Source organism: Aethalodelphis obliquidens, unplaced genomic scaffold, assembly GCF_003676395.1.
Source record: "Aethalodelphis obliquidens isolate GAN/ISIS:26980383/991018 unplaced genomic scaffold, ASM367639v1 scaffold43, whole genome shotgun sequence".
Classification (NCBI taxonomy): Eukaryota; Metazoa; Chordata; class Mammalia; order Artiodactyla; family Delphinidae; genus Aethalodelphis; species Aethalodelphis obliquidens.
In genome coordinates this window covers 6,657,282-6,801,460 of record NW_020837987.1, presented here as the reverse complement: position 1 = coordinate 6,801,460, position 144,179 = coordinate 6,657,282, and the positions used below count along the sequence as shown (strand labels likewise).

The 144,179-nt window shown below is 39.8% G+C and overlaps 4 protein-coding genes and 1 long non-coding RNA gene across 15 annotated transcripts; 1 reads left to right on the top strand and 4 right to left on the bottom strand.

Moving 5' to 3' along the window:
• Positions 1-241: 241 nt before the first annotated feature.
• On the bottom strand, positions 242-7,870 carry LOC113605623 (uncharacterized). The gene is made up of 4 exons (XR_003427287.1): positions 7,860-7,870; positions 6,770-6,866; positions 932-1,057; positions 242-426 (listed from the first exon to the last, which is right to left on the bottom strand). It is a non-coding gene; the product is annotated as an uncharacterized LOC113605623 (long non-coding RNA).
• A 12,848-nt stretch (positions 7,871-20,718) lies between these two features.
• Positions 20,719-45,707, bottom strand: ZNF875 (zinc finger protein 875). Of its 5 annotated transcripts, none has more exons than XM_027078918.1 (5): positions 40,299-43,590; positions 39,858-39,946; positions 31,647-31,773; positions 31,117-31,212; positions 20,719-23,942 (listed from the first exon to the last, which is right to left on the bottom strand). In XM_027078918.1, exons 2-5 carry the CDS (start codon positions 39,888-39,890, stop codon positions 22,258-22,260), a joined length of 1,941 nt encoding a protein of 646 aa, XP_026934719.1. In that variant the 5' UTR covers positions 39,891-39,946; positions 40,299-43,590; the 3' UTR covers positions 20,719-22,257. The 5 variants fall into 5 exon arrangements, with proteins under 5 accessions (XP_026934719.1, XP_026934720.1, XP_026934722.1 ...); XM_027078919.1 differs by having other exon boundaries at positions 20,719-23,939; XM_027078921.1 differs by lacking the exons at positions 39,858-39,946; positions 40,299-43,590 and adding an exon at positions 44,904-45,707.
• Positions 45,708-73,190: 27,483 nt separating this feature from the next.
• Positions 73,191-111,988, bottom strand: ZNF383 (zinc finger protein 383). 5 transcript variants are annotated; one of them, XM_027079003.1, is made up of 6 exons: positions 107,616-107,664; positions 106,331-106,419; positions 104,006-104,132; positions 103,602-103,697; positions 97,600-98,784; positions 73,191-74,393 (listed from the first exon to the last, which is right to left on the bottom strand). In XM_027079003.1, exons 2-6 carry the CDS (start codon positions 106,337-106,339, stop codon positions 73,531-73,533), a joined length of 2,280 nt encoding a protein of 759 aa, XP_026934804.1. In that variant the 5' UTR covers positions 106,340-106,419; positions 107,616-107,664; the 3' UTR covers positions 73,191-73,530. The 5 variants fall into 5 exon arrangements, with proteins under 5 accessions (XP_026934804.1, XP_026934800.1, XP_026934802.1 ...); XM_027078999.1 differs by lacking the exons at positions 73,191-74,393; positions 107,616-107,664 and adding an exon at positions 111,740-111,988 and having other exon boundaries at positions 96,477-98,784; XM_027079001.1 differs by lacking the exons at positions 73,191-74,393; positions 107,616-107,664 and adding an exon at positions 111,740-111,988 and having other exon boundaries at positions 96,477-98,784; positions 106,331-106,387.
• LOC113605586 (zinc finger protein 568-like) lies at positions 83,469-90,225 on the bottom strand. The gene is made up of 4 exons (XM_027079081.1): positions 90,067-90,225; positions 86,914-87,128; positions 86,493-86,551; positions 83,469-84,064 (listed from the first exon to the last, which is right to left on the bottom strand). The coding sequence occupies exons 2-4, from the start codon at positions 87,020-87,022 to the stop codon at positions 83,807-83,809; spliced, it is 426 nt and encodes a 141-aa protein (XP_026934882.1). The 5' UTR covers positions 87,023-87,128; positions 90,067-90,225; the 3' UTR covers positions 83,469-83,806.
• Positions 111,989-126,439: 14,451 nt separating the features above from the next.
• Positions 126,440-143,035, top strand: LOC113605498 (zinc finger protein 585A). 3 transcript variants are annotated; one of them, XM_027078867.1, is made up of 4 exons: positions 126,440-126,959; positions 138,781-138,873; positions 140,458-140,603; positions 140,774-143,035. In XM_027078867.1, exons 1-4 carry the CDS (start codon positions 126,882-126,884, stop codon positions 142,473-142,475), a joined length of 2,019 nt encoding a protein of 672 aa, XP_026934668.1. In that variant the 5' UTR covers positions 126,440-126,881; the 3' UTR covers positions 142,476-143,035. The 3 variants fall into 3 exon arrangements, with proteins under 3 accessions (XP_026934668.1, XP_026934667.1, XP_026934666.1); XM_027078866.1 differs by adding an exon at positions 134,685-134,811 and having other exon boundaries at positions 140,458-143,035; XM_027078865.1 differs by adding an exon at positions 134,685-134,811 and having other exon boundaries at positions 140,143-143,035.
• Positions 143,036-144,179: the final 1,144 nt, after the last annotated feature.

Below are 144,179 nucleotides of genomic sequence, written 5' to 3'. Positions count from 1 at the left end.
ATTTTTAAAAAATTCACCTCTTCTACTACATAGTTTTCTGTGGAGCATTTTTTTAAAAACTTTTTAAATTTAGCTACTGGAATAGTACACAGTAATGCCTTTGTGAGACACCAAAAATAAAGAATATTGCTTTACATAGCAAAGAGATTACCATAAAAGGAATATGAAGACTGTAATTTGGAGATAAGAACCACCTAAGAGAAGAATTTCTCCAAAGATGTTAACAGTAAGATTCCTTTAGATGGTCAAAAAATATAAGCTGACACTTCACCTCAGGTCTCCTCTCTGATCAGCTGATGTGTTACTCCTGCCTCACTCCTTTTCACTTACCTAAGCTTGTGGTTCCTGTCACCATTCTCTCTTCCAGCCATGGCTCTTTCCCATTCTCAAGTAAGGAGATTACAGATGGTTTAGGCCTTCTGGTTCCTGCTTGAGAGAAGAAAAAGAACTTATCAATGCCATGAACTTCCCAGAATTGGGAAGCAATGCTTTGATAACCCAGAATAAGGAGAGTTATAGCTACCCTAGAATTCTTTTTCACACAATACTATCCCCAGCCAACTCTATCAGAATGCAGATTCCAGGGACCCATGTCCAACGTTCTCAAAATGAATCACCATGGGATGGATGTTCAAAATCAGAATTTTTACCATGCTTAAGGAGACTTAATATAAATCAAAAATTTAAAACTAATGGCCAAATAAGGATAAGAAAATCATCTGAAGAATAGGTAAGATCAAGGTCCCAGCATTCTGAACATTATGAAACAGGCAACATGAACCTGCCCATTTCTAATTCCACAAAGCACCTAAAGCTTCAGAGTATAGGAAACATACTGGCATACAAATCATAATTTCCCCCCGAGTCATAACGTAGCAAACAAAGGAATATGGAACTCTTATTTTGAGTTTAGAAAGAATGATATACTTACCCAGTGAAACCAGGTTGCTTTAGTTCTCCAACATCACACCTTTGTACAAGTCCCTCTGAGCAGGGTCCAGGAATTCCCACTCCTCCTGAGAGAAGTCAATGGAAACATCCCGAAATTCACCAACCTCTAAAATGAGAAACCCTTTATGAGTATGATTGTGTATGCCACTTTTATCACAGAGAAAACTTTTTATTAAGGGCATTAATAAAAAGTCTTAATTTAAGGATTGTCTATAGTAGTGTTTCTGGTGTAGCTCCAAGAAAGGTAATTTTGAGTGTCTGCAATAATCCTAGTTTTTTAAACTCTACCTTAGCTACTTCAGATTTTACTATATTTTAAAGAACATAGAGTTTTTACGCATAAGAAAAAATAGCAAACAACAAACAAAACTGAAGATTCAATCAAAAACAAAAATGTATATGATACACACTGAATGCTTTAAAATCCTTACACATGAGAGATGAGGGTGGGCTATAGTACAGACCTGCATGCAGTCTTCTATAAATTGCAGGGTCAAATCCCATCATTCCTCAAAGAAAATAGTTCCTGGCTCACTGTCATTTACTCTGACTCAACTCTTGTCTTAATTCATGGGGATTTCATATAGGTTAAAGACCTATATGCTGAAAACTATAAAACACTGATAAGGAAAATGGAATATGATTCAAAGAATGATATCCCATGCTCTTGGATTGGAAGAATTAATATTTTTTAAATGACCATACTACCCAAAACAATCTACAGATTTAATGTGATCCCTATCAAAATACCCATGACATTTTTCACAGAACTAGAACAAATACTCCTAAAGTTTACATGGAACCACAAAAGACCCAGAATTCCCAAAGCAATCCTGAGGAAAAAGAACAAAGCTGGAGGCATAACCCTTCCATACTTCAGACTATATTACTAAGCTACAGTAATCAAAACTGTAGTACTGGCACAAAAACAGATATGTAGATCAATGGAAAAGAATAGACAGCCCAGAAATAAACCCACACACCTTATCAGTTAATCTGTGACAAAGGAGGCAAGAATATACAATGGAGAAAAGACAGTCTCTTCAAGAAGTGGTGTTGGGAAAGGTGGAGAGCTACATCTAAATCAATGAAATTAAAACACTCTAACACCATATACAAACATACACTCAAAATCATTTAAAGACCTAAATATAAGACATGATACCATAAAACCCCTAGAAGAGAACACAGGCAAAACATTCTGTGACATCATAAATCATAGCAATATTTTCTTAGATCAGTCTTCCAAGGCAAAAGAAATAAAAGCAAAAATACAGACGAGATCCAGCACATTCAGGGTGGTATGGCTGTAGACGGGAACAAAGACACAGATCTACTAGAGAATGGACTTGAGGATACGGGGAGGTGGAAGGGTAAGCTGGGACAAAGTGAGAGAGTGTCATGGACGTATATACACTACCAAACTTAAAATAGATAGCTAGTAGGAAGCAGTCGCATAGCACAGGGAGATCAGCTCTGTGCTTTGTAACCACCTAGAGGGGTGGGAGAGGGAGGGTGGGAGGGAGGGAGATGCAGGAGGGAAGAAATATGGGGACATATGTATATGTATAACTGACTCACTTTGTTATAAAGCAGAAACTAACACACCATTGTAAAGCAATTATACTCCAATAAAGATGTTTAAAAAGAAAAAAAAGCAAAACTACACAAATGGAACCTCATCAAACTTAAAAGCTTTTGCACAGCAAAGAAAACCATCAACAAAATGAAAAGACAGCCTACAACATGGGAAAAAATATCTGCAAATGATGTGACAGACAAGGGCTTAATATCCAAAATATACAAACAGCTCACACAGCTCATTATCAAAAAACAAACCACCGAATAAAAAAATGGGCAAAAGACATAAACAGACATTTCTCCAAAGAAGACATACAGATGGCAACAGGCACATGAAAAGATTTTCAACATCGCTAATCATTAGAGAAATGTAAATCAAAATTACAATGAGGTATCACCTCACATGGGTCAGAATGGCCATCATTCAAAAGTCTACAAATAATAAATGCTGGAGAGGGTGTGGAGAAAAGGGAACCCTCCTACACTGTTGGTGGGAAAGTAAATTGGTGCAGCCACTATGGAAAACAGTATGGAGGTTCCTTAAAAAAACTAAAAGTGGAGCTATCATATGATCCAGCAATCCCACTCCTGGGTAAATATCTGGAAAAGATGAAAACTCTAACTTGAAAACATACATGCACCCCAATGTTCATTGCAGCACTATTTACAATAGCCAGGTCATGGAAACAACCTAAATGCCCATCGACAGACAAATGGATAAAGAAGATGTGGTACATATATACAATGGAATATTACTCAGCCATAAAAAGGAACAAAATTGGGTCATTTGTAGAGATGTGGATGAATCTAGAGACTGTCATACAGAATGAAGTAAGTCAGAAAGAGAAAAACAAATATCGCATATTAACGCATATATTTGGAACCTAGAAAAGTGCTATAGATGAACCGGTTTGCAGGGCAGAAATTGAGACACAGATGTAGAGAACAAATGTATGGACACCAAGGGGGGAAAGTGGCGGGGTGGTTGTGGTGGTGGTGGTGTGATGAATTGCGAGATTGGGATTGACATGTATACAATGATGTGTATAAAATGGATGACTAATAAGAACCTGCTGTATAAAAAAATAAATAAAATAAAATTCAAAAAAAGGGGAGTGTTTCCTTAATAACTCTTCCAGATTTTTCATCGTTAGTGTATAGGAATGCAAGAGATTTCTGTGCATTAATTTTGTATCCTGCTACTTTACCAAACTCATTGATTAGCTCTAGTAGTTTTCTGGTAGCATCTTTGGGATTCTCTATGTATAGTATCATGTTGTCTGCAAACAGTGACAGTTTTACTTCTTCTTTTCCGATTTGGATTCCTTTTATTTCTTTTTCTTCTCTGATTGCCATGGCTAAAAGGATTAATCTCCAAAATATACAAGCAGCTCATGCAGTTCAATACCAAAAAAAAAACCAAATAACCCAATCCAAAAATGGGCAGAATATCTAAATAGACATTTCTCCAAAGAAGATATACAGATTGACAACAAACACATGAAAGGATGCTCAACATCACCAATCATTAGAGAAATGCAAATCAAAACCACAGTGAGGTGTCATCTCACACCAGTCAGAATGGCCATCATCAGAAAATCTACAAACAATAAATGCTGGAGAGAGTGTGGAGAAAAGGGAACCCTCTTGCACTGTTGGTGGGAATGTAAGTTGGTACAGCCACTATGGAGAACAGTACGGAGGTTTCTTAAAAAACTAAAAATAGAACTACCATATGACCCAGCAATCCCACTACTGGGCATATACCCTGAGAAAACCATAGTTCAAAAAGAGTCATGTGCCACAATGTTCATTGCAGCTCTATTTACAATAGTCAGAACACGGAAGCAACCTAAGTGTCCATCGACAGATGAATGGATAAAGGAGATGTGGCACATATATACAATGGAATATTACTCAGCCATAAAAAAATGAAACTGAGTTATTTGTAGTGAGGTGGATGGACCTAGAGTCTGTCATACAGAGTGAAGTAAGTCAAAAAGAGAAAAACAAATACTGTATGGTAACACATATATATGGAATCTAAAAAAAAAAAAAGCTTCTGAAGAAGCTAGGGGCAGGACAGGAATAAAGACGCAGACGTAGATGTGGAGAATGGACTTGAGGACCCGGGGAGGGGGAAGGATAAGCTGGAAGAAGTGAGAGAGTGGCATGGACATATATACACTACCAAATGTAAAATAGATAGCTAGCGGGAAGCAGCTGCATAGCACAGGGAGGTCAGCTTGGTGCTTTGTGACCACCTAGAGGGGTGGGATAGGGAGGGAGGGAGGGAGGCACAAAAGGGAGGGGATATGGGGATATATGTATACATATAGCTGATTCACTTTGTTATACAGCAGGAACTAACACAACATTTTAAAGCAATTATACTCCAATAAAGATGTTAAAAAAAAGAAAACAAATGTATGGTTACCAAAGGGGAGAGGGAGCGGGGAGGCATAAATTAGGATCATGGGATTAACAGATACAAACTACTATACATAAAATAGATAAGAAACAATCACAGGGACTTATATTCAATATCTTATAATAACCTATAATAAAAAATAATATGAAAAATGTATATAGAGAGATATACAGATATATAAAAAACTGAATCACTTTGCTGTACACCTGAAACTAACACAATATTGTACATCAACTATACTTCAATTAAAAAAGAAGAATGAAATATCATACAAATGAGGAACTCTGAGCTATAAGTGTTGGCTGACATCTAAACTGATTCGTTTTAACCTGTCTAAAAACATGTAAATCTCCACCACAGAAAGGAAATTAGAATCAAGTGAAGAGCGCTTTCTCTGCAAAATATCTGAACATAGTATAATCAAGGGAGATATGAGTAGTAAACCACTCTACATCAAAACCACAGTGCATCTTTTCTGGAGATAATCAGTACAAAAGTGCTTAGCATGCTATCTACGTACTTGTTCAGTAAATGTTAAATGCATCCAGGTAAGTTAATTTCATCAAACCAATTCCAAGGGTAAGACAGTTTGTCCTTTGGCCCCTTTAGTATCTTTACCCAAATCATGGATTTAAGCATATCAAAGCCTTTATCACAAACCTTCAAAACACAGCTTACTCTAAGGTACAGTCCCCACTCCAGCCTGGCATTCAGACTCTGGCTGACCTGTGCCCACCTAAGCTAAGAGGTGGTGAATCCAAAAAGAACTTCCCAGGCCAGGCAGGGGAAAGTCAAGGAGTGAGGCAAGGAGGGAGGGATTTGGTCAGTGGTTTCCACCTCAGTGTCCAGCGGAGCAAAGGGAAAGGTAGGAAGTGGAACTTGCTACCACTTGTGGACTTGGCAGGCCACGTCTAATTGGAAACTTCGCCAACCCAGAATGTGGACCAAGCACGGTAAGAATGACCTGTTGACAGAGAAACAGATTATCCAGATTTTTAGGTGAAAATTCCCTATTATTAATGCTGAAAACTCATTCTAACTTAATAACTGTTTTCATCAAACCAAGTCCCTCCCTGGTGGACATGTGTACAGCTATTGTATCTTCAGCTGGTCTGCTTAAAAAAAAAAAAAATCAACCTTAAATAAGCCCACAGGCCATGACACTCTCCAAAACTTTGGCAAGGGCAGTGTATTTCCTGCCTTCCTCTTTCCCCCTGGCATGTCTTCTCTAGTCTACCAAATCCTGGAAGGCAGTCTGCCCGTTCCCCCTGCAAGTCCTCCCACACTTCTCCAGCCCAAGGGAGTCTCTGATACCTCTGCCCTCCTCCTACATCAACCGCCACTGGCATTTAAGCACTGACATCCCTATTTTTTTGTTTGTGTGTTTGTTTATCATTTAACTTAGATTTATTATACTTTAAAAGAAATTTTATTGGAGTATAGTTGATTTATAATATTATGTTAGTTTCAGGTATACAGTAAAGTGAATCAGTTATACATATACGTATATCCACTCCTTTTTTAGATTCTTTTCCCATATAAACCATTATAGAGTACTGAGTAGAGTTCCCTGTGCTATGTAGTAGGTCCTTATTAGTTACCTACCTATTTTTTCTTTAAATGCTCCATCTGTGCTGTTCAAAGGAAACCACTTTGTGAAATGCCACACGGATGGAGCAGAGAGAGCTGCCCCAGCAGGCTCCAAGATCAGAGCAGTTCAGACTGACCACAAGGCAGTGTCCAGGGCAGGAGAAGGAAATGGATGTACCAAAGGACAGTGAGGGTGAAATTTCAGTAAATACCCACCTTTCTTCTAATTCTCCTGAGCCTATCAGCCATTTTCACGTTTCCCTGAGAGCTTTCCCAGAGATGAGCATAGCCTCCAAAACGCAGATCTGAGGAACTGAAAAGAAATGAGAGGTGCTGGGAGAAAGGCCTTCTGTACCAGCTGAAGAGGGGCCTGTCCAAGGCCGCAAAATGAAGCCGAGGATTGCAGAAGACGCTGGCACTTCCCAGACCTCAGCTGATGGAAAAACGAGAGTCGAGAGGGGCCACAAGGCCAGTGGCACTAACTTCCAGTACTCCAGTCAGAGGAAGAGCCTCCAGCACCCACATGAGTTTAAAATGCCTCTGAGGGCTTCCCTGGTAGTGCAGTGGTTAAGAATCCACCTGCCAATGCAGGGGACACGGGTTTGATCCCTGGTCGGGGAAGATCCCACATGTCGCAGAGCAACTAAGCCCATGCCCCACAACTGCTGAGCCTGCGCTCTAGAGCCCGCGAGCCACAACTACTGAGCCCACGTGCCACAACTATTGAAGCCCGCGTGCCTAGAGCCTGTGCTCCACAACAAGAGAAGCCACCACAATGAGAGGCCCGCGCACCGCAACGAAGAGTAGCCCCTGCTCGCCACAACTAGAGAAAGCCCACGCACAGCAACGAAGACCCAATGCAGCCAAAAATAAAAATAAATAAAATAAAATAAAATAAATAATAAGCTGCCTCTGAGCCCCCCAGCTGCAGGAAAGGCCGGTTTCGAAACCCCTTTCCGGCAGCTAGTTCCAAGTACGCGAGGCGCATGCGCAAGCGCATCACGTGGGCTGCTGTGCTTCAAGCTGGTTGGTGGGTTGATGGAGGGCGGGTGGACTGCAGGCTCCCCGGAAGCGAAAGTGGGGAGCTAGGACCTTGACGGGAGGTAGGCCTTTGAGGCAGAGAGGTATGAATATGTTTTTCTTTCGTATGCCTCATATTAGGGTCCCGATATCTGGGGTTCACTTAGAATTCAGGATTAGGTCACACAGAAACTGTCTTAGTTTGCAGCAAGTCCGTTTCACGAAGAAATTTGTTAAATGGTGAGGTCAGAACAGTGCTAAATCAAAAAGAAGAGACAATTCATACCTGAAATACCATGTGTGGGCTTTAACTGGGTTCTGGTTTGCACAAGTCACCTGCAAAAGACATTTTGAGAAACATTATGTATATTTTAACCTAAACTGAAAATTAGATTTTGTTGGGGCATTATTGTTAGTTTTGTTAGGTAACCAGGGAAGCGGCCAAGGAGGAAAAATAATTCTAATTTTCAGAGACACATGCTGAAGTATTAACCGTCTAATGATGTCTGGAATTTGTTTCAGAATATTTAAACTTTTGCTAAACCAAGGATATGGAGTAAAATGGAAGGAGAAGAACTGTTATGGAAGAAACAAACCCAAAATACTTAGGACCATGTGAACTGAATGCAATAGATGGACCTTGCTTGGATCAGTATTTTTCTCTGTGAGAAAGCAGTTATCACAATCGGAGAAATTTGAACATTGACTTTTTATTATACAACATTAAAAACAATCTTATTATTAGGTGTATTAGGCTGCTTAGCTAGGTATTTTTAAGTTTTTACATATTAGATAGATACATGGGAGAATTTATCATTAAAAATGTTATCTGGGATTTGCTTTAAACTCTTCCAGGAAAAATGTTGGTGGAGAAATAGATAAAACAAGATTGGAAGTATTTATAATTGCTAAAACTGAGAAATAGGTACATGGGCAGGCTTATTATAGTATTCTCAAATATTTTCATATGTTTGAAATTTTCATAATGAATGTTTGAAGTGTACAATTTTCAATAGTGTAGTTTAGATAAAAAACAAACACTGTAAAGAGAACACTGTTTTAGTACCTGAAGCTGTTCATGCAAATAATCAATACATAATCTATAATAAGAATAGAAGAGAGTTTTGATTGCACCAAACTGAGGACTGTAGCCCAGGAATGCTGCCTCCACCAAGGAAGAAATTTCTCCAGAGAAGCATGGTTTTCAGCCCAGCTTCATATCTTATCAGAACAAATATCAAAAGGACAGGGTTACACTCCTTCAAGTTTTCCAAAGAGACAGATTAGCACATACATAATGAGTCAGCATGACCTTGGTGTCTGGGAAGGGAGCCTTATCTTCAAAGGAGTACTAGCATTGACATCATGGAGGGGGGTGGGCATTTATCCCTATCTTCAAAGTGGACCTTCTAAGCAATCTGGTAAATGTATTCTTTTCTTTAATGGTTAAAGGAGATGTACAAAATGCATGTTTGACAGGCCATGAGACAGGCTGTTCTCGTTAACATAAAGTTCAAGCCATATCGTGTATAAGCCAGAATGACTTCCCCATACCTTAACATGTAAAAATTTCTTCCATCAAAGCAATAACTGTGAAAATTATTACTGTGGCTATCATGTGGAAATTGGAGGACAAAAGTTAGCCCAGGATACAAATTATTAATTTTGAAATATTGAAGTCCAACTTTTTAAGTTAAACCAGGGTTCAGCAAACGACAGCCTCTGAGCCAAATTCAGTCCACTGCTTGATTTTGTAAATAAAGTGTTACTGGAACAAAGCTGTGCACATTTGTTTATGTATTTTCTATGGTTGCTTTCCTGCAAGAAGAGAGTTGTATGGTAGAGATTGTATGGCCAACAGAGCCTAAAATTTTATTAAAAGGCCCTTTATAGAAAAAAATTTCCAACACCAGGGTTAAATGAAAGAATATAGTTGGTAAGGGAAGTGATTACAGAGGAAAAAGAATGAAATTGAAAACTGTATCAATTATCCTTTGCTGTGTAACAAACCTGTCCAAAACTTAGAGGCTTGAAACAACAGTGATTGATTAGCTATCACCTGAATGGTTTTCCTGCTGGTCTCACCTGGACTCAACCTTAAAATTCAGTTAGGGCCAGGTGGTTTGGGATGGCCTAGGAATGCATTACTTACATGACACCTGATAAGCTGGTTGGTGAAGGGAGCCTCAGTTGGGAAGGCTCATCTCTACTTCATATCCAAAGAATGTGTGCCCATTTGCAATTTACCACAAACATCTTCCATAAGGACAGCAAAAGGCATTTTTGTTTTTAATGGGTTTTTCCCCAACATATTTGACATACAATTACCTGCACATATTTAAAGTATATAATTTTGATATTACCTGGCTTGTGTAAATATAGAATAATAGAAAAATATATTCAATATAATTCAAAATATATATTATATAGTATATATAATCACTAGTAGCAAGGTAGTGAATATATATTCTGTCACTGTAGATTAGTTTTCATTTTCTAGAGCTTTCTATAAATGGAATCATATAGCATATACTCCTTTTTTGTCTGTCGTCTTACACTCAGCATAATTATTTTGAGATGCATCTGTTGGTGGATATTTGGGTTGTTTCCACTTTGGGGGTATTACAAATAAAGCTCCTAGGAGCATACCTGTAAAACTCTTTTTCTAGATGTATGTTTTAATTACTCTCAGGTGAATATCTATGAGTAAAATGGCTGGATCATTTGGTTAGTGTATGTTTAATTTTTTTTATTTTTTGAGGTACGCGGGCCTCTCACTGTGGTGGCCTCTCCCGTTGCGGAGCACAGGCTCCAGACGCGCAGGCTCAGCGGCCATGGCTAACGGGCCCAGCCGCTCCGCAGCATGTGGGATCTTCCCGGACCGGGGCACGAACCCGTGTCCCCTGCATCGGCAGGCGGACTCTCAACCACTGCGCCACCAGGGAAGCCCTGTATGTTTAATTTTTAAAGAAACTGCCAAACTATTCCCCAAATTAGTTGTACCATTTTACATTCTCACCAGCAGTGTGTGAGAGTTCCAAATCCTCCAGATCCTTGCTAACCCTTGGTATGGGCAGGCTGTCTAATTTTAGTTACTATAATTAATTAATATTTTATGGCTGGGTAGAATCCAGAGGATGCAAAAGAGTATAAAGTCAAAAGTCAGATTTCCCTCAGTACTCCTTACCAAGTCAATCTCTTCCCCAAGGGTAATCTCTGCTAACTATTTAGTGAGCATCTTCAATTCTGTGCATTTGTACACACACACACACACACACACACACACACACACACACACACACACATACACTTGCATAGGTAGTTTATTTCCATAAGTGGGAAACATGAGCAATGCTCTAACGTTCACTTTCTTAATTTACTCTCTTGGTAATATTCCACACACAGAGCTGAACTATAAGTGTGGGTATACTTTATTTGGGAGTATCATATCTTTTTAAAGAATTCCCGGGCTTCCCTGGTGGCGCAGTGGTTGAGAGTCCGCCTGCCGATGCAGGGGACACGGGTTCGTGCCCCGGTCCGGGAAGATCCCACATGCCGCGAAGCGGCTGTGCCCGTGAGCCATGGCCGCTGAGCCTGCGCGTCCGGAGCCTGTGCTCCGCAACGGGAGAGGCCACAGCAGTGAGACGCCCGCGTATCGCAAAAAAAAAAAAAAAAAAAAAAAATTCCCTGATACTTGAGTATGAGGATATTTCCAGGAATTCTCTATTATAGACAATGCTCCAATCAGCAGTCACACGTATTATACTTGTACATATGAGCAAGAGTTTCCTTATGAGAGATAAGGAAAAAGATTCTCTGAATACATTTTAAATACTTTAGATCTTGCCAAATTGCCCTTCAGAAAGACTATACTAACTTAATTGCACCAACAAAGCTTGACAATGCCTCTTGCTCAGGATTGCCATATACTCCGAGTTTCAATACTTGGGATATACTGACAAATTAGTCACTGTTTATCACAAATTCAAATTAAACTGAGCATCCTGCATTTTTATTTGCTAAATCTGGCAATGCTTCTTTTTCCTGACATCTTACTGATACTCAATATTTTACATTTGTAAAAATCTGAAGGGAAAAATATTACACTACTGTTTTGATTTGTGTTCAGATCATATAAGTAGGAGAACATAATGAAACTAATGAAAAAGTAATATATAAAAGAACAGAAATAAATGAAATTTAAAACTGTAGCATAAATATATCAATCCAAAATCTGGCGTTAGAAAATAAAATAAAATAGATAAATCACCTACTAATATTATCAAAAAGAATAGAAGAAGCACAAACACAAAAATAAAAAAAAGGGGGGGGGAATAACCAGAAATACAAAAGGTGTTACAAGAGTTATTACTCATATATAAATCTGTATAAGTGTATAAAAATAAATATGAATATCTGCTAGAAATAGATGTTATGCTTGTATTATAAAAGTTGACTCTAAAGGTATAAACAAACTAAAAGGCTAATAACTATGGAAGAAATCAAAGAAGTATCAAAATGCTTAACTCCCAGAAGCTACCAGGTTTGGAGAGTTCACTGGTGAACTCGTTTCAAATTTTCAAGGAAAAAAATTACCAGTATAATTTTAAATTTCTAATGCTTTAAAGACAGAACTTTTCATGATTTAAAAAAATGGACTAATTTTTGGAACAGTTTTAGGTTCACAGCAAAACTGAGCGCCAAGTACAAGAGAGTTCCCATATACTCCCTGTTCCAAAACGTGTACAACCACCCCCACTACCACATTCCAAATCTCAGTGGTACCTTTGTTACAATTGGTGAACCTACATTGACACATCATTATCACCCAAAGTCCGTAATTTACATTACAATTCACTTTTAGTGTTGTACAGTCTATGGGTTTTGACAAATATATAATGATATGTATCCACAATTGTAGTATCATGCAGAATGGTTTGACTACCCTAAAAATCCTCTGCGTCCTGTCTATTCAGCCCTCCTCCCTAACCCCTAGCAACCACTCATCTTTTTGCTGTCTCCATAGTTTTGCCTCTTCTGAAATGTCATGTGGTTGGAAGTACATGGCCTTTTCAGATTTTCATTTAGTAATATACATTTAAATTTCTCCATGCCTTTTTGTGACTTGGTAACTCATTTCTTTTTAATGCTGAAAAATACTCCACTGTCTGGATGTACTAGAGTTTATCTAGCCATTCATCTACTGAAGGACATCTTGGTTGCTTCCAAATTTTGGCAATTTTGAATAAAGTTGCTATAAACATAACTATGCAGGTTTTTGTGTGGACCTAAGTTTTCAACTCCTTTGGGTAAATATGAAGAAGCATGATTGCTAGATCATATGGTAAGAGTATTAGTTTTATAAGAAACTGTCAAACTGTCTTTCAATGTAGCTATACCATTTGGATGGGTGTGGCTCCCATCAGGTCCCTGGAAGGGCTGCTACTTAGTCACTGGATGGGCCCCTGGGTGGTAAGGACGGGCTCTGGACTGTGGCTGAGAGGGGCTACAACCAAGCCCCAGGGCTGTTTCAGTTTCCACAGCTAAAATTGAGGTCTACAAACCTGGCTGTGGAGGTACAGATGGGTGTTTCTCCTGCCAGGTCCCTGGATTAGCTGGACTGCTCCCTGACTGTGGCTAGAGAGGCTGGAGCCAAGCATAGGGCCATTTCAGGATCTCCTGAGATGCAGATGTGTCTCCCATAGGGTCCCTGTGCCAGCAGGGCTGCTCATGGACTGTGGCTGGAAGGAGCTGGAGCCAAGTATAGGGCCTTTTCAGGATCTCTGGGGATGGAAATGAAGTGTCTCCTACTGGGAACCTGGACCCTCAGGACAGTTGACAGACTGTAGCTGCTGAGGGCCCTTTCAGGATCTACAGGGTCAGAGATGGGAATGTCTCCTGCAAAGTCCCTGTGCCAACAAGACTTCATGGACTGTGGCTGTGACGGCCTGGAGCCCAGTTATAAGTCTTTCAGAATCTACAATCTGACTGAGCTCAGATTGCTTTGGTGGGCTTACCTCCAGGGACTCCTGAACCCTGGCTGAAAAGGAATAGAACTTGTTCACACACCAATTCAGGGTCTACAGCTGGGACTGAGGTCTATTACCCAATGCATAGGTGCACGTTCATCCTTCCAGGTTCCTTAGTGTATGGTACTGGTGACAGAACCAAAGTCAAATGGGACTTTAGCTGAATTCTTGGGGGTACAGAGCCGTTTCTTGGTCTGTAGCCAGGACCATGGTTGGTGGGTCAGTTGCCTGTGTATGAACAAACCTTATCAAAATGGCTCCTCAGCCTTGGACTCCACTGGGGTTTCACTGGATCACAAAGACCCCACAAAGTCACTTTTGTTCATGGGTGGATGCCAAATTATTGCTGAAGGGGGCATACAAGTGAGGGACATCTTATTTGGCCCTTGTTGGTGTCACTTCGTAGATTCAATTTCTTTAATACTTATAGGAATATTCATATTATGTTCATCTCATGAGTTTTGGTAAGAGAGTTTTTGTTTTTGTTTTTGTTTTTTTAAAGAATTGGCCCATTTTATGTAAGTTATTGAATTTATGGGTGGAGAGTGGTTCATAGTATTTATGTATCCTGTTAATGTTTGCAAGGTCCCCTTTATCATTTCCAAGTGGTTTGAGAGTTTTCTATATTTGTTACTAATTTCTAGTTTGATTCCACTGTGGTTGGAGAGGAAACTCTGTATGATTTCAAGTATTTAAACAATTTTGAGGTTTATCATATAGCCGAGGATATGGTTGATTTTGTTATAGATTCTGTTGGTACTTGAAAAGTACATGTATTCTGCTGTGGTTGAGTGGAGTGTTCTATGTCAATTGGATCCTGTTGACTGCTATTTATTCTAAATCTTTGATAATTTTCTGTATAGTCATTATTTCAAGTACTCAAAGAGGGGGATTAAAGCCCCCAAGTATAATTTTGGATTTGTCTATTTCTCAGTTGTTAGGTTTTACTTCATGTATTTTGAAGCTCTATTATTTGGTGCATACATATTTAGGTTTGGTATCGTCTTTCTGGTTTTTCTTTTATCAGTATGTAGTGTATCTCTCTGTCTCTGGAAAATCTCTTTGCTCTGAAGTCTACTTTATTCTGATATATCTTTTTCCATCCATTTACTTTTTGTTTTCAGGTGAAATTCAAAATTAACATAAAATTAGGGCTTCCCTGGTGGCGCAGTGGTTGAGAGTCCGCCTGCCGATGCAGGGGATGTGGGTTCGTGCCCCGGTCTGGGAAGATCCCACATGCCGCGGAGCGGCTGGACCCGTGAGCCATGGCCGCTGAGTCTGCACGTCCGGAGCCTGTGCTCCGCAACGGGAGAGGCCACAACAGTGAGAGGCCCGCGTACCGAAAAAAAAGAAAAAAAAAAATTAACATAAAATTAGCCATTTTAAAAAGTACAATTTGGTGGCATTTAATGGATTCACGTTATGAAACGATCTTAGTTTCAAATTTTTCATCACCTCAGAATACCCCATACCCACTAAGTAATCACTATCCATTCCCCCTCTCCCATTCCCAGGTAGACTTTAATCTGCTTTCTGTCTATGGATTTCCTTATTTTGGATATTTCATATAAAAGGAATCATACAATATGTAACCTTTTCTTTTGGCTTCTTTCACTTAGCAAAATGTTTTTGAAATTCATTTAAGTTGTAGCACGTATCAGTACAGTACTTCACTCCACTTTGTGGCTGAATAATATTCCATTGTATGTATCTAGTATAACTTGTTTATCCATTCATCTGTTGATGGACATTTGGGCTCTCTCCACCTTTTGGCTACTGTGTATAGTGCTCCTATGAATATTCATGAACAAGTATTTTTTGAGTACTTTTTTCCATTCTTTTGGGTATGTACCTAGGAATGGATTTGCTGGGTAATATAGTTATATGTTTCATTTTTGAGGAATTGCCGAACTGTTTTCCATAGTAGCCACACGATTTTACATTGTGCCACCAACAATGTATGAAGGTTCCCAATTTTCCACATCCTTGCCAACATCTTTTGTTTATTACAGCTATCCTAATAAGTGTGAAGCGGTATCTTACTGTGGTTTTGATTTGCCTTTCCTGAATGACCAATGATGATGAATGTTTTTAAATGCTTTTTGGCCATTGGTATATATTCTTTGGAGAAGTGTCTTCCCAAGACCTTTGCCCATTTTTAAATTGTGGGGTTTTGTTGTTGTTGTTGTTGTTCTGAGCTGTAAGAATTCTTTGTATACTCTGGATACTAAATCCTTATCAGATATATGATTTGCAGATATTTTCTACCATTCTGTAGGTTGTCCTTTCACTTTCTTAATATCCTCTGATGCAAAAAGTTTTAATTTTTATGAAGTCCAATTTATCTTTTTTTTTTTTGCTCATGTTTGGTGTCAAATCCAAGAATCTACTGCCAAATAGAAGGTCATAAAGATTTATTCTTGTTTTCTTCTAATAATTTTACAACTTAGCTCTTATATTTAAGTTGTTGATTTATTTTGAATTAATTTTTGTATGTAGACTAAGGTAGGGGTTCAACTTCATTTTTCTGCATTAGGTTATCCATTTGTCCCATCATGTGTGTAACAGACTGTTCTTTCCCCATTAAATGGTCTTGGCACATTTATCAAAATTCTATTGGCCATGGCAGTTTAGGTTTATTAATGGGGCTCTCAATCCTATTCTGTTTGTCTATATGTTTATATTTATGCCAGTACCGCACTCTTGATTACTGTACCTTTGTAATTAGTTTTGATATCAGGAAGCGGGAGTCCTACAACTTTGCTTTTCTTTTCCAGTATTGTTTTGGCTACTTCAGTCCCCTTTCAATTCCATAAATATGGGGACTAGCTTTTCTATTTTAGTCAAAAAGGCCATCAGAATTTTGACAGGAATTGAAGTGAATATGTAGATCTCTTTGGGTAGTACTGACATCTTACCAGTTTTAAGTCTTCCAATCCATGGACATGGCATATGTTTACATTTATTGAGGTCTTCTCAAATTATATAGTTTTATAGGTTTTTTTCTTTTATGTTTTATAGTTTTCAGTGTACAAGTCTTTTCACATCTTTCATTATATTTATTCTTAGGTATTTTATTCTTTTTGATTCTGTTGTAAATGGGATGTTTTTCTCAATTTCCTTTTCTGATGGTTCATTGGTGGCGTATGAAAATACTTTTTTAAGTATAGTTGGTTTACAATGTTGTGTTAGTTTCTCGTATACAGCAAAGTTGTTCATTTATATATATATGTAAAATACAACTGATTTTTGTGTGTTCATCTTGTATTCTGTAGCTTTGCTGAACTTATTAGGCTTAGTAGTTTCTTTGTGGATTCACCTGGATTTTCTGTGTATAGAATGATGTTTGCAAACAGAGGTAGTTTTACTTCTTCCTTTCCAATTTAGATGCCTTTTATTTCTCTTTTGTACCTAATTGTTTCTGACTATGGCTTCCAGCACTATGTTGAATAGGACACTCTATTCACAAAATAAGAGTATCAAGATGAAAACAAAGAATTGAGAAAAGTAAATACTACCAAAAAAGGCAAGTGCAACAATATTGAGAGCAGACTAATTAGAAGCACTGAATGGGTTTTTAAAGGGAAAAATTCATCAGGAAGAAATGTTATTAATTTCTACAGGTCTAAATAAAACAGCTTTGAAATATGTTAAGCAAAATTTGATTGAAATACATGAAGAAATGCTTCCTAACATGATCATAAATTTATTTATTATATCACAGAAATGGAAGTACTAAGTTTTTAAAAATAATTAAGGCTTATTTCTTCTGCTGGGGTGAACACAATGGCATTTGTTCTATTAATAATCTTTATACCTACATTTATATCACAGATTTAATTTTACATGAGTTAAACATATAATATAAATTAATAAATAAAAATACAGATCATTAATATAAAACAACAGGAGAATAAAATAACTAGAAAAATATCAAATTTTATAACCGTTTGTATTAATTTTGGCATATTACTAAAATAGATATACACACACTCACACATTAAATACTTGCTTTACGTTACAGAGCTTGATCACATTCAAAACTGAACTTTATGAATTAAAATGGAAGAAATCACAAAATACACTGATTACAATGCTACAAAATAAAAGGCTAAATACTAGGATATTGTAAAAATGAATATGTCCATCTAGCCATTTGTAAGCACTCTTTGAAACAGTAATTCTTGTCTAAAAGAGAAAATAAAAATGAAAATTATACGCCACTTAGAAATGAAATAAATTTCAGAACAGTAAAAAGATAAATAAATCAAATTATGATTAAATAAGCTTGAAAAATCAATACAATAAAAAGAAATTAGCTTGAGATTAGTAAACAGTAACAGAAATTAACAAAATATAAAAGACACACTGAAGAAATGATTAAAAGCATAAAGCTGCTTCTTTGATTTAAAAAATAGAAAAAAATAATTGCCAAGTATAATCAGAAAGAGACATAGCCAAAAGCATGAAGGAGATTAATTATATCATTTAGTTCTAGAAGTGAAAATGCCCCAAGTTTGTGTTCTGTCTAGATAGATCAGCATACATCAGATTGTAGGTTTATATCTGTCAGTAGGTGTTAAGTATTTTCTTTGTATTTGTTTCTTCTATGCTTAGTTTAAATTATATAAAGCATAGATGTTAATAGTATGTTAGGTATTATAACATGTAACTTTTTTTCTGATGTGTGTGTGTGTGTGTAGTATTTTCAGTGTGGGTTACAGACCATAAACATCTAGAAACAACACACATAAAGGGGAAAAGTAAAGTGTTTCACTTTCACTTGGGTGTGAACATTTTCCACCATAAAAAAAAAAAAGTGAGAAGAGTGGCATTGTTTTGTATTTTTGCAAATCTCCTTAATGTCCAGTGTAATAGAATATAGCTGGTATTTTATATGTGCCCCTGTACTTAACCTGTTGACATAAATAAAATCTGGCCTGACACAGATATAGTTAGAAAATAGAGGAGTGTTTTAATAGCCTTTTCAGGTAATTGTCAACATTATCCTTTGATAATACACCAAAAATCAACAAGTAGTAATTTCTTAAAGGTTACTTATAATGTGGAATCTGGCTTTTATCTCTTGAAATCCATTTGTCTGTCTTATACTTTAATATACCCACAGATGATTTTGCAGCATTATGTACTAATTGGAAAATATTGGTTCAGTGAATTAGGCAGATCTTCCATCAACATATTTCATTATATGGTATTATAAAATCACATTCATTAAAATCATCACCAATCTCATCATAAAGGAGTAAGTATTGGGAAACTGTCAAGTTCTTGGTGGCAGATAACTTGTTTTTCAATATTCTAATTTTTTTGCTTGAAAGTCAAATTAACAAAATTACTGTCAGCTTTCTTTACTGTTTTAAAAAATCACTTCATTTTTTTTTACAAATGTCTACCAAATATCCAAGTCTGAGTCACCTTATTCAAAATTCGTCAGCTAATCTTTCAAATAAAATTGGTGTCCATAAAAACGTAGCTGGTTCAGCTCGCAAATCAATCATTGAAGTGCACTTCTTTGAAACAACTTCATACATGAAAGATTTTATGTGCATTTCTCTTTTCATCACGTATAGTTTTTAAAAGATGTGTACATATCAATTTTAGTATCGTGGTTGTGATATTATAGTATCATTTTGTAAGACATTACCATTGAAGTAAAGTGAGTAAAGAGTACATGGAATCTCCCTATATAATTTCCTGCAACCCTGTGTGAATCTACAGTTATCTCAAAATTAACAGTATAATTTTATTATTATTTTTTATTTTATTTTTTTGCGGTACGCAGGCCTCTCACAGTTGTGGCCTCTCCCGTTGCGGAGCACAGGCTCCGGACGCGCAGGCTCATTGGCCATGGCTCACGGGTCCAGCCGCTCTGCGGCATGTGGGATCTACCCGGACCGGGGCACGAACCCGTGTCCTCTGCATCGGCAGGCGGACTCTCAACCATTGCACCACCAGGGAAGCCCTAACAGTATAATTTTAAAATGTTGTACCCAAAGGTCAAGATTTAACAAAATTAATTTTTCCTTTTCTATGTAGAAAATTCTTAAGTGGAACTTGCATGGTTTTTTTTACCACAGTAGGGGGTGGTAAAAAATACAATAATACTAGTAGTACAGTTTGGTGACACTGCCTTGATTCATGCTAGAAGCCCAGCAGTTTTATCCATGATTGTTTCTGCACCATCAATGCAAATTTCAGCACAACAGAAAAACGTAAGTAATGTCTTAGTGTTATAACGAAACTTGTTTTGACCATGCAGATCACTTGAAAGGGCCCCCAAACATCCTCTGACCATACTTAGGGAACCACTGATCCATAATAATAAATTAGAATTAAATGAAACAATTACATTAAAATTTACTGCTACTCCTTTTAAAATGGAACATCTCAATGGTGACCATAACAGGCTTAACGGATTTGAAGCAATATTCATTGTTTCATACTGTTCATCATCTTTTCTTCAAAATTTTCTGCAGTATAGTCTACTACTTACCATAGGATTGGTAGGATGGGCAGTGGTTGCTCTGGGGCACATTTTCTGTCTGTTTTAAACATCTAGAGCTGTCACCTCAGGTTATGAAATATGGGGCAATAGTGGATGGATAGTCCAGACACAGATTGAAAGACAAAACCAAAAAAACCCTCCAAGACTGAGAGCATTCACATATCTGAATACCACGTGGTGTTTGCCTCCTAATCAGTTTCCAAATTTGCACACAGATTTTAATGCTAGGCCCAGGCAGACAACTCAGGTTACCTGTCCTAATTCTGTCTCTTCTGAGAGGTTCTAAGCAGAAGGCCTGATGTGGGTTTAAGAATCAGCAGAGGTGGGCTTGGGCAGGGTCAAAGGATGGGACTTCTTTCTACCTATTTCTCAGAACATTTCCAGATCTTTCTGTTTGGTTGCTGCTCCATAGAAATGTTTCCCAGAGTTTAAATCTCTTTGAATCTATTTAAATCTTCATATACCAGCAGTGCTCTATTTTTTCCTGTTGAGAGTTTTAAATAATTTAAGGCAAAATCTTTTATTTTTATGAGGCAATTACACTGAAAACTGAAATATTCCTTCTGAAAGCTAAAAAACTGGTGAAAGGTACATGTTTAATTTTGGAATCTTTATTTTTGTGACACGATTTTATGGAAAAGAGTAATTAAGTTCTAAGGCTTAAAGAGATTAAAACTCAAAAGGTATTTTTCTGTTGAGAAAATGTAAGAGCATGAGGCCAGGATTTACCATGTGGAGGGCTAAGAAGGGCAGGTCATGCCAGCTGCTCCATTTAAGATAGTATTTCATAATTTTTCACCAGGTTCTGCTCACTCCACTCAAACTTAGATTTTGAACAAAAATTATGACTCTTACACCTCATATTATTTGAGATAGTGATTCCCTAACTCTAACTCCTTTGGATATCGAAACTTTGGGACCTATGCTTATTTTTTCCCTAACTGAAAGCCAATGACCCAACCACTGAGTATTGTACTTTAAATCCTACATCACCACTTTCTAAATACTCATACACTTTCTCTTATGTTTTCAAATTTATTCTAAATACCTGTACAGAGATAAAAAGATAAGTTATTATACAATTTCTACATTTTCCTGCCTGTTGTTAGAAAATTTATTTTCCAAAGAAAATTCACAGTCATTTAGTCAAGTTTCATGAAAAAAAACTGGGCCTTGGGACACGACTCTAAATGAATTTGTGGGATACTGCCATTTTCAAAAAGAGTATTCTCAACCAAAAAAGTAGTATATTTTACAATGGTTGGGAAAATTTAAACCAAATAATTACTAATGGGATGCTGTATGGTAACTCAAAGAAGAATAGAAAGTAATTTCATTTTGTATTTCTGTATATGTGTGTATATATTTTCTTCATAACAGTACATAGTACATTTCTAGTCTAAAAACACTAGTCAATAAAAACATTTTCAGTATGGATTCAACCTGAAAACCAGAGACAGCCCCAGGAAGCAAGCAAAGATATGATATTTCCAAAAATGGACACCTCTTCCCAAACTCAGAGCTAGGATACCTACAATCTTTCTTACCTGTCAGCCTTTTGTATAATAAAACCTTCTACCCAAGCACTATCTCTGTCCCCATGAGTTGACCATTTTCCAGACTCTCCCTGAAGCTGACTCTGCTGGGTCATGCTCTGTGGAACCAAGATTAAATCAGCCATGGTTTCTGTCTCTTGTTCTCAGAAGGTAAGACAGACATCAAGAGATGGACTCTAGAATTGCTGTTTTTGTAACATCCAGGTTACTGTGGAAGGAGTGTTCAAGTATACTTGGGAAATGATATTGGAATAGTATCAATTCTCTAATTTCAACCTACTTAATAAGTACTCTCTCCATCAAGTTACCTGAGAGACCTTCCACAACCTACCATCCCCACTAGGGAAAGCCAGAGCCCCTGAAAATGGGCCAGCAATTCTGCTTCAGGTGGATTGGAGATGTTGACCCTTACCATTAGTCTCGTGAACACTCCCATCACACATAAGATGTTTCTACTTTAGAGTCTGGCAATGGCTGACTTATTACTAAAGCTACAGCCCTGGGTGGGACTTCTGGTGTTTCATGCCGTGTGACTATTGGCTAAAGGTTTCACTACTTGTCCACACAAGGTTTCTATCCTGAGTGTGTCCTCTGATGTCTGATGAGGTTTGATTTCCGACTAAAGCCTTGCCCACACTTCCTACAAATATAAGGTTTCTCTCCTGAATGGATCCTCTGATGTCTAATAAGGTGCGACTGCCGGCTAAAGCCTTGCCCACACTCCCTGCATACATGAGGCTTCCCCCCCGAGTGTGCCCTCTGGTGTGTAATGAGAGTTAACTTATCACAAAAGCCTTGTCCACACTCCCTGCACACAAAGGGTATACTCCCTGAATGTGCCCTCTTGTGCCTAAACAGGTTTGGCTTCTGGCTAAACTTTCTACCACACTCCCTGCATACGAAAGGCTTTTCCCCTGAATGTGTCCTCTGGTGTGAGATGAGGGTTGACTTATCATTAAAGCCTCGCCCACACTCTGTGCATACAAATGGCTTCTCTCCTGAGTGTGTCCTCTGGTGTGTGATGAGGGTTGATTTCCGGGTAAAGGCTCTCCCACACTCCCTGCATACAAATGGCTTCTCCCCTGTGTGTGACCTCTGGTGTTTGTTGAGGTTTGACTTCAGGCTAAAGCACTGCCCACATTCCAGGCACACATAAGGTTTAACCCCTGAGTGCGTCCTCTGGTGTGTCTTGAGGTTTGATTTCCAGCTAAAGTGACGTCCACATTCTGTGCACACATAAGGTTTCTCTCCTGTGTGTGTCCTTAAGTGTCTAATGAGGTGTGACTTCTGGCTAAAGCCTTGCTCACACTCCCTGCAAACATAAGGCTTCTCTCCTGAATGTGTCCTCTTATGTCTGATGAGGTGTGAATGCTGGCGAAAGCCATGTCCACATTCCTTGCAAATGTAAGGCTTCTCCCCAGAGTGTGCCCTCTGGTGTGTGACGAGGTTTGACTTCAGGCTAAAGCTCTGCCCACATTCCTTGCACACATAAGGCTTGACCCCTGAGTGTGTCCTCTGATGTGTGAAGAGGTTTGATTTCCAAGTAAAGCCTCGTCCACACTCCTTGCACACATACGGTTTCTCCCCTGAGTGTGTCCTCTGGTGTGTGACGAGGTTTGACTTCCAAGTAAAGCCTCGTCCACATTCCCTGCACACAAAAGGCTTTTCCCCAGAGTGTGCCCTCTGGTTTTTGATGAGGACTGACATACTGCTAAAGCTTTCTCCCCACTCAGTGTACATGTAAGGGGTTTCCCCTGTGTGTGTCTTCTGGAGGCTGAGCTGGTTTGACTCCTTGATAAAGCCTAGCCCAAACTCTCCATATTTGATTGCTCCAAATCCTGAGACTTCTAAACCATGTAATGTTTTGTCTGTTTCCTCAAGGTTTGTCCTCTGGGCAGGGCTGGGCACTATGTCCACAACTGTGTTGTCTTCCTTGGACCTTACTGGCTGTTCTTCCAGGGTTCTGGAGAATGCCTTTGAAGTGCTGCTTTTACTTACTCTCCCAAACAAAAGCTTGGAATCTTCTTCTCTCTCTTGAATTTCTGCTTTGTTGCTTGAGCAGGTTTGATCAAAGACTTGCTCCTGCTGCTGTTTCTGATCTTCTGAATATTGTTTCCCTGAATGGAGATGATTTCCTGCACGTAAACTTGAGAAAAACTGAGGGAGATGACTGAGCCATACATGTTGGCTGAGGGCTTGCTGACTAGAGAATGCCAGAGGACAGGAGGGACAAGGTTGAATTTCTAGCTTTGATCCTGCTGAATAAAGAATGTTTTCAGTCAAAGCAGTCATAGGTAGGGCTGCCTAGGCCATTTTGCTTTGCCTACTGGTCATTCATATGTTCACATCACAAGCTGTCTCCCATTCAGCCATACTTCCCAAAATCTATTTTTTATTTCACATTTTATGCTTTACATTTTTATTGTAGGAAACAGTAAACCTGCTCAGTGGGCCAAATCCAGCCTGCAACCTGTTTATTGTATGGCTACAATATAATATCTAAAATATCCAGTTTTCAAAGAAACAGGAAAGAGTGAGTGACACATACCTAGGGAAAAAATTGCAGCCAATAGAAACTGTTGATGAGTGGGCCCAGATGCTGATACAGGGGAAAAAAAAAAGACTTCAAAGCAGATACTATGAATATATTCAAAGAACTAAAGAAAACAATGTGTGAAAAATTAAAGGTAAGTATGGTAACAACTTAAAATGGAGAATCTCAACAAAGAATAAAAACTATTAATAAGAAACAAAAGGAAATTGTGAAATTAAAAAGTAAAATAACTAAAATTACAAAGTTACTAGAGAGATACCACAACATATTTGACTCTGTAACAGAACCAGTGAACGTGAAGATAAATCAATAGAAATTACCTAAAACAGAAGAACAGAGTTAAAGGAAGACTGAAGAAAAACAAAGAGCCCAGAAACCCATAAGACACCATCAGGTAAACCAAACCTATGTGTAATGGTAACTCAGGAAGGAGAAGACAGAGAGAAAAGAGCAGAAAAAAAATCTGAAGAAATTATGGCTTAAAAAGTTCCAAATTAAAAAAAAAAACAAAAAACTTCCAAATTAGATGAAAAACAATCTACAGATCCAAGAAGCTCAACAAACCCCAAAATAAACACAAAGAGATCCTAGCTAGACACATCATAGCCAAAATGTTGACTATCAGAAAAAAAAAGACAAAAAGGAAATCTTGAAAACAGCAAAGGAAAAATGACTCAACATGTACAAGGGGAAAAACCATATGACTAGTGCTAACTTCTCATCAGAGACAATGGAGACCAGAAGGCAGTGGAATAATGTATTTAAGGTGCTGGAATAAAAGAGAAAAGACTTCTATCTATAAAGAATTCTATTCTCACAAAACTATGCTTCAAAAGTGAAATTGAGGGAATTCCCTGGAGGTCCAGTGATTAGGACTCCAAGCTCTCACTGCTGAGGGCCCAGGTTCAATCCCTGGTCAGGGAACTAAAATCTCACAATCCCACAAGCCACATGATTCAGCCAAAAAAAAAGAGAAATCGATATAAAGATATTCTCAGATTAACAAGTACTCAGAGTATCTGCTGATAGCAAACATGCCTTATAAGAAATACTCAGTAAGTCCTTCAGGTTGAAAAGAAATGACACGAGACACTAACTCAAATCCACAAGAAGAAATGAGGGCCACCGAGGGATGTCCCTGGCAGTGCAGTGGTTAAGACTCCGTGCTTCCACTGTGGGGGGGGGGGGCGCAGGACTGATCCCTGGTCAGGGAACTAAGATCCCGCATGCCACGCAACAGGATCAAAAGAAAAGAAAAGAAAGAAATGAAGACCACTGAAACTGGCAAATATGTGGGTAAATATAAGTTAACATATGTATATTTTCCTCTAAATTTCTCTGAAATACAAAAAACTATTATAAAAGGCAGTAAATATAACACAATATTGTGGGCTTTATATGTATAAATATTTTACTGGAACTAAATTAGTATTAATTAGAGGTAGACTGTGATAAATTAAGGTGCATATTTTATTTCCTAGAGCAGCATTAAGAAATAACTCCAAAGCAAATTTAAAATCAAGAGTGATATGAAAATAGTACACTTAAATAAAAAAAACCCAACAATATGCCATAAAAGAGGCTAGAGAAATAAAGACATGAGACATATTAAAAATAAATAGCAAAATGGCAGATTTAAACCATATCAATAATTATATTAAATATGAACAAACTGAACACTCCAAACAAAAGGCAGAGATTATCCCACTAGATTAAAAAAGCAATATCAAACAATGTGATATTTACAAGGGACACATTCTGGATCCAAAAACACAAGTAGGTTAAAAGTTAAAAGGATGAAAAAAGATATACCATGCAAACAGTAATCACATAATCACAAGGGAATTGGAATGGCTACTATATTAATAGTAGACAAAATAGATTTCAAGACAAGGATTATTGCTAGACAAAAAGAGAGGTATTTCATAAAGACAAAAGGGCAATAAATCAGAAAAGTAAAACAATTATAAAGGTATCCACAACTAAAAACAGAGCCCCAAAATACATGAGACAAAAACTTACAGAACTAAAAGAAGAATTAGATAATTCAACAATAATTGGAAATTTCACTATTCTATTCTCAATAATAGAAACAACTAGACAGAAAATCTCCAGGGATACAGAAAACTTAATAAACCAACTTGACCAAACTGATATGTATGGAACATTCCATCCAATGACTGAAGAATGCATATTCTTTTTAAGTGCACATAGACCATTCTTCAGAACAGATCATATGCTAGGCCAAAAAACAAATAACCGTTAAAGCTATATAAAGCATGTTTTTCTACCACAAAGGAGTGAAATTAGAAATCAACAAATGAAAGAAAGATGGAAAATCCACAAATATGTAGAAATTAAACAAGATACCTCTAAGTAACTCAGGGACAGAGAAGAAATCAGAAGAGAAATTGAAACATATTTTGAACAGAATGAAAACAAAACCCAGCATAATAAAATTTATGGGATGAAAAAAAAATTTATGGGATGTAGCTAAAGAAGTGATTAGAGAGAGATTTATAGGTTTAAATGCCTGCATTAAGGAAGAAGAATGGTTTCAAATCAACTGTCTAAGCTTCTATCTTAAGAAATTACAAAAAGAGCAAATTAATAAATAAGCAGAAGGAAAGAAATAATACATTTATAAAAAATTAATCAAATAGAAAACCAGAATGAGTAGAGAAAATCAATGAAATTAAAAGTTGATTTTTGAAGAGATCAACAAAATTGAACAATCTTTAGCTAGAATGAACAAGAAAAAATAGAGAAGACAGAAATTACCAAATCAAGAAAGAAAAAGGGAACATCATTACTGACCTCACAGAAATTAGAAGGATTAAAAGTAGTATAAACAACTTTATGCCGACAACTGGACAACAAAGGCAAAACAGAAAAATTCCAGAAAAACACAAACTACCAAAACTAACTCAATAAAAACTAGAGTATCTGAATAGACCTGTAATAAGTAACAAGATTGAATTAGTAATTAAAAGTCTTCACACAAAGACAAGCCCTTGTTCAAATGTCTTCACTGGGGGATTCTAACCAATACTTAAAGAAGAAATGATACAAATTCTTCACAAGTTCTTACAGAAAATAGAGGAGAGAAAATTTCACCACTCATTATATGTAGTCATTACCCTGATACCAGAGCAGACAAAGATATCAAAAAGAAAGTAAAATACAGATAAATACCCTTCATGAACAGAGGTGAAAAAATCCTTAACAAAATATTAGCAAACTAAATCCAGCAGCAAGTCAAAAAGAATTATACATTATAATAAAGTAGGATTTATTCCAGGAATGCAAAGCTCATTTAACATCTGCAAATCAATTAATGAAATACACCAAACTAACAAAATAAAGACAAAAACTACATGAACATCTCAACAGATGCAGAAACATCTAACAAAATCCAATACCCATTCTTAAAAAATACTCCACAAACTAGGAATTTAATGGAACTTCCTCAACCTGATAAAGGGCATCTATATAAAACCTACAGCTAACATCATATTTAATGATAAAAGACTGAATATTTTCCTCTAAGTTCAGAAACCAGACAAGAATGTCTGTTATCAACAACTCCATTCTACACTGCACTGGAAGTTCTAGCCAAAAGGCTAAAGGAGGGGAATAGCAGAACAAGGAAGAGGAGAAGTTAAAGATATCTAAATTGGAAAGGAAGAAGTAAACCTCTCTTTTTTTGTTCACAGATTATATGAGCCAGGATGTACAAAATTCCAAGGAATCCTCAATAAAGAGACAATAAGTAATCATTGTATTTAATAAGGTAATATGATAAAAGCTCAAAATACAAAAATCAATTGTATTTCTACATACTAGCAATGAACATTCCACAAATAAAATTAAGAAAACAATACCATTCACAATAACATAGATAATAATAAAATATCAAGGAATAAATTTGACACAAGTATTACAAGACATGTAAGGTGAACATTTTAAAACATTGCTGAGAAAAATTAAAGTCCTAAATAGACAACCATAAATTAGAAGACTCAATATTATTAAAACAGTGATTCTCCCTAAATTGATTGATAAATTCAATGCAAACCCTATCAAAACGAGAGTAAGCTTGTTTTGTTTTGTAGAAATTGACAATCTGACCCCCAAATTTATGTGCCAATTCAAAAAACATAGAATAGCCAAAATAATTTTGAAAAAGTTAGAGTATTTACACTCCTCAACCTCAAAACTTAATATAAGACCCCAGTAATGAAGATAGTGTGCTATTGTCATATGAAGAAACACAGAGATCGATGGAACAAAATTAGGAGTCCAGAAATGAATCATTTACAGTCAACTGATTTTCCACAAAGGAGCCACGGCAATTGAATGAGGGAAAGCATACTATTTTTTTTTCTTAACACCCTCATTGGAGCACAATTGTCCCACAATGGTGTGTTAGTTTCTGCTCTATAACAAAGTGAATCAGCCACACATATACACACATCCCCACATCTCCTCCCTCTTGCATCTCCCTCCTTCCCTCCCTATCCCACCCCTCCAGGTGGTCACAAAGCACTGAGGTGATTCCCTGTGCTATGTGGCCGCTTCCCACTAGCTATTTATTTTACATTTGGTAGTGTATATATGTCCATGCTACTCTCTCACTTCATCCCAGCTTACCCTTCGCCCTCCTCGTGTCCTCAAGTCCATTCTCTATGTCAAGCATACTATTTTTAACAAATACTGCCAGGACAATTGAATATTCATATGCAAGAAAATGAATTTAGACTTTCACCACACATGACACATAAAAATTAACTAAAAATGGATCACAGCCTTAAGTGTAAAAGCTAAAAATATAAAACTTCTAGAAGAAACCAAAGAAGAAAATCTATGTGGCCTCGAGTTAAGCAAACTTCATAGTTACACCACAAAAAGCACAATCCATTAGAAAACTGTTAAATTGAACATCATCGAAATTTAAAACATTTATGCTTGAAAAGACACCATTAAGAGAATGAAAAGACAATCCACAGACTTGTCTTTTTTCTGAAACTTCATTTCATAGTTGAAAATAATTGAAAATCCTGTATGTGATATAGGACTTGTGTCTTGAATATATGAAAAATTCTTACAACTCAAAAAGAAGACAAACAATCCAACTTAAAAATGGGCAAAAGAACTGAGTAGCTATTTCACCGAAGAAGATATGCAAATGGTTAATAAGCACATGAAAAGATTAACATTATCAGTCATTAGGGAAATGTAAATTAAACCACAATGCAATACCACTACACACCCACTAGAATGTCTGTAATCAAAATTAGAGACAATTCCAGGTGCTGGCAAGGATGTAGAGAAACTGACACTCTAAAACACTGCTACTAGAAAATGCAAAAATAGAAAATATAAACATAATAGAAACGTAAAACATAAATGCTAATAGAAATGTACAGCCACTTGGGAAAATAATTATGCAGTTTCTTAAAAGGTTAAACATAAACATACCATACAATCCAGAAATTCTAGTCTTAGTTATCTACCCAAGAGAAATGAAAACATATGTCCACATCAAGACTGGTACATGACTATTCCTAGCAGCACTATTCAAAATAACCAAAAAGTGGACAATCCAATTCACATCAACCTGTGAATAGCTAGACAAAATGTGGTATATCAATACAATGGAATATTATATGGCAATAAAAAGGAATGAATTACCAGTACATGCTGCAACATGGATGAACCTCAAAAACATTATGCTGAACCTCAAACATTATGTATTGAAGCCAGATACAAAGACAAATATATATTTTATGATACCATTTATATAAAATGTCCAGAAACAGCAAATCTATAGAGACAGCATATCATTGGTTTCCTGGAGCTCAAATGGGAGGAGAAATAGATGCAAATGGGCACAAGGTAACTTTTTAGAGTGATGGAATGTTTACTCAAAATAATTGAACTGTACACTTACAGTAAGTAGATTATGGTATTTAAGTTATAACTCAATGAAGCTGTTAAAAAAGGAGCTGTGGAACTGTATACTTCTAAAGAGAGGTTATTGAAATGGTCTATATTAAGAGAGACTAAATAGATATGCCACGTAAATGCACTACTGGGTCATGTTCTGGAGAGGAAAAAATATTACTGTGTCTACTGATGATTATGAGAGGTAGATGATAGGTATTAGATAAAATTATTGTGTTGAAGTTAAGTTTACTGAAGTTGATAACTGTACTGTGGTTATATGAGAATATCACCATTCTTAGAAAATCTTTTAACATACATCCACATATGAATCTACATATATAGGTACACACAAATATATATACATAAACATATACATAAATACATACACATACGTATGGTGGAGGGAGAAGGGAGAGCATGCACACAAGAGACACACAAGCCAATGATAAAGCAAACTGGGTGAAATATTAGTAGGTGATTTTATGATACCATTTTATAAAAATATATATGCCATATATATTTATACATATTTGTGTATGTGTAGAGGACATAAGAATGTTCTTTGTACTATTTTTATTTTTGCAAATTTTCTGTAATTTTGAAGTAATTTCCAAATATCAAGTCAAAAATAAATAGGATGAAGCCCACTTCTGAAAATGGCAGCAGACTGAACTGGTCACAAGTATCCTCCGCAGAAAACAATGCGAAGTAAGAGGAAGGGGGGCTTCCTGGTGGAAGGAAGCGACAAAGAAACCAGGAAAGTCCCTCCCTTAACTGAAGATGATATTCTGGAAAAGAGGTCATGCCAGGCAGCCTTACCAGGGAACTAGGGGCCTAGAAAAGAGCTTCCTCCCAGTACCTGAGACATGCCTCATCCTTCCCTACCTGCCATGCTGCAGACGGTTCCAACTACCCTGTGTCACACTCACCTGGACAGAGACTCAGCGGACGTTGCCTCTCCTCTATCCAGGGCTCTTCCCCTCGCTCCAGCTGAGAAATGAGTTTTGGTTTGCAAAATGGAATTTCTGCTCATAAGGAAAGAAAAAAAGGAGACTCTTGGTTATGAGCTCAAGGGGCCATTCCAGAACTCAGAGACAAAATGGAGAGGGAAACCCAGAGGGTGATACAGAGGACCTATGAATAGTGAACTCTCTGCAGTAGAAGGGTTGAGTAAGAAAAGGTGACTCCAATCAGAAAAACAGCATATTAACACGGTGAATGAAAATCTCCTGGGTTTGGGGCAAGATAAAGTAAGGGAAAAAATGCAGAGTGGCATACACAATATGAATAAATCTACCTGCTTTCAACTCTACTGAATCCAGATCCACCTGAGGAAAAAGGTAAATTTTTGTTTTGAAGCCCAACCCTAAGACAAAGCTGCTTTGTGAGTAGCCTTTCTTTGTGACATATAGAAAATACTGTGAGCCAGACTTTAAGTGCTATGGGAAGCCATTCTTACCTAGTGAGACCAAGTGGTTATAAGTCTCCAGCATCACCTCCCTGTGCAAGGTCCTCTGAGCGGGGCTCAACAGCCTCCATTCCTCCTGGGTGAAGTCCACAGCCACATCCCCGAACGCCATGAATGCCTTTTAACACAAAACATACCTCTGCTCATCCAGGAGTCTGCCTTGTCCACACCTCAGGATGAGAGATCAAAAGGCATCCCTGAGGAGGTAGAGAAGATTTCTAGACCTTACTATGGATGATGAATAAAGGGTAACAGAATATACCACTCTAAAATATGCCACTTTGGCATAAGGATTATTTTGAGCTGAAGGCAATTAATAAGCAGACACAAGAAAAGCTCTCTGCCCTCTCCCATTTGCCTAAAAGCAGAACATAAATTTGCAAAGGTGTCCCCCTTCCCCTCTCTACCAGGAGGACAGAAATTAATCACCAGATACAACTCTAGACCCTTATCAGCCCAGGGATAGGCACCAGAGAAATCTACATAGCAAACCTTTACTAACTAGCCCTTATCTTCCATTAGTTCCCCCATATATTATTAACCTTCCCACAATTTGCTGCCTAGAAACTCAAAGTCCTTTTCCTTTGTCTTGTCACTTCTCTATAGTTATTGCTATTTTGTTAAGATGCTATATAAGCTCAAGTTCTAACCACCCCTTCTGAGTTACCCATCACTGAGTACTCCCATGTGTATGCATGATGCACATGTTAATAAATTTCCGATTGTTTTTCTCTTGTGAATATGTCTTGTGTCTAATTTACAGCCAATGAAAAAAAGAACTTTTCTCCTCCCATACATGACCTTCGTGCCAATAGTTCAAAGACCATTACTCTCCCATCTCTATCCAGCCAGCATCATTGTGCATCTATCACTGCCGACATGCTAGGCTCACTGCTATGGGGGATAAAAGCAAAAGTTCTTTCCCATTGGGAGCTTTAAATCTAAGCAGGAAGACATCATGCACACTACATTAAAAGAATAATTCTCTTGCTGAGTTCGAAGAATTTCAGAGACTACTTGGTCTAAGCATTTATGTTCTACATGAAGCAGCTCAGCCTCGGGCAGGGGATGAATAACCCACCACTATGTATACTTCAGGCAGGGCTCACTCCTTCCCCTCCCTCACACTGCCACTTGCACTGCTCAGGCCTGAGGAATGGAAGTGGATGGTGGTGAAGAGCCTGGATTCAAAACACTCTGCCTGGATTTGGAACCTATCTGTCCCCAACTAGTGTACCCTTAGGCAAATTAGTTAACCTCTCAGCACCTCAGTTTCTTCTTCTCTGAACTAAGAATAACAGTGTTTATCTCCCAGGTTGTGCTGAGGATCACATGAGTTGATAAATGTAAGGACTCAGACAACTGACTGCTCCACACAGTGAGTGTGTGGTGAGGGGTTTTTTTTGGTTTGTTTTTTGGGTTTTTGTTTTGTTTTTGTCCGTGCCGCGCAGCTTGCAGGATCTTAGTTCCCCAACCAGGGGCTGAACCCACACCCTCGGCAGTGAAAATGCCAAGTCCTAACCACTGGACTGCCAGGGAATTCTCTGTGTGGTGTTTTTTTGTGTTTTTTTTTTTTTTGCGGTACGCGGGCCTCTCACTGTTGTGGCCTCTCCCGTCGCGGAGCACAGGCTCCGGACGCACAAGCTCAGCGGCCATGGCTCACGGGCACAGCCGATCCGCGGCATGTGGGATCTTCCCAGACAGGGGCACGAACCCGCGTCCCCCGCATCGGCAGGCGGACTCTCAACCACTGACTGCACCACCAGGGAAGCCCTCTGTGTGGTGTTTTAAATTACAGATTCTTGGGTCCCACCACAAATCAATAAAATCAGACTCTTCAGGGATAAGGCTTTTATACTTTTAAGGGCTCCTGTGTATAGTCATCGTTGCAAATCACTGGGTCAGAGGAATCTGGAGAGGGAGAGGTCACTGTAGGATACAGAGATCAGAAATGGTTTCATGAGAGGGCAGTATGATCTTGGTCTTAAAGGCTAGGCAGGATTCAAAGAATGAAGGAGCATGGAAGGCTAGGTACTCCAGACAAGGCATGTGAGATGGGAGGGAATAAAGAATGAAAAGTGGATAGTTGGGAAAGAGAGCAGGCAGGTTGTAGCAGCCTACAGAAAGTCTGAAAGGTCAAAGGAATATAAAACTCTGTCCTCTATTGTGCATTTAAGGCAATATTTGAATACTACCCTTGAACTGATGGTAGAGGACTACACATGTGAACAGACAGGTGGTAAAGCACATGTTGCAAAATACTCATCATTGAATCTAGGTGGTGGGTATGTGAATGTCAATGTACAAGTCTTTGTATTTTTTTCTTTATGTTTGAAGCTGTTCAAAATTAAATGTTAGAGAGAAAAAGACTATTCACTCATTCAAGTTCCTGCCCAGTCCCTGTAGTGATATGATCTTATAGATCCTCCTCAGAATAAACACACACACACATCCCTTGAAAATCTCTGACAAAGGAGCTACATTACAGACCAACGTACATCATTTCAACAAGTTTAATACAACTGGTATTCCTGCAGCTCTAGAAAGATTCATGGTTTCTTTGTCTGAGACCCATGCATGTAGGGAGGGTATGGTAAACACTAACTGGATGATCCATTTCAAAGCTCTCCCACTGAGTAGCAACATAGCTAGCAGTCTGGGGGACTAATTTAGAATAAAGAAAAAATACCTAATGAATTTTCACATCTGACTAAACAGATCTCCTGAAAGCCTGATAAAAGCTTCAGTTGGATGCTTCTACCTAGCTTCTATACGTGATAATGTATAGAAAGAGAAGAGTTAAAGAAACAACTAAGCAGTTCACAAGCATAATTTAGAGGAAATATAGACAAGCCAGACTTGCTGGGTTGGAAAATAAAACTGTTTTACATCTCCAGTCTCTCCAGCCAACAAGAGTCTCAAAATAAGAAATGGCCTCAGGGTAAAGATCAAGAGTTTGGCTAAAAGACCCAAATGTTATGACCTCTGAAATTGTTAAGGTGATACCTAGTAGACAAAAGGGCTTCTGAGATTCTTACAGGTATTGTCCCATAGCACTGACACCCTGCCCAAAGATTAGAGGCGTATCTGGAAAGGAAATGTGATTGTAGCTTTTTGTTTAATAGAGTAATATAATCTGATACATGGGAAACCCAAAGAGTTTTTAAAGAAGTTATATCAGGGCTTTCCTGGTGGCACAGTGGTTAAGACTCTGACTGCCAATGCAGGGGACATGGGTTCAAGCCCTGGTCCGGGAAGATCCCACATGCCACGGAGCAACTAAGCCCGAAAGCCACAACTACTGAGGGTGTGCTCTAGAGCCCATGAGCCACAACTACTGAGCCTGTGCCCCACAACTACTGAAGACCACGTGCCTTCACGTGCAACAAGAGAAGACACTGCAATGAGAAGCCTGTGCACTGCAACAAAGAGCAGCCTCTGCTCACTGCAACTAGGGAAAGTCCACGCACAGCAACAAAGACCCAACGCAGCCAAAAATATATAAATAAAAAATAAATAAATTAAAAAATATATATATATACTCTAAAGAAGTCATATCAGCTTTACTAAAAGGGATGGAGACAGTTCAAAATGAAGAGGCCTCCTATGTGCCTCCAACTCCTTCCCTTTTTGAATGGGAGTGTATATTGCAGTTTTCCTGTCCATGTCTCACCACTGTGTGCTAGGCGGGTAGTTGGGGGTAGAGGGAAACAAATAAATTGTCTTTTTAGTATACATCTCTGACTCAAAAAGAGTTTCACTGAAGAAGCCTTAGCCACATCCAGACTGATATGCATATGATACTGGACTTTGAGGATGAAACTTCTGGGGATCCTGGGAGGGGGTGAGTTTATCTTGCACAAGGGAAGGACACGGATCACTGGGACCAGAGGGTAGTTACAGTAATGAACCCCACTGTATAACATCTCCCTATATCTACACCCTTGTGTTAGTCCCTTCCACAACTCTGCACTTTGATCAAAGGGACATTAGCAAACATAACACAAGCTGAGGCTTAAAACGTGCTTGTCCATTGGGGTTGTCCTCTCTCTTGCTGTGTAGGGAAACCCAAGACCATCGTTTGATCAAGCCTAAGCAGAGTCTCTAGAACAAACCCAAGCCTACGTGGAAAAGAACCAAGAAAAACCAACACACCTGAGACAACCAGCTTGGTAACTGTCATGCATGGATAGTCACCCAGCCCCAGTCAAACCACCAGCTGACTGCAGCAACAAGAGCACAAGTGAAACCTGCAAAACATCCGTCTGTGCCCAGCTCAAAATGCTGACCTATCAAATTGTGTGCTAATAAATTATTTTGTTTTTCTTTTTAAATATTTATTTAGTTTTTGGCTATACAGGGTCTTAGTCGCAGCACTCGGGATCTTCGTTGCCACGTGTGAGATCTTCATTGCAGCATGTGGGATCTTTTAGTTGCGATATGCGGGAACTTTTATTGCAGCATGCGGGATCTAGTTCCCTGACCAGGAATGGAACCCAGGCCCCCTGCATTGGGAGCACGGAGTCTTAACCACTGGACCACCAGGTAAGTCCCTAAATTATTTTGTTTTAAGTCACTAAGTTTTGGGTAGTTTTTTATGAAGCAAAGCTAACCTATACATTGATAAAGGAATCATGTTATATGAAAAATACTTTGCAAGTAATATTAACCTTGAGATCAAGGTTAATTGATTGCCAAGATGCTCATGCTGTCACAAACGCCTAAGAGAGATTCACACAGCAACAGATTCAGTCCTCCCATTTCTCACTGCCTCCCAGACATGAAGTCATTAGGTGATAGAGGAGATTTATTTGAATGACTTGAATAGTTATTTTTCTCTCTTTTTCCAGCCAAGTGCCTAAAAAGTGAATTTAATCTAAATTAAAGAGATTACTCCACTGTGCTGGCAATAAACACATTTTCAGAATGAATAGTCAGAACATGATGTCATAAACAGAACACATTTGAATTGAAGACTGCCCTGAATATCTAAGACACTGTTGTTGAGACACTGAAGGAAGACTTCTGAACAGAAAAGTGATGTTACTGTAATGTTTGGGGGACGTGAGGATTACAGATGCAATGGGTAGCAAAGGAACATATCAACATGGGGAAACAAATCAGGACATTATTGTGAACATTCACATGAGAGAAGAAGATCTGCACTGGTAGGTCTACCCTGGGAATGTAACACTGCACAGTGTAACAAAAACAAAAAAACTGCACAATGTAAAGTGAAACATGGTGATGGAAGAAAGGAATCTCAAAAAAGGAAGAAATAATTGATAGGATCACATGTTTTAGAACAAGCAGGGTTCCAAAGCTCCAACTGGTGTGAGTGCTCATTGCTTCAAAATATTTATTTCTACTCACTTTGTCATATTTTAGTTTTGAGAATAAATACAAATCTATAAAAGAATTTCATGCACAAAGTTGACCACAGAAGCATTATTTGCAACAGTTAAATATTGGGAACAAGTTAAATGTTCCCCCAAATTGAGAATTAGTGGATTGGATCATTCACTCAAAGCACTATTATAGAAATCGCTTTCAGTTGGATAAATGTTGGTTGTTCCTTCATCTATTAAAAAATGGGTCTGAGTAGATATAATGTCACTAGCTTTAATACAATACGATCTTATCATTAAGGTCTATCAAAATGTATGTATGTAGGGGTGTGTGTGTGTATGTATATAAAATTGACCAAATCCCAATGATAGAGAAATCTAAAAATAAAATGCAAGACTCATAAGTGTGCAGGCTGTGCTTTACACATCACTGAATGTAGTCTATCAAGAGTTCTGCAAACAGTAAACATTCAGCAAATTTGTTCAATGGAATCAAGGAGAAAATACTAAGAATTAGTAACATCATGTTCCTGCCAGCCCAACTCATTTGTTACAAATTCTACTTTACCCTCTCAGGCAGTGATAGCTAATATCCTACTGTATATTTGCTTAAATTGTTGCATGTAATTCAGAGGTCATGCATATTAGAGTACCTGGAAATCCTCCTCAAACCCCCTGAAATATGTGGTTAATTACATGCCCCAAATAACATATCAAAACAAACAGAAACTCCCTTGTTACTTATTAGTTCCTTCAAATTAATTTCTTTAAGGTGTGGTTCCTCCATGCACCAAACATATCATGTGTGCCAGGTACTCCTCTAGGCACACAGGTTTCATCTTAAACAACTTACACAATTCAAATGCTTGTGCACTTTCGTCAAGTTTTCATAATGCTTTTTCTTCTTTTTTCTTTTTTAAAGTATTAAGAGCAGGAAAAGTCAGCTCACACAAATTTCTGGCTTTTCCCAGAAAATCAGAATGCTTCCCTAGTAACATTATAAGTGGGGAAGAAAGTACACACAAAAGATTCAATGTTACCTTAGGAAATGCCCCAGATTTCCCATGCATTCTTGGTACTAACACTTTTCAGATGAATATAATATTTTACAAATAAGAAATGCAGAACTCTCAAAGTTGTTCTGATAATGCCTAGGAAATTGTAAATCTCTAACATGGAGACCAGGATTAAGAATAAACCAAGAAGGCTTCCCTGGTGGTGCAGTGGTTAAGAATCCGCCTGCCAATGAAGGGGACACGGGTTCGATCCCTGGTCCGGGAGGATCCCACGTGCCGCCGAGCAACTAAGCCCATGCACCACAACTACTGAGCCTGCACTCTAGAGCCCATGCTCCGCAACAAGAGAAGCCACCACAGTGAGGGGCCCGTGCACCATGGGGAGGAGCAGCCCCCGCTCACCGCAACTAGAGAGGGCCCGTGCACAGCAATGAGGACCCAACTCAGCCAAAAATAAATAATTAAAATAAATAAATTTATTTTAAAAAAACAAGAAATCAAGACAACGAAGGCAGATCTGAAATAACAAAGTTAGTGCATATCAAAAATGATAGTAAACAAGCCTGGCAACTGTGTTGGTGCTCAATAAATATCAGTCCTATTCAATTAAGTCAAACTCATCATAGTCACCATTCTCAGGGGTTAGAAAATTTCCCCTTAAGTTCCTATGTGCCTATAGCTCTGATTTCCTATGTCAAATCCCTTCTCAACATCCTTCAAAATCCATCTTACTTGGCTTCCCTGGTGGCGCGGTGGTTGAGAGTCCGCCTGCCAATGCAGGGGACACAGGTTCGTGCCCCGGTCCGGGAAGATCCCACACGCCGCGGAGCGGTTGGGCCCGTGAGCCATGGCCGCTGAGCCTGCGCGTCCGGAGCCTGTGCTCCGTAACGGGAGAGGCCACAACAGTGAGAGGCCCGCGTACCGCAAAAAAAAAAAAAAAAAAATCCATCTTACTCAAAGACAAAGTCTACACTCCTCAGCCTGGCACTTGACCTGGCCACCCAGACTCAGAGAGGTGGAAAATAAAAATCCTTCTGGGGCCAGGCAGGTAATAAAAATTACAGAGACAGGCAAAACGTTAGATTTCAATGGTTTCAACCTCAGTATGGAGGATACTATGGAAACTACAGCAAATAGACTCTGCAGGACCTGTCCAAATGATGCAGACACTGTTCAGCTCAAATTCCCTGACACCAAAGTAGAGTGCAGTTTATTTTCTGAGAGGCAAGCAATCCAGAATTTTTGGTGAAATCTCCCCATTGCCAGATGCTGAAAATGCTCTCAAATGTAAAATTCAGGTTAGACTATATCATGTACTGGTGAAGATAGTCTGTATCTTCACCGGTACATTATTTAAAAATCAACCTAAAATACGATCTTCCCACACTGTGTTAAGGGCAGTGTGCCCAGTGGCCCAGCCTCAGACTAACCATTCTTCCTGCCCTCCCACTGGTATGTCTTCACCAATTCTCCAATGTACCAGACTCGCAGGGGTAGTTCAAACAGCCCTACTTCTCCTGGAAGTCCTCCCTAGCCACTTCAGGCCACAGTCTACTCTGCTGTCCCTGCCTTTCATCCTTATCACTGGACAATTAAGCCTGGATGTCCCTGTATTTTTATTTAAATTGCTCCATGTGTGTTGTTCACAATTAACTACTTCGAGGATGACTGAAGTATGGATGGAGCAGAAAGAAATGTTGAGGGAAACTCCATGTAAGCCACTCCTCCAGGACCAGGAAAGAGCTTTGCCCAATACCAACAAGGCAGCCTCCAGAGCAAGAAAGGGGAATGGATTCATCCTCTTGACAGCCAAGATGGAATTTTACGGAAATTCTCACCTCTTTTTTGGCTTTCAGGAGCCCCGTGGCCATTTTCCTGATCTCCTGAGTGCTCTCCCTGAAGAAGGGCAAAGTCTCAGAAGGCAGATCTGAGGATGTGAAGAGAAAAAAGAGCATGCCTAGTTGGAAAAACCCTCCCATGTGCAGGCGGGGTGTGCTCCAGAGCCCCACTACTGGGGATTGGGAGTGTCACAGAATTCACCACCACAAGCCAATTCCCATCTAGCCTCCTGGAGAAAGGGTCCAGGGTGACGGAACACCCTCAAGCTCAGCCCCAAGCTCTGGCCAGAGAGTGAAGCCCATATCCTCCAGCAGTGGAGTAAGGGTTTGTCCCTAAGGCAGACTGTGCCCTCGTGAGTAAAACCGGGACAAGCATGGGGACATGCTGAGTGGACGAGGCAGTGACTGTTGGGCACTCACGGAACGCGGGGTGCACGTTACCGATTCTGAGGCTGAAGCTCGGGAACCAAGAGCAGAGGTGTGAGAAGGACCCGAATACAGTTGTCTACACCGTTGCCAACCAGCCTAATGGGCGGACTCCACCGGCCGGAAGTGTTCCTGTTACGCCAACTCCTCACGCTAAGGGGCGAGCGGAAGAGAGGGCGGAAGTGGCCGCAGAGGCCTCTGGAGAGTGTAGTCTTGGGGTGGAGAGGAGGAGGGCGTGGGCTTCTCCATGGCAGGGTGACTCTCACATCTGCACCTCTTTTACAGCTAAATTTAGGAGCCCGTTGTTAAGGTGCCCAGACCGCGAGGTTCACCAGTTTCTCCGTCGAGGGCCAATGAGATCTGCAGGCCACGAGAGCGTCGCGGACACCGCCGAGAAGTCTAGGAAATGTGGTCCTGGAGCCCGGTGTTGCAGCGGCGGGTGACCAGACTGTGCGCACTGACCTTCAGCGGCGCGGGGGAGCTAAGCTTCCCCACCCAAGTCTCCACTGGTGTCCCCTTCCCGGAGCTGAAACCAGGGTGGGCACGGGCTGGACCAGAGGCGGGCCGATGTGGGCGCGGCTCAGAGTAAAGCACTTGGAGGGTGGGGAAGGGGGGTGATGCTCTGTTGGGACGCCCAGATAGGAGCGACACCGGCTTTACGTCCCCGAGGTTGGGAGGGGGCGCCACTATAGACAGGGAACACCAAGGCTGTTTTCGGAGAGAGCGGGATTGGCTTGGGCCAACTTGGAATGGCGGTGGGAGTGGCTTTCGTCTTGTGTGCCCGGGATTTTGAGGAGTGGAGAGGCTGGACTTGGGTAAAGAGCAAAAGGTTCCCTGGTGGTAGCAGTATAATGAAGCCCCACGGCTCGAGCCAGCAAACCCTGGTACAGGTATCGCTTGGAGGAAACTTTCCGAGCTTGTGGTGGTGGTGGTGGTGGTGGTGGTGGTGGTGATGGTGAGGGAGACAGGGGTGAAGAGGAGGCATAATTTGACAGTTTTGTTCATCATGGATTGGGGGGAGGGGGAGATTTGGTTCATCATTTTTATTTTTAAGATAATACATTAAAATATTTATCTTGATTAATGAGTGTTTTTGGTGCTTCCTTAAATTCTGACCCCAAATCCCCACATTAAGGAAAAGCATAGATAGATCTGATGCTACATGAACCTCATTGGCGCCTAGTGGCCTATAGCTTTGATAAGAGGTGAGGGGTTGGCTTCTGGGCATTAAGTAGCCAGAAAGAGTCCTTTAGGAGCTTACCCTGAATTGTTGAATTGTCAGTGATGTCTTCTTTCCTGACTTCCTTAAAATCCACAATTTCCTGATAACTACTCCACTCAAAGCACCACCCTCAAGGCACCTCCAAGGCCCATCATGGTGCAAATATTCAAAGAATACTCTTAAATCTTAACACTCTACTCCAGAATCTTTCCCAATATCCCTTTGCCTGGAGAAGTAAAAAAGAAAAAGGTTTGCATGTTAGCATCAGCCTCCCCGACTGCACAGGGGTTCAGGAAGGAGGATCAGCCCAGCACCCTATTCCAATCCTTGACAGACCTCACCAAGGATTTCATATCCCTGAATGTGGAGTGTTTCTAAAAGAACTCAGTGGGCACCAAAGTCAGGCATGGGGCTGAGAGGAGCACAAATGAAATGGAGGGACTGAAAAGTGTCAGAGAAGGGATGGAGGGTTGGGGGGGTGGGAGCAGAGGAGGTGGGATCCTGAGATAATCCAGATCCTTATGTGTAGACATGTGTACACAGTCTGTGAAGAGAGATCCAGGCTGACAGGTTATCTATAATAAATCAAACATAACAGCAGATTGGGTGATGATGGGGCCCTGGGAACTTTCTCCCCTTTCTCCCTTCCAGGGAGGGGAAAGGGACTGGAGATTGAATCAATCACCAAAGACCAATGATTTAATCCATCACACCTATGTAATGAAGCCTCCATAAAACCCCAAAAGGTTGGGGTTTGGAGAGCTTCCAGGTTGGTAGAGATTCAGGGAGACTAGCGTGTTCAGAGAGCATGAGAGCTCTGCACCCCTCCCCGATACCTTGCCCTATGCATCTCTTCCATCTGGCTGTTCCTGAGTTATAATCTTTTATGATAAACTGGTAATCTAGTAAGTAAAATGATTCTCTGGATTCTGTGAGCCACTCCAGCAAATTAAATGAGGAGGGGGTTGTTGGCACCTCCAGTCTATAGCCAGTTGGTCAGAAGCCCAGGTGACAACCTGGACTTATGACTGGTACCTTGGGTGGGTGGAGTGGGGAACAGTCTTGCAGGACTGAGCCCCTCACCTGTGGAATCTGATGCTATCTCTGGGTAAACAGTGTCAGAATTGAGTTGAATTGTAGGACACTCATTTGGTGTCCCAGAATTGCTTGGATGTGTGGAGGAAAAAAACCCCACACATTGGAATTGGGGGTACAGAACCCTTTTACCCTGGACCTGAGTTTGCTTAATAAATCTAAGAGCTTTGAGATTTAATCTCTGTCCTTTGAGGAGTCCTATTTCCCACACTCCTATCTGGGCTCTGAGGCTCAAAGATGTGAAAATCCATTTAAATTATAAACACAATGGAAAAAAATCTAGTCATGCCTATCTAGGGAACATATCTGGTTACAATTAACATCAGATAAAAATCAGTTAAAAAGAAAAAAAGTGAAAAAATATTCTTTGAAATTAAAAGCCATACAAACTACGGTGTCACTGGTAAGTTGAATAAGAAATTGACCTGCAATCTACAAAATCATTAGAAGAAACAATAGTGAAAATAACTTCAGATGGAAATCTGTGGAATGAGGTTACCTGAGTACCCAGAGATACCACCTTAAACACAGTGCCCAAAAAAACAGGGCAAAAACTTCAGCTCTATATACATTTTTGGACGGAAGTTCTAGTTTCAGTAAGGTCAAAAGTTTAAATAAAAATGACCACAAAAGGGAAAAACAAAACTACAGAACTGGGGAAGAAGGGCTAGTCTAAATCACTGATGAGTCAAATTATTAAAAATTGATTTAATTTCCAATGAATGATGAGGAATAAAACAGTGGTTAGAAGGAAACTTTTAGCCTGAAAGTAATCTATGACTTAGAAATTAAGGCAGAAAACTAAGAAGCTAGCAGTCAACTTTCAGGGCAGAAAACTAACAGAACAATAGGATATGAGAGAGGGAAGAAATAATTAGATGGGGGCAGAGAGAGGTGCTCATGGGGATACAGGAGGCAGGAAGAACATATGGAGTTTTTGCATAAAATCACTATAAAGAAACAGTCCTTGGGACTTCCCTGGTGGCGCAGTGGTTAAGAATCTGCCTGCCAATGCAGGGAGCACAGGTTCGAGCCCTGGTCTGGGAAGATCCCACATGCCACGGAGCAACTAAGCCCGTGCGCCACAACTACTGAGCCTGTGCTCTAGAGCCTGCGAGCCACAACTACTAAGCCCGTGTGCCACAACTACTGAAGCCCGCGTGCCGAGAGCCCGTGCTCCACAACAAGAGAAGCCACCACAATGAGAAGCCCGCGCACCACAACGAAGAGTAGCCCCCTCTCGCTGCAACTACAGAAAGCCTGCGCGCAGAAACGAAGACACACGCAGCCATAAATAAATAAATTTTTTTAAAATATATATTAAAAAAAAGAAACAGTCCTTAGGGAGGTGGATACACAAGGATTGTGCTAGATGTGGAACGAAGAAGACAGATACCCCTGGAGGGTATATTCAGGGAGTAACATTGGATGAAAAACAAGAGACAGTCAAGTGTGGAGGCTTTCCCATCTTACACAGAGATAGAGGGCAGCATGGATAACATTAGCAAGTGATGGGCACAAACGAGGAGTCAATAAACACGGGAAACAGCCCCTCAAGAGGAGATGAGGAAAATGAGCACAATTCCTTCCTCAGAAAGACAGTGCTTAAATCCATGCATGTGGGAACTCAGGTTCAGAGGCGAGACTAGGAATCAGTCAAGAGACAGCTGCCCACACCTCTGCTGTGTCACCTGCGGCCATAGGGTGGCAGGCAAGACCTTCTGTTCCAGCAGAGCTGGCCGGAGAGAGCAGTTAGGAGAGGTGAGAGAGGATTCAGGAGAAGCCAGGACCTCCCAAAGGACCTTGAATCCTGCGGGTCTCACAGTGAAGCCCCAGCAGAGGGAAGGCTCCACCATGAAAGAGAAAACACAAAGGAAACATAATATTTGTCTATTTTCAAAATAAAATATTTACTACATGTTCAGGTAGAGATGGGTACAGAGACAGAAGTAAGGTAGAGGAATCAGCTAGACACCACAGGTGTGTAATGATGGATAAATAAATGATATGTATGGGGAGATTACCCACATATGCAGACTTTATATGTTCACATAAATACTTATATTTATGCATCTCCCAGTAGAGATGTTTACATAAACTGCATTTATTACACTGTGAAGTTGACAAGGAGATAAAATAAAAATAAAACAGCTATAGAGAGTGTCAGTCTCTCTGTTTAGTGGGAAACACATGAGCACAGCTTCTCCCTTCCCTTCTGAACACCACTAATGCCTGCAGCAGTAGGTGGTAAATCACAGCCTGGGCCACCCCTCCCAGAATGTCACAAACATGGACATACATACCACAGAACTCACTAGAAACCAAAGCCAGGAAGCGTAGGGGCTGTGGAAGACAGCCTTCAAGTAGCAGGGACTAGAAAATTCCAGGATGGGGCACTGGGGAGTAGAGATTCCAAGAGGATCCAGATGCCTGTGCAAGGGCCAGGTAGAGAGCAGATGTGTGTCAGTAACTCAAATTTGGTACAGCAGACCCACCCAAAGGGCTTCTTAAAGACAGATTGCTGGGCCCCACCTCCAGAGTTTCTGATTCAGCAGGGCCTGAGAATCTGCTTTTCTAACACGTTTCCAGGAGACACTGATGCTACTGGTCCAAGGATCACACTATTAATTAATCTAACACTAGGTCTAGGGGAGGTAGTGAAGAGCAAAGAAGCAGAAGGGACCTGAAGCCTTTGCTAGGGGTTTCTCTGTAAACTTCTCAAATATAAAAACTTTCAAGACGCTGAAAGAGCATTTTCAGCATCATGTCTACAAATAAAAGGTACCAGTCAGGGAGTGTTCCATCAGGTAGTGATGGGCCCAACCAGGGTCCCCATGTAAACCTTTCAGAAAAATCTGTGACCCTGGCACTCTGAGAACCCCTACTTTCCACCTTCCCTCCTGGGGGAGTGGCGGGGTGGGGGGGGGTCTGACACCTTGTTTCCTGAAAACACTCCATTATAGCACAGGAAAGAACTTCTTCAAGACATCCATTTTTATGTACTTTCCTAGGTAAAAGTCACTCCCATTCAAGTAGGAATTTTTTAAAATAAGTTATTCTGATATAATTCTATATCAGTTTAATTCTACATCAGTTTAATGGAAACCCTAAAATATATAGAAAAGATATAAAAATAATTATCAAAAATATTCAGTGAGGTAAAGCAATACTTAGAGTGAGATATTATAATCCTAAAATACATATACCTATATGGGCTATTTTTAAAATCAAGGCAGAAACATAAGGGACTCTATACAAACCTCTAAATTTATGATTTCTAGTTTAACTCTAAAATTAATTTAGAGATCTGTCAAGAAAGATACATTTTTTTTAAATAAGAAACATATCTAAGTCAACTAATGGGTCAAAGAAAATAATCATTAGGAGGTAATTGCAAGCAAATGCCCAACCAAGACAAAAGGGTGTGTCACCCCCTGAAATGGGGATTAGAGGAATGTAAGACAGAAGAAATCAGGCCAGAATTTTAAGAAAGGAAATGATTTTCCATGTTAAAAAAAGATCATGACAAATGGAAAGAAAGGAGAGAGGGAGGCAATAGTCACAGGCTCTGGGGGGTGTTGGGGCAATGAGAATAAAGGAGGCAGGAAGAGAGATGGAGAGTGTACATAAAATCATTCTCTAGAGCTGTACTGTCCAATAAGGTAGCCGTCTCCTGTGGCCATGGAGCACTTGAAATACATCTAGTCCAAACTGAGAACACCTACGTGTAAAATACACTCCAGATTTTGAAGACACAGTGTGAAAAAAAAAGAATGCAAATTAACTCATTAATAAGTTTTAGACTGATTGAAGGTTGAAATCATGATATTTTGGATATACTGGGTTAACTAAGTATATTATTAAAATTAATTTCACTTGTTTCTTTTTAATTTCTCTAAAGCAGGTGCTAGAAAACTTTAAATTACAGGGCTTCCCTGGTGGCGCAGTGGTTGAGAGTCCGCCTGCCGATGCAAAGGACACGGGTTCGTGCCCCGGTCCGGGAAGATCCCACATGCCGTGGAGCAGCTGGGCCCGTGAGCCATGGTCGCTGAGCCTGTGCATCCGGAGCCTGTGCTCCGCAACAGGAGAGGCCACAGTGGTGAGAAGCCCATGTACCGCAAAAAAAAAAAAAAAAAAAAATTAAAATTACGTATGTGGCTTGCATTATATTTCTCTTGAAAACCGCTGCTCTGGAAAGAAATGGTCTCTAGGGAGGCAGGAACATGGGGACCACAGTAGAGGTGAACAGAAGGGGATGGCAGACTCCCCTGGTGAGTACATTTGGCTGTTGACAGTGGGGGACACAGGAGAGATTCAGGTGCGGACATGCCGCCATCTGCACATAGCAGAAGGGTAGCATGGGTGACACTAGTGGATACTGGGCTGACACACAAAACTACTTAGTTTTATAAAAAGTTTTAAAAGATGCTGTTAAATCACTGACAGCTCCCAAAACAAATTGTAATAGAAATGAGAAGAGACTTAGGAAGAAATGATACATAAATACCCAATATCAAAATGGCTGGCTGAAGAGTGTCTCCTTCCCCCTGACTCCCATCCAAGTACAAACTGTAAGAGAACTGAAGCTCCAAATCAGTAAGCTGAGATTGTGAGGATGTTTCTTTTTGGAATAGGAACTTCATTTCCATGCTGGGGTTGAAGGTGCCCTCTTGTCATCTCTATGCTATGCCCTTTTTGATTTAAAGTTACCTCTAATTTCTTTTGTTTTTTTAAATAAATTTATTTATTTTATTTTTGGCTGTATTGGGTCTTTGTTGCTGTGCGCGGGCTCTCTAGTTGCAGAGAGCGGGGGCTACTCTTCATCGCGGTGTGCGGGCTTCTCATTGCAGTGGCTTTTCTTGTTGCCGAGCACGGGCTCTAGAGCGCAGGCTCTAGAGCGCAGGCTCAGTAGTTGTGGCGCAGGGGCTTAGTTGCTCCACGGCATGTGGGATCTTCCCAGACCAGGGATTGAACCCATGTCCCCTGCAATGGCAGGCGGATTCTTAACCACTGCGCCACCAGGGAAGCCCACCTCTAAGGTTAAGTTAGACATCAATAACAAAGAAAACTAAAGGAAAACCTAATTTGGATGTTTAAGAAAACAAAGTTCAAAATTCACTGCTAAGGACAATGAATCTTCATGGGAAATAAAAAATACCTCTTCATGAACATTAAAGAAAATTCTAACAGCCAAAATTTTTAAAATTAGGGTAACCCAAATGAGAGTTGAATCCTCTTAGAGGAATTTTAATTTCCCACCAAAAGTGCTTTACAGCTAAGGGTAGAAAATTATCTTTACAGCTTTTCACAAAGGATTGAAACTAAATATCCAAGATCACGTCTTCCCACTCTGACAGGAACTATTTCTGAGAACAAAAGAGGGATATAGGACCTGGACCTGGAAACTACTCAGGGAATCTGGAATATTCTCTGAGGGGATATCTACCTTCGAAACCTGGCGGTAATAATAAAACAATTACACAAACAAAACCAGACAACTCTTGTGATACGGTTGGAGCCTGAGGTCTTCAGATGGGTCATTTTCTATCCTGGGGTCTGAATAAGCCAATTACAACCCCGTAAAATGATGTGAACATAATGAAAGAGAAGGATTTGGGTTCTTTTGTAAGTCACTTACAAAAAATTCAGCTGATCCCATATTCTACCACAGCAAACACAGGGAAAAATGAAGGAATATCAGTACAATGTGAAGGGGGAGTTCTGTGACCCAAGAATTTTTTGCCTAGCCCAGATGCTGTTCATGTGCCAAGGAAAGGAAAGATAACGTGCGATATGTAATGCCACCTATCTGTTACTGATACACCTCTCCTGAAAACCTTAACCAAAGCTACAATACCTAAACCTAGCAGACGAAACAAAATTAAGGTCTCAAGGTTTGAAAAGTTATAAAATGAAGCACCGCCACCATTAACCAGAGATTGTCTAAATAATTGACATAAATATAAGTAAATGAATGTCCAAGTCTAAAGGGATTCCTGGAAAACAGGTTATAAATTGTAAACAATGTCAACATTAATAAACATGTGTCCCACAATGTACCCCAGATGATATTGGCACGGCCTAGAAAGTTGAGCAGGGAAAGTTAAAATACATCGTGAATTCCTCATTTTAAAATGAGAAGTCCAAAGTTCTTGTATTATTTTTGAATTGAATAATTATAGAAAATGTGCCAGGAAAGATGTTTTTGAAAAGTATAAAATTACCCAGTTATTAAAACTAAATATTGGCTGTATGCTATCAACTATCACAAGAGAAAATAAAAGCAAAGAAAACATGGTCCAGGGGACTTCCCTGGTGGTCCCATGGTAAAGAATCTGCCTTCCAGTGCAGGTGGCACGGGTTCGATCCCTGTTCGGGGAACTAAGACCCCACATGCTGCGGCACAACTACTGAGCACGGGCGCCTCAACTAGAGAGCCTGCATGCCACAAACTATAGAGTCCATGCACTCTGGAGCCTGCACCACAACTAGAGAAGAGAAAACCCTCAGGCCACAACTAGAGAAGCCCCGCGCCACACAAAGAGCGCAGCGATGAAAGATCCCATGTGCTGCAACGGAGACCCAACACAGCCAAATAAGTAAATAAATATATTTTTAAATGGTCCATAAGACAAAATAATGTAATGTGAATGAGTGAATGTATGAAACAGTATGATAAAAATAAAACTGAACATATTAGTTACAGTAATAAGCAAAAATGGCCTAAGGGACTTCCCTGGTGATCCAGTGGGTAAGACTCCTTGCTCCCAATGCAGGGGGCCGGGGTTCAATCCCTGGTTGGAGAACTAGATCCCACATGCATGCCGCAACTAAGAGTTTGCATGCCGCAACTAAGAAGTCCGCATGCCACAACTAGGAAGTCTGCATGTCACAATTAAGAAGTCTGCATGCCGCAGCAAAGATCCCATGTGCTGCAACTAAGACCTGGCACAGCAAAAATAATAAATAAATAAATATATATATATATATATTTTTAAATGTGCTAAATTCACCAATGAAAACAGTACAAATCCAGTTTAATTACCACCATGCTAAAAGTCCCCAAGTACTTAAGAATATGTGCATTAAAAAATAAATAAACAAGAAGAAGAAAGAGAAGAAATGGGGAGAAGAAAAAACAGATGAGAGATTTAAAGGGATGTACTTGCCTTTTTACTCTGGCCTTCAGGGCTCCTTGCTGCTGGGATGTCCAGTCCTAACTCTAGACCAAGAAACAGGAGGATTTTAGAGTGATTAGTAGTTTCTCTATTATCTATAATTATTAAACCATTCTCAACAGTGTATGTGAAAAATTAAAAAACCATCACAGGTGACTAAGACAGAGACTACAATACTTACACTATCTATCTCCCAGTTACCTACCCACAGGCTGAAGGGTCATTAAACTCTTAGGGTTACTGTCTCTATTATCACTATTATACTATGATATCACTATGATATCACTATGATACCAACTATTATCACTATGATATCACTATGATATCACTATGGTCACAACCAAACCATCAGGTACTACACAGACTGCATGTCTCAGCTGAAATATGCTGGGCCTGGAGAAGCACTTATCCAGTGGGGGGACACCAGGAGGTGACACACATGTATCTGGGTGTGAGTTTGAATGAGTGATCAAATTCTCACGCCCACAGCTCCTCTGTCCCTCACTAGCACTGCAGTGTGTGGCCTCATGTCTTTTTGGGGGTGGAACAGGGAAGGGAATACACATTCCAGCTATACCATGGGGAAAGAGGGAGACACTTTGGGATTTTTTTCCCTGATTTCTGAGGGCCTTTTCTCGTTTCCCTCTGGGTTATGTTTAGACTTTCCTACTATCCACAGTTTTGCCGCCCCAAACTGTGGCCCAAGTCACCTCCTGGGCCTTTCTCAGTGTGAATGTTGAAAGCTTAGCCTTACCTCTTCAACCTCTAGCAAGATATGTTCAAAATTCAGACCTAAAAGAATAAAAAACAAGATTTGCCTGAGAAGGTTCAGTCTTTCCCTTCTGAGGGGAAGCCCTTAAGTAATATCAGCCCCGTCTCTCCCCTGTTCAACGACAACTCATGAGCCTTCTTCAGGAGCAGAAGGCAAATTCTTACCCAGGCCCACCTGCTTCCATGAAGTGTAGCACAGCACAGATACACAGAGAACAATAACCCAATATAATTTAATATAATACAATGTTAGGAAGAAATGCCCACCATGAAATGTTTAAGCAATAAAGTTGCAGTTGGCAGGTGGCAGGTGGGTAGGAGACTCTAAGGATGGGCTGGGGAGTAGGTCCTGAGAAACTCCGTATACTGGTAGAGGTCAGGAGTGGGCAATCAGGCTTTGAAGAGACATATAAGCCAAAAATTACATCTGTGCAAACACACACAATTAAGATCACACCAGGTTGAGTGAGGTGGTTTAGGAATGACAGAAAGCAGAGGAAGAGGCTGAAAATGTGAAGGAGCTTTTCTGTAAACTGTTTCAAGAATAAATGCCAGCCACACCTCCAGGAAGTGTTCATAGCAACATTTCTTCAATTAACGGGCAAAGGTTCGAGGAGCAAGGACCAGATGAAGACCAGGCACTTCTGGGTCATTAATGTGAACCTGGCAACTCTGGATACCACCACTTTTCTCATGATGAATCAAAGGCACAGAGAGGTTCATTGCTGGGTTCAAGGTCAGATAGCTAACAAAGACTGGATCTGGGATTTAAATGAGGCCTTTGGCCTCCCAGGCCTGTGCCTAATGCTCAATTACTAAAAATCAACCTATTTGGTGATAAGTGAAATGAAAGTTATCTCTCCACATCCCTCAAGTTATTCTTTTTGGTTGGTATTTGCTCTGGGAGCTAGACATGACAGAAGAAAAATAAGAAAATGAAAACTCAGGAAAGCAAACACACTTCTAAACTGATGAATGGTCATAAAAGAAAATGCAATATACACGAGGATGAAAATGCCATTTGGCAAAACCAGTAAGATGAGTTTAAAGACTGGCTTCAAATGCATCTGAGACAGAACAGGGCTGCAAAAGAATCTCCTAATCTCTATTGAGGTGAGAAAAACAGAAAAAAATTAAACCAGAAAAAAAGAAAGGTCACAGACTGATTTCTAAATCACCGCTGAGTCCAAGACAAATGAGAAAGTCCGGCCCTGACCAATAAACCAGGGCTGAAACTGTGCACTTCAAATCATGGGAAGGAGCCTGAGCCGTTCTATGTCCTAGACACTTCTTACATCTGAGAAAGTCCTTGAATCCTTCTCAGAATAATGCTGTAAAATGCATGCCATAAAATTCATAGGATTTCAAACAACTACATAGAAATGCAGCTATCACAATATTTAATTTTTTTTGATATATTAATAGATGTGTCAGTATAAAAGTTTTTCTTTAAATGGCTACACATTGCTTGACACTCCTTCCATTGAGAGGTGGGGTCCACCATCTGTCTCCTTGATTCTGAGTGGACTTGTTTGAAACTAACAGAGCACAGAAGTAATTCTCTGTAACTTACAAAGCTGTCATAAAAGACCATGCAGCTTCCACCTTGATCACTGCAACACCCGCCTTTGGAGCCCTGTGCCTTGTAGTAAGTCTGACTACCACGAGACTGCCAGGCTCTGAGGAAGCCAAGGCCATATGGAGAAGTCATGTGCAGGCACTCCACTGGATAGTCACAGCTGAGCCCAGGCTTCCAAACATCCCAGCCCAGGCACCAGACACAAGGGAATGAGCCTTCAGATGGTTCCAGCCCCTAGTTGTTGTGTCTTCCCTGCTGAGGCCACAGACATTGTAGAATAGAGAAAAGCTGGCCATGCTTGTGTCCTGTCTTAATTCTTGATCCCTACAGAACCCATGAGCATAATATTTGTTTGAGCCACTAAATTTGGGTGTAACTTCTTATGCAACATAGTCCCTGGACCAACCATTTTAACACAGGAGTAACAACAGTGAGTGGCAGGTTGTCATTAGGAACCATCATTGGGAAGCAGTGATAACCATAAAGGCTACTTGGAGATGCTGTATTATGACATAAAAACTGCTATGGACTCTACTGCTAACAAAGCGCCATACCCAGGGAGCCTACATTTAGGACAGAAGGAAACACTCCATTTCAGTTAGATGGGGCTACCAAAATTTAGATGGGACTTTCTCATGGTCCTCTAAAATTTGGTTCATGGAACTGGGAGTAAGGACTCCTGAGTTAGAGGGAGCTAAAGGCCTCAAAATGCTAGTCATAAAGGAGCTGAGAGTCACAAACTCAAGTTTGGACAAGAAAAGAGAGAGGAGAGAAAAGAATGATAACTCAGCAGGGAGGTCAGAGGCTATACAATCATAGTTTCCAGGCATCCAAGAAAAGGGACACCCATTTGAGTAATGGATTCAGTACAAAGATGTGGAGAAATATCAGGGGGAGACAGTGGTTAGTGCTGGATATTTCTTCAACTCTCACATAACAACAAAAACTCAATTTAGTTTTAGGTACAGTGTCAGGAGCAGAGGGATGCTGAGGATTAAGGACAAGGCCTATAAAGAGTGTAAGGGCTGCTTTATAAAAAGCCCACATCAGGTCTCTCATCCAAACATATGAAATAAGTCCTATAAAAATAAGGGATCTACCAAGTAATGTTGTAAAAGAGCTGGGAAGGTGGTGTTATTACCATTATTAAGAGTCAAAACCAGGATTACATTTTTTTTATTGAAATATAGTTGATTTACAATGTTGTGTTGCTTTCTGCTGTACAGCAAAGTGGTTAAGTCACATATATACATACATATATATTCTTTTTTATATTATTTTCCATTATGGTTTATCTCAGGATATTGAATATAGTCCCCTATGCTATACAGTAGGACCTTGTTATTTACAGGGTTACATTCTTTAAACAAAACAAAATCCCCAAACCTCCTTAGCTGGCTGTACCTTTCACAAAAGCCATTCTCTATATATCTGGCAAAAAATAAGATTTTAAAGAAACTGGGAATCATTACTAACGATAAAATACCCAAATCGGAAATTTATTTTCCTTTAAAAGAAAAAAATTCCAAAGTAACTTGCTGTGATTTTCACAGCCATTTCTCAAATTAAGATTTTATGAACCCTGAGAAGTTGCCGTTAGGACAGCCAAAACTAAAATTTTGTTTCAGTGACGACAACAGCAGCAACAAAATCCCAAAGCCACTGTAATCCGCTGTCCTTATCACAAGACAATCCCACTAAATAATACAGCTAGAAAAAATGGAATTTTTTAAAGGTTGGGGCGCTACAGTATTAACACACTCTAAACCAGGAATTAATTTTATTTAATAAACCTGAACCCGTCGGCCAACCACCGCCCCCCCGCCCCCCCGCCCCCGCAGGGCGTTCTGAAACAACCTTTAACAAACCAACCAATCCTGCGAAAAAATAAAAGGGCGTTTTACCCGGGTGGGCTTTAAAAAAAAATCCCCGTGTTTACTTTTAATCCCGAGACCCTGAGAGTCGGAGGTTGGGAAACCAAGTAGATTAATCCAAGCGGCTAGGCCGCCCACCAAGTTCTGTCGGAAAGGGGAAGGGCCCGGCCGCAGCTCGGAGTTTACCACTCAGATTCCGAGCTGGAGTCCCAGTTCCCCCCTTGAGAGCCGACTTCCCAGGCGCGCTGCATGGACGCGGAAGACTTCCGCCGCGCGGCACCTCCCGCCCAGCCGGGCCCTTTGTCCAGCAGTCCCCTGCCAGGACAACCACAGCTTCGCTACCACGTTTAGTACAGTCCGCCAGGACTGCTTTTATTGGCCCGGCGCTCGTTGGGGCTTCTTGTGAGGGCGGGCTTCCGAAGGAAACGGTAGCCAATGGGAAACACGATCAACTGTTAATAGACAGAACACCGTTTCCAGGCAACGCAAAGGAGGAAGGCAAGAATGCAGGTATTCTCAAATATGTATAAACAGAGCTCTTAGTCAATGGATGTGCAAAGGAGGGGAGGTTTCGCTCACGCTGGCCAATAAGAAGCGTTTGCGGGCTTCTCCGCAAATGGGTCCACTTATATGCAGTATGTTTTTTTCCAGCAGTAACAAGTAACACTACAGTACTAATAAAAATTTTAAAAATAAATAAATAAAATAAATATAATAACTGGGAAGACTTTACCGTTGCTATTTAACCTTTATGGATTGCATATCTCTCTAAACATGTCAAGATATATTCCTGTTTCTCTAAAGTACACACTTGGTTAATTTAAGAATTCCATGCTTACGCTAACATTAAATTTAAAGAGATTATTTTACTTCTCTGGAAATAAATAAAAATTGTACATAAGGGGCTTCCCTGGTGGCGCAGTGGCTGGGGGTCCGCCTGCCGATGCAGGGGAACCGGGTTCGTGACCCGGTCCGGGAGGGTCCCGAATGCCGCGGAGCGGCTGGGCCCGTGGGCCATGGCCGCTGGGCCTGCGCGTAAAAAAGAAGTGTTTGCGGCCGACCCGCCTACAAACATTAACAAAAGGTGTCCTGGGAGTCTCAGCTTCAGAATTCCTGCGCTGGGCACCCCACCCGGACTTTACAATCAACCCTTCGCGCTGTTTGCTCCTTCTCTGAGATTTATACCCGGCGCTGGAGACCCTCCGGCCTCGTCCAGGTGCTACGACCCCGTTAACTCCGAGACCTGACTTTGCACACAGCCGGTCTCATCACTGGGCTAATAAATCATAAGTAATAAAATTAAGGAAATGGACAAGGGGAGACATTAATGCAAGAAATCAAACAGACGCTTTCTGTGAAGCTGCCCTATGCAAAATCGAGCCCAGGGGCAGGTTGCACGTTTCTAACCAGCAATCAATACAGAGTGGGCAGGCAGCAGACATTGCATTTAATTCAAATTACAGCCATTTCAGTGTTCTACAGCTTACCTCAGGTTCTGAGCGGAACGCTGCGCTTATAAGCAACAACCGACTGGTTTAATTTCAGCAAATTCCTTTTCGTGTGCGTATTTAACATTTTTCCATTTCAAAGGGGTCGTTGGCCTTGCTGCATTTTTTTTCTTGGTCGCCTCAGAGACCCACGGTGCTCCTCGACTTTAATCTCCACCCACAGAGTCCAGGGCCCCATTCTTCCACTTGGAGACTGTTCCCAAAATAGTATTATTATAGTATATATAGTTTAGTATTATGCAGAAAATATGCATAAAAACCTTGCCATTCTTCGATATAGAACCCTACATTACAAGCTGGTGAAAACTGAGAATTTTAACCAGAATATATTTTTCTTCTACTTGAATCCAAACATTTCTATCTCCTTTACAATTGTTGGGTAGAGTTTCAAAATCAAGCAATAAACTCCCTTAAGTTTATCCTTATGTACAGTGCCCCCTCCACATATGTAGGATCAAATGCAGGCCACATCCTTCGTAGCACCGAGGATTGGGGGACTCACATCCCAGATTATCCACCTCAGTGCCTTCCAAGGTGTTAAAATCAAACTGCTCACGACAGAAAATGGATGCCTCAAGAAGTGACAGTGACCCAGCAATTCCACTTTTAGGTATATACTCAAGAGAAATGAAAACATACGTCCACACAAAATCTTGTACCTGAATGTTGTTAGCATTCATAATAGCCCCAAAGTGGAAACAACCCAATATCCATCAACCAATGAATATATAAATAAAGTGTGGTATGTCCAGACAAATGAATAATACTCAGCAATAAAAAGGAATGAAGTACTGATACATGCTACTGTGAAACAGAATAAAGGAAATCTCATTTAAAATGGAGGCGGAAGGGGGAGACCTCACACACTACCATTTGATTTCAATTACACACCCCAAGAGGAAGTGGTACAGACCTGAAGGGGAAGAATTCTCCTTGCCCAGCAACAAGCCCAGCCAATGAGAAACGCTGCACCATGAACTCTTTTATCCAATGGTTTAGTTCAAAACAGCCCCTCCCAGCCTCCTCCTTTTTCTGTTCCTCTCATTTGCCAGTTGTACTTGCCTATAGTTTTTCCTATAACATGCTTGTCCTGAAATGCAGTTCTTCACTTCTCCTGAATAAGCCCATTTTGCTCATAAAATAACTGGCCATTTTATTTTTAAGGTCGACACTACACCATGGATGAACTTAGAAAACACTGTGCTAAGTAAAAGAAGCCAGTCACAAAGACCACATATCACGTGATTCCACTTACATGAAATGTCCAGACTAGACCAATGTATAGAGACAGAAAGTAGATTAGTGGTTGTCCAGGAGTAGGGGAGTTGGGAGGAAATAGAAGAGTGGATTTGGGATTTCTCTGGGGGTAATGAAAATGTTCTAAAATTGTGGTGATGTTTGCATGACTTTGTGAATATACTAAAAGCCATTTAATTTTTTTTGTAACCTACTTGTTTTTTATTTGAGATATAGTTCATATTCCACAAAACTTACCATTCACCAATTTTAAAGTGTACAACTCAGTGGTTTTTAATATATTCACAGGGTTGTGGAAATACCATCACTTACTCCTGGGCATTTTCATGACCCCATAAAGAAACTCCATGCCATTAGTAGCCACTCCCCATTCCCTTTTTCCTAGCCCTGGAGACCAGTGATCTACCTTCTGTCTCTATGGATTTGCCTATTCTGAACACTGCATATAAATGCATATATGCAGTATCTGGATATTACATATATGCATGCATATGATTTGCATACATATGCAGCCTTGTGTTTTGGCTTCTGAGCAATAATGTTTTCAAGGTTCATCCATGTTGTAGTGTGTCGTCAGTGCTCATTCCTCTCTATGGCCAAGAAAGATTCCACTGTATGGAGAGACACATATTGTTTATCCATTCATCAGTTGATGGATATTTGTTCTCTTTTTTGTCTGTTAGGAATCATGCTGCTCTTAATATTCAGGTACACATTTTTGTGAACATATGTTTTCAGCTCTCTTGGGTATAAACCTGGCTGGTCATACAGTAACTCTACGTTTACTTTTTTGAGGAACTGCCAAACTATTTTCCAAAGCTGCTGCATCATTTTACATTCCCACCGGCAGTGTATGAGAGTTCTGATTTCTTGATATCCTGGACAATGCTTGTTATTGCCCATTTTTCTTTTCCTGTACTCATCCTAGTGGGTGTGAAGTGGTTTCTCATTGTGGGTTAGATTTGCATTTTCCTAGTGACTAATGAAATTGTGTATATTTTCATGTGCTTATTGAACTTTTGTATACCCTCTCTGGAGAAACATCCGTTCAAATCCTTTGTCCATTTTTCAATTGGGTTGTCTTCTTATTATTGAGTTGTAAGTGTTTTTTTATATATTCTGGGTAATACATACTTAGCAGATATATGACTTGCAAATATTTCCTTCCATTCTGTGGATTTTTTCACTTTCTTGACAGTGTTCTTTGACACATGAAAGTTTTAAAATTTGATGAAGTCCCATTAATTTTTTTCCTTGGTTGCTTGTGGTTTAGATGTCATAGCTAAGAAATCACTGTGTACTCTAAGGTCATAAATATTTACATCTATGTTTTCTTCTTTGTTTTGTTTTGTTGGCTGTGCAGCTTGCAGGATCCCAGCTCCCCGACCAGGGACTGAACCCCAGGCCCTCAGCAGTGAAAGCGTGGAGTCCCAACCACTGGACTGCCAGGGAATTCTCACATTTTCTTCTAAAAGTTTTACAGGTTACATTTGGGTCTTTGATCAATTTGAATTAACTTTTGTATATGGTATTGTTAGGGATCCAACTTCATTCTTTTGCAGTGGTCCAGTACCATTTGTTGAAAAGAATATTCTGATCCCATTAAATGAGCTTGTCACCCTAATTGAAATCAATTGCCTATAGGTGTATGGGTTTATTTCTGGACTCTCTAATCTGTTCCATGAATCCACATGTCTATCCTGATGCCAGTACCACATTGCCTGGATTACTGTTACTTTGCAGTAAGTTCTGAAATTGGGGAGTGTGAGGTCCTCCAACTTTGTCCTTATTCCAAGGTTGTTTTGATTATTCTGGGTCCCTTGCATTTCCTAGTGAATATTAGGATCAGCTTGTCAGTGTGTTTTTCCTCACTTTGCTTTCTTTCACTCAGTGTCTCCTGGGGGTGGGTCCACATTACTGTAGGAACCGTCCTGCGGTTTCTAGCGATGGCAGTTCACTCCTCTGAAAGGAGGGACTAACTCATGTCACGTGGTTATTCTTGGTTTCGTGGTCAAGACAAGAAGGTCTACCTTCGTGTCCACGAGAGGCAGCTGAGGGTACCGGCGCCCCTCCCTAAATGGCAGAGGGAAGCCCTAACTTGGCCGCGGGGCATTGTCAGCCCAAAGCCGAGTCCGGGAAGGGCCGGGTGCCCCACAGGCCGCCCCACGGAGCACCGCAACCGAGCAAGAGCGCCCTAAAAGCCATTTAATTTTACACTTTCAGTGGCTGATTTGTACGGTATGTGAATTATATCTCAATAAAACAGTGTCTATCTTTTTATATAGTATTTCCTCCAAAGTCCACAATTTTTTTTGTAATTGACAAAGAAATGAAGAATTAGTTCGTGTCATTTCAGATGCCCTAGGACCATTTTATTCTACCATTATTTCTAAAACATCTCCGTGGAGTTTTCCCACTAGTTCCTAAAGAATTTTACTGTTTTTAAGGTTTCATCAGAATTTTTTTAAGGAAACAAAGTATATATTTAGTGATCTGAGACAAGTGAATGAACTTATGATCTGCAGAAGCCAAAAGCAGATAATATTTTTAAAACCCTCATTCTTTTTTTTTTTGGCGGTACGCGGGCCTCTCACTGTTGTGGCCTCTCCCGTTGCGGAGCACAGGCTCCGGACGCGCAGGCTCAGCGGCCATGGCTCACGGGCCCAGCCGCTCCACGGCATGCGGGATCCTCCCGGACCAGGGCACGAACCCGTGTCCCCTGCATCGGCAGGCGGACCCTCAACCACTGCGCCACCAGGGAAGCCCAAAACCCTCATTCTTATATCTGCATCTTTAGTGTCCTTGAATTATATACAAGAATTGTGACTTCTATGATTAAAAGTAAATGCGTATGGGCTTCCCTGGTGGCGCAGTGGTTGAGAGTCCGCCTGCTGATGCAGGGGACGCGGGTTCGTGCCCCGGTCTGGAAGGATCCCGCATGCCGTGGAGCGGCTGGGCCCGTGAGCCATGGCCGCTGAGCCTGCGCGACCGGAGCCTGTGTTCCGCAACGGGAGAGGCCACAACAGTGAGAGGCCCGTGTACCGCCAAAAATAAATAAATAAATAAATGCGTATGACAAGGATTCAATAAAGGATAGGCACTAATAAACTGTATTCCATACTTACTGGGGTGAGGTCTTTAAAGATGCTACTACAGTAAGAAAAAAGAAAAAGAAAAGGCAGAGAAACTGCATTGGCCAACAAGATGCTAAAATCTACCTAAGTCAGTTATTCAGCACACACACACTAAATGGATGTATAAAATGGTCAACACAGTCTCCTTGAATATAACCCCTTATTAATAGGTCCGTGGAGTAAGAGATGGTGTTCTACGGAGTCAGGGATGGGAGAATATGCATTAACAGTGATGGGGTGTCTGTGAAATCAGTGAAGGGGCTACGTGAAGGCCAGACCTGTGGGGTTATTGATCAGGATCTGTGTGTCAGTGGTGGGGATTGTGTAAGGTCAGTGAGTCAGTATGTGTTCGGGGTCCGGCCAAGTGCACCGATACCACCCACCACTGGGTGCGGTCTGGAAGGACAGTGACACCTCGGAGTGAAGGGCGGGGTTGGTGGTGGTTTTTTAGAGACGGCAGACATCCGAACACCGGAGGCTTTTAGGAAGCAGTTTTTGTCTGGGTCGCATCAGGGTCCAATGGGAGACCTGGTGGGAGGTACTGCCGGGCTGTAAATAACTGGTGAAGGCGAGGCCTCTCAACAACAAAGGAGCCAATTGGAGGCCTGGGATGCTAGGCCATTGCTGTGAGTGACCGGCAGGGACAAGCCCTCCCCAAAACAAAGGGCCCCTGGGAAAGAAATCTGTGAACCAGCGGACACTGAGACATTGCTATGGGAACAAAGGGCCTTTCAGGTCCAGGATCAGATCCTCTCTGACGATTTCTTTGTCTAACTGGCGAACTTTCGTCCAGCGCTTACCCATGAGGGTCCAGTGTGCCGTCTCCCGCCGTTTTCTCTAATCTGGGGGCTATGTGTTTTCCTACGTCACTGCGCGAGTCTCACTCGTCTCCTAGCCCAGGCATTTGCCGCGTGTTGCTAGACATGCCCTCTCTCGCTCTACCCAAGAGAGCAGTTGGGATTTCGGGGAAGGGTGCAGGTGCGGGGTAGCTATGGCGGGGTGGGGTTGGGGGAGGGGAAGAGAACAGAGTCCTTTACCACAACGTAGCCCACTTAGATTCCCCTGTCTGTGACAGGGGAATCATCTTTTCGCAGGGTTTTAAATCTGAGGCACTTGGGGAGAGGGCAGAGTTGCAGCATGGCAAAGTTGGGGATTGGAACGGTGGGAGATGTGTCAATGTGAGTCGGTATCATTATTCCTGGCACCCTGTATTTGCCTGCTCAGGTTTCCCAGTCTGTACCAGGTGCACCGCTGACCCGCAGGGGTCTGAGGGGAAGTCAGTCCCAAGTCTCTGCTCCCCTGGGCTGGACTGGAGTTTGGTCCCAGAGGCTTCAATCTCAACGTACACATCCTGGGTGGAGGGGATAGTGTCTTTCGACTTTTAAATATTCAGTTTTTGCATAGTTACATTTATCAGTCTCTTCCTTTATGGATCCTGGGTTCTGTTTCTTATATGCAAAGATATCCTCGTGCTTAGATTTTTTTAAAAAAACTTTATGTTCACCTAATTCTGTTATAGTTTTGATTTTTTAATTTCCCTTGGAATTTATTTTGGGGTACGGTGTAAGGTAGAGATGTAACTTTTTTTCCCCAGATGGATAAACAATTGTCCAAACACCATTTACTGAAGAGTCATCTTTTCCCCCTCTCTTCCATGTTTGTTACTGTCCCAATAACACAATGAAGTTCTGCAGACTATCTGACTTCTGATAGGGCAAGTCCTTCCATTATGTAATTATCTTCCAAAACTTTTCTGGCTCTTCTGGCCCATTTTGTCTTGCAAATGAGTATCAGGATGGGCTACTGAAATTCTACTAAAGAAACGATGCTGGGATTCTGATTGAAATGGCCTAGAATTTACAGAATATTTTAGAAAGAACTGACATTTTAACATTAAATCTACCTATTGGGAATTATGGTATCTGTTTCCTTTTATTCAAGTCTTCTATGCCTTTCAGTAAAATCTTATACTTTTATTCAAGTAGATCTTCCATAATTCTTTTTAGACCTATTCTGAGGCTTTATTCTAAGACCTATTCTTAGAACTATCCTAAGTTTTTATTTAGTTTTATAATGATATATACTGTGATTATTACATTTTCTAAGTAATTGTTACCTGTGTGTATTTTTTTAGTGTTGATCTTTTTTAAAATTAATTTTTATTTATTTATTTGGCTGTGCCGGGTCTCGGCTGCAGCATGCGGGATCTTCGTTGCGGCATGCAGGATCCTTAGTTGCGCGTGCGGGATCTTTAGTTGCGGCATGCATGTGGACTCTCAGTTGTGGCATGCTAACTCTTAGTTGTGGCATGTGGGGTCTAGTTCCCTGACCAGGGATTGAACTGGACCCCCTGCTTTGGGAGCTCATAGTCTTAGCTGCTGGACCACCAGAGAAGTCCCTAGTGTTGATCTTATTTGTTTTAAGAATATAAAACATATATAGAAATAGTTTCGTTTTGTGTATATAAATTATACGTATATTGTTTTATATCTGGTTTGATTAGTTAACATTATCTCTTGGGAATTTTTCCATCTTGGTACATATAGATATTATATTTCTGGTTTCTTTTAAGCTGCATATTGTTTCATAGTAAAAATGAGCCATGGGATTGGCTGGGCCTCTGCCGTGGTAGGTGGCTCCGAGAGGTAGGGAGGTAGGTGGGCCGCATCGCGCCACCTCCACCTCCAGTCGGTAGCTTTGCCTCCCTCTCCTGTTCTGCCGCGGGCCCACGATGCCGCAGTACCAGACCTGGGAGGAGTTCAGTCGCGCAGCGGAGAAACTCTACCTCGCAGACCCTACGAAGGCACGTGTGGTTCTCCAATATAGGCATTCTGATGGGAGTTTGTATATTAAAGTAACAGATGATTTAGTTTGGTGTATAGAACAGGCCAAGCTCAAGATGTAAAGAAGATTGAGAAATTCCAGTCAACTAATACAACTTATGGTGGCCAAGGAATCCACAGTGTTGCCATGGAAACGGACTGAATGGTTTGAAATGAAGACTGTCATGTTCTTAGGAAGTAGATATCTTTTGAATTTGAGAAAGTGTTGGGACAGAAAATACTTCATGTAACTAAGTGGGCTATTCAGAAGCTAAGAGATCATTTTTTGTACTTTGTTTTTAATGTTTACTTTAGAGAGCTAGGAATGTAAATGCTTTCAGTTAGAAAACCTTTATTTTTGGAAATGGAACAAGGAATGCCTCTATCTTGGAAACTTTTTGCAGATCGTTTGATGTTAGGCAAAATAAATTACTCTCTGGTAAGTTTGTATCAGTAATTTGAAAATGAGCTATCAAGAAAAGCCAATTCTTCCTTAAATTTAATTAATCTGTCTTTAAAATAAAATTAAATGTAACCATTTTGCTGGATTGATATATTTCTTTTGGAGCATGAATTGTGTGCTGTTGATGATCAGCAAATATAAAATACGGTAACTGGAATTAACTGTGCACAGCAGTATAGCTGATTATATATGGTAGTGTAGTCTTGATTATATCTAAAAATAACTATGAAAACAAGTATGCTTTACCTTAAACTTTACAAATTTAAACTACATATTTTGTTGTTGTTGTTTTTTAACATCTTTATTGGAGTGTAGTTGCTTTGCAATGGTGTGTTGGTTTCTGCTGTATGGCAAGGTGAATCATCTATACATAAACATGTGGCCCCGTAACTCCTCCCTCTTGCATCTCCCTCCCACCCTCCCTATCCCACCCCTCTGGGTGGACACAGAGCACCAAGCTGATCTCCCTGTGCTATGTGGCTGCTTCCCACTAACTATCTATTTTACGTTTGGTAGTGTATGTGTGTCCATGCCACTCTCTCACTTTGTCCTAGCTTGCCCTTCCCCCTCCCCGTGTCCTCAGGTCCATTCTCTACGTCTGTGTCTTTGTTCCTGTCCTGCCCCTGGGTTCTTCAGAACCTTTTTTTTTTTTTTTTAAGATTCCATAAACTATATTTTTAAATACAAGGGATTCATAGTATCATTAACTTGTTGAGCAAAGACTTAACTTTGAATCTAATTTTCAGTGCTCAGAAACATCTGCCATTACTTTAAATGCATGAACAGAACACTCACTAATGGACTGAAACCACCATATTACAGAAATATCTGCCACCTGTATTTTCTCAGAAGGGCTAAGGATCATTTGAACTGTTAAATTTTTGCATACCTCTATGACACCCCAACCCATTTCTCTCATTACTTAACCAAGGTGTTAAGCATGACTGTCACAACTGTTCTCCATTAAACCAGAAGTATGATATTATTTGATATTTATCTTATATTTGTAACCTGAATTTTATCACCTAAATATAATGTTCACATGTTGATTCCTATATTAAAATATTTTTTGTTAGGAAAAAAAACATGAGCCATGGTTATTTACCCATTCCTGTACTGGTGGATATTTAAATTATTTTCAATGCTTTGTTTTCACTGAAAACACTGTACTGAGCATTTGTTCTAGGTGGAATTGCTCACTGAAGAGTCTGTGAATTTCAGCTTTTAATGGGCACTGAGACTGTCTCGATAAATGTTCTTTCCCAGAAGCCACCCATGAGGGTGCCTTTTTCTACCACAGCTGCCAACACATGACCACTCAGAACCATTTGTGGCCCCTTGGACCATTAGTCTGCAGCTTCAGGGTATAGACTATGTTTTCCTCCCCTTCTTCTTGGCTGCTCTTTCCTTTTAGAATTTCTATGAGATGAGAATACAATAGACCTTCAGATTCCTCCATGACCTTCAGCTGTTGCTTCATACTTGCCATTTGCACTGCATCCTGGCAAATTCCTCAGATCTATCTTCCTGTTTAACATGTCCAACTTAAACTGTATTTATTCTTCCATCCAGCCCACTTACTATACTGTTTTTATTTCAGTGATTTCACTTTTTATTTCCAAGTTATTTTGCTGATCAGTTTCAAAGAAGTAATAACCTCTCACATCTCTCTGAGTAATTAGACTCATTCTAACATTCTGCCCTATTTGCTTTATTAGCCCTATCCCCTGGTTCTATAATTGTTTAACTTTTTAACTACAAGCTACCCTGAATGTTGCAAAAATAGTACAGAGAGTTTCTGTGTGTTAACATCTTCCCCCAAATGTTAATAATTATAGCACAATTATCAAAACCAAAAAATTAACATTATACAATACGAAGTGGTTTTCTCCTAATAGGATATTTATACTTAACATATCTGTGTGCTTATGATTCAAACTCACTACTCCCTTCATTTTCAAGGATCCTATCTATTTTGTTTTCCTCTTCTTTTCTTTCCTGCCTTTGGTTCTACTCATTTGTTTAGTTTTTTTCTCCTCTAGTGGTATAGAATTTTAATCTCCTTTTGCCCTATTTATTTATTTATTTATTAACATCTTTCTTGGAGGATAATTGCATTACGGTGATCTGTTAGTTTCTGCTTTATAACAAAGTGAATCACCTATGCCATAGTTAATATTATTCCTTGCTTTCTATTTGTTTGATATTTTAATATTGCTATACCTGAATCTTTTAACATTTTCCTGTGATATCTTTTTAAAAAATCCCTGTATTTGCAACCTGTACAAGTCTGTTTTAGTTGTTCCTTAAAAACAGCATGTAGCTCAAAATTTCTTTTCCAATCTTAGAATCTTTGTCTTTCCATCCAATAACTCAACACATTATTTTATTGAATTAATAATAATAGTAACATTAATTTGAACAATTATGATGTGCCAGGCCTATGTGTAGTATTTTACATTGGTTATAACAATGGATTATACCATTTCATCCTATGAAATGTACAATTATTCATATTTTTTAGATGTGAAAAGTAAGACCAAAAAAGGTACTAGAAAGCTTTGCCCAATGTTACACAGAAAGTGGAAAGCAAAAATTTGTACCCACAAAGACTGGCTTCCAAGTCCACAAGCTTAGTCACTGTGATATATTGCTACTTTTGGACTCATTTTTTAAAAATTCTGCTTTTCTTTTTCCCTATGCCTTCAAGCATTTTTGATCAGTTTTCTTCCTCCATTTATTTAATTCTATATGGAAAAGTCAGTATTCCCCCTCAAGCTACATCCTCCGACCCAGTTCAAATATTGAATATTGGGCTTCCCTGGTGGCACAGTGGTTAAGAATGTGCCTGCCAATGCAGGGGACAGGGGTTTGAGCCTTGGTCCGGGAAGATCCCACATGCCAAGGAGCAACTAAGCCCATGCATGTGCCACAACTACTGAGCCTGCGCTCTAGAGCCCGTGAGCCACAACTACTGAGCCCGAGTGCCACGACTACCGAAGCTCGCGTGCCTAAAGCCCGTGCTCCGCAACAAGAGAAGCCACCACAATGAGAAGCCCATGCACAATAAAGAGTAGTCCCCGCTCACCACAACTAGAGAAAAACCCATGCGCAGCAACAAAGACCCAACACAGCCATAAATAAATAAATAAATAAATAAATAAATAAATAAATAAAATGAATAAAAAGAAAGTACAGTTCATCCACCGGGGAAGGTGGGAAGGAAATTAATAGAAACTGTCCCTGGAAAAGCTCAGACAGACAAAGACTTTCTAGACAAAGACCTAATACGCAAAGACTTTAAATCAATTATTTTATATATGTTCAAAGAGTGAAAGGAAACCACCAGAACAATGTTTCACCAAATAGAAAATATCAATAAAGAAAAAGAATTTACAAAAATGAACTACATAGAAATTCTGGAGCAGAAAAGTACAATAATTGGTATGAAAAATTCACTAGAAGATTCAATAGCAGATTTGAACAGGCAGAAGAAACAATTGACAAACTTGAAGATAAATCAAATGAAATTATCCAGTCTGAGGAGCAAAAAGAAAAAGAAAAAGAAAAATGAATAAGAGACCTGTGGGACGTTTTCAAGCATACAAACATACATAAAATGGTAGTCTCAAACTGGGTAGGGGAGAGGAAGAAAGAATATTTGAAAGTAATGGCCAAAAACTTTCCAAATTTGATGAAAAACATGGATCTATACATCTAAGAAGCTCAAGAAACTCGAAATAGGACAAATTGAAAAAGATTCACAGGCAGACACGTTATAATCAAATTGTTGAAAGCCAATGATAAAGAGAGAATACTTAAAGCAGTAAGAGAGAAGCCATTCATCATGTATACGGAATCATTAACAAAATTAACAGCTGATTTCTCATTAGAAACCATGAAGGCCAGAGGCAATAAGATGACATATTCAAACTGCTGAAAAAGAAAAACCAAAATTGTCAGTCAAGATTTCTATAACCAGTTAAACTATCCATCAGAAATAAAGAAGAAATTAAGATGGTCCCAGATGAAAGTTCATCAGTATTGACCTGCCCTTCAGGGAATGCTAAAGAGAGCCCCTCAGGCTGAAACAAAATGACACTAGACAATAACCCAAATCCACATGAAGAAATAAAGAATGCCAGTAAAATAACTACATAGGTAAATACAGAAGTCAGTATTAGTGTATATTTGGTCTATAACTCATTTTGACCCCTATATGAATTAAAAGACAACTGCGTGGGGACTTCCCTGGTGGTTCAGTGGTTAAGACTCCATGCTCCCAACACAGGGGGCCTGGGTTCAATCCCTGGTCAGGGAACTAGATCCTGCATGCTGTAACTAAGAGCTCACATGCTGCAACTAAAGATCCCACATGCTGCAACAAAGGTCCCACACGCAGCAACAAGGATCCCGTGTGCCACAACTAAGACCTGGCACAGCCAAATAAATAAATAAATAGCTTTTTAAAAAGCCAACTGCATGAAAAAATAATTATAAATCTATATTGATGGGCACACCTGTAAAAAGATGTAATTTGTGACAATAATAAAAAGAGGGCATAGAGCTGTAAAGGAGCAGAGTTTTTGTATACTACCAAGGCAAAGTTGGTATTAATTCAAACTAGATTGTTATAAGTTTAAAATGTCAATTGTAGGGAATTCCCTGGTGGTCCAGTGGTTAGGACTCAGCACTTTCACTGCTGGGGCCCAGGTTCAACCATAGCTGGGGAACTAAGAGCCTGCAAGCCACACTGCATGGCCAAAAAATAATAATAATAAATAAAATAAAATGTCAATTGTAATCCCAAGAAATCACTAAGAAAAAATATATATATATACAGAAAGAGAAATGAAGAGGGAATCAGAATGGTACACTACAAAAAAACTCGATTAAAAATAAAAAATGGCAATAATGAAGGAATTTGAGGAACAAAACATGTATAACATATGAAACAAATAGCAAACTGGCAGAAGTCCTGTCTTATCAGTAATTATTTAAATGAAAACAGATTAAACTCTCCAATTAAAAGGCAGAGATTGGCAGACAAGATTTTTTAAAAGATCTAATTATATGCTGTCTACAAAAGACTCACTTTAGATGCAAAGACACAGTTTCAAAGTGAAAAGATGGAAAAAGACATTTTATGCAATTAATAATTCAAAGAGATTTGGAATTGTTATAATATTAGACAAAATAGACTTTAAACCAGAAAACATTACAAAAGACAAGGACATTATATATTAATTAAAGTGTCAACCTATCAAAAGATATAACAATTGCAAACATACATGCAACTAACAACAGAGCCCCAAAATATATGAAGTAAAACTGACAAGATTGAAAGGAGAAATAGTTCAATAATAATGGCTGAAAACTTCAATACCCCACATCCTTTAATGGACACACGAGATAGAAGATCAACAAGGAAATAGAAGAATTGAATAACACTATAAACCAACTAGACTGAACAGACATATATAAAACACTCCATCCAACATCAGAATAAACAGTTTTCTCAAGTGTACATGAAATATTCTTCAGGACAGACAATACATTATATCACAAAACAAGCTTCAATAAATATATAAACTCTGAAACCATACATAGCATCTTCTCTGACCAAAATGGAATGAAATTAGAAATCAACAGCAGAAGGAAATATGAATATTCACAATACATGGAAATTAATTCACATTCTTAATCAAAGAAAAAAATCACAACAAATTTAGAAAATACTTTGAGATAAATGAAGACAAAAACACAACACACTAAAATTTATGGGCTACAGCTAATGCAGTACTCAGAGGGAAATTCATACCTATAAACTGCTACATTAAAAGGAAGAAAAATTTCGAATCAATAACCTAACCTTCCACCTTAAGGAACTAGAAAAAGAAGAGCAAAGAAATGTAAAGTAAGCAGAAGGAAGGCAATGATAAATATTAGAAAGGATATAAACAAAAAATAGAAAAACAGTAGAGAATCAACAAAATCAAAAGTTAGTTCCTTGAAAATATCAACAAAATTGGTAATCATAGACTAAGAAAAAAAGGGAGAAGATTCAAGTTACTAATATCATGAATGAAAGAGGAGACATTACTACTGACCTTACAGAAATAAAAAGGATTATAAAATAATATTATGAACAATTTTATGGTAACAAATTAGATGACCTAGATGAAATGGGAAAATTCCTAGAAACACACAAACTATCAAAACCTATTCAAGAGAAGTATGCCTTTCTATGACAAGAGATTGAATCAGTAAACAAATAACTTCTGTTATGGACTAAACGTTTGTGTCTCCCACAAAATTAATATTGAAGCCCTAACCTCCAACATGATGATATATTTGGATGTGGAGTCTTTGGGAGATAATTAGGTTTAGATGAAGTCATGATGGCAGGGTGCCCACGATTGGACTAGTTAGAAGAAGAAGCCAGAGAGTGCACCCTGTCTCTCCCTCTCTCTCTCTCTCTCTGTCTCTCTTCTCTGCCATGTGAGGATACAGCAAGAACAGACACCATATCTGCTGGCCCCTTGATCTTGGACTCCCCAGCTTCCAGAACTGTGAGAAGTAAATGTTTTTTGTTTAAGCCACCCAGTTTATGGTATTTTGTTATAGCACCTTGAATTGACTGAGACAACTTCTAACAAAGAGAAGTTAAGAATCAGATGGCTTCGCCAGTGAATTCTACCAAATATTTAAAGAAAAATTAACAATACTTCTCAAATTTTCCCCTCAAAAAGATAAGGAGGGAACACTTCCCAACTCATTCTATGAGGCCAATATTACCCTCATATCAAAGCCACTTATATACATCACAGAAGAGAAAAACTACAGACCAATATTGTTTATGAATATAGATGCAAAAATCCTCAACAAAATGCTAGCAAATTGAATCAAGCAGCTTATTAAAAGAATTACTGTATGCACCATGACTAAATGGAATGTATCCCAGAAATGCAAGGCTGGTTCAATACTGGAAAATCCATTAATGGAATACATTATATTAACAGAATGAAGGAAAAAGGGCATGTATGGAAATACCTATAACTAATATCACACTTAATGGTGAAAGCTTTCCCTTCTAAGACAAGAAACAATACAAGAATATCTGCTCTCAACAGGTCTCTTAAACATTGTCCTGGAAGTTCTAGCCAGGGCAACTGGGCAAGAAAAAGAAATAAATGGTATCCAAATTGAAAAGGAAAAAATAAAACTATCTATTCACAGATAATATGATCTTATAGAAAACTCTAAAGAATCCACTAAAAAACCATTAAGAGCTAATAAACGAGTTCAGCAAAATTGCAGGATACAAAATTGATATACAAAACTGAGTTGTATTTCCATACACCAGCAATGAACCCAAAAATGAAATTAAGAAAACAATTCCATTTACAATAACATTAATAAGGTACTTAAGAATAAGTTGAACTAATGAGGTATAAGACTTGTACACTGAAAACTACAAAACATATTGTTGAAAGAAATTAAAGAAAACCAAATAAACAGAAAAGCATCCTGTGTTCATGGACTGGAAGACTTAATGTTGGTAAGATGGCAATACTCCCCAAAGTTACTGCAGAGTCAGTGCAATCCATATCATAATCCCAATAGCCTTTTTTGCAGAAATGGACAAGCTGACTCTAAAAGTCATATTGTTATTGCAAAGGAATGGCCAAAAATATCTTTTTTCTTGAAGAACAAAATTGGAGGACTCACATTTCTTGTTTTCAAAACTTACTACAATGCTACAGTAATCAAACCAGTATGGTACTGGCACAAAGACAGACATATAGATCAATGGAATTGATGTTGATTTTTTTTTTTTTGGCCATGGTGTATGGCAGGCAGGATCCTAGTTCCCTGACCAGGGATTGAACCCGGCCCCTGCTGTGGAAGTGCAGAGTCCCAACCACTGGACTGCCAGGGAAGTCCCAGCTTAGTGGAATTGACTTTAGAGTCCAGAAATAAACCCATACATATGGTCAACTGATTTTCAGGAAGGGTTCAAGACTAGTCAATGGGGAAAGAATAGTCTTTTCAACAAATGGTGCTGGGACAATTGGGTATCAACATGCAAAAGAACTAATATGGACTTCTACCTCATACTATATACAAAAATTGATTCAAAATGGATCAAACTTAAATGTAGGAGCTAAAACTATAAAACTCTTCAAAGGAAAAATAGGTATAACTTTTTGTGACTTTGCATTATGTAACTATTTCTTAAATATGACAGCAAAAGCACAAGCATCAAGAGAAAAGAATAAATTGGACTTCATCAAAATTAAAAACTTTTACACATCAAAGGACACCAACAAGAAAACGAAAACACAATCCAAAGAATGGGACAAAATCTTTGCAAATAACATATTCATAAGGGCCTGGGATTATATAAATAACTATTGCAACTCAAACGCAAGAAGATAAACAATCCAATTTAAAAATGGGCAAAGCACTTGAATAGACATTTCTCTAAAGAAGATATACAAATGGCCAGTAAACACATAAAGAGAAGTTCAACATCATTAGTAATTAGGGAAACGTAAATCAAAATCACAGGAAGATACCACTTCACAGCCACTAGCATGGCTATGATTAAAAACAAAATAAACAAACAAACAAAATATGGGAAATGACAAGTGTTGCTGAGGATGTGGAGCAAGTGGGACCCAAATACATTGCTGATGGCAAGATTAAATGGATCTGTGGAAAACAATTCAGCAGTTGCTCAAACAGTAAAACAGAATGATCATATGACCCACTAATTCCACTCCTCCATATATACCCAAAAGAATTAAAAGCATATGCTCAATGAAAAACTCGTATATGAATGTTTATGGTAGCATTATTCATAAAACCCCAAAACTGGAAAAAATCCGAATGTCCGTCAACTTAAAAATGGGTTTTAAAATGTTGTATATCCATACAATGAAATATTGTTTGGCCATAAAAAGAATGAAGTACTAATATATGCTACAACATAAATGAACCTTGAAAACATTATGCTAAGTGAAAGAAGCCAGACATAAAAGGGCACATATTATCTGACTCCTTTTATATGAAGTGTCCAGAGTAGGCAAATCTATAGCAACAGAAAGTACATTAGTGGTTGCCAGAGGCTGGGGGAGGGGGGAATGAAAAGTGACTGCTTAATAGTAATGGGGTTTCTTTCTGGCCTGATGAAAATATTCTAGAATCAGACAGTGGTGATGATTGTACAACATTGTGAATATATTAAAAACTATTGAATACTATACTCTGAAATGGTTAAAATGGTGAATTTTGTTTTCTGAATTTTACCTTAATAAAAAAAATTTTTAAACAGAGTGATTCTTTGGAAAAACATTTTAAACAAATCTTTATTTTTTGAAGGTATAAAGATGACACAATATCCTAGTCTAGGATTTACTTTAAAATACTTCAGGACTGTGTGTGAGGGAGCAGGGTGGAATAGAATAAACAAAATTCATCATGAATTGATTACTGAAGCTAGATGATGGGGACATGAGTGTTTGTTACACTGTTCCATTTCTGTATTTGTTTGAAATTTTCCAAGTACATGTAAAAATCCAATGTACAAGACAATTAAGCCCAGTTTTTTACAAGTTTTAAAATACCCATCAAGGGACTTTCCTGGTGTTCCAGTGGTTAAAACTTTGCCTTCCAGTGCAGGGGGTGCAGGTTCAATCCCTGGTTGGGGAACTAAGATCCCACATGTCTCGTGGCCAAAAAACCAAAACATAAAACAGAAGCAATATTGTAATAAATTCAATAAAGACTTTTAAAAAAATGGTCCACATCGAAAAAAATCTTAAAAAATAAATAATTAAAAAAATACCCATCAATTCTACTCCAAAGTATATACCCAAGAGAAATTAAAGTATATGTCCACACAAAGATGTGTACCCAAATGCTCACAGCAGCTTTATTCATAACGAACAAAACCTGGAAAACCTGGAAATAACCCAAATGTAAACGTCCATCAACAGGTGAATGGACAAACTGTGGTTCATTCAAATAATGGAATACTACTCAGTAATAAAATGAATGAACCTCTGAATACATGCAACAACATGAATACAGACACTGAGTGAATAAAGTTCTATATGAAAGATTACATATTGTGTAATCCCACTTATATGATATTCTATAACTTGCAAAATCAATCTATGGTTTTAGAAGTCAGGATAGCAACTCCCTTTGTGGGGTAGTGAGTGGAAAGAAGCATGCAGAGGTCTTTTGGGAGGGCTGAAAATGTTCTATTTCTCCATCTAAGTGCTGTTGATCTGTCCTCTTTTCTGTATAAATACTAATAAATGCCATACATCATTAAGCCTGATCCATGTTGGGCACCTCAGCACACATGCCCTGGCACTCTCCCTGGCTGTGGAAGGCACCTGCATGTGCAGAGCCCAATCCTGGAAGCCTCTCCCTACGGTGCACTTTCTGGTGCGTCTGCAGGTGGACTCTCTGACTGAAGCCCTTCCCACACACAGCACAGGGGTAGGGCTTCTCCCCTGTGTGCACCCTCTGGTGCCTCTTGAGGGCCGAGCGATGCCTGAAGTCCCTCCCACAAGCCTCACACCTGTAGGGCCGCTCTCCCGTGTGGACCCTCTGGTGGATACCCAGGTCCTTGCTCCAGCTGAAGCACTTCCCACAGGCCTCGCACCGGAATGGCCTCTCCCCAGTGTGAACACGCTGGTGCAGGTAGAGGCTGGCTCTCTGGCTGAAGCCCCGGCCACATGTGTCACATACATAGGCCTTGTCTCCTGCGTGGTCCTGCTGGTGTCGTGCCAGCGTAGAGCGTGAGGTGAAGCCCCGGTCACATACCTTACAGGCATGGGGCTTCCTTCCTGTGTGGACACTCTGGTGGATCTGCAGGGCTGCCCTGCGGCTGAAGTCCTTGCCACAATCAGAGCACCTGAAGGGTTTCTCACCTGTGTGGATGCGCTGGTGGATAGAGAGGTTGGAGCTGCGGCTGAAGTCCTTCCCGCACACACCACATCTGTAGGGCTTCTCGCCTGTGTGTATTCGCCGATGGATGGACAGGTTGGAGCTACGGCTGAAGTCCTTCCCACATTCCTCACATGTGTGAGGTTTCTTTCCCATGTGGTCCTTCCTGTGCCTTCTCAGAGCAAATTCTGAGTTGAAGACTCTGGAACACTCCATGCAGCGGCAGGGCTTGCCTCCTGGAAGGAGCACAGGAAGGTTAAGGTCTGTTGTCCTTTCACTGAAGGCTCTTCCACCCCTGTCATATGGAGAGGGCTTCTCTCCCTTACGGGTTCATGGGTGAATTAGAAGGTTTCTGAGCTGGCTGAAGTCTTGGCCACACTGGGGATAGCTATAGGATTTTTCTCCTGGAGATACTGGCCAAGAGAGAATCCCATCATTCTCATCCCTGACTCCTGGGACAAAGAAAATTAGATGACGAAAGTGAGCAGAGGTTTTGTCTGAGCCTGCACGGTACTCCTGGACATACTTCGGCAGTACTGGTAAAGCAAAGAAGCTTCACTGAGTGAAGAAGTGTTGCTGCTGGTCTCTGTCCTCCTGACATTAGGTTTTTCATTTTTGCTTCAAGGGGAATGGGACGATACTGGGGACCTTTTCCTTAGTCAAGGAAACTAAATGTTACTAGAAACACCAAGTCAAATTCTATGAGCTACAAATGGGTTAATGTCAAAGTATGATTATCAAAAAGTTAAAAATATAACTTTCATACAATTATGGAGTGAACAACTGTCAAAATTTTAATGAGGAACTAAGAAAATGGTAATGCTGGTTGCAAGTGAATTTGAGGAGCTTGGGCATTTAATGCTTTCATAAAAAAAGATATGTGGGGGGACCTTCAAGATGGCAGAGGAGTAAGACGTGGAGATCACCTTCCTCTCCACAAATACATCAAAAATACATCTACATGTGGAACAACTCCTACAAAACACCTACCGAACACTGGCAGAAGACCTCAGGCTTCCCAAAAGGCAAGAAAATCCTCATGTACCCGGGCAGGCCAAAAGAAAAAAAGCAAAACCAGAGACAAAAGAATAGGGATGGGACCTGCACCTCTGGAAGGGAGCTGTGAAGGAGGAAAAGTTTCCACACACTAGGAAGCCCCTTCACTGGTGGAGATGGGGGGTGGGCATGGGGGGGAACCTTCGGAGCCACAGAGGAGAGTGCACCAACAGGGGTGTAGAAGGCAAAGCAGAGAGATTCCCGCACAGAGGATTGGTTCCGAAAAGCACTCATCAGCCCAAGAGGCTTGTCTGCTCACCCACTGGGGCAGGTGGGGGCTGGGAACTGAGGCTCAGGCTTCAGAGGTCAGACCCCAGGGAGAGGACTGGGGTTGGCTGCGTGAACACAGCCTGAAGGGGGCTAGTGCGCCACAGGTAGCCGGGAGGGGGTCCGGGAAAAACTCTGGACCTGGCTAAGAGGAAAGAAACCATTGTTTCAGGGTGTGCATGGAGAGGAGATTCCTTCCTTGTCTGCCCACAGAAGGCAGAAAACCGCCTAAACAAGCTCCAGAGATGGGTGCGAGCTGTGGCTAACAGCTCGGACACCAAAGGTGGGCATGAAATGCTAACGCTGCTACTGTAGCCACCAAGAATCCTGTGTGCAAGCACAGGTCACTATCCACAACCCCCTGGGAGCCTGTGCAGCCTGCCACTGCCAGGCTGCTGCACTGTCAATTCCAATTATAACTACCGTACCCCTCCCTCCCCACCCGTTGCCCCCTGCCCTCCCCCTCCCCAGCATGAGTGAGCCAGAGCCCCCTAATCAGCTGTTGCTTTAACCACATGCATCCTGTCTGGGCAGGAACAGATGCCTGAGGGCAACCTACACACAGAGGTGGGGCCAAAACCAAAGCTGAACCCCAGGAGCTGTGCAAACAAAGAAGAGAAAGGGAAATTTCTCTGTGCAGCCTCAGAAGCAGTGGATTAAATCCCCACAGTCAACCTGAGGTACCCTGCATCTGTGGAATACCTGAATAGACAGCAAATCAACCCAAACTTGAGGCGGCAGACTTTGGGAGCAACTGTAGGCTTGGGGTTTGCGGTCTGCGACGGACTTGTTTCTGATTTTCACGTTTATCTTAGTATAGTTTTTAGCACTTTTTATAATCGGTGGATTTGTTTACCGGTTTGGCTGCTCTCTCTTTTTTTTATTACTCTTTTTATTTTTTAATTTTAATAATTAAAAAAAATTGAATATTTTATTTAATTGTCTTTCTTTTTTTCTCCCTTTTCTTCTGAGCCGTGTGGCCGACAGGGTCTTGATGTCCCAGCCGGGTGTCAGGCCTGAGCCTCTGAGGTGGGAGACCCGAGTTCAGAACACTGGACCACCAGAGACCTCCTGGCCCCACATAATATCAATCAGCGAGAGCTCTCCTAGAGATTTCCGTCTCAATGCTAAGACCCAGCTCCACCCAATGGCCAGCAAGCTCCAGTGCTGGACGCCCCATACCAAACAACTATCAAGACAGGAACACAACCCCACCCATTAGCAGAGAGGCTGCCTAAACTCATACTAAGTTCACAGACACCCCAAAACACACCAGCGGACGCAGCCCCACCCACCAGAACACAGGCACCAGTCCCCTCCACCAGGAAGCCTACACAAGCCACTGAACCAACCTTACCCACAGGGGACAGACACCAAAAACAACAGGAACTACGAACATGCAGCCTGTGAAAAGGAGACCCCAAACACAGAAAGTTACGCAAAATGAGAAGACAGAGAAATATGCAGCAGATGAAAAAGCAAGGTAAAAACTCACCAGACTGAACAAATGAAGAGGAAATAGGCAGTCTACCTGAAAATGAATTCAGAGTAATGATAGTAAAGATGATCCAAAATCTTGGAAAAAGAATGGAGAAAATATAAGAAACGTTTAACAAGGACCTAGAATAACTAAAGAGCAAACAAACAATGATGAACAACACAATAAATGAAATTTAAAATTCTCTAGAAGGAATCAATAGCAAAATAACTGAGGCAGAAGAACGGATGAGTGACCTGGAAGATAAAATAGTGGAAATAACTACCGCACATCAGAATAAAGAAAAAAGAATGAAAAGAATTGAGGATAGTCTCAGAGAAGTCTGAGACAACATTAAATGCACCAATATTCGAATTATAGGGGTCCCAGAAGAAGAAGAGAAAAAGAAAGGGTCCGAGAAAATATTTGAAGAGATTATAGTTGAAAACTTCCCTAACATGGGAAAGGAAATAGTCAATCAAGTCCAGGAAGTGCAGAGACTCCCAAACAGGATAAATCCAAGGAGAAACATGCCAAGACACATATTAATCCAACTGCCAAAAATTAAATACAAAGAAATAATATTAAAAGTAGCAAGGGAAAAGCAACAAATAACATACAAGGGAATCCCCATAAGGTTAACAGCTGATCTATCAGCAGAAACTCTGCAAGCCAGAAGGGAGTGGCAGGACATATTTAAAGTGATGAAAGGGAAAAACCTACAACCAAGATTACTCTACCCAGCACGGATCTCATTTAAATTCGAAGGAGAAATTAAAACCTTTACAGACAAGCAAAAATTAAGAGAATTCAACACTACCAAACCAGCTTTACAACAAATGCTAAAGGAATTTCTCTAGGCAGGAAACACAAGAGAAGGAAAAGACCTACAAAAACAAACCCAAAACAACTAAGAAAATGGTAATAGGAACATACATATCAATAATTGCCTTAGGGGCTTCCCTGGTGGCGCAGTGGTTGAGAGTCCACCTGCTGATGCAGGGGACACAGGTTTGTGCCCCGGTCTGGGAGGATCCCGCATGCCGCAGAGCGGCTGGGCCTGTGAGCCATGGCCGCTGGGCCTGCGCGTCCGGGGCCTGTGCTCCGCAGCGGGAGAGGCCACAACAATGAGAGGCCCGCATACCACAAAAAAAAAAAAAAAAAAATTGCCTTAAATGTGAATGGATTAAATGCTCCAACTGAAAGACTGGCTGAATGCATACAAAAACAAGACCCATACATATGCCGTCTACAAGAGACCCACTTCAGATCTAGGGACACATACAGACTGACAGCGAGGGGATGGAAGAAGATATTCCATGCAAATGGAAATCAAAAGAAAGCTGGAGTAGCAATTCTCATATCAGACAAAATAGACTTTAAAATAAAGACTACTATAAGAGACAAGTACACTACATAATGATCAAAGGATCAATCCAAGAAGAAGATATAACAATTGCAAATATTTATGCACCCAACATAGGAGCACCTCAATACAAAAGGCAAATGCTGACAGCCATAAAAGGGGAAATTGACAGTAATTAATAGTAGTGGACTTTAACACCCTGCTTTCACCAATGGACACATCAGCCAAAATGAACATTAATAAGGAAACACAAGCTTTAAATGACACATTAAACAAGATGGAGTTAACTGATATTTATAGGACATTCCATCCCAAAACAACAGAATACACTTTCTTCTCAAGTGCTGATGGAACACTCTCCAGGATAGACCATATCTTGGGTCACAAATCAAGCCTTAGTAAATTTAAGAAAACTGAAATCATATCAAGTGTCTTTTCCGACCACAACGCTATGAGACTAGATATCAATTACAGGAAAAAAACTGTAAAAAATACAAACATGTGGAGGCTAAACAATATGCTGCTAAATAACCAAGATATCACTGAAGAAATCAAAGAGGAAATCAAAAAATACCTAGAAACAAATGACAATGAAAACACGATGACCCAAAACCTATGGGATGCAGCAAAAGCAGTTCTAAGAGGGAAGTTTATAGCAATACAATCCTACCTCAAGAAACAAGAAACATCTCAAATAAACAACCTAAACTTACACCTAAAGCAATTAGAGAAAGATGAACAAAAAAACCCCAAAGTTAGCAGAAAGAAGGAAATCATAAAGATCAGATCAGAAATAAATGAAAAAGAAATGAAGGAAACAAGGGCAAAGATCAATAAAACTAAAAGCTGGTTGTTTGAGAAGATAAACAAAATTGATAAACCACTAGCCAGACTCACCAAGAAAAAAAGGGAGAAGACTCAAATCAACAGAATTAGAAATAAAAAAGGAGAAGTAACAACTGACACCGCAGAAATACAAAGGATCATGAGAGATTGCTACAAGCAACTCTATGCCAATAAAATGGACAACCTGGAAGAAATGGACAAATTCTTAGAAAAGCACAACCTCCAAGACTGAACCAGGAAGAAATGGAAAATATAAACAGACCAATCACAAGCACTGAAATTGAAACTGTGATTAAAAATCTTCCAAAAAACAAAAGCCCAGGACCAGATGGCTGCACAGGCGAATTCTATCAAACATTTAGAGAAGACCTAACACCTATCCTTCTCAAATTCTTCTAAAGTATAGCAGAAGGAGGAACACTCCCAAACTCATTCTGCGAGGCCACCATCACCCTGATACCAAAACCAGACAAAGACATCACAAAAAAAGAAAACTACAGACCATTATCACTGAAGAACACAGATGCAAAAATCCTCAACAAAATACTAGCAAACAGAATCCAAGAGCACATTAAAAGGATCATACGCCATGATCAAGTGGGGTTTATCACAGGAATACAAGGATTCTTCAATATACACAAATCAGTCAATCAGTTTGTTAATACACCATATTAACAAACGGAAGGATAAAAAACATATGATAATCTCAACAGATGCAGAAAAAGCTTTCAACAAAATTCAACAACCATTTATGATAAAAACTCTCCAGAAAGTAGGCATAGAGGGAACTTACCTCAACGTAATAAAGACCATATATGACAAACCCACAGTCAACATCGTTCTCAATGGTGAAAAACTGAAACCATTTATTCTAACATCAGGAAAAAGACAAGGATCCCCACTCTCACTACTATTATTCAACATAGTTTTGGAAGTTTTAGCCACAGCAATCAGAGAAGAAAAAAAAATAAAAGGAATCTAAATCGGAAAAGAAGTACAACTGTCACTGTTTGCAGATGACATGACACCATATATAGAGAATCCTAAAGATGCCACCAGAAAACTAGAGCTAATCAATGAATTTGGTAAAGTAGAAGGATACAAAATTAATGCACAGAAATCTTTTGCATTCCTATACACTAATGATGAAAAATCTGAAAGAGAAATTAAGGAAACACTCCCATTTACCACTGCAACAAAAAGAATAAAATATATAGGAATAAACCTACCCAAGGAGACAAAAGACCTTTATGCAGAAAACTATAAGACACTGATGAAAGAAATTAAAGATGATGCAAAGAGATGGAGAGACATACTATGTTCTTGGATTGGAAGAATCAACATTGTGAAAATGACTATACTACCCAAAGCAATCTACAGATTCAATGCAATCCCTATCAAACTACCAATGGCACTTTTCACAGAACTAGAACAAAAAATTTCACAATTTGTATGGAAACACAAAAGACCCTGAATAGCCAAAGCAATCTTGAGAAAGAAAAATGGAGCTGGAGGAATCAGGCTCCCTGACTTCAAACTATACTACAAAGCTACAGTAATCAAGACAGCATGGTACTGGCACAAAAACAGAAATATAGATCAATGGAACAGGATAGAAAGCCCAGAGATAAACCCACACATATATGGCCACCTTATCTTTGATAAAGGATGCAAGAATATACAATGGAGAAAAGACAGCCTCTTCAATAATTGGTTCTGGGAAAACTGGACAGCTACATGTAAAGGAATGAAATTAGGACACTCCCTAACAGCATATATAAAAATAAACTCAAAATGGATTAAAGACTTAAATGTAAGGCCAGACACTATAAAACTCTTAGAGGAAAACAAAGGAAGAACACTCTTTGACATAAATCACAGCAAGATCCTTTTTGACCCACCTCCTAGAGAAATGGAAATAAAAACAAAAATAAACAAATGGGACCTAATGAAACTTAAAAGCTTTTGCACAGCAAAGGAAACCATAAACAAGATGAAAAGAGAACCCCCAGAATGGGAGAAAATATTTGCAAATGAAGAAACTGACAAAGATTAATCTCCAAAATATACAAGCAGCTCATGCAGCTCAATATCAAAAAAACAAACAACTCAATCCAAAAATGGGGAGAAGACCTAAATAGACATTTCTCCAAAGAAGATATACAGACTGCCAACAAACACATGAAAGGATGCTCAACATCACTAACCATTAGAGAAATGCAAATCAAAACTACAATGAGGTACCACCTCATACCGGTCAGAATGGCTATCATCAAAAAATCTACAAACAATAACTGCTGGAGAGAGTGTGGAGAAAAGGGAACCCTTTTGCACTGTTGGTGGGAATGTAAATTGATACAGCCACTATGGAGAACAGTATGGATGTTCCTTAAAAAACTAAAAATAGAACTACCATATGACCCAAAAATCCCATTACTGGCATATACCCTGAGAAAACCATAATTCAAAAAGAGTCATGGGGCTTCCCTGGTGGCACAGTGGTTAAGAATCTGCCTGCTAATGCAGGGGACACAGATCCGGGAAGATCCCATGTGCCGCAGAGCAACTAAGCCCATGCGCCACAACTACAAAGCCTGCCTTCTAGAGCCCACAAGCCACAACTACTGAACCCACGTACCACAACTACTGAAGCCTGCTCACCTAGAGCCCGTGCTCCACAACAAGAGAAGCCACCACAATGAGAAGCCTGTGCACGTCAACGAAGAGTAGCCCCCCCTCACTGCAACTAGAGAAAGCCCACACGCAGCAACAAAGACCCAACACAGCCAAAAGTAAAGAAATAAAATAAATTAAAAAAAAAAAGAATCATGTACCACAATGTTCATTGCAGCACTGTTTACAATAGCCATGACATGGAAGCAACCTAAGTGTCCACTGACAGATGAATGGATAAAGAAGATGTGGCACACGTATACAGTGGAATACTACTCAGCCATAAAAAGAAACAAAACTGAGTTATTTGTAGTTAGGTGGATGGACCTAGAGTCTGTCATACAGAGTGAAAGAGAAAAACAGTCAGAAAGAGAAAAACAAATACTGTATGCTAACACATATATATGGAATCTAAAAAAAAAAAAAAATGGTTCTCATGAACCTAGGGGCAGGACAGGAATAAAGACACAGACACAGAGAATGGACCTGAGGACACAGGGAGAGGGAAGGGTAAGCTGGGACAAAGTGAGAGAGCAGCATTGACATATATACACTACCAAATGTAAAATAGCTAGCTAGTGGGAAGCAGCTGCATCACACAGGGAGATCAGCTCAGTGCTTTGTGACCACCTAGAGGGGTGGGATGGGGAGGGTGGGAGGGAGACACAAGAGGGAGGGAATATGGGGATATATGTATACATACAGCTGATTCACTTTGTGATATGGCAGAAACTAACACAACATTGTAATGCAATTACACTCCAATGAAGATGTTAAAAAAAAAGAAAAAAAGATATTTGCCTCCAATCAAATAAACATTTTCAATTAAATTATCAGCATAAAAAGTCAAATAATATATATTTTTGAAGTTGCTACCCATCCCTTCATGGATTCATAGGGTTATTAATGGCATTTTCTCCTGGCTGACTGGTTCTCACCTGAATAGGAGCTTCTTGGTATTTTTTTCTCCATCCACACATCATCTTCTTGTTCAAAATGGGAAATCATTTCTGGTTTGGACAGCAGATGTCCTGTTTGAGGGGAAAGACTGGTGGATTAGGGCAATATGATGTGGACAAGGACCCTGCCACAAGTCAATCTTATCACTTGGTATTCGTGAAGGTCCTATGAAGACTGGGAAAGGTGAATAAAACCACTGCGCATCAAAATCACATTTTATATTTATATATATGTAGACACACACACACACACACACACACACACACACACACACACATAAATAAAAAAACAAACAAATATTTTCTTCCCCAGAGAAAAAAATGGTTCCAGGAATTCCAGGAATTTCAGTGAAGAGGCCAATTTGCAATATACAACAGTAATAATTCTCAGTGGGGTGAACAGGCAGTAATGATTGTGTGTCCACCAGAGAAGCACTGCCCAAAGTGTGGTTTGAAGAGACTTATCAAAAATGCAGACTCCATCCCAAATCCACTGAATCAGCAGCCCTGGTGATAGAACCTAGGGACGTAGGTTTTTCGGATAACATTTTATTTTAGAGAAAGACAGCAAGAGTGATACACAGAACAGAATGCCTATAGAACCCTAACCCATAGTCACCAATTGTTAATATTTGGCCCATTTACTTTATTATTCTCTCTCACACAATTCTTTTTTAAACCACTTAAGAGAAAGTTACAGGCCCCATGGCTCTCTATGACTAAATTCTTTCAGTACACATTTCCTAAGAACAGGGACATTTTTTTCCATAACCACAGTACAGCCATCAAAATCAGGAAACTTAACATTGATGCAGTATTAGTATCTAGTTCACAGTTAATTTGTAAATGATGCCAATTGTCTCAAATATGTTCCGTTTAGCACTATTTTCCTAGATATTTTCTATCTAGAATAAGACACTGCATTTAGTTGTCTTATCTCTTTAGTCTCCTTTAATTTGGACAGGAACTGGCATTTCTTGCCTTCACCTCAGGTATTTCTATGCACTCTCAAATCTGATACCCACTACCATTAAGGGATCTGGAATATGTGGACCCCCAAATGCAAATCCCCTCAGGATTTACTCTATACAACTGAACCCGAGAGAAAGCAGATGGGTTCAGGAAGATGCTGTTCTCACCCAAGGAGATGAGATTCCCATAGTTCTCCAACATCACTTCTCTGTACAGGTGCCTCTGAGAGGGATCCAGATGCTCCCACTCCTCCTGGGTAAAGTCCACAGCCACATCCTGGAACGTCACCAGCTCCTAAAACAACAAACAAAGTCACCCTCACACATACCCATTCCCACAGAGGAATGCAGCTGACAAGCAACAGTGACATCCATAAGTGGTTCTGAGAGTTTCCAGGGTCCTGAGTTAGACTAACTTAGGCACACATCCATGCACTTGATTGTGTTATATCATGTAGAAGATTGAAAAGATGCATGAGGTACATTTTTTTTTAACGCTTCAGCCCTTAAAGTCTCTTTGGGTGATAAGACTCAAACTTCAACCACAGTACACCAAAAGCTACACAATTTCAGAGGTGTCATCCACACAACATTCTATGAATCAGAATAAGCTTGAGATTTACTTGGGGAAGGGTCCAGAGAAGGAGTCCAAGGTGGGTTGGTGCCATGAGGGCAGGTACCATGGAGAAAGCCAGGTACCAGCCTTGTGGGATGGTTAAAATGTGAATAGAGGGAAGGGAGGTGGGGAATTCCAGTTGGCAAGAAAAGTGAGTGGATAGTTGTGTGGGAAGGAACAAGACATAGATCAACAATAAGGACTCTTTGGTTAATAAGAAATGCTATATAGGAAACATCCCTCTGATAATTATATATTAACAATGTTTATTATGGGCCCCAAATCCCCACTCACACATTCACAATAGAAAGGATATATGAACACTGGCAGAGTCACATGAAGGACTAATATTCAGTACCAATTCCCAAACTGTGGTTCAGGGACCCATGAGGTTCCCCAAGACCCTGTCAGAGGGGTCTGTAAAGTCAATATCATTTTCATAATAATTCTCAAGGCTTATACACTCTCATTCTCTTACAACAATATGGAGGCTACATGTCATGTGATCTTGCAACTGAGAAAATGTTGAAGCAGATGTGAGATTCCAGCTGTTTTCTATTAGGCCAGACATTAAAGAGATTAGCAAAAATATAAAACATTTCCATTCTTCTTTTTTATCTTTTTTTTGTTTTGGAAAATTAAGTATTTTTCATAAAATGTGACATTAACTGTAATGGATTAATTTTTGAATGGATTAATAAATATTTTAAATTTTTGTTAGCTTGAACCGCCAATCTGGTAATATTGATAACACACATAATAAAAGCCATTTTTTAAAGTGTAAAGGGGTCCTGAAACAAAAAGTTTTAGAAACTACTGCTATACTGAAATGAAAGTGAACAAACTACGTATACATGAAACAATATACATCAATCTCACAACATAATATTGAAAAAAAACAAGCACAAAAGAGTACTGTATGTACTCTTGATTCTATTTAAAAAGTTCAAAATCAGACTAAACTAATCTACAGTACTAGAAGTCAGAATAGTGGCTACCATTGTGGGGAAGATGGGGTTCTCTACTAGGAGGGGTTTGTTCAGAGCTGAAGCGAGAGGAGAAGGCACAGAACAGCTATAGATTAATTTAGCCTGTTCTAGAGCTTCATATTAATGGAATTGATACCAACTGGGATTCTTCCCCAATCAATAGAAATTGACTAGAGGCCAGATAAGAAATTCAGGCTAGGCTTTATTGGGGCCCCTGCTGCAGCAAGGAGGAGCAAAAACAAACAACAGTTTCCCTTGCTCCCAGAGCGGGGGAAGGCGAGCTGGTTCCTTATATGGGGTGAGGGTAAGGGTGTGTCCAGGGGTCGGGCCAGAGGGGTGGCTTAGGTGTTTTGCCCAACCCTTTCGTGGTGCTGAGTGCAGGGCGCATGTGCAGTACCCAGCTTTTGCTCCCAGCTCTTCAGAAGTGGCAGCTGAGTTTTTTTGGTCTTTTTGTATCTTTGGTCCAGAATTTGCCCCAACTGCACATGCATGCAGTTATTTTTAGTCCCTTATAGTTCTTTGTATTTTGTTGCTCAAGGAGACGTTTGTCCAGGTGCAAGCACTGCAGCAAAAGGTCGAGGGCCCAGCCTGTCTCAGAGTCACACAGTATGTACTCTTTTGTGTCTGGCTTATTTTTTCTCAGCATAATGCTTTTGAGATTCATTCATGTTGTTCTATGTATCAGCAGTTGTTTCCTTTTTTTTTTTTAATGAGTAGTTCTTAATTATATGGATTAACACATTTTATCCATTTATCAGTTGATGGACATTTGGGTTGTTTTTAGTTCAGGGCTATTATAAACAAAGCTGCTAATAGTCACATACAGATTTTTGTGTGGACATCTATTTTCATTTCTTCTGGGTAAATACAGTGGGATTTCTGGGTCAATGGTAAGTGTGTGCTTAATTATATAAGAAACTCTAAAACTGTTTTCCAAAGTATATTGCACCATTTTGTCACTCCTACCAGCAATGTTCAGACTTTGTTGAGAAACTGGAGTAACATATGTCTAGCCCAGGGCCAGCACAGTATACATGTTATATTGCTCTCCTTCCCCAATCCCCAAAATGAGCTATGTGGGTGATATTTTGAGGGAGAGAAGGTGGACTCTAATTTACCTGTAATTTGGGCATTTCCTCCTCTTCCTGAAGAAGGGCAGAAACCTCAGAAGGCAGTGCTGGGTAAGAAGAAAGAAGCAGTGAAAAATGAACTTGGCTCACTGAAGCAGACCAGTATCTTAGTTACCAAGAAGGGAGAAGGGGCACATTGTATTCAGCTGGTAACACTGGTCCTTGCTTACCATTATCTGACTTTTCTAGGCCCTCCCCTAGAAAGTCTTTTCCTCTCTTTCTACTTTTACAGATGGCCCTTCGACCCAGACACTTTCTCCCTCCCTCCTTGCAAAAACCTACTGAATACCTACTGTGTGCCTTGGTAATGATTTAACTCTCACCTTTCTCCTTACTCTTTGAGGTCACACCAGCTTCTACATGGTCCCACATCTTGCCCTCCCTGTTAGGAGGGGAATCCCCTCAGTACCAGCAGCTCTGCTGAGGGAATCTCTCTTCAGCCTCTCCAAACTCCACCTGGAACATCCAGAGGGAGTTTTAGGAGATGTTGTCTCCACCAAAGATGGAACTCCTGCCATGTGGGGGACCTCCTGCAGCCTTCATGCTCAGGTAGCTATTTTGTTCCTGTAGGCAGGAGAGGAGATGTCCCAGCAGCCCGGACTTCAGGCTGGGTCCTGGACTTCTCTATTTAAGTGAGAGCACAGTTAATAAACTAAAGCACAGTTAAGGTGATAAACGTTTACTAAGCATCCACTGTGTACAAGGCATAACCCTACTTCCTAGGGGTACCCAGCTCTGACTTTCTCAGGACTGTAGCTTCACAGGTTGATCAAGTCACAGGGCAGCAAATTCTGCCTCCTCTGTGAAGATTTCCTGGAAACCTCCCACTTTGGGGATACAAATCCACAGTTCTCAAAAGGTGAACTGGTGAAATACTTGAATTTCTCTTTTTAGCTATCAGATCAGTAAATGTTTTAAAATCTGAAAACCTTATCACTAGTGAGGCTGTAGGAGAATGATCAGTCTCATATGCTGTTAGAACATAAATAGGTACAGTCTTCTGGGGGGGAGCAATTTGATTGTATCCTTCAAATTGAGGGGGCAGGGAGGGTCAGGAAGCAGGGGTTACAAAAGTGAACCAGGAAACTTTGGGAGGTGATAAGATACATTGATTATCTTGATTGAGATGATGGTTTCATGAGTGTATAAAAATGTCAAAATTGAATATATTCATATATATTCATGAATATATATATATGAATATAAAATTGAACACTTTATGTGCAGTTTATCATGTGTCAATTAATCCTCAATACAAAAAATTCAGTTCACTAAAAAAAAGTTTTTTAATGTACAGAACACCTTTGGTCCCACACTTGCAATTCTAAATGTCAGACTTGCACAAGAGCATGAAGATATGAGTGCAGAGATATTTATTGTAGTTACATTTGTAATATTGAAGAACTTTCAGTTATCTGAAAGTACACCCACACTGGACCACACAATACTGAATATCTGCTAAAGAATGAGGCAGCTCTGTATATACTGACAAAGAAAGGCAACTTTAGTGTAACTTTACAGAGAAAGCAGCCAAACTGTGTTAAGATTTACTTTTGTAAATTTTTTTTTTAAAGTATGAGTATTTTACATAGATGTAAATGATTCTCAATGCATTGGATGGGAAATTGGACACAGGATAATTCCACGTTCAACTCTATATCCAATGGTACTCTTCTATTTACAACAAGCAATATGTTTAACGAGCAAAATATTAAGCTATTTTCTTTTTAAACAAATATAAACTACGGAATAAGAAGTGACATAACAAAATGTTAAGGTGACAGCTGGATGAATTTCAGAGATATTACACTGAGTGAAGGGAGTACAAACTGTATTTATGCAGTTATAGAACAGGCAAAACTAATCAGAAATAGTGATTGCCTATGGGGGAAACTGGGAGGGAGCACAAAGGGAACTTTATAAGGTGACAGACATATTCTGTATATTTACTTGGGTGGTGATTTCACTGCTGTGTATATATATGTAAAAATTCACCAAGATGTACTTAAGATTTGTGCAATTTATTGCATGTAATTTACATCTCACTTTTTAAAGTTTTTGCAAAAATTTAATAAGGTATGGTGATTCTAAAAAACTCTAATTAGCAAAGTCATGCAATAACACCCAGTTTTTTGTTGTTTTTTTTTGTTTATTGTGGTACGCGGGACTCTCACTGTTGTGGCCTCTCCCGTTGCGGAGCACAGGCTCCAGACGCACAGGCTCAGCGGCCATGGCTCACGGGCCTAGCCGCTCTGCGGCATGTGGGATCTTCCAGGACCGGGGCACGAACCCGTGTCCCCTGCATCGGCAGGCAGACTCTCAACCACTACACCACCAGGGAAGCCCTTGAATATTTTTGTTTCATTCCATCTTCACTGTGATCACCCTGATCCAGGACACAATCAGCTCTTATCTGGACCCCTGTGGCCATCTTCTATATAAGATTCTATTCCCTCCCTGTCCCCATTTTGATATGCCTTCCACATGATAGTGACATCCAGCTTAAGAGATCTGTTCCCTTCCTCTCCAATCCTCAAATAGAAAAGTTACAGTGGAGAAACCTGGCAGACTCAACATTAATTAAGTGATCAAAGTTAGTATCATAATGAAACAAATCAATATTCTGTGCCAACTGATATGACAAATTGAGGACACATCACTTCTGTGTTACTCCTGCCAGAAGTGTGTAATCTTAATCTAATCATGAAGAACCAAAAGACAAATCCAATTTGAGGAACATTTAAAATAACAAGCCTGTACTTTTCAAAAATGTCAAGATCAATAAAGACAGAAATGTTAAGAAAGTATTCCAGATTAAAGAAGACTAAAGACATGTAAGGGCAGGGGGTGTGGGGCATAAAGAAACTTATTAGGACAACTGGCAAATGTTTATTATTATAAATTGGAGATTAGACAATGGTACTGTATCAATGTTAAATTCCCTGAATTATACTATGGCTATTTAAGGGACTGTCTTTGTTTTTAGGAGATGCATGCTGAAATAATTAGGGGTAAAAGACGATGTCTGCAACTTACTCTCAAATGATTCAGAAAATGACAAATACACATATAGAGATGGAATGATAAAGTAACTGGCAAAAAGTTGACAATTGATGAATGTGAATGAAGGGTATACAGGTGTAATTTGTACTATTCTTGCAATTCTTGTTAATTTAATACCACTTAAATTTTAAAATCCATTGCAGTAAGGAAAACAAACAAACAAACCACCTCAACAAGGCCTACAAGTCAAGAAAAGACAATACTTCCCAATGTACACAGTGCACACCAGGGCATGTGGAAGAGAGGGTGAACCATTTGTGGACTAAATTAATGGAAAGTAGGGGCAAAGGTTAAGGTGTGCCAAGAGCTCTGATACCGATGGGGTCAAAGGGGGAGGTAAATTGAGGAGAGAGAGTGGGCTTTCCTCTGGAGTTTCCCAAAGCTGTGCCACGTTTCATGTTTGTCTTAGAGCCTTGGTGGGCACTTCGAGGCAGTGAACAAACATGTCATCTAACTGGGGACAGGGATTACTGCATGAAAGAGGTTAAAAATCACTCACTGAAGGTCTTGCTGCCAGGAATCCTGGGGCCATTTTCTCCTCTTTTCACAGATCTCTCAGGGCCAGCAGATTCCAAAGAGGGCAGAATGGGGAGCCAGGAGCAATGAGGACTGAGTCACATGCCAGAAATCGTCATACTCAGTCTCTGCAGATCCACCCTTACCTAAAGGAAAATAAAAGAGCCATGAGCCAACCTTGACCTGAAAGACCAAGGAAAATGTAGAGCATGTTCATCCCACAACCTCTGCACTCAGAGAGGCTTTGCAGAGTTACAGCCAGGCCTGTGACGTACGAGTCACCTGTGATACCAAATTCACAACTGGGACACCTCCACCTTTAAAACCTGGAACTATAACTTCCAATGAGACAACAAAGGAAATACAACTCCCCTACAGCCCTCACTGGCCATCAGTGTGGAGAATTCTCTTTTGCAGATAACTGTGGAGGTGATTATAGGTGTGATATTCCTGGCTTTGCTACCCCAGAGGCAAGTACCCAGGGGGAGGTCATTTAACTCCACAGCACCTGGGAAGCTTACAGAAGCTGCTGAGGTTTCTCAGATGCAAAGTGGCAGCAGGCCTTTGGCAATTCATAGAGGGCCTGGCTGGGGGAAGAGCCCACCCTGGTGGCTAGCACAATCTGTCCATCCCTCTGATAACACACCCTTTGGCTCACTTATAGAAAAAGCCCTCTGAGTCAGAGGTGACGGTGGCCTCACAGGAGCATCTACAACAAAAGGGGGGATCCAAGACTCTGGCCCCCCTCCTCAAAGTCCAAGTCACCTCCAAACTAAGGGATGTCAGAACATATTGTCACCATAAAGACCAAGACTCGTGACCCTCACTATATCCCAAACCCAGGGGCACCCACTTCCTAATTCCTCCCCACATCTCCCAAACCCAAGCATGCACAGATCTAGTTGCCCAGACAAACACCTCAGAACATACAGCCCCAATATGCTCCCCCAGTGGACTAAGAATGCCGCCTGCCATATCAGTAAACAAAGGATGTTGTGGCCAGCAAGCCAGTACCCACTGCAGCCACCCCCAACTGTGAACCCTGAAGGGATTCAGGATGGAGAAAAGCAGGATACTGGCCCTAGATAGCTAAGGTGCATATCAAAGGAATGATTTCAATGAGCCCAGACTCTCGCATCTTCCCATACATAGAAAAGCGCTAAATTCATTAACTTGAGATGTCTGGTTTTTTCCTAATTAACAGTAATCTTTTGATGTTCCGACTGCCTGGTTTTTGTTGCAAACCTCCCCCCCCTTACCTCTTCAGAGCAGTCCATCAGAGCAGCGGTCCCCAACCTTTTTGGCACCAGGGACCACTTTCGTGGAAGACAATTTTTCCACGGGGTGGTGGGGGGGTACGGACATGGTTCGGGCGGTAATGCGAGTGATGGGGAGCGGTGGGGAGCGGCATACAAAGCTTCTCTCCCTCGCCGGCTGTTCACCTCCTGCTGTGCGGCCTGGTTCCTAACAGGCTGCGGACCGGTACCCGGTGGTGGCCGGGGGGTTGGGGACCCCTGCCTTAGAGATAAGAGGCTGGGTCCTGGTCTTAAGTCCTCAGAAAGCTCACCAAATAAAACATAATTCTCAACTTTTAGGCTGTGCTTTTTTTTTTCAGTCGACACCCCCAAATCCCTGGACCCTGCCTCACTGTCCTGTCCCCACCAACCTGGGGTTGCAATGCACCAGAGGAGCCTCCCAAACCAAAATGCCCGTCATGGGCCGTCGGACCCCGCGACTCCCGGACCTTCGGTTTTCACCTTCCCCCTTCGCAGGACCCGGGGACCCCTGGCTATTCCTGCTGTCCTCAGCCAGCGAGGGGACTCAACTCTCTAGGCCCGGAGGTCTTGGGCATGGAGGTCGCCACGGGGTCTTCACGAGCCGCTGTTTCACGGAAGCAGCGCGACCTACCCGCGCCGTGCACCCAGAAGGCCCAGCCGGTGCTGCCCGTGCGCAAGCAGAAGACGCGGCCAGGCGGCGGAACCACAACTCCCAGAAGACCTTGCGCAGGTTGGGGCGCTCTCCAAGCCCTCCCCAAGGCGCGATGGGGGCGTGGCGAGGCCGTCACAGGTGAACTGGAGGTCTCACGTGGGATCATCCACCTTGCTAGGACTGGACATGCAAAACCACACGGGTGCCTTCGCCCACCGTCTATAACCAAGAATGAATAAATAAATAAAGAAGCAAACAGTAATTTCTGTATTTAGGCATAGCTATATTTAAACTAATATCCTTTCACATAAATATTTGTATTTTCTTAACCCACTTTTTAAATCAGATGTATATTGAACATTAAGGGGTTTTCCAGAATATTCTGTAAATTCTACATGCCACTTATGTAATTAATGTTTCTCTTTATCGTTAGGTTGTTTCCAATGACTGGTATTACAGGCCACAGTCACTTGTGTTTGGCAGAGACTCAAAGGCAGGCAGGGGAGTGGCAAAACTTCATAGTGAAAAAAGAGAAGGCTTCAGGTATATTCTGAATGGAGGTTATTGGCATAGAGAAGCTGGAGGTGGGCCAACTACAAGCAGTGCAACTTATGTGATTGGTTTGGGGGTAATGGTTTGGCTTTCTCTGGTTGGTTCTGAGTTGGAAGCAGAGGCAAAAAATAGGGAAGCTGCTATTGACCAAGTTCTGACTGTTCTGGGCTGATTGCTGCCAAAGTTGTAGTTTGGTTTTCTGGTTGGAAACCAGTTGTTTACTGCAGAGTTTGTGGGTCAGAGTTCTGTTGTCGTATGCAATCTGGTATTGTTTTTGTATAACCAGTCTCTCAAGTTTAGTGGTTTCAAACAACAGCAACCATTTATTATCTTTCATGGTTTCTCTGGGTCAGGAATTCAGAAACAGCCTATCTGGACAGCTCTGGCTCCACTGAACGTGGAACAGTGTGAAGTTCCAGGAGCAACTGGGAGCTGGCTGGACATCTCTTGTTTCATGTAATCTCAGGGTTTCTCCAGGTGGTATTTCTGTGTAGGCTAGTTTAAGCTTCTTAATAGCATGGTAGCCTCAGACATCTTACATTGCAGCTCAAGGTTCTCAAGGCAAGAGTCCCAAGAAAGATCCAGATGGAAGTTGTAACACCTTTTATGTCTAGCCTCAGAATCACATAACATCATTTCCACTTACTCACAGTTTTAAAAGCCCATCCAGATTCAAAGGGAGGGGACATGGACTCCACTTCCTGATGGGAAAGTGGCAAGGTTCTGGAAGACCATGTGGAAACAAAAATATAGTCAGCCATTTTTGGAAAATACGATTTGCCATAAACTGCAAGCAGATCAAAGCAGAAGAAGAAGTTTCAATTTTCAATCTGCCATGAAGACCGCATATTTATATTACTGAGCTGAAGCCATTTGTAGTAAGTAGGAGTGATCAGAAAAATGATCTCTCATGATTAAATTTTAAGAGGATCAAAGAAGATCTAGCTCCACTGAGCATGTTTAAAGAGACAATGAGAGACAAAAATGAAGCTGTTTTCTTTTTAGCCTCTTGAGTATTGGGTCCAAAGTGATAATAATTGATAAAGATTATTCTGCACAATTAGGGTATTATGGCTAACTGGGGTCAATCAAAAAAGCCACAAAGAACTTCCTTATGTTCTCCATGAAAAAGAGATCTGGGACTTCCCTGGTGGTCCAGTGGTTAAGACTCTGCACTCCCAATGCAGGGGGCCTGGATTCCATCCCTGGTCAGGGAACTAGATCCCTCATGCCGCAACTAAAGATACCACATGCTACAACTAAAGATCCCGCATGTGTAAATGAAGATCCCGCGTACCGCAAATAAGACCAAGCACAGCCAAACAATAAATTAATTAATTAAAAAAAAAGAAATGTGAGAAAGTTGGTTTAAAACAACAAGCATTTATAGTCATTCACACATCTGCAGGTTGACTGGGGGTTAGCTTTTCCTCGCTGGGTTAAGCTGAGGTGATTTGACTGGGGCAGCTCTCATTGTCTCTGGACAGTAAGGTAGCCAGGGCACATATTTCTCATGGCAGTGACTAAAAATGAAGAGGGAAAGTGGAAATATACAAAACCTCTTAAGGCCTAGGCTCAGAATGTGCACATTGTCCAAAGCAACTCACATGGCCCAATCCGAAATAAAGGGCAGGGAAACTATATCTCGCATATAGTGCACTCAAGGCAAGAGTGTTGCGACTGATTGGTTTTTTTTTTTGTTTCAAATAGTCGCAATAAGATCTCCCTATCTCACATATTCTTTCAATATGACTTTGAGAAGAAGGGAAATTCAGTGGTCCCTCTCCTTGAACTAGTTGAGCCTGTGGTTGGAAATGATAGTATATGACTTCCAAGGGTAGGTCACAAAAGGCAATATAGGTGGGCACCCACTCTGGAGCCCCTGAAGTGATATGGCCACTCTGCTGTGCCCAGGGCAGGTGGATGGGGATTCAACATGAGAGACCAGTGCCAGACCCCAGGCCCATGTGCCTGGGCTGTGGCTGCGACCTAGAGACACTGCCAGTTCATGGGACCCTCCAGTTTTTGAAGCTGCTACTCTGCTTGAGTTAGATCTCACCCAGCACTCTATCTTTCTCTATGTACTTTGTGCGAATATGTTTTGGAGCATCAGTTAGGAGTCTATGGGTGAAATCTAGCTTTCATTCATTGATGAGGATTTATTCTTGACACAAGTATTTTAAAAGAAAAATCTTTACATTCTTGACACAAGTATTTTAAAAGAAAAGTATTTTACAATAGCCTCGGTGGTAGTTAGTTCTGTTCCCACTACTGCTTCTTTTGGCGGTACGCGGGCCTCTCACTGCTGTGGTCTCTCCCGGTGCGCAGCACAGGCTCCGGACGCGCAGGCCCAGCGGCCATGGCTCACGCACCCAGCCGCTCCGCGGCATGTGGGATCCTCCCGGACCGGGGCACGAACCCGTGTCCCCGGCATCGGCAGGCAGACTCTCAACCGCTGCACCACCAGGGAAGGTCCTCCACTACTGCTTCTTGTTTTGCCCTGTTACAAGTAGAGAGTGACAGTGCTTCTAATTCTGAGGCTGGAAAAGGTAAAGATTGGAATACTAGAAAGGATCACCTCAATGTGGCAGGGAGAGCTCATGTATGGGTTGATCTGACCATGAGCTCTGTAAGTCCTGCACCGCATCTTGGGGGGCTTTGTTCACCTGGATATGCTCAATGACCAGAGAATCTACATCTAAGCCCTTAAGTTCAGCATTACTCTCTGCATTTTTGAGCATGTGCAGTAAAAATTCAGCACTCTCTTTGGGCCACCGACCCTGCATTCAGCCCCAGTGTTGGGCCTGGGCACACCTACCACCTCCACCTTTGTAACGATGGAATAGCACACATTGCTTCTTTAAAGTGACATCCTTCAGATACTTGGTGGCTTTTCAGATATGCATACCCTTAATGGCCTGGGCAGTTTCACGAGTGTTCTTAAAGTGAACACAAGATTTGAACCTCTTGACTTGCATGATTTTGTGGCGTTTTCTGGGCCAAGTGAATAGTGAGCCATTTTTAGAGGTCAGGTCATCTCAGGCCACTTCCCGGAAAAGTCTAGTATTTTAATGTATGCATGCACACTGGGTTATAAAACTTCCAATACAACTTTGGCTGCCACTCACAGGTTTGTTTTTTTTTAATATTTATTTATTTTGGCTGGGCCAGGTCTTAGCTGTGGCACACAGGATCTTCATTGCGGCATGCGAGATCTTTAGTTGCGGCACACAGACTCTTAGTTGTGGCATGTGGACTCTTAGTTGCAGCATGCATGTGGGATCTAGTTCCCTGACCAGGAATTGAACCCTGGGCCCCTGCATTGGGAGCACGGAGTCTTACCCACTGGACACCAGGGAAGTCCCACAGGTTTTTCAATTGTGTTCTCATATTCATTCACATTTAAATAATGTGTATATTAAGGTTTTAGTTCCTTAACCCATGTTAACCAAGAGGGGACACTAAATTAATATTCAGATATTTGCTGGCCTTCCTTTTGTTACTGTCTCCCCCATTCTGGTCAAATAATGTGCCCTGTATATTTTCTTTTTTGGAAACTAATTATTAGGAAAAATATTCTTATCTCTTCCTGCTTATTTGACTGTGCTTTCAACTACCCATCATTGTATCAACAGGGTATTAGTCTTTGTGCAGCACAGAAAATAAAGTCTGAATGTAGATTACCCACGCAAACTTTTTTTTTCCCCTTTTGAAATTTCATGCAGAATGAGTGATGGGGAAAGCTTTCCTATGTTCATTACACTTATTTCTCTTTTTTCATTATTAATTCTTGGATTTAGACAAAAGTAAACAACATGGTTAAAATCCTTTCCACAAATAATAATGACGATAATTATGAAAATGGGTGTATCAATGATAATAGTGGACTTTTACTAAACATTTACTACATGATAGGAAAAGTTCTAAATACTTTATTAACTCATTGAATCCTCACAACAAACCAATACATAGAACGTGATTATATTTACTAATACATAAAAAATAAAATGTCACTAACATATATAAGTAAAAAGTTTAAAAAACCTGGAAGCCTAAATAATACTGGTAACAGTAGTTAATTACCTTTCTAGTATGAGCTTAGGGTTAGGGTTGATGAAAAGGAACAAAACAGTTTATAAAGGAGAAAATATGGATAATTTCAGCAACTAAAATAGATGCTTTAAAAGGAAAAAAACAAGCATCCAAAGATAAATTTTGGGTCATATTAGTCAGGGAAGATTTTATAACTGAAAACAATTAGATGCAACCATAACATGAATAATAAATAAGGTCATTTTAAAAAGTCATTAAGTACATCGATAAAGATAAAAATATTTACTGAAATGGCAATCATATTTTATAGCATTATAAAAGCCAACACATGTGTATCAGGTGAAGGTGCAACATGTGTACCATGACTACATTTTCTTTAAAAACAAAGTCTGGTAGGATTTGCTCTACCAACTTGAGAGTCATCATCTATAGTTCGTATAATTACAATTAATCTTGGCTTTTTTAATTTCTAGTTTTCTGATATTCTGTTTTATAATAAAAAATATAAATTTGTGAAATGAAACAAAAAGACTAACAGTGACTTCAAAGAAAGGTTATATTGTAATTAATTCTACAAGGAATTACAAAATACAAGGTCACACAATTTAAACAGTGTGATGTTGTTATAAGCACAAATATATATATCAGAGAAGAAAGCATAGACTTAAGACTCAAGCAAATATAAACAGGAATATAATCTATCTCCAAGAAGGTAGAACAAAATAATAGGAAAGGAAAAAATTGTTGAACTGCTATTAGTACAAGATGGGGTTGGGGAAGTAAGGGGGAGAGACAGGCAAATGTCAATTTAGAACCCAAATTCATAACTTAGAGTAAAATATATTTGGATTAAAAAGAAATATAAAATAAAATTAAGAAACAAAAAATAGTGAAAGAGGGTAACTATCACACATGAATTTTTGTTGTTGTTGTTTAAAATATCAGGAAGGTGACAAGAGCTTTAGTCTTTATTATTCATCAGTATGAATTCCCTGATGACGTATGAGATCTGAGCCACTACTAAATGCCTTTCCACATTCCTTACAGTTATAGGGCTTTTCACCAGTATGAATTCTGAGGTGTCGAGTAAGGTTTGAGCATTTATTAAAGGCCTTTCCACATTCATTACATTCATATGGTTTTTCATCTGTATGAATTCTCTGGTGTTGAAAAAGCTGTGAGTTCTGAGTAAAGGCCTTCCCACATTCAAGACATTCAAAAGGTTTCTCACCAGCATGAATTCTCTGATGCTGACGAAGTTGTGAGCTCTGAGTAAAAGCCTTCCCACATTCCTTACAATCATAGGGTTTCTCCCCAGTGTGAATTCTCTGATGATTAGTAAGTGCTGAGCCACTACTAAAGGCTTTGCCACATTCTTTGCACTCATAGGGTTTCTCACCTGTATGAATTCTCTGATGCTGTACAAGCTTTGAGCTCTGAGTAAAAGCTTTGCCACATTCCTTACATTCATAGGGTTTCTCACCTGTATGAATTCTCACATGTTGAAAAAGTTGTGAGCTCTTAGTAAAGGCTTTCCCACATACTTTACATTCATACGGTTTTTCACCAGTGTGAATTCTCTGATGGTCAATAAGATTTGAGCAATAACTAAAAGCCTTCCCGCATTCCTTACATTCATAGGGTTTCTTACCGGTATGAATTCTCTGATGTTGAGAAAGGTATGAGCTACAGCTGAAGGCCTTTCCACATTCTTTACATTCAAAGGGTTTTTCACCGGTATGAATTTTCAGATGTCGAGTAACATGTGAGCCACAACTAAAGAATTTCCCACACTCCTTACATTCATAAGATTTTTCGCCAATATGAATTCTCTGATGTTGAAGAAATTGTGAATTCTGACTAAAGATCTTTCCACATTTCTTACATTCATATGGTTTCTCTTCACTGTTAATTATTTGATGTAGAGTAAAGAATGTCTGCTGAATAGATGTGGGCATGTATTCATGAGTGAATATTTCTTGGCTGAAATGCCCATTTTGATATCCCACTTGTCTTTCAAAGTGGTTTCTATATTCCAAAACATCTCTAAAACTGGAGTATTCAAGGCCATGCTTTGTAAGTCCCATCATCTCCCTCTGGCATGATTCTATTTCATAAACTTCCTTCTTTAGTGATAATAACTTGGTTTCACACATTGATTCCAGATCTGAAAGAAAATAAAATGGTAAATATTCTTCCCCCACCTCATTTGTGAAAAGTTAAACTTTTATAATAGAAATGGAAAAACTAAAGTGAAAATAATATCTGGTAGTGAATGACATAGAGTTCTCAAGTATATCTGTTTAATCTGAAAAATGGACAAGAAATGCACAAAATTAAGGAGATATAATGCAGGAAACAGCAGGAGGAGACTATGGAAATAGGAAACCACAATGATTCTCAAATAGTGATGTGGATCAGAATCATCTGAAAAGTTGATAAATATACAATGCTTGGGCATATTAAAAGATGACTAGTTTTACATACATTTCTATAAGCTTGTATGTATGTGTATGTAAGAAACAGAGTACATCATCATACTATATATATTACAAAAAGTGGACAATGTTACCTCCATTAAAGGTCTACTGAGAGAAATAAACGCATATAGGGGGAGATTCTTGGGCTCTGTAGTATAATAAAGTATGAATTTGGTCTTTGTCCCCAGTTCCTAACACAGAGCTTGAAAAACCCTTTGAATTTCCTGAGTGATAGCAGTGTTTTCATTATGCTAATGAGGTGACTCATGGTGGACCCCTAGATAGCTTTAGGATGGGGAATGGTCACTAGAAAGACCCAGCATATGATTAGAGGATAGGGACTTTCAGCTTCTTGACCTCTGGGGTGGAGAGAGAGGCTAGAGATTGAGTGGCCAATGCCTTAATCAATCATGCCAAGGTAATTAAGCCCTGATAAAAACTCTGGACACCGAAGCTCAATGGAGATTTTTGGTTGGTGAACACACTGAGGCGCTTCACCAGGCGGGTGACACACTTTGACTTCACAGGGAGAGGTTATGGAACCTCTGCCTCCAGAAGCCTACCCTAACTCATCTGATATGTATCCTTTACAGTAAAACTGCAATTGTAAGTACAGAGCTTTCCTAAGTTCTGTGAGTCATTCTAGCAAAGCCTGCAGGGGCCATGGAAATCCCAAATTTATAGCCAGTTGGTCAGAAGTGTGGGTGGTCTAAGGAACCCCTGAGACTTGCAGCTGGTGTCAGAAGTGAGGGCAGTCTTGTGTAAGACTGGCTGTTAACCTATGGGGTCTAAGCTAACTCTGGGTAGTTAGTGTCAGCATTAAACTGCAGTACAGCCAGTTGGGGATAAAACAGAATAGGGTCCATAATAAAGGGCATACTAGAGGCAACTTAAAAGCGATTACAGAGGGTCAGCCAGATGGGGGAACAGCCTAAGATAAGTCAATGAACTGACTTGATGTGAGTGGCAGATAGGGAAGACTCAGAGCATGCTATGTTCTGGGGATTCAGTGAAAATACTGTTTGCCTTGGAATTCTGTGATGCTCATCTTAGGACAAGGGAGAGACTTGTTCATGTACCACTGCAGTGACTGAGAGGGGAGACTCCTGAAGTTTAAGGCAGACAGAGAGAAAAAAGACACAGTGCAACAGCAAAGGAAACAATAAACAAAATGAAAAGACAACCTATGGAATGGGTGAAAATATTTGCAAACAATGCCACCAACAAGAGCTTAATTTCCAAAATATACAAATAGCTCATACAGCTCAATATCAAAAAATCAACCCAATCGGGACTTCCCTCGTTGTCCAGTGGATAAGACTCTGTGCTCCCAATGCAGGGGGCTCGAGTTTGATCCCTGGTCAGGGAACTAGATCCCACATGCTGCAACTAAGAGTTCTCATGCAGCAATGAAGATCCCACATGCTGCAACTAAGACCCTGTGCAACCAAATAAATAGATAAATATTTTTTAAAAAAATCAACCCAATCAAAAAATGGGCAGAAGATCTAAATAGACATTTCTCCAAAGAAGACATTCAGGGGACTTCCCTGGTGGCGCAGTGGTTAAGAATCCGCCTGCCAATGCAGGGGACACATGTTCGATTCCTGGTCCAGGAAGATCTCACATGCCGTGGAGCAACTAAGCCTGTGCTCCACAACTACTGAGCCTGTGCTCTAGAGCTTGCAAGCCACAACTACTAAGCCTGTGCACCACAACTACTGAAGCCCGCACACCCTAGAGTCCGCATGCCACAACTACTGAGCCCATTAGCTGCAACTACTGAAGCCCACACGCCCCAGAGCCCATGTGCTGCAATAAACTGAGCCCGCATGCTACAACTGCTGAAACCATGCACCTAGAGCTCTTACTCTGCAACAAGAGAAGCCACTGCAATGAGAAGCCCGTGCACCTCAATGAAGAGTAGCCCCCACTCGCCATAACTAGAGAGAAAGCCCATACAGAGCAATGAAGACCCAACACAGCCAGAAAAAAAACAAAGAAGACATTCAGATGGCCAACAGGCACATGAAAATATGCTCAACATTGCTAATCATCAGGGAAATGCAAATCAAAACCACAATAAGATATTACCTCACAACTGTCAGAATGGCCATGATCCAAAAGTCTACAAATAATAAATACTAGAGAGGGTGTGGAGAAAGGGAGCCCTTATACACTATTGGTGGGAATGTAAATTGGTGCAGCCACTAGGGAGAATAGTATGGTGGTTCCTTAAAAAACTAAAAATAGAGTTACCATATGATCCAGCAATCCCACTCCAGGCATATATCCAGAAAAGATGAAAACTATAATTTGAAAAGATACATGCCCCCCAATGTTCATAACAGCACTATTTATAATAGCCAAGACATAGAAGCAAGCTAAATGTCCACTGACAGATGAATGGATAAAGAAGATGTGGTATATATATATACATACACACATACATACATACACACACAATGGAATATTACTCAGCCACAAAAAAGAATGAAACAATGCCATTTGCAGCAACATGGATGGACCTAGAGATGATCATACTAAGTGAAGTAAGTTAGACAAATACTGTATGATATCACTTATATGTGGAATTTAAAAAAATGATACAAATGAACTTATTTACAAAACAGAAACAGACTCACAGACCTAGAAAACAAACTTATGGTTACCAAAGAGGAAATATGGGGGAGGGAATAAATGAGAAGTTTGGGATTAGCAGATACAAACTACTATACATAAAATAAACAACTAGGTCCTACCGTATGGCACAGGGAACTATATTCAATATCTTACAATAAACTATAATGAAAAAGAATCTGAAAAAATATATATATATGTATAACTGAATCACTTTGCTGTATACCAGAAACTAACACAACACTGTAAATCAACTATACTTCAATTTAAAAAAAGAACAATATAAGGGAAAAATAATTCTCAGGAGTTTCATACAAGGATTGTAAAAAATAATAATAATAAGACACAGTGCAAGATACTACCATGGAAAGATGACAGGAGTCAGAAGCAGATTGATGAGAGCTGAGTCCCATCACTAAGAGTTACTTACTATAGGTTCCTAGGCAATTATTTAACCTTTCTAGTCCCCATTTCACCTGTAAAAGGGAGATAATCCTTAATTCATGATTACTAAGAGTGTGAGGAAAAGTGTAAGTGAATGTCTTTGAGTAAAGTGTTCAGTATTTGATAACTATTATTATAAAGCAATTTCTTACCCAAAATGGAGATTTTAGGCAAATTAAACAGTGTGAAGATATCAAAATGGAGCCTATTAGAACATCTCAAGCCAGAAACGGAATTCATTTCAGCATGTTCTTCTTCCTCCTACCTCCATAGGATCTTGCAGCAACTTTCATCTAGTTAAGCTCTTCAGTAGCTTTTCTATCTCCCCTGCCAATACCCTATTCCAAACCAGAATCATCTGTTACTCAGACCAGTCAAGTAGCCTCCTAACCCAGATCCCCACCAAGTTTTCACAGTCTTTAATCTCTTCAGGCACAAAAATGACATTTGGCCTGGCCTTCCACTGCTCAAAATCCAAACTCCTCATAACCACTGGCAAAGGCTGAATAATGTGGTTCCTACTTGTCTCTCCAATCTCGACTCACACTCCACTCATGCTTGCTCTTGGGCCCCAACAACGCTAGCTTTCTTTCAGTTCTTCAAACACACCAAGTTTTCCCCTCCTAGAAGGGCCTTCACAGGGGTTCTTCCCTCTGCCTGGAGTTTTCTTCTTTATAAACACATTAAAGAGTAAGACCTAGCAGTGAGCCTAATACTATAGTAATTCTGAAATAGTGATGAGCATAAATGGCATTTCAATACGTCTACAGCAACAATAAAATGATATGAAAATATCTGTGATTTCCATTCATGTCAAAGTCACAGGAACTACTAACACTACTACGGTTTGTTGCATATACCATAACAGGAAGAAATGCTAAATTTCAATTAGAGGATACTAAATATAAAGATGCATTTTTTTCTTTTCATCCAAGTTCATGAACTCCCTCAATTCTATCCAAAGGAACCCAAATCATTGGCCAGCAGCTATAAGGAAGACTAGTACTTGGAAGGGAGGGGCAGTGCAGATACATGCAGACATGCGCCCACACGCGCACACACACATATACTATTTTGGGAGTTGTAACAGAAAACATTTAGATGAGTCGAAGAGGAAGAAAAGCTAGCAAGGAACTGAATCTAAAATATGGGTAAAAGAGTTTTCTTTGTGGGGGATGTGAAGGGCACCTTCTACTTGAAATTAAGAGGGGGAGTGGAGAAGATTAGTAGAAAGCAGTAAGTGAGGGAAGGAATGAAACAGGTCATTTGTAAACTCGTGCTAAAAAGACTTAGTTTTTCCCACAGGCCTATGGTTTTGATGGGAGCTTCCAAGATAACATCTCAAAGGTGCTGTTTCTTCACTGATCAACTGAGTTATTGCCTGTAGTGCCCTGCTTCTGTCCAATCATTTCTCACTCACCTGAACACAGGCCTCTTGTCAGCTCTCTGCCAATCATCCAGGGCTCTTTCCCCTGTTCCAATAAGGAGATAACTTGAGGCTTAGGAATGTAAAGTCCTGCTCACAAGAAAAGATATGGAACATGGTTATGCTGTGGGTAAATCTGATCCAGAAGTAAGATCCAGTCCCTTGATGATCAAGGAAGAGATGCCACTACAGGAACAGTCAAACAAAGAAGATGAAGCTCAGCCACAGCCAATTGGAGCTGCCCATTTCCCACTCTTCCTTTTCATTTCAGTTCAAACCATTTACTTGGGAACAGGGAGCAGAAATTCAGCGGGTAGCTCGAAAAGCAGCTGAGAAATTCACTGTGGAAGAAACAGACATTCCAGAGAACTCAAAATTACTGGGATAGATGCCCTTACCCACTGACACCAGATTGCTATAGTTCTCCAACATCACATCTCTGTACAAGTCCCTCTGAGCAGGGTCCAGGAACTCCCACTCCTCTTGAGAGAAGTCTACAGACACATCACTGAACATCACTGATCCCTGAAACAACAGACACGTGTATTATTTGTGTAACAAAAAGAAATATTTCAGAGACTACTGTGCTTATATTTGGGAGTAAAGCAAAGAGCAATTATATGGGTGTCACTAAGAACCAGAATCTTTAGATCCTAGAAATAGGTGCAAGAGTTGTCAGTTTATTTTGTATTAAAAAAAAAAATTCCTCACTCAGTCCATAGAAAAGGCCTAGAAACAATAATTAACCCAGTAGTGATGAGCATCCCTAGTGTCTAGATTGTAGTCTCTAAGTATCGTATTCAAATAAAAGTAACCAAAGTTGGGAAGGAGACAATTTCAGAATTGAGTCAAATGCACAGGATGAGTCTGAACATTCTGTTGTATCAGAAAACAAGAGAGCTATCAAAAACTACTAGAATCATGTTAAAAGGACGCAGGAGCCTACTTGAAAAGCCTCCCATTGGCCAAAGACAGCATAATTTGAGGATCAAATGTAATGGACTGATGAGATCAAAAATGTTTACATCCATGAGCTCATAACAATATTGAACAAAAAATTACTAGCCATCTTTGTAGGATTCTAAGAAACCAACTCATTATTTTAAAAACTGGTAAATAAGGGGTAAGAATCAAACATTCTTTTCCATACAAACTGTCCTTTAGGGTAATCAAACAGTTGATGAGGCATTTTACTTTACAGATAGTACTCTACCTAATCTATGAAGAAGGAATGACAGAATTTAGATATCATTTTGCAACCTCTAATGAATTAATAAATCTAGACAATCATCATCACTGGTGGCTAACATTACAAAAGGAAAGAGAACCAGAAATAATATGCCCCCTAATGGAATCACACATCACCACCTAGGAAATATTCCTGACAAAAAAATCCCAACTGAACCTGACCATGTTTCTAGACCTAACTACTGACTCTCAGGAAACACTTAAATGGTACCAGAGAGAAGAAATCAGCAAAATCCAAACAGTGGACAAATGAATCTGTTTTTCTTTCCCAACAAAAACTGCACAGAAAGAAAAGAGATGGAAAGAAAAGAGTCTCTTACCTACAAAGTAAGAGACTGGAGAGACATATTAACCAATTGCAGTGCACAGTCCTTCTCTGGATTCTAATTCAAATAAATGATTAAAAAAGTAGACAGTTATGAAAATTTGAACACTGACTGGATATTGATATTAACAAATGATTTTTAACTTTTTCAGATGCAATAATGGGATAATGATTGTTTTTTTTAAAAAAATAAACCTTATCCTTGAGAGATACATACCAATTTGAATTTGCTTCAAAAAAATCCTGTGTGTGGGAGTGAGGTTAAGGGAGTGTGCATGGAAGAAACAAGTAGAGGTATGGATGAAACAAGATTGACTGTGAGTTGATAATAATTGAAACTTAATGGTGAGCATATGGTAGTTCACAAGACTACTTTTCTGTGTCTGGAATTTATTATAACAAAGCTTTCTAAAGAAGGTTCTTCTGAGACCTCTGATCTCAACAATTTATGAAGTGGCTGAACTCACTATAATCATCCATCATCCTTATCCTTATTTCTGAGATAAAGAGAATTGGTGATTCATTTGGAAATTCCTCATGACTCACACTTCCTGTTCAAACTTAAATTCGACTTCTTCATGGATACCCTAAAAGAGTCATAGAGATCTGCCTGTATCAGCTACCAACCCAACAATCCTCCAAGCCCCATAAACCAGGAGACCTTGCAACACTCTAATATTTGGAGCTACCAATACCACCTCCCGTCCTATTTTACTGGAGAGTACTGATCTGTAGAGATAATCTTGGCTTTTCCATGTTTGTCTCAGCTAAGCAACTCATACCTCCACCTTGTCAAATCACTGCCCAGACAGGACAAGTTTATTCTACAAATCTACTCTTGTTTCCTTTAAGAAAAATGCATTTCTTCTCCATCATAGTCCCTGGGAAAGGGCTGAGAAAAGAGATGCTCAATTATTTACTGAATGAAAATATTAAAACTGAGTCAAAAGAAGAGGAGCACTTAGAAATGATAATAGGATTATCTGACTAGAATGAGAGGAAACAGGGACCAGGACCTGAAGGAACCCTCATAGCCAGAAATGTCAGGAGAAAGAAAGCAAATGCTCACATGCCCTTTAAAAAAAAAATTTTTTTTTTCTTAGAAAGAACTGAATGTCAGGAAGGTAAGAAAGAGCATCAACTAACTCACCTGGGCCATGGCTTTCAGTATTACAGGAGATGATCACTCCTCCTTGGGGCTGTTCTCCTGGAAAAGGATAGTGTTCTGAGAAGGCAGGCCTGGGGAAGCAAAGAAATGCTCTAGAAACAACACTGGCTTTACAGTTTTCAGACTCTCCAGGCAAAACTACCTCTACTTTCCTTGGTCTTAGGATATAACTCTAGTGAGTGGGAGTATGGAATAAATCCCCCTCCTATCTCAGCTCCAGAAACCCCAGGCTTTAGCTGCAGTAAGATGGATCCTGGCTAGTCGATCCAAAGAAACACAGACTCCTATTGCCTCTCCTTCACCCAAGCAACCCAGGTTCCTGTCTCAGCCAGTGATTCAAGCAAGACCTTGCCCCATCTCAGTGCTGTTGTTGCTCTGAACCCAAGACAGCGCTGCTATGACTTGCCCTGAGCAGATCCCTCCTCTGCAGCCCTCAGGTCCCCAAGCCAGACTCACCTAAATGGTGCTTTTGGCCAGGAACACAGTTCAATCTAATTAGAAGGACTAAAGGCTTCCCTAATCAAGTCTCATTTCCCAAGCCTGAGAAAGTCAAATTCCCCCACCACACCCCTGCACCCATACCCACACTGAGGCACTCCTCATCCTTATGTTCTAGCTCTGATTTGTTAAAAAACAAAACAAACAAACAAAAAACTTTGCTTATGTGTTTTACCCACACAAAACAGTCAAAATGTCAACTTTTCTAGCTCTGGGGTAAGATCTTTCTTACCTATACATATTTATATAAATTTCTCTTTTTTAATTTTAATGCTTTCATTTGTTACATTTAAATCTTTAATCAATTATTATTTTATTTTGGTATAATATTATTTGGTAAAAGACAAGGGAATAAGATTAGCAATTATAATTTTATTTTAGTATAAGAAATGAGTTAAGAATCCTACTTCATTTCCTCCCAGAGAGGGCTACCCTGGTGCACCTAAAACACATGCGAATAATATTTCATAAGACATAAAATGCACCATTATTTTATATGCCACTAAGAAAGAAAGAAACTATTTAAGATATAACCTGATTTCAGGTATGCTGAAATGAGGAAAAAAAGTGAGCCTTAGAATAGATGACTATGGAGTGTATTTTGTCTACTGATTTAAATGCTACCCTTATCATAGATGATACATGTTTAGATTTATTTGTGATTCTATTTTGATTCAGTGATCTCTTTATTATTTTGCCAGTACCACATTCTCTATATAATTTAAAAATATGTTTTAATGTCTTAATAAAAGCTCCCTCCACTACATACCAATTAGAATGGCCAAAATCCAGAACACTGATAACACCAAATGCTGGCCAGGATGTGGAGCAACAGGAACTCTCATTCATTGCTGGTGAGAATGAAAAATGGTACAGCCACTTTGGAAGACAGCTTGGCAGCTTCGTACAAAATCAAACATACTCTTACCATATGGAGTTGAGAATACCTAGTGGGATGGAGAAAAAGTTCAGGAAAAGGAAAGAGAAGCAATCATCAAAGCTATCTCACTGCAAACTCCTAGCTCAAGGAGTCAGAAGGTTAAACTTTTTCTTTAAAGTTTATGGTATTGATTAGTTCAGTGAAATGGACACTGTTTATTATCTAACACTGACTGAAAAGCTTATCCATGGGCAAGAAATCAAATGGCCCACAGAGAAGCTTGATAGTAGAAGTTATGGGAAAGAACAAAGCAATTGTTTTCTAGTTGTTTCCTATGGAGTACTGCTTTTCTAATAGATTTAGGGAAAAAAATGTTAAATAATACTGTTGATAGTGCCTTCTCCCTGATATTACTATGAAGGCTTCTAGTATTTCACTATTAGGTATTAGGTTAGTTTTTTTTTAACTTTTTAATACAGAAATTTCCAAACATACATAAAAGTAGAATTTAAATAGTATAAAAAACCTTCCATGTACCCACTAAACGGCTTCAACAATTATAAAGTCACAGACAATATTGTTTTATCTAGATTCTAATCCACTAATTTTTATTGAGATATACCTCACACACCATGTAAGTTACTCATTTAAAGTATATAATTCAATGTTTTTTAGTATATCATCACAAACCAATTTTAGAACATTTTCATCTCCTGTAAAAGAAACCCCATTAAGAGTCAATCACAGGACTTCCCTGGTGGCACAGTAGTTAAGAATTCACCTGCCAATGCAGAGGACACGGGTTCGATCCCTGGTCCAGGAAGATCCTACATGCCACGGAGCAACTGAGCCCGCAAGCCACAACTACTAAGCCCACGTGTCACAATTACTGAAGCCCGTGCACCTAGAGCCCACGATCTACAAAGAGAAGCCACTGCAATGAGAAGCCCGCACACCACAACAAAGAGTAGCCCCACTTGCCACAACTAGAGAAAAGCCTGTGTGCAGCAACGAAGAGCCAATGCAGCCAAAAATAAATAAATAATTTTTAAAAAAAGAAACTGAGTTACAAAATTAAAAATCTATACTAAAAACAGAAATCAACATGTCTGATGAAGTTGAAAAGGTACTCAGCTTAATGATCACCAGCTCAGGTTCTAATGCTCTTATACTGTACAACCTAGTCCCAGGTACTGACCAAAAACTGGGAGCTCAGCTTTAAATCTATCCTGTAGTGTTTTTTCTTTCCTCATATCTAATTTGGTAATTTGTGTCTTATCTCCCCTTTTTTCTTTAAGTTTTTATAGAGGTTTATCAATTTTTATTGATTCCCCAAAATAAACTTTTGGAGTTATTAATTTTCTCAATTATATATTTACTTTATATTTCAATATACATAAATTTATATTGAGCTCTTATTCTTATTATTTTTTGTTTTCTTTGGGTTTAATTTAGTATTCAGTTTTATTTCCTTAACTTCTTTAGATGAAAACATAGATCATTAATTTTTCAACATTCTTCTTTACTAGAGTATGCATTTACAACTATATATTTTCTTTAGGTTTAGCTTTAGCAACACCTCACATTTTGATGTTATATTTTCATTATCTTTCAGTTCAAAATATTTTTAATTTCCATTGCAATTTCTTCTTTGATTCACCAGTTATTTATAAATACAATTGCTTAAATCCCAAACATTGGGATATTTCTAAATATCATTCTGTTATTGACTTCTGCTGAATTCCACTGTGGACAGAAAACATACAGTATTATTTCAATCCTTTGAAAGTTACTGAGATTTCTTTTATGGTCCAGCACATGATCAATTTGGATAAATGTCTCATATGCATCTGAAAAGGATATATACTGTAGTTGTAAGGTACACTGTTCTACATATATCATTTAAGTCAAGTTTGTCAATCACACTGCCCAAATATTACATAGCTTTACTCAGTTTCTACTGATTATTCTATCAGCTATTGAAACAAGTGCTAAAAATCCCCCACTATGATTGTGATTTGTCTACTACTTCTTTTACTTCCGTCAAATATACTTGAAGTCATTTTATGAAGGTCTATGTATTTAGAACTGTAATATCTTACTAGTAGTCTAACCTTTTTATTATGAACGATTGTTCTTTATCTCTAGTAAAGCTTCTTTTCCCACAGTCTAATTCCCATACAATGAGAGTGAGTCAGGAGTGTAAATTGATACAACTATTTAGAAAAACTGTCAGTATATATTAAAGCTGAATATTTGCATAACCTATGCCACAGAAATTTCACTCCTAGGGATATACCCAACAGAAATGCATTCATATGTGCACCAAAAGACATGTGCAAGAATGTTCATAGCAGCCTTGCTCATAATAGGTTCAATCTGAAAACAGCTTAAATACCAATAGATAATGGAAAGGATAAATAAATTGTGGTATGTTCATACAATGGAATTTTAAGCAACAACAATAATAAATGACCTATACTACATGAAGCAACATGGATGAGTCTCACATATTCATACTACATAATATTATTAAGTAGTACATTCATATTACATGTAAAATGTAATGATGAATAAAAAGAAGTTAAGCACAAAAGAGTGGATATTGTGTGATTCTACTTATATAAAATTCAAGAACAGGTAAAATTAATCTATGGCTATAGAAAACAGAATAATTGTTATCTTTGGGAGAGGTGGATAGTGAGTGGATGGAACAAGAATCGGGCTTCTAGAATGCTGGTAATGTTCTACTTCCTGATCTGATTTGAGCTCTGGTTAAGCAAATATGCTCATTTTCTAAAATTCATCAAGTCATATACTTTCATTTCTGTACTTTTTGGAATGTATGTTATACTTTTAAAACCACGTGATATATGAGAAGAGTCATCAAAAATTAAAATACCAAGTGACCAAGTATTAGAATACAGGATGACTATGCTTATAATCTGCTGGTAAGAATTTAACTGGTACAACCATATTGAAAATCAGTCCGGCATTATCTAGGAAATTTGAAAATACACACGTATCTTATGGCCCAGCAATTCCATTGGTATGTTTATACCCTAGGAAAGCATGCATAGGTGCACCAGGGTACTTATAAAGCAACAAGGAAACCCCAGCGCACCTTGTATTTGGCTTGGTCAACAGCCATTCCTCCTTCTCCTCTGGGGACCTCTCTGAGAAAAGCAGAGCTGAGGAAGGAGAAGGGAATCATGAAATGCCAGGCCCTTCTCGTGGCTCAGACTGATCAGATCAGAGGTTACCCTGGACCCACACCTGCCACCCATGGAGAGGAAGGATGGAGAAAGGTCAGAGGAGTCTAGGCTGTCCTGAGCATTCCTGGTTTCAGAAGGGGAGAAGTCTGCGGCCCACGACCAAAATCTGTCCTGACCTAACACATCAACCACTGGGACATACACACTGTTAGCCTGGCACAATTACAGGCACCCTCCAACCGCACACTCAGTGCCACAAAAAGTTACATGATCACACTCACACATCCTCACACAGTCAGACATCAGTACACTTAGTACTGCTAACATTCATAAAACCACAATCACACACAGCCCTCTGATAACACAGCCATAGCAACATAATCACAGATTGTCAGCACTCCCCACCGCCCCAACACACACAATGATACAAAGTTGTATGGACACACACAATCTCAGTCCCACTACGGAGGCACAGTCACACCTACACACACAGAGCCGCACACTTTCACAGTCACACACCACAACGAGGATATCCACAGTCACACCTGCACACAGAGCTCTGCGCGCATGGTCAGTCACAGTGACACACCCACCACAGGGATATACAATCACACGCGCACAGAGCGCGCACAGTCACATAAGGTCACAATCGCACACATGGAATCCCACACTTCACCCTCCCCCAGTCTTATCAAATCATACAGGCCCGAGACTCCGGACCCGCCTGGACCGTCCCTTCAGACTACTAGGGGTGCACCTCCGGAACCTAGTCGAGCCCCCGGGACCTAGGCTGCTCACCTTGCACTTCCCCTTCCCCGGAGGCCTAGGGTCCCGCAGGCGAGTGAAGGGTCAGCCCTATACCCGCCAGGGTGTCTGGGAAATGTAGTCCGGAGTCGGATCCGCTCGAACAAGATGTCACTCGACCCTCGGATTTTCTGCACAGCCTGGGCCAAGCCACACTTCTTCTCGCCTCTCGGAATTGCTGCCAGGAGGCTGGAGATCCAGATACAGTCCCCACACCCCGGAGACAAGCTTCCTCCTAGGGCCCGGCCAATCTCAGGGAGCCATAAATTCCCTGAGAAATAGAAAAATGTCGCTGGATTCGCGCCGGAAGTTGATTGGAGCCGCAAGAGCTTCTGGGAAATGTAGTCTAGCGCTGGAATGGTGAGGCGCTCGCCCACGTGAGAAGATTGTCTTGGTTGGCTGCTTGCACAGAGCTTTCCGCAGTGAAGGACAGAGTGGCGGCCAGGACTATTCTAAGAGTTGTAGCTCACTCTGAGAATATTCCGCACTGAGGAAGGCGTCATTTTTGCCTTCCTCCGTGGATTACCGTGGTGTGGGACCTATGCTGATCGGGCAGCGGTAACCTAGGGGTCTCAGACCCGAACCGCACCAGGGAAACTAAAGGAGAGTAATCAGACAGCCTGGAATGGGGCTGATGGGGACGGGTTATCAGGAGCGTCCAGCAGTGTGTTTGCTGGGGATGGTAGTGTTGACTCTGATGATGGCCCCACTGTGTTAAGTCCATAGGTGAAATTGGATGAGTTACCTCATTTTCTTCATCTGGAAAACAGTGGTACTTCAGGGTGCATGTTCTGGTACCATCAGTTTTATTTGCCTTTTGGAAAAGCAAACCAATTCGTCTGACACAGTTTCAAACTTGTGTTTTATAAATCATATCTCTGTTCCTTGTATGGCTGTGGACCCCACACCCTTCCATGCCTTAGGGATCTTGTTTTCATGGGTACAGTTTGTCTTCCAAGAAAACGCAGAAGGCTGCAAATAAGAAAAGAGTTTATTTGGTGGGGTGTTAGGAATTGCACTTCTGGAGACAGATTTGGGTAAAACCGAAAGAGTGTTCCAGAAGAGAGTCAGGGGCTTATGAAGGCAAACCCCACAAAGTTATTAAAGTTGTCTGGAAGGAATTATGATTAACTCTAACCGCAGGGAAGGAAATATTTGTCCTTAAGGGATAGGCTGTCACTGAGTTATTTTAGGGGAAGTGTCTTCCAAGCATCTTGAGTTTCTGGAAGTTGAGATTCCATCTAGGCTGAGGCATGCATGTCATACTTCCTCCATGGCCTCCCAGCTACGTTTTAGAGAGCTCTCTTCATAATACCGACTCCATTTTGATTTTCCTTTCACAAATTTCTACCTCCCTTTGCAGAGTTTAGAGTTATATTTTATTCCTCTCCAGTCTTCCATGGTTTGATCCCTGACTCCCCAAACTCGGGGGGGCGGGAGGGAGGGGGAGGAAGGGTTCATTACATAGTGCAACAGCTTAGATATGATTTTTTTTTTTTTTTGCGGTATGCGGGCCTCTCACTGTTGTGGTCTCTCCCATTAGGGAGCACAGGCTCCGGACGCGCAGCCTCAGCGGCCATGGCTCACGGGCCCAGCCACTCCGCGGCATGTGGGATCTTCCCGTACTGGGGCATGAACCCGCGTCCCCTGCATCGGCAGGCGGACTCTCAACCACTGCGCCACCAGGGAAGCCCTTAGATATGAATCTTATCCCTTTCACCTCTTGGAAACAATTAAAAGTCACAAAAAGGGACCAAAACAGAAAACTCCAGTTTCTGTGAAGTTTGGAGAAAGGAAAAGCCCATGAACTCCAAAATACACATGAGCACTTCCCAATACAGTTGATATTAGGTAAAAGCACGCTGAAGAATGAGGACTGGTGAACAGAAGTGAGAGTGATGCTTAGGAGCTAGTAAATCCTATTAGAGAAGACTCCAGACATAGGGGGAAAAATCATTTCAGGAAGACTAGGTGCTTATCTTGAAAGATAAACTTTGGAGAGGGAACTGCCATGAAGAGAGTAGAGGGCAAGCAGAGTAACAGATGGAAGCCATGTGCCAAGATCAGGAGTCAAGTTTAAGGGAAATTGATCCAGAAAACTAAAATATGTCTCAGTTTTGACTGAAGTTATTGGTCTGTAAGCTAGAAGAAGACTCCAGTATCAGAGAAAACCTACAGTTGCTTAAAGGAGAGAAACTTAGATTAGTGTCAAGTTTCTACTCAATAATATTTAGCACCAGAAATCAGTGGAACAAAGCCAAAAGGATAATCAAGAGAGTGAATGCCAATTATTTTTGTTCACAAGCTGCAATTCAGGTATAGATATAATTTAGGGTCACTCTAAAATGAGGATGTGAATTAGGGTGACTTGAGAGCCAGGGACAGTAATATAAAGGATAGGGTGGTTTATTTTAGTAGAATAAACAGGATGATGATTAATATGTAAAAATAGCTAAAAACAAAACAAATGAATAAAAAAGACATTAAAATGTTATGAGTGGAAGAAGATGGAGGAAGTAGATAGAATGAGTAGGACCTGATGGAGCAAAGTTTGCAGGAGAAATTCTTAGACAAGAAAGAAAAGTATGGATGCAGCAATTACAGAGGTGAGGGAAGAAAAGAACTGTGGGGAACAGAGTAAAATGTGAGATAAAATGGCTTGTTAGGAAGATTGTATGCTTCAGATTATGACAGGCCTGAGATTCAAATCCCAGTTCTGAAAATTAACTATTTGTGACCTTGAGCAAATGACTTGTGTTCTATGCACAACATCATCAAAAATCTTGATAAAAGTATCTTTTTCTCATGAACATCATATGGATCAGGGAAAACGTGTGGATTAGTTTATACAAAATAAATGCTCAAAAGCTATTGAACACTTCTCAACTAATTCTTTGAAGCCAGTATCACCCTGATGCCAAAATCAGACAAAGAAATTAGGAGAAAAGAAAACTAGAGGCAAATATACTTTATGAAGACAGACACAAAAATTCTCAAAAATTACTAGTAAATGGAATCTAGCAACATATAAAAAAGATTATATGCCATAGGGCTTCCCTGGTTCCACAGTGGCTAAGAATCTGCCTGCCAATGCAGGGGACACAGGTTCGAGCCCTGGTCTGGGAAGATCCCACATGCCATGGAGCAACTAAGCCCATGTGCCACAACTACAGAGCCTGTGCTCTAGAGCCCTCATGCCACAACTACTGAAGCCCACTCACCTAGAGCCTGTGCTCTACAACAAGAGAAGCCAACGCAATGAGAAGCCCGTGCACCACAACGAAGAGTAGCCCCCACTCGCTGCAACTAGAGAAAAGCCTGCGTGCAGCAACAAAGACCCAACACAGCCAAAAATAAAATTTAAAAAATAAAATAAATTAATTTGTAAAAGGTTATATGCCATAAATAACCAACTAGCATTTATTCCAGGAATACAATGATGGTCCAATATATGAAGACCAATCAAAATAATACATCATATTAACAGAATAAAAACAAAAGCCATACGATCATCTCAGTAGATCCAGAAAAGCATTTGATAAACCCAATAACATTTCATGATAAAAAACAAAACAACTCAACAAACTGGGAATAGAAGAGAACTTCTTCAAACTAATAATGACACCTGTGAAAAATGCACAGCTAACATCATAGTTGATGGTAAAGGGCAGAAATTTTTCTCTTGTGCTAAGTGCGATACATTGAATGTGTCCCCCCAGAATTCATGTGTTGAAACCTAATCCTCGTGTGGTGGTATGTGGAGGTGGGTCCTTTAGGGTTAATTAGATTATGAGAATAGAACCATCATGAATGGGATTGGTGCCCTTAAGAAAGAGACTTCAGGGATCTCCCTTGCCCCCCTACCATGTGAGGACACAGCAAGAAGATAGCTGTCTGTGAACCAGGAAGTGGGCTCTCACCAGATATGGAATTTGACAGCACCTTAATCTTGGACTTCCCAGCTTCCAGAACTGTGAGAAATAAATGTTTGCTGTTTGGGTCACCCAGTCTATGGTATTTTTGTTATAGCAGTCCAAAAGGACTAAGACAATCAGGAACAAGCCTATTCAAGAATGTCCATTCTCCGCATTTCTTTCTTTCTTTCTTTCTTTTTTTTTTTTTTGCAGTATGCGGCCTCTCACTGTTATGGCCTCTCCTGTTGCGGAGCACAGGCTCCGGACGCGCAGGCTCAGCGGCCATGGCTCACGGGCCCAGCCACTCTGCGGCATGTGGGATCTTCCCGGACCGGGGCATGAACCCGTGTCACCTGCATCGGCAGGCGGACTCTCAACCACTGCGCCACCAGGGAAGCCCCCACTCTCCCCATTTCTACTCAACGTTGTACTGGCGATTTTAGACAGGGCAATTAGGCAAGAAAAAGAAATAAAACGAATCCAGATTGGGAAGGAAGAAGTAAAACTCTGTTCACAGATGCCATGGTCTTATTCATAGAGAATCTTAAGGGATCCACACAAGTGAAGGCACCAAGGTTTCAGGTTACACGATCAATATTCAAAAATCAATTGTGTTTCTATATGCAAACAATGAACAATCCAAAAATGAAATTAAGAATACAATTTCATTTTATTCAAAAACTAGTTACGGATAAACTTAGTAGAAGAAGTGCAAGATGATGTTTACTAGAAACTTTAAAACTTAGTTGAAGGAAATTAAAGAAGACCTTAAAATGAGAAAGCTTTCCCATATTGATATATTGGAAGATTGAATATTGTTAAGAAAGCAATACTCCCCAAACTGACATACAAATTCAGCACATTATCAAAATCCCAGCCTGATTTTGGTAAGATTTGATAAGCTGACCCTAACATTCCTATGGATTGAAAGGGACCCAGAAAAGCAAAACAAAGTTGAAGGACTCACATTTTCTGATTTCAAAACTTACTACAAAGCTACAGTAATCAAGACAGCATATTCTTGGCACAAAATATAGACATCTAGCATTGAGAATGCAGAAACAAGCCCTTATATTTACAGTCAACTGATTTTTCAACAAGAGTGCCAAAACAATTTAATGGGGGAAAGAATAGTCTTTTCAACAAATGATGCTGGGACAACTGGATAGGCACACACAAAAGAATGAAGACTTTTACCTCACACCATGTATAAAAATGGACTCAAATGGATCATGGATCATAGATCGAAATGTCAGAGCTAAATCTATAAAACTCCCAGAAGAAAACATAGGACTAAATCTTTGTAACCTTTGGGTTGTACATGGCTTCTTTTATATGCAGCCAAAAGCACACATGACAAACAAAAACAGGTAAATTGATTTCATCAAACTCAAACAATATTGTACTTCAAAGGACACCAGTAAGAAAGTGAAAAGACAACCCACAGAAAATATTTTCAAATCATATATCTGATAAGTAATTTTTATTCATGATATATGAAGAATAGTTACAACTCAATAAAAAAACAAATAACCCCAATTTTTAAATGGTCAAAGTATTTGAATAGTCAAACATGCAAATGACCAATCACCACATTAAAAGATGCTCAACACCGTTAGGTGTTATTTGTATTAGGAAAATGCAAATCAAAACCAAAATGAGGCAGTATCTCACCCACACTCAGATGACTAAAAATAAAAAGTTTGTAAAACTCTAGAGATTCATCAGCATCAAATCTAGTATTTGGACGTCTTTTTGTTGCCAGTCGTCATTTTAACCCTTCCACCATCCTGAAAAGGTTTACAGAATATCTGAAGAGTCAAATGAATTAACAATGTAATTTTTAAAAAGGGCTCCCACATAGAAAGGATAAACTTTTCTCATTTTCAACAGCTTTTCCCCACATTGTGGGGACAATTAGGACAGCCCTTAACCACCTTGAACTTTTTGGAACTCATCAATCATGCCTGATAAATTCTCAGCGTTCTTTTTTTTTTTCTTACCTCTTGAGCTATACCAAGAAGGTGAGGGAGCAAGACTTTGGGGTTATCAAGTGGTCACCTGGGAAGCAATAAAGATGGTCTGGTGGAAAGATGCCCTGTCAGACCCCAAAGTTTATGGATTTGGAATCTAGCCTTGGAGAAAAGAAACATTTAAAAAAAAGTCAATAAATAAAATCCCAGAGAATACTGATCAATTGACAAGAATACAAGGAAAAATAACTGAGAATGACAAATGGCTGCAGCCTTAGCTGTGTTGAAGGCAACCCAGGGACCATTCAATTTTTTTAGCTCCTACAGAAGTGAGGAAACTGACAAGAGTACAGAATTTCTGTACTTGTTGGAGCCTAATCTTGGTTTTTCAGTTGCTTATAGACATGAAGAGCCCCAAGACCTAAAAAGAGACTGTGTGAATAATAGCAGGCTTTTGAGACAGAAATTCACACTCTGGTGAGACAGCCATGTCTTCCACACATGTCCATATATAATCTAGCCAAACAAAACATTTATTACAAATAAATTGCCTTCTTATCAAGCAACATAACATACTTTTTATCTTAAACATTTTTACTTTTTATCTTAAACATTTACTTTTTATCTTAAACATTTTTAGACATACACAAAATTAGACTGAATAGTATGAACATCCCCCTCTCACCCACCCAACCCATGTACCATTCAGCTTTAACAGTTATCAAACTTTTGCCAACCTTGTTTCAACTAGTCCTGTCTGAATTTTTTTTTCTGTAGTATTTTTAAAGCATATTCCAGACACTACAAATAAGTTTTTAAGTACAAACAATGTTTCAATGACAATGTAATTAAAGCTTTAAAACTCTAGTTTTTAATAATAAATTCATCTTATTGAATTTTTGTATTTGTAAATATTTATTTTACCATCACGGTTGTAGAGTTATACATAGATAGAAATAAATAAGTACTGACACAGCTGAGGTGTTTTTTTTTTTTTTGGTACGCGGGCCTCTCACGGTTGTGGCCTCTCCCGTTGCGGAGCACAGGCTCCAGGCGCGCAGGCTCTGCGGCCATGGCTCATGGCTCATGGCTCATGGATCCAGCCGCTCCACAGCATGTGGGATCCTCCCAGACCGGGGCACGAACCCATGTCCCCTGCATCGGCAGGCGGACTCTCAACCACTGAGCCACCAGGGAGGCCTGGCAGCTGAGGTCTTTGTGGTAACTATCTCCTCTCTCTGAATTTTAATTTCTCTAGAACTCAATATTGTATTAGTCTAACATCCCAAAGATAATTAGAAATTTTTGAAAATATATTTAGGATATCACAGTAAAGAACACAGTCATTGTTGATATAAGAATATATCAAAGAAAATGGCACTTTAAAACTTAGATACATAGATAGTGTAACTATAACTCTATAGATTTATATAATTTGCACTATTGTCTGAGGTTTACAAGAATCAATTTATAAAGATGAATTATTTCAACCACAACTCAGTCTAGTTGTATACCCACACTTATGCATATCTACACTTATGTAATCCTCAATATTAGTGCTTGTAATAACTTTTCTGTTGATAAGGCAAATGAGTGGTAAGCATGTTCCATTTAATTTAGGCTTTTCTGTTGCAACAGTGTAGTCTTCTATGAACTAAAATATTATTTTATCTCCCTGCCTCTGGGAGAAGAGCTTAAAGAGAATGAATGGAACTATAATTATCAGGGCATAACATTATTAAAGCAGTGAATCAGAAACATAAACGTTTTAGCGGTTATAGGTAACATCCAGAGGATATAGCAATGATCTCAGAAGGTAAGATCCAATGTCCTTTAGGACTCACTTGTGAAAACTAACAATGGCCAAGACTGTTTTATGGCTTAAAAGGCTATTGATGTTCTCTACAGCTGCAGCAGAGGATGGTCATGGGTTTTTCATAATCATTAAGCATTTATCCAAGGATTTACTTTTATTATCAACTTGAAAAAACATGTTGAAAAAAACGAAGTTTTTAGCATATGTGCTCAGATACTCTCACCAGCCATTCTCTATTTTTATTAGAACATGGTCACATTTGTTTGAAAGTTAATTTTAATAAATTATTTTCTTGAAATAGCATACGGTATGAGGTTAGTCCAAATTGCCTTCTTGGGACTTCCCTGGTGGTCCAGTGGTTAAGAATCCGTCTTCCAATGCAGGGGACACGAGTTCGATCCCTGGTCGGGGAACTAAGATCCCACTGCCTCGGGGCACAGCAACGAAGACCCAGCGCAGCCAAAAAAAAAGCAAAATAAAACAAATTGCCTTCTTATCAAGCAACATTTATAGACTAATTCTTCTTTTACCATTATTATGGACTAGTGCTTTAAGCATTTATTCTTAAACAGATTAACTTTTCAGAGTCAAGTTTCCTGTTCCTCTGGTTTGTTAGCTTTTACCTCTTTCCTCTCTGCCCGCAAAAAAAAATTCTGTTCTTTTTTACCATCAGTTAATTTGGTAGAAGTAAATCCCTGTTCTTTACGGAAATACTATAGCATTATTCTTTTTTACTTTTAAAATTAATAAATACTTAGTAAAATATAAGAAAATGCAAACTTGTACCAACTAGAGAAAATTGCAGGTTTGCAATGTGCATACTTTACTGTATCATGGACAACTTTTCTTGTTTGTAACTATAAGTCTGGATCACAAATTTTTAGTTTCATAGTATTCTGTTGTATGGATTTGCTATCATTTATTTAACCAAAATCCCAGTGATAAACATCGAGATTGTCTCAAAAAATTTTTGCTATTAAGAATAAAACCTCACCACTTCACACCCACTAGGATGGCTATAATAAAGAAGATAATAGCAAGTGTTGGCAAGGACATGGAAAAGTTGGAAACCTTATACACTGCTGGTGAGTATGTCAAGTGGGGCAGTTTTTTTAGAAATCTGTTTGACAGAACTCAAAATTTTAAACATAGAATTACTATTTTAGGCCCGTGGCAGACTAAAGTCTCAAAATAACCATCTTATTGGGGTTTGGGTGCCAGTTTCTTTTATAGCACAGAGAGGAGGAAGTAAAGTAAAAAGGCCATACGTTTTGCAAATATCACCCAGAATGGCCAGAATGGCCAGCCTCGGGGAGGGGATGTGTTAATTTCTTCTTTCTTGTAGCCATCCACAGGTGGAACAGGTTCCGGATGTTTCCCTGAACAAAGGCAGTGTTCCCCAGGGCAGGCCATTATGCACAGACAGTATCCTTTTAGTGAACAAAAGCAGCAGAAAGCAAAGATTAAAGCAAAAGAAACAGAACCAACGTGTAGTCCAACTCTTCCTTGTTACAATCTCTGAGCCCTCTTCTGGGGTAGACCTTATCCTTGGCCTTCTGTCCTTGGCCGACTGCCAAACCAGTTTAACAAGAACCTCCCCAACTCTTGATACCTAACCAAGTTCCTCTTAGTAATTTTCCATCCACTGACTCCCTCCACCTGCCTATTGGCTATAAATCCCAAGCTGTCCCTATTGTATTTGGAGTTGAGTTCATTCTCTCTCCTACTAGAATAGACTCGACCCCTATTGCAATAGTCTGGATAAAGTCTTCCTTGCCTGTTTAGATTGTTCAGTGCAATTTTTCTTTGACCTTTCCATCCTCAAGGTCACCTCATGATCTGAAATGCCTACTGCCACTACAGCAAACACATACGCATTCTGGGAAGGAAGAAGGAAGAAAAAGGTTGTAGAGGATAAAAAGTGTTGATCTCTCACTTGGATCCCCTCTCTTCAAGCAGTCTTCTCAGGAAATATCACAGAAAGTAGTACACAACACTTTTGCTTCCATCTCAGGGACCCAAACTTAATCACATGGACACACCCAGCTTCAAGAGAGGCAGGATAATCCTTCAGCTGAGCACATTGCTGCTTCAATTAAAATCTGAATTCTGTTATTTAAGATAAAAAAGATAGTATATTGGGTAGCATGTAGCTGTCTCTGCCACAGGTGGTGGGATTGAAATTAAGTAAACCATATAGGAGTTATTATAATTCAGATAATTTATGTATTTTTTCCAGCCTTATTGAGATATAATTGACATATAACATTGTGTAAATTTAAGATGTACAACGTGATGATTTGATACATGGATATATTGAGAAATGATTTCCATGATAAGGTTAGTTAACACATCCATCACCTCACATAATTACCTTTTTTTTAATGTGTGTGTGGTAAGAATATTTAAGATCTACTCTCTTAGCAAATTACAAGTATACAATACAGTATTGTTAAGTACTGTCTTTACAACTCCCACCCATAGTCCCCCAAAAGCAGGGGATGGGGGTGGGGATGTAATACAGTGCTGAAGTGTGCAGCCCTCTGTTACCCCGCACCCCGTTACCAGGCAACAGTTACCCCGAGACCAATAATGCAGAAGGTTAGAGCACCATAAGAGGTCCTGCTCAGCCACTGGTCGGCGCCGCAGTGGGCCCCTCCCCCAAGCAAGGAACTGTCCACAGGTGACCATTAGAGGGGCACTGAGCCAAACGTTGCGGGAGTCGGGGTCGTCAGGTGGAGAGTGAGGAAAGAGGGAAATCCAGGTCCTCTGCCGGGCGCCTTCCAGCTCATCCGGCCTCGAGCTGGCGGGTGAGCTGGGGGCCCAGGGAACAGGCTGGGGCTGTGTCCTACAGGGCTCCAGAGCCCTTGCCAAGACCACCCACTGGCCGGGCCCAGACCCTGAGGTGGTGGCGAACCTCTCCTGCGTCCCTGCCTCTGCGACCTAATGGCACAGGCAGTCTGCATGGGAGACGGTCTGTGGGACCTGACCCCCACTGTTAGGGCGGCCTGAGGAGCCTGAGGGCCAGCTGGGTCCTGGGGGCCTGGCTCCCTCAGCGATGACAGCAGCTAGACAGGGTCTGAGGAGCTCGCCCTGACGGAGCCACCAACTGAGAACTGCCTTTTCAGCCAGGCCTGGGCACTGGCGGGAGGACCCAGACTGGGTGCTGGACGAACACTCCAGGGCAGGGTAATTTCCCCCCCCACACACACACAGGGACCCCCTTCTCTTAGCCAGGCCTGGACCCCGAAGGCTGAAAGTTGTGCCTTGGGACCTTTCCCTTTCTTGTCAGAACAGAGAGTAACATTTGTTTGGTGGAGATTTACAGGAACATCGTTACCTGACTTTGACCTCATCTCAAGAATAGAGGATCTGACACCAAGAAGCTTCCAACAACTAAGCATGCCCCTCCTTCACCTATCCTATAAAAGGGCTTTGCTGAAAGCTTTTAGAGAGTTTGGGGTGTTTTTAAAGGCATGAGCCACCTATCTCCTTGCACGGCCCTGCAGTAACCTTTTCTCTGTTCCAAACTCTGACGTTTTGGTATTATGTGGCCTCACGGTGCGTCAGCACACGACTTGTGCTATGGTAACAGGGAGAGTGTTAGCTGCTCCAGAATTTCCATATAGGAGAAGCTAAGGGAGCAGTCAGACTGGACTTAAGGCTTTATTTATATAGTAAGGACATTGTTATTACTTAGATTTTAATTTACAAATAAAAATAGCAGTTTTCCTTAAGTGCTTTTAGTCACATGTTGACCATCTTAAAAACCGTTATTATTTTTTATTATTGCTGCCTACTATTGTTTTACTTGCAGTAGTTAAGGTGAAGGCTAACGAAGATTAATGGGGATTTATCAAGTCTCCATTCGCCCCACCAGCCCTTTAGAAAGTGACAACTTCCTATGGCTGTATCTCTCTGGAAAGGATAGGACTACTCTGAGTTCTACCCTATTTCCCCCAGTTCTTTCTCACGTTAAGGGCTGTACCACCTTTCCTGCAGCTAATTGCCCGTTCTGACATTTCTCTGTTGCCAAGTGTTTTTGTCCAGGGGCAGACCTCTCCATTCTCCGAAAAGTGGATTGTAGCACCCTGACTTTCCCCCCCTCGTCTCCTGGTGGTTTCTCCCAGGATCCAGCCTTGGTACGTAAGACGTTTGTCCTTCTCCCTTGGTGACATTTTTCTTTCAGGCCCTCCACATTCCTGGTGGTTTCTCCAAGCAGGTAATTGCTCTCCGCGTGGTGCTGATTCCTGAGGGGCAATTTAGGTTTTTCTAAACATAACATGGAGCTCGGGACCCCATCTCCAATACCTTCCTCCTCCCGGAAGCCCACCTAGTCCAGGGCCACACTCCCACATGCTCTGTGGCAACCCCTGCCTCGCTCTAAAAACCCGCAGGAGGCCTCTTCCTTCGCTGTACGGAACGGATACGCTTCCAAGATGGCGGCCCGCGCGCAGAAGCACACTGGGTGCAGCCATGTTCTCTGCCCAACAGCGCCTCTCAGGGAAACCGCGCAAGGTCCCTAACAAAGTCTGTTCGCCGTGTTGACTGTTGGCGGAATGCGGCTTCCAGGGTAATTCAGAGCATGCGCAATACCAACAGTCCGTATGGTGCTAGAGGCCCGACTGGAAGCGGAAGTGGCTCTCGGAGGCGTTTTTGCGGCTTGTGTCAGGAGCATCTTCATACGTTAATGCCGAGAGGTCTCTGAGGTGATTTTGGTTGCTCTTAATTAGGAATTCTGTGGGGTCAATGATAGAAGGCTTGTCCGTGGAGTTAGTGATGGTGGTTTGGGGATTCAGTGGTGGGGGGTGGGATCTGTGGCATCCGTTATTGGGTGTCAGAGAGAGGTCAGTGATGGGGTCCTGGGCAATGGTGAATATCTTTGAGATGAGTGATTGGGATTTGGGGGCCCAGTGATGGGAGTCTGTGGTCAGTGATAGGGCCTGGGGCGTCAGCATGGGGAATCTATGGGGTCTGTGATGAGCTTGCTTTTTAAATACAAGCATTTTCTTTATTGCTCCCATTTCAGTGTTTGGGTTTTTGTTTTTTGAATTTCAGTTAATGTTTTCTTTGACCCATGAATTATTTAGAAGGGCATTCTCTATTTCAAATAATGCCTCTGGGTGACGCTCGAGTGTAAAAATTGCTTATGGCCCAGTTCAGGGTCAGTTTTCATAAATGTCACATCTATTACATAAAAACAATTGTATTCTTTATTAATTGTATTGTATTGTTTCATATAGATTGCATTATATATATTATTTTGTCTACTTAATTAATTACCGAGAAAGGTAAACTCACACTGGAAAGGTTATTTATCCTCTTGCCCTTCGTTCAACCAGTTTCTGCTTTATATATTTGGAACTATTATTAGGAGCAGTTATGTGTATTTTCAATAATAGATATAACTAAATAACTCAAAAGATATTATAGCAATTTAAGCACCCACCAGCAATTTATAAAAGAGCTCATTTTCCAAAATGCTTTCCAGCATTTAAAAAAAAGTTTTTACAGTTCTGAGGGAAAATTATGTCTGACTGGTCTAATGCACTTTCCCGTCAGTAATGTTGGCACCTTTGGGGTTAATTGCCATCTAAATTTACTTTTCTGTGAATTTTCATGTCCTTTGTCTTTTTTTTCCCCTGGGCTTTTATTTTTTTTCCACTTGATTGCTAGATTTTTTTTTTTTTAACAATAAGGATACCTGTCATCACATATTGAAACTTTTGTGTATATATATCTTCATTTTTATTTTTATTAGGTGTATTTTAACATATAATTAGGAAATATCGAATCAGAAATATTTGGTTTTTCTTTTATAGTTTCTGGGTTTTCGCTCATGTACAATAAGATCACTCTGACTCCAACAGAATGTTATACAAACGTATACTCCTAAAATTTATTTTAATATTCTTTGAGATTTTTTAAATACATATACTTAAAATATTTACTCATGTTGGAATTCAGTCTAATGTATAGTGTGCAATGGAGATCTAGTTTGTTTTGTTCCAGGTGGAAGGCCAGTTATGTCAGCAGCATTTATGCAATGAATGTCTTGTGTACATTCAATTGAATGTCACTTTTTTTTTTTCCGGTACGCAGGCCTCTCACTGCTGTGGCCTCTCCCGTCGCGGAGCACAGGCTCCGGACGCGCAGGCTCAGCGGCCACGGCTCACAGGCCCAGCCGCTCCGCGGCATGTGGGATCCTCCCAGACCGGGGCACGATCCCGCGTCCCCTGCATCGGCAGGCGGACTCTCAACCACTGCGCCACCAGGGAAGCCCTGAATGTCACTTTTGTCACATACCTAAATCAGTATTGTCTGTTGTTTTACTTGCTTTGATTATATTGTTTTTTATATTAACTTTTAATATCTAATAGTGCATAGTAATTGCAGATATTTATTGGATGCTTTTTGTATTCCAGGGAAGTGTTGAGTATTTTGTAAGCATCATCTCATTTCATTTTCGTAACTCTATGAGGTAGGCACTTTCATTCTCATTTTTGAAACTAAAGCTAAAAATAACTTATTCATTTTCTCATAGCCAAAAAGTAGCAGAGCTGCAATTCAAATCTTCAGTAATGTCACTCCATATCTCATGTTTTTTTCCCATATTTTACCATGACTAATAACCTATCACAGGTTTTGTTAAACTTCATGTTCTCCACAGCACTGGTTCGCAAAGTATGGTTCCTGGAACAGTAGCATTAGCATCACCTGGGTACTAGTTAGAAATGCAGATTCTTGGGCCCTGCTATGATCTTAATGTTTGTTCCCCCCAAATTCATATGTTGAAATTCTAATACCCAAAAGTATGGTATTAGAAGATGGGGCCTTTGGGGGATGATTAGGTCATGAAAGTAGAACCCTGATGAATGGGATTAGTGCTCTTATAAAAGATACCCCACAAAGCTTCATAGCCCCTTCCACCATGTGAAGACACAGCTAGAAGGTGCTGGCTATGAACCAGGAAGAGAGCCTTCATCAAAACGTGATCATGGACTTGATCTTGGACTTCCTAGCTTCCAGAGCTGTGAGCAATAAATTTCTGTTGTTTATAAGCTACCCAGTCTGTGGTATTTTGTTAGAGCAACCCGAATAGTCTGAGACAGGCCCTACCCTAGACCTACTGAATCAGAAACGGTGGGAGTGTGGGGATTTTTAACTGTATTTTAACAAACCTTCCAGGTGATTCGAATGCACACTCAAGCTTGAGAACCACTGTCCTGTGGTGTCTAGCTCAGGAAACTACACCTTGGAGTTCACTGGAGATGTTTATGTGATGACTGACCATGTGGACATTATCTTTCCAGGGAGCCCCTGGATCAGATCTTCCTCCAGATTCCACCTCACCTCTTCTTAGCAGCTCTGCTTGAGTTTACAGATGTCCACCAAACTTTAGGCTCCTGAGAGAATAAAGGTTGAGACCCAGCATGACCATGTCAGCTAATTGGACCTCTCACCAGAAATCCCTGGGCCTGGCTCCAGAGGAATATGGCAGCTCATGTGAGGTGAGGAGGAGGAATTCCAGGGGGTGGAAATTCATTCTGGGAGTAGTTTGATTTTTACAACAAAGTTTTGTGTAAAGATATCTAAAATTATTCCCAACGTTGTTTTTGGTGTTTGTTTTATTTTGTTTACCATATTAACCTTGATGTCTAAACCCATCAATGACAGTAAAAGAACTGAAAATTATGAACATAGATTCAGAAATCAAATGTATTAACTACTCACAGCAAAATAATGTTCAAAAATAATCTAGAAAAATAACTTATCTCAATTTAAAATCTAGATGAAAGGGTGGATTTCTAGGAACATACTAAATTTCCCATCAAATCTTTAATTACCATTTACCATGTTTTCACTTGTAGTTGTTAAGATTTTTACTTAAAAAATTCTCCTTTTAATAAAATTAGGATTGTACCTTTGGAGAGATTTGTTTGCATTGATTTTATTCTGCTTTTGGAATGTTAACTTTGTGTATGTGTGCAAATTTTATGGTTAATATTTCTAAATGTTACAGAGTCACTTGAAAAGAATATTTCCAGATATGGACTTTGTTATCAATAAAATATGTAGTTAGGAGGTTTTTACAATGTGGCTTGTTTTTTCCTCTTTATTTCCTGGAGCTGAGAGATATTATTTAAAGTTTCCCACCATGAGTATATTTCTATCTGTATTGCCTGTAGTTTCTGTTTATAAATTTTGATGCTATGTAATTTGTTGCAGTGATAGTAATGACATCTCAAGTTCATTTTGGATTGTGTCCTTGTCCTGTTTAATATCTTTTCTTAGAATTCAACTCTGTCTGATATTAAGATGGAGGCTGTTATTTCCTTTATGTTGGCATATCCAAATATGCCTTTTGCTTATCCTTTTACTGTCAGCCTTTGGAGTCCTTGTGCAATTTCTCTGTACAGCAGTGGAAAGATGCTTTTTATGTTACACTTCTGATGTGGATGTTTCTTTTATGTATCTTTCACTGTATACTCTGTATTTTTTGCTTTTGTTTCTGTGTCATTCTGGTAATTAGGAGGGTTTAGATTCTTTTTTTTTTTGGTTAGTTCTCTTAGTGTCACCCTTATCGCATTAATTTTTTGAACTAAATCTTTTACTCTTTTAGACAATATCTATTAAATTTGTACGGTGAATAATGATAAGAGTTCTATACTGCTACTTCAAGGATTCTTTTGTTTGTTGGATATTTTTATTAAACTCTATTTTTGTTTTTTTTTCTATTTTACTTTAAAAGTCCTTATTTCCATTTCATGTTGCTTACTTGTCTTAATCTGCTCTTGCCACTTTTTGTGTTTTCATAGAATGTTTTTATTGCTTTCAGAGAGAACTTCATTTCTGTGCTACTTTTTCTTTCTTTTTTACTTCTTTACTGAGTTCTGCCTTTTTTTTTTTCAAAAATTTAAATAACCATTTTCTTAACCTGTTTTTTCATTATTTCTTCTTTGGACTCATATCCCTATTTATTTCATTAAGTAGTTGATTGTTTTAGTGAATTCCTTGAATTCATGGTGAATGTGTTTTATTGTGTGGCAATTTATTTCTAGCATGTTCCTTTTAATCTCTCTCTTTTTTTTTCGTTCTTTTTGCTTATAGTATCTTTGTATATTAAGAGATTTTTATTGTTATCTTTGAGTAAGGAGATTTTTCCTGGACAGATTGTTTATAAGAACCTCATTTGGTGTGGAGTCAAAGCTACGAATATGACATCTTCTTGATTCCCCATTTAATTCTTGATGACATAGGGTTTAGGGGCCAGGGTTTTGATGTGAGTAGGTTGTGAATATGCAAGTGTATGAAAGAGAAAAATTAGAGTATATGTATTCTTTTCAAGTATATAAGGAACATTTTCAAAGAAATGACAATGTTCTAAGCCCCATAAACAGAATCAACACATCACAAAGAAGCAAACTATAATCTCTGAACATAGTTAAATGAAGAAATAAAAAAGATAGCTTTTGGGCTTCCCTGGTGGTGCAGTGGTTGAGAGTCCACCTGCTGATGCAGGGGACACGGATTCGTGTCCCGGTCGGGGAAGATCCCACATGCTGCAGAGCGGCTGGGCCCGTGAGCCACGGCCGCTGAGCCTGCGCATCCGGAGCCTGTGCTCCGCAACAGGAGAGGCCACAACAGTGAGAGGCCCGCGTACCACAAAAAAAAAAAAAAAAAAAAGATAGCTTTCAAGCATCATAATTTTAGACATTAAAAACCACAAGTATCTTTAATACTTATCCTTAATACTTTCTCTGTCCTGTCCTTCCTGCATGCTCATTCCCTACTCTGAATTCAGTGACCTGCTCTGTATATTCAACTCCTGAATCATCATCTCCCTACTAGCTCTCTATCCACCTGCCTAGAGTCCATCCTTGTATATGTCTTATCACTTAAATCTTAGTATGTACAAAATATATTATCTTTTTCCCCCAGCCCCCTTCTCTAGTCCTTAAATTAATCTGTGACCTCAGAATCTACAGCAACACAAAACTGATGACTGAGAGTTATCTGAGTCCTTTTTTCTCACCTTCACACTCGGTATCACTTTTACCTCCTTAATAATTAGTATCAATCTCTTCTATAGCCTTACTACAGCCTTACTTTAGATAAGTAAGAAATTTGTATTCTCTCACCTGAATTGTGCAGTGGTTCTCGTGACTTATTTTCTGGTCTTGCCCATTTCAAAATGCTCTGTTATGAGAATAAATAAACATTCTTCAGTATATTTTTTCAACGTTTTATTTATTTTGAAATAATTATAGATTCAAAGGGCATGCAGAATATAGTACAGAGAATTCTCCCATAAATTCCAGTTTATTGTGATGCATGATTCTTTTTATTCATTGCTGGATCCAATTTGGCAGTATTTCATTTAGGATGTTTGCATCTAAGTTCTCAAGAGATATTGGTCTGTAGTTTTCTTTTTGGTACTGTCTTTGTAGTGCTTTGGTATCAGCGTAATAATACTGGACCCAAAAAATTAGTTGGGAAGTGTTTCCTCTTCTTTTAATTTCTGGATGGGATTGTGTAAAAATGAGACTAACTCTTCTTTAGAAGTTTAGTAGAATTCTCTAGTAAAACTATCTCGGGACTTCCCTGGTGATCCAGTGGTTAAGACTCTGCTTCCACTGCAAGGGGCACGGGTTCGACCCCTAGTTGGGGAGCTAAGATCCTGCATGCTACACGGCGCAGCAAAAAAAAAACAAACCAAACTATCTGGGCCTGGAGACTTTTTTTCCCAGGAGCTTTTAAATTATTATTTTAATTTAATTTAATGGTTTATGGGATTATCAATATGTATTTCATAATGTTGAGTTTTGGTAGTTGTGGTTTTTGAGGAATCGGTACATTTCTTCTAAGTTGCTGACTCTATTATCATAGAATTTTTGTATTCCCTTATTTTTCTTTTAATGGCTGCCATATCTGTAACGATATTCATTCCTAACATTGGTAATTTGTATCTTTTTATCTTTGTCAGTCTGGTTGACTACTAGGTCAGTCAGCAAGATTTATCAATTTTATTGATTTTTTTCAAAATAACTACATTGTGTTTTATTGATTTTTCTCTAGTTTTTTTTTATTTTGTTTTCAATTTCCTTGATACCTGTTTTCTATTATTTTCTTCTTTCTGCTTGCTTTGGGTTTATTTTGCTTTTCTTTTTCTAGTTTCTTGAGGTAGGAATTTAGATTATTGACTTGAGACCTTTCACTTTTCCTTTTTTAAAAAATTGATGTGTACTTGACGTATAACATATTATTTTCAGGTATACAACATTATTCAATATTTGTATATATTGTGAAATTATCACCATGATAAATTTAGTTCTCATTCATCACTACACATAGTTACAAATATTTTCTCTTGTGTTGAGAACCTTCAAGATCTCTTTTAGCAACTTTCAAATATACTATCCAGTATTAACTATAGTTATAGTTACCATGCTGTGCATTACGTCCCCGTGACTTATTTTATACCTGGAAGTTTATACTTTTGACCACCTTCACTCATTTTACCCATCACCCGCCCCCTGCTTCTGGCAACCACCAGTCTATTCTCTGTATCTATGACTTCAGTTGCTGGTTTTTTTACATTCCACATAAAGTGAGATCATGAGGTATTTGTCCTTCTTTGTCTGACTTATTTCACTTAGCATAATGCCCTCGAGGTCCATCCATGCTGTTGAGAATGGCAAGATTTCCTTCTTTTTTATGGCTGAATAATGTTCCAATGCATATATAAATACCACATTTTCTTTATCCATTCACCCATCATTGGACACTTAGGTCGCTTTCATGTCTTGGCCATTGTGGATAATGCTGCAGTGAACGTGGGGGTGTGTATATTTATTCAAGTTAACATTTTCATTTCTTTTGGATAAATACTTAGATATAGAATTGCTGGATCATATGACAGTTCTATTTTTAATTTTTTGAAGAGCTTCCATAGTATTTTCCATAGTGGTTGCACCAATTGACATTCTTCCAGTAGTGCACAAGGATTCCCTTTTCTCCACATCTTTTCCAGCACTTACTATTTCTTGGGTTTGTGGGGTTTTTTTGTTGTTACATTCTGACAGGTGTAAGGTGATATCTCATTGTGAATTTGACTTGTATTACCCTGATCATTAGTGACGTTGAGCACGTTTTCATTATCTGTTGGCAATCTGTATATTTTCTTTGGAAAAATGTCTTATTCAGATTCTCTGCCCATTTTTTACTTGGATCATTTGTTTCCCCTGTTCTATAAATTTCCCTTTCAGCATCCCACAGATTTTGATGCATTGTATTTTCACTTTTTTACAGTTCTGTGTATTTTCTAGATTTCTTTTGAGGATTCCTCTTTGACTTGTAGGTTATTTAGAAGTGTGTTGATTAATTTCCAGATATTTCCAGACTTTCCAGATAGCTTTTGTTACTGTTTTCTAATATAATTCCTTTGGAGATTTTTCTGTTGTCTTTCTGTTATTGAGTTTTAGTTTGATTCCATTATTTTCAGAGAATATACTTCATATTATTTCATTTCTTTCCAGTTGAGATTTATTTCACAGCCTAGGATATGGTCTGTCTTGGTCATTGTTCTATGGATGCCTGAAAAGAATGTGTATTCTGCTGTTGTTGGTTGGAGTATTCTATAAATATTCATTAGATCCTGTTGTTTGTTTTTCTATATCATTGATAATACCCTGTCTATTATTTCTATAATTTACTGAGTGTGGGCTGTTCAGGTCCCTATAGATCCCTTTTTTTTTTTTTTTTTTTTGCGGTATGTGGGCCTTTCAGTGTTGTGGCCTCTCCCGTTGCAGAGCACAGGCTCCGGACGCGCAGGCTCAGCGGCCATGGCTCACGGGCCCAGCCACTCTGCGGCATGTGGGATCTTCCCGGACCGGGGCACGAACCCGTGTCCCCTGCCTCGGCAGGCGGACTCCCAACCACTGCGCCACCAGGGAAGCCCCTAGATCCCTTTTTTAAGTGTTTGACTTCAGGTGGAAATAGCCATTCCTTCAATTATGCATTTCCAGATTAGATTTTTTTAATATGGAAGGTCATGTTTTTTAAAAAACATTTTGCTATGAAAAAAATGTAAATGTATTCAAGAGTAAAGAGAATAGTATAAGGAGCCCATGTATCTATTGTACCTATCACTCAGCTTTATTAGTGATCAACATTCTGTCATTCTTATATTGTCTAAAACTACCCTCCTTCCCAGCTGCTAGATTATTTTAAAGTAAATCCCCCAAACCATTTTATCTGTGACTACTTTGATATATATCTCTAAGAGATGAGAATTCTTTTTTTTCTTCCTTTTTGTTTGACATAACCATTAAGCCATTATCACACCTAAAACATAATATCAATAATTCCTAGGTATCATCTGATACCCAGTTATTATTTGAATTTGAAACATGCCATAAATATCTTTTTAATGTTGGTTTGCTTTAATTAAGAGCCAGACACGGTCCACAAGTTGCATTTGGTTAGTATGACTCTGAAGTCTCTTTTAATAAAGATTCTCCTCCATATTTTTTCTGTTGTAATTTATTTTTTGAAGAAACAGGTCATTTTCTGCCTTCTGGATTTAGTTCATGTTTTGGTCTTGATATTGTTCAACATATTCCTCTATACTTCATATTACCTATGAATGATTTGTTGGATCTGGAGGCTTAATGAGATTCAGGTTGTATTTTTCTTTATATTTTGTAAAAGTACTTAATGGGTGGTATGAAATTAATTACTATATCATGTCAGGAGGCACATAATACATGGTTATCTCTCTTTTTGTGATGTTAAAATTGATGAGTGGATGCCATTGTTAATAGCTGACTCATCCATTTTAAACTTCTCTTCAGCCCTTCACCTGAAACAGTTGAGCAACCCTTAATGATTATTGTCTAAACTCATTATTTCATTAGGAGTTATGAGATGATAGTATCCTAATTCTATCCTAACTTCTTCATTTATTAGCCAGAAATCATTTTGTAAGGAACTGTTCATCATTTATTTGGTTATTCTGCAATACAGATCTTATACAAAAAAATGTTTAATATAAATCTGACTACCTTAATTACCTTTACTTAAAATGGAAAATTCATACTTGTTCTATGAGCAAACTGTTTTTCCCATAACCACCTTCCTGGCTTGTCATGCAGACTTCTCTTCATTTACATAGAGCTATTTGCTATTTTCCAAACTCATCATGTATTTTCCTATAGCCACACCTTTGCTTGTCTTTTCTGGGAAATGACCTTCCTCACCTCCCCATTCTGTGTTATACTTCTCATCTTCCAACTTAAATTCCTCAACTAATAATAAACTTATACCCCCATGTGGAATGTATTTTTCCTTTTTGGGGACCTCAGTGTGTTCCACATAGAGATTTACTTTTTGACACTTTAGTGAACTTGTGTTTTCTTTTACTTTTCTTTTAAAACATAGGTCTTGTTTATTTTCCAAGTCTTTTAAGTTGCTAGAAGATTAGAAACATAAATAATTCATATTTGTGTTCCCAGGGCTAGCATAATGGCTGGTCCTAAATTGCTCAGAAATTGTATCACAGGTCATTCATCCAGTTGCTAGAAAACTACAAGAGAGCCTATTTCAATCTTCAGTTTTGAAAAACGAGTAATTGACTGACCATAGTATAGAACACTAGCAGAAATTCTTTACTGGCTTTCTTTCTTCCATAAAGTATTATGTAAAACTAGATATTTAATATACACCCTATATGCAATACCATTTTTTAAAAAGTTCCTGGATTACACAGGTGTATACACTTGTCAAAACTTCAAATGGTACTCTGAGGACTTGTGCATTTCATTGTATGTAAAGCTTACCTAAAAAAGGTAAAAAAAATGCTATACTCAATGATTTGCATTCTGAAGTATTTAGGAGGAAGTGTACTGGCATCTATAGTTTACTTTGAAATGCACAAAAAAGTAATATGGATTGATGGATGGGTAAAAGGATGGGTAAATGTGTGGTAAAACAAGTAGAGTAAATTGTTAGGGATAGATTCTAAGTGGTGGTTATATAGGTTTTCACTACACAATTATTTTAAATTTTCTGTATGTTTGTAAAATTTCATAATAAAATGTTAGGGAAATGGGGGTGAGTTTTTAAACAGAGGAGGTAAATTAATAACAACAAAACCTAAGTTCCATATTCCTAAATATAGTCTCTCCATCCCCCAAAACTAACTATTCATGCTGAACAGGAATGTGCCCTTACAGGGATCAGTGTCCTTCAGGGATGTGGCTGTAGATTTCAGCAGAGAGGAGTGGCAGCAGCTAGACCTTGATCAGAAAAACCTGTACCGGGATGTGATGCTGGAGACCTATAGCCACCTGCTCTCAGTAGGTAAGCACAGTTACCTGAGTGTCTGAAAGAAGCGCCCCACTAAGAGTGTTTTTATTCTCAGTTGCTGAATGCTGTGAGACACCTGACTTATATGATGGTTTTGTCCTTGATTTGTCCAGGATTCTTTATCCCTTTTGGGCACTCTGAATTTTACAGTTGACCCTTGAACAACACAAGGGTTAGTGGTGCAGATCTGGCACAGTTGAAAATTCACATACAACTTTTTTTTTTTTTGCGGTATGCGGGCCTCTCACTGTTGTGGCCTCTCCCGTTGCAGAGCACAGGCTCCAGACGCACAGGCTCAGTGGTCATGGCTCACGGGCCCAGCTGCTCCGCGGCATGTGGGATCTTCCTGGACCGGGGCATGAACCCGTGTCCCCTGCATCGGCAGGCGGGCTCGCAACCACTGCGCCACCAGGGAAGCCCCACATACAACTTTTGACTTGCCAGCACTTAACTCCTAATAGTCTACTGTTGACTGAAAGGCTTACCAATAACATAAATAGTCAATTAACGTATATTTTGTGTGTTATACATATTATATACTGTATTCTTACAATAAAGCAAGCTAGAGAAAAGGTTATTAAGAAGATCATAAGGAAGAGAAAATACATTTACTGTACTGTATTTATCAATACCGTAAGTTTATGTCATCTATTTATAAGGTGAATCGTCTGTCAATGCCTACATCAATATTGTCTTAAATGATACAAAGCACTATAGATGTTGTATATATTACAACACTAGACATCAAAAATGAAAAGGTAATGTGAAAAAGAAATTCATATTTATTTATAGGTGTAATGAATGATTCATGTATTGATAATGAACAAGTAGCAATATGATTGCTTTATGGTAGCCTAGTGTAATTGATATGATGGTTTCATGGTAGCCTAGCCTATACAGTAATGAATAAAGTGTTATAAAATTTTTATGGCATACAGTATTATAGTCATATTCATAATGCAGTATTGCAAACATTGTTACATTAAGAAAAAACCACTTACCTGTGATGATAGGCTGATACCCAGTTTCTCCAATTACAAGAGAGGCATACTGTACAATAATGCACTTCTTGGAAAGCAGAGTTATAAAACAGTAAGAAAACTAACACATTATTAATTTTATATTAAATGGCACTCACCTTATGCCTATGTAAGGATAGGCTGTCCACCTCAATACAAATCTTGTACATGGTGTTCTATGTGATGAATACTTAGTCAATGATGATGACAATGACACACAAACTCCTCATACAGTCCTTGCCGTACAGTTATTAGATTTTTACAGGAAGACACATGTATACACAACAGATAAGTTTATTAACTGTACAGCATGATGATTCTTTACTCCTTTTTAAGTGAAAGTGGATCATCATAAAGGTCTTCATCCTCGTTGTCTTCACATTGAATGGGCTGAGGAGGAGAAGGAAGAGGAGGAGTTGGTTTTGCTCTCTCGGGGATGGCAGAGGTGGAAGAAGTGGGGGAGGTGGAAGAGGGGAGGCAGGAGATACAGGCACAGTCGATGTAACATTATGGAAATACATCATAATTTCTAACTTTTTTTGCTTTTTCATTTCTCTAAAAATATTTCTATACCATACCAACTCTTCTTCCACCATTTGCTTTAGTTTCAGTGCCCATATCATAGAAAGGTCCATGTGGTAAAAGAAGTCAAAAGCAGTCTTAAGTAAATCTGAACCCTTCTGCCAGACTGTCTAATGTCAACTTGTTTTCTGGCACTGCTTCTTCATGTTTTCTTTCTAATCATCTGGCATTGGTTCGAAAGCCCTCAGATTCATCAAACCTCTGCTGTGATGTCTATTAGCTCTTAAATTTCTCCAAGATAATCCTCCACACCCTCACCCCCACCTTTTTTGCCTTATTCACAATGTCTTTCTTGATTTCCCTTATTTGCTCTGTTGTAAATCCTATGCAGTCATACACAACATCTGGACACAGTTTTTCTGGCAGGAATTTATTGTTTCAGGCTTGATGGCTTTCATGGCTTTTTCTATAACAACGATGGCATCATCAGTGGTGTAATCCTTCCAGCCTTTTATGATGTTCTCTCTATCAAGTTTCTCTTCCACAGTGTTGACAATCCTTTCCATAGACTACCATGTGTAATATGCCTTAATGGTCCTTGTGACCCCCTGATCTAGGGGCTGAATTAGAGATGTTGTGTTTGGGGGCAGGTAGACCATTTCAGTGCCTTTGGTGTTGAACTCATGGGGTTCTGGGTGACCAGAGACATTGTCCAATATCAAAAGGCAGTCCCTTACCGGCTGGGTACTTACTGACTCCAGGGACAAAGCATCAATGGAACCAATTCAGAAAGAAAGTTCTTGTTGTTCAGGCCTTCTTGTTTTACAACCAAAAGACTGGCAGCTGGTGTTTATCTTTTCCTTTCAAGGCTTAGGGGTGAGCAGCTTTATAGATAAGGGTTGTCCTAATCATAAACTTGACTGCACTTGCATGAAACAGGGGAGTTAGTTAGGATTTAGGTTCCTGTCCTGGTGCTCACTTCTCTTCCTTAGTCCTTTGTGGCATTTTTTCCAGAATATGGCACTTTCATCTGCATTAAAAACAAGTTCAGGCAGATATCTTTTTTCTCCTGAATGATTTTCTTTATGGCATCTAGGAACTTACCTGCTGCCTTTTGGTCATCAGAAGCTGCTTCTCTTATCTCTTTTTAAAGTCAAACCTCTTTCTAAAATTATCAAACCATCCTTTACTGGCATTAGATTCTCTAGCTTTAAGCCCTTCACCTTCCTTTTGCTTTAAGTTACCATATAATGACTTTACTTTTTCTCAAATCATATTAGAATCTATAGATATGCTTTTTAAAAAAATATTTATTTATTTGGCTGTGCCAGGTCTTAGTTGCAGCATGCAGGATCTTCGTTGTGGCATGCGGGGTCTTTAGTTGCACATGTGAACTCTTAGTTGTGGCATGTGGGATCTAGTTCCCTGCCCAGGGATCGAACCCAGGCCCCCTGCATTGGGAGCGTGGAGTCTTAGCCACTGGATCACCAGCAAAGTCCTGGAATGCTTTTCTTATAACAATCCTGTACCCACATAAAAACTACATTTTTAATACAAGATAAAAAAAAGTGTTTCTCAAAAAGTGCATGGTGGGAATTCCCTGGCAGTCCAATGGTTAGGACTCTACTCTCACAGCCTGGATTCAGTGCTTCCTAGTTGGGGAACTAGGATCCCACAAGACATGTGGTGCAGCCAAAAAAAAAAAAAAAAAAAGATGCAGGGTTTTTGTGTCTGCTGGTATATGCTTCATGTATTTCTTTTTTTTTTTTTTTACAATGGTTTTTACACTTAATTCATTTATCTTGAAATGGCTGGCAACAACAGCTGCAGACCTCAATCAAGCAATTCAGCTTTTTCTTGTAACATCATGAATTTTCTCTGTTCTTGGGAGCATTTCCAGCATCGCTAGTGGCACTTAGTATGTTAGTATGGGTCCCGTGATATTATTCAAGGTTTATGGTATTGCAATAAACATGAAACATATGTGAGAACCCAGAGAGATTACTTTTTACTGCTATACACAATTTACTGGAGAGAGGGACTGCTCATGAGGCAATGATTAGGGCATTTTAAGTGGATATTTACAGCACTGGGCTCACTGCAATAGCAATAGGAGGTGGCTACAAAATTCATGACATACCTAACTTTTTAAAAACATTTTTTGATATTTCTAGGCTATGAAGTTTGAGTTTTTTCAAATTGTCACGAATCTCCAAAAGATTTTCCAATATTTTTGGTAAAATCCATTTATAAGTTGGACCCATGTGGTTCAAAGCCCTGTTGTTCAAGGGTTAACTGTACACTGTTCTCAGAGATACACTGTTACTTTCCTGTAGAACAAAGCCTCATTGAACAAGGCTATTGGTTGGGCTCTGTAACACAATTAGCTGGACCCAGACCTTTTATCATTTCTCATGAACAGGGTATCAAGTTCCTGAAACAGAGGTTTTCATGTTGGAGGAAGGAAAGGAGCCATGGGCACTGCAGGGTGAGAGCCCACATCAGAGCTGTCCAGGTGAGTGAGTGTGACCCAGACTGATGGGAGACAGGGAAGTAAATCTCAGCCATCTTGAGAAAGACTGGCATCTTTGAAATGCTATTAAGCTGACTCTTCTGGAAGGTTCTGATTTTTTTGTATTATTTGAGGACCCTTGATATCGGCCTCTCAAATAACTAAATGCCTTCTATAAAAATGCCTTTGTCGTTTCTAACTGTCTTCTTCCTTGGCTTTTTGGTGTCTGGATTACATGCCAATCTGCCTCAATAAATATTTTCTTTTTTTCTTGGTTATGCTCCTTTTCTCTAATATTCTTTTTTTCTTTCTGCCTTCCGCATTGTCCAAGATTCATTCTTTATGTATTCAGCTATTCATGGATTTGCTTTCTTTAAAAGTTACTATATGTCACACACTCCCACTCCTGCTAGTCCTCTTTCATTTCTTTCTTTCTCATTGTGAGATGCTTTGGAACTTTATCTCCAATCATGCTCTCTTCCTTTTTTCTCCATAGTCACTGACTTAAGATTTCTCACTTTCCCATTCCCCATGTCTTTCATCCAACTGATGACTTAGAGGTCACTGTTGCTTAACCTTTAGGAGTACCTTTCTGACTTCCTTCCAAGGTTGCTTGAGACTTCACACTGACTGGGGGCTGTCTACCTGGTTGGCTGATTTTTGAAATTGCTTTATTTCTGTACTTCACATGATGAGGTTTGAGTTTAATCATGTCTTCATTCAGGACACACTATCATCATCAGTATGGGTAAGGATTCTCTACTATTTTATTTTTTCAATTTATTCATTATTCCTTCTTTTCCCCATACTCATCTCACTTCCCATCATAGGCAATTGTTTTATATGATAGAAACATATTTTTAAGTTCATATTTAAAGTGACTTGGGGTATGTGTTATTAGCTTGTATAAATATTATTGTGCTATATATCTTGTTCTTTGCTTTTTTCACTTCCTGGCACAGTGCATTGAGTTCATAAAGTTTATTTTCTAAATAAACTGAATTGTATCCCAGAATGTTTCCTGTCACCACTATTACCAAGTCTTCTCAGCCAATGATTCACCCTCACCCTTTTCACTGTGTTCAACCTGGATGAACCATATGACCCTCTTCTCTTGCCTCTGCTAGCTGCTCTTTGAGCTAAAATCATCTCATTCTCCTTTGAGAAGGAGAGTTTCGGTTTCAAACCTCACAGAGAATTTCTGAAAAACTTCTTTCTACATTGAGAGGAAAGGTGATGCTACAAGTGACGTTTTATTGTATTTTATTCTAGAAGAATTGTGGCAGATTGATGACCAGATAGAGAGCTATCAACAAAGAGAAAACAAATCTTTAAGAGATGTTGCTTTCATCAAGAAAATATTGACTATAAAGAGGGATTATGAATATAAAGACAGAAAAATAATTCATGTGAGCCAAAACATTCCTTCCCCAAAGAGACCTCATCAGTGTGACTTATATGGAAGTGCTTTAAGCCATAATTTAGATTTACATGGTCATAATAGAAACAGTGGATCAAAGAACATTAATAAGATTACTGAATATGGTAAAATTTCTTCCTGTACTAAACATGAGTGTACTCCAACAGGAGAGAAATTATGGGGCCATAATCAATGTGGAAAAATCCTCAGCTATAAACAAGTACCCTGTCAACATCAGAAAAGTCATACTGGGGCAAAATCTTATGAATGTGCTGAATTTGGAAATATCTTCACCCAGAAGTCACAACTCAAGGTACATCTGAAAGTGCATACAGGAGAAAAACTGTATGTATGTATTGACTGTGGGAAGGCTTTTGTACAGAAGCCAGAATTCATTACACATCAGAGAACTCATACTAGAGAGAAGCCCTATAAGTGCAGTGAATGTGGGAAAGCCTTTTTCCAAGTATCTTCTCTTTTCAGGCATCAGAGAATTCATACTGGAGAAAAACTCTATGAATGCAGTGAATGTGGGAAAGGCTTCTCTTATAACTCAGATCTTAGTATACATCAGAAAATTCATACTGGAGAGAGACACCATGAGTGCAGTGATTGTGGCAAAGCATTCACGCAGAAGTCCACACTCAAGATGCATCAGAAAATTCATACAGGCGAGAGATCCTATATATGTATTGAATGTGGACAGGCCTTCATCCAGAAGACACACTTGATTGCGCACCGAAGAATTCACACTGGAGAAAAACCATATGAATGCAGTAACTGTGGGAAGTCCTTCATTTCCAAGTCACAACTGCAGGTACATCAACGAACTCACACAAGAATGAAACCGTCTATATGCAACGAATATGGGAAGGTTTTCAACAATAGTTCCAATCTCAATACACATAAGAAAGTACAAATGAGAGAGAAATCTTCCATATGTACTGAATGTGGTAAGGCCTTTACGTACAGGTCAGAGTTGATTATACATCAGAGAATTCACACCGGAGAGAAACCTTATGAATGCAGTGATTGTGGAAAAGCCTTCACTCAGAAGTCAGCACTCACAGTGCATCAGAGAATTCATACAGGAGAAAAATCATATATATGCATGAAATGTGGGCTAGCCTTCATCCAGAAGGCACACTTGATTGCCCATCAAATAATTCATACAGGAGAGAAACCTTATAAATGTGGTAATTGTGGGAAATCCTTTACTTCCAAGTCACAACTTCATGTGCATAAACGAATTCACACAGGAGAGAAACCTTATATGTGCACTAAATGTGGGAAGGCATTTACCAACAGGTCAAATCTCATTACACATCAGAAAACTCATACAGGAGAGAAATCCTATATATGTCCTAAATGTGGCAAGGCCTTCACACAAAGGTCAGACTTGATTACACATCAGAGAATTCATACTGGGGAGAAACCTTATGAATGCAATACCTGTGGAAAAGCCTTCACCCAGAAGTCACACCTCAATATACACCAGAAAATTCACACTGGAGAGAGACAATATGAATGCCATGAATGTGGGAAAGCCTTCAACCAGAAATCAATACTCATTGTGCATCAGAAAATTCATACAGGAGAGAAACCCTATGTGTGCACTGAGTGTGGAAGAGCCTTCATCCGGAAGTCAAACTTTATTACTCATCAGAGAATTCATACTGGGGAGAAACCTTATGAATGCAATGATTGTGGAAAATCCTTCACCTCCAAGTCTCAGCTCCTGGTGCATCGACCAATTCACACAGGAGAAAAACCATATGTGTGTGCTATATGTGGGAAAGCCTTTAGTGGCAGGTCAAATCTCAGTAAACATCAGAAAACTCATACCGGAGAAAAGCCCTACATTTGTTCTGAATGTGGGAAGACCTTCAGACAAAAGTCAGAACTGATTATACATCATAGGATTCATACTGGAGAGAAACCTTATGAATGCAGTGACTGTGGTAAATCGTTCACTAAGAAATCACAGCTCCAAGTGCATCAACGAATTCACACAGGAGAGAAGCCTTATGTGTGTGCTGAGTGTGGGAAGGCCTTCACTGACAGATCAAATTTGAACAAACACCAGACAACGCACACTGGAGACAAACCCTATAAGTGTGTAGTCTGTGGGAAAGGCTTTGTTCAGAAATCAGTTCTCAGCGTGCATCAGAGTATTCACACCTGAGAGAAACATTCTGAGAAAACCTCAGTGAGATCAGATTTTATTTTACATTATGGAATTCGTGCAACAGAAAACTATGCATATTATCGTAACTAGAAATGCTCCATAGAATGTCGTACATTACTATACAGAAGAGGACCTCTGAAAGGACCCTGAATGGGAGGACCCCTTCCCATATTGTCACCAGCCTCAGTAAACCTTGGGGCATTCATACTGAGAAGGAACTTTTTCAGTTTGGTACATTAGAAGAAGCCTTCTCATGAAAAGTGTAATGGAACACTGTTAGCAAATTCTGCACTGGAAACATTATGTGAAGTCATGCTAATGATAATCCTGTTTACTGTGGAATAGGTAATATGCCAACAAGTTGAATGGTAGAACAGCATAATATATACGATAACGATAAACTCTTAAGTTCTGTGAGATGTTTGTTGCAGAACACATTGCCTAACAGAATTTTGTGTGTCATTCTTCTGTTGAATCAAACATCGTCTGCGTATCTAATCCCCCATTGCATATTTTTATCAAGAAAGGGATGCCACAATAAAAAAATTATTTATGTATACAGATATAAACCTCAGAGTGTATGTTGACTCCCCCATTATCCTCTAGCACCATGAATGGTACCCCCCCACTTATTAGCCACCAGTAGAGTGTTTTCAACTTTCATACAGCACATTGTCTTCTGACCCCTATAATTGCATTATGACTGCCTATTCGTGTTGACTACCATTATCTCCCAGACTTACTGACCCTTAATTAGCCCCCATTATAGTGTCCTGTGAGCTCCCATTACCTTCAGGAAAGCTTCTGAAGTAAGAATGTTCAGGTCACCTCAGTCAACTCTTCACCTCAGTCTCCCTTTTGCTGTTACAGTTTTATAGTGCTTCCAGCTCATTTGACTTCCTTAATGACTTGACCTTTATAATGACAATAATGAATCAATAACTCATTAAAACAAACCCCAACATACCTTCACTGTCTTCTCTCTACCCATCTTCATTCCATGCACTCTTCAAGGACCTTCTCCCCCATGTGCCTCAAACGCATCAGGTTAGGTCCTGCCTCAGGACCTTTGCATTTGCAGTACCCTCTTCAAAGAGCACAGTTCCTCATTATATCTCTGTGGTTTACTCTGTTGTGTCTTTCTTCCAATGGCATATCTTCACAGAGGCCTACCCTGCCCTCCCCTGCCTGCCTGGCTTAAAATTCCATCAACCTCCCCTTCCTCCTTTATCCTCTCCATAGCACTTATTACCATGATGCCCTGTATATTTCACTTATTTGTCTATGGTTCCCACTCTAGAATGTTTTTCCCCATTTTGTTCACCGTTGTGAGCCTAGACCCATGCCTGACATACAACAGTCCTTCTATGAGTGCACGTTGTGGAGTGTTGACCATGCTCATCCCATGACTTCCCTTTGATCCTTTCTGTACCGCAGCATAAGATGCTCCGATGGGGAGAACCAACTTGTCTAAAACACACAAGCCTTTTTCACCCCCAGTCTTTACCTGGGCTGTGCCTCCTTCCTGTTCTAAAAGTTGTAACATCATTGTAAACCTTTTGCTCTGATGCCAGCCCATTTAAAGAAGGGACTGAGGCACAGGAAATCAGTCCCACATAGATGGGACTTGATGCTTGATGTTTCAGGATTCCCTTCAATGATTCTGAAATACCACAGTCAGCTCCAAAGTGATCACAAAAG

Coding starts and splice junctions, on each gene's coding strand:
- ZNF875 (XM_027078918.1), bottom strand. CDS start 39,890: ATGGCCACGGGGCTCCTGAAAGCCAAAAAAGAG. Junction 31,774..39,857: donor TCCTGAAAGCCAAAAAAGAG/GTGAGAATTTCC, acceptor TTGTGTTAAAAG/GCATTCATGGCGTTCGGGGA. Junction 23,943..31,116: donor TCCGCTGAGTCTCTGTCCAG/GTGAGTGTGACA, acceptor TTCTTTATTCAG/CAGGATCAAAGCTAGAAATT.
- LOC113605586 (XM_027079081.1), bottom strand. CDS start 87,022: ATGGCAGGAGTTCCATCTTTGGTGGAGACAACATCTCCTAAAACTCCC. Junction 86,552..86,913: donor TTCCCTCAGCAGAGCTGCTG/GTACTGAGGGGA, acceptor CTTCTTACCCAG/CACTGCCTTCTGAGGTTTCT. Junction 84,065..86,492: donor AGGAAATGCCCAAATTACAG/GTAAATTAGAGT, acceptor TTGTTGTTTTAG/GAGCTGGTGACGTTCCAGGA.
- ZNF383 (XM_027079003.1), bottom strand. Junction 103,698..104,005: donor TAGCAATCTGGTGTCAGTGG/GTAAGGGCATCT, acceptor TCTTGTGAGCAG/GACTTTACATTCCTAAGCCT. Junction 74,394..97,599: donor ACGTCATCAGGGAATTCATA/CTGATGAATAAT, acceptor CTGTGCTCCTTC/CAGGAGGCAAGCCCTGCCGC.
- LOC113605498 (XM_027078865.1), top strand. CDS start 126,882: ATGACCATGTCAGCTAATTGGACCTCTCACCAGAAATCCCTGGGCCTG. Junction 134,812..138,780: donor TAGCCACCTGCTCTCAGTAG/GTAAGCACAGTT, acceptor TCTCATGAACAG/GGTATCAAGTTCCTGAAACA. Junction 138,874..140,142: donor CCCACATCAGAGCTGTCCAG/GTGAGTGAGTGT, acceptor ATTTTATTCTAG/AAGAATTGTGGCAGATTGAT.